At 37.0% G+C, this 132,829-nt stretch overlaps 16 protein-coding genes and 4 pseudogenes across 23 annotated transcripts in view; 15 read left to right on the top strand and 5 right to left on the bottom strand.

The window, feature by feature from the left end:
- The first annotated feature begins 5,123 nt into the window (after nt 1-5,123).
- Nucleotides 5,124-7,796, top strand: LOC137739747 (uncharacterized). 3 transcript variants are annotated; one of them, XR_015957020.1, is made up of 6 exons: nt 5,124-5,455; nt 5,719-5,843; nt 6,216-6,528; nt 6,647-6,985; nt 7,233-7,406; nt 7,636-7,796. XR_015957020.1 is itself a non-coding variant. In XM_088686407.1 (5 exons), the coding sequence occupies exons 3-5, from the start codon at nt 6,225-6,227 to the stop codon at nt 7,346-7,348; spliced, it is 759 nt and encodes a 252-aa protein (XP_088542533.1). In that variant the 5' UTR covers nt 5,124-5,455; nt 5,723-5,843; nt 6,216-6,224; the 3' UTR covers nt 7,349-7,536. The 3 variants fall into 3 exon arrangements, 2 of the variants coding, with proteins under 2 accessions (XP_088542533.1, XP_088542532.1); XM_088686407.1 differs by lacking the exon at nt 7,636-7,796 and having other exon boundaries at nt 5,723-5,843; nt 7,233-7,536; XM_088686406.1 differs by lacking the exon at nt 7,636-7,796 and having other exon boundaries at nt 7,233-7,536.
- A 6,292-nt stretch (nt 7,797-14,088) lies between these two features.
- Nucleotides 14,089-17,583, bottom strand: LOC137749446 (Cyclophilin-like peptidyl-prolyl cis-trans isomerase family protein). The gene is made up of 10 exons (XM_068489541.2): nt 17,088-17,583; nt 16,707-16,885; nt 16,511-16,612; nt 16,297-16,403; nt 15,983-16,124; nt 15,573-15,798; nt 15,399-15,438; nt 15,118-15,313; nt 14,753-14,893; nt 14,089-14,583 (listed from the first exon to the last, which is right to left on the bottom strand). The coding sequence occupies exons 1-10, from the start codon at nt 17,305-17,307 to the stop codon at nt 14,443-14,445; spliced, it is 1,494 nt and encodes a 497-aa protein (XP_068345642.2). The 5' UTR covers nt 17,308-17,583; the 3' UTR covers nt 14,089-14,442.
- A 6,833-nt stretch (nt 17,584-24,416) lies between these two features.
- Nucleotides 24,417-27,981, top strand: LOC137749427 (U-box domain-containing protein 35-like). Of its 2 annotated transcripts, none has more exons than XM_068489524.2 (8): nt 24,417-24,777; nt 24,869-24,945; nt 25,048-25,169; nt 25,231-25,443; nt 25,649-25,928; nt 26,021-26,548; nt 26,665-27,438; nt 27,612-27,981. In XM_068489524.2, the coding sequence occupies exons 1-8, from the start codon at nt 24,603-24,605 to the stop codon at nt 27,654-27,656; spliced, it is 2,214 nt and encodes a 737-aa protein (XP_068345625.2). In that variant the 5' UTR covers nt 24,417-24,602; the 3' UTR covers nt 27,657-27,981. The 2 variants fall into 2 exon arrangements, with proteins under 2 accessions (XP_068345625.2, XP_068345633.2); XM_068489532.2 differs by having other exon boundaries at nt 24,445-24,781.
- A 1,254-nt stretch (nt 27,982-29,235) lies between these two features.
- On the top strand, nt 29,236-30,026 carry LOC148691003 (uncharacterized). Its single transcript, XM_088686681.1, has one exon. The coding sequence runs from the start codon at nt 29,297-29,299 to the stop codon at nt 29,876-29,878; it is 582 nt and encodes a 193-aa protein (XP_088542807.1). The 5' UTR covers nt 29,236-29,296; the 3' UTR covers nt 29,879-30,026.
- Nucleotides 30,027-30,476: 450 nt separating this feature from the next.
- Nucleotides 30,477-34,545, top strand: LOC137747262 (conserved oligomeric Golgi complex subunit 8). The gene is made up of 12 exons (XM_068487341.2): nt 30,477-30,744; nt 30,839-30,991; nt 31,091-31,239; nt 31,553-31,630; nt 31,750-31,843; nt 31,953-32,027; nt 32,152-32,448; nt 32,885-32,952; nt 33,043-33,097; nt 33,201-33,339; nt 33,740-33,924; nt 34,018-34,545. Exons 1-12 carry the CDS (start codon nt 30,619-30,621, stop codon nt 34,336-34,338), a joined length of 1,740 nt encoding a protein of 579 aa, XP_068343442.2. The 5' UTR covers nt 30,477-30,618; the 3' UTR covers nt 34,339-34,545.
- A 295-nt stretch (nt 34,546-34,840) lies between these two features.
- On the top strand, nt 34,841-38,723 carry LOC137711032 (uncharacterized). The gene is made up of 10 exons (XM_088685042.1): nt 34,841-34,915; nt 35,134-35,250; nt 35,381-35,442; nt 35,632-35,682; nt 35,797-35,822; nt 36,189-36,291; nt 36,706-36,757; nt 36,843-36,893; nt 37,437-37,650; nt 37,754-38,723. Exons 1-9 carry the CDS (start codon nt 34,841-34,843, stop codon nt 37,470-37,472), a joined length of 573 nt encoding a protein of 190 aa, XP_088541168.1. The 3' UTR covers nt 37,473-37,650; nt 37,754-38,723.
- An 8,556-nt stretch (nt 38,724-47,279) lies between these two features.
- On the top strand, nt 47,280-50,065 carry LOC137711275 (uncharacterized; annotated as a pseudogene).
- A 21,247-nt stretch (nt 50,066-71,312) lies between these two features.
- Nucleotides 71,313-73,443, top strand: LOC137711335 (eukaryotic initiation factor 4A-14-like; annotated as a pseudogene).
- A 1,634-nt stretch (nt 73,444-75,077) lies between these two features.
- Nucleotides 75,078-75,964, top strand: LOC137708501 (uncharacterized). Its single transcript, XM_068447596.2, has one exon. It carries the CDS (start codon nt 75,204-75,206, stop codon nt 75,591-75,593), a length of 390 nt encoding a protein of 129 aa, XP_068303697.2. The 5' UTR covers nt 75,078-75,203; the 3' UTR covers nt 75,594-75,964.
- Nucleotides 75,965-76,635: 671 nt separating this feature from the next.
- On the top strand, nt 76,636-80,093 carry LOC148691002 (uncharacterized; annotated as a pseudogene).
- Nucleotides 80,094-81,254: 1,161 nt separating this feature from the next.
- Nucleotides 81,255-84,229, top strand: LOC137748922 (putative magnesium transporter NIPA9). Its single transcript, XM_068489116.2, has 9 exons — nt 81,255-81,648; nt 81,850-81,948; nt 82,101-82,230; nt 82,349-82,437; nt 82,536-82,592; nt 82,678-82,736; nt 83,009-83,129; nt 83,265-83,413; nt 83,756-84,229. The coding sequence occupies exons 1-9, from the start codon at nt 81,538-81,540 to the stop codon at nt 83,961-83,963; spliced, it is 1,023 nt and encodes a 340-aa protein (XP_068345217.2). The 5' UTR covers nt 81,255-81,537; the 3' UTR covers nt 83,964-84,229.
- Nucleotides 84,230-85,688: 1,459 nt separating this feature from the next.
- Nucleotides 85,689-88,300, bottom strand: LOC137746733 (cytokinin riboside 5'-monophosphate phosphoribohydrolase LOG8-like). The gene is made up of 8 exons (XM_068486746.2): nt 88,011-88,300; nt 87,718-87,893; nt 87,053-87,150; nt 86,887-86,917; nt 86,510-86,609; nt 86,359-86,429; nt 86,131-86,274; nt 85,689-86,002 (listed from the first exon to the last, which is right to left on the bottom strand). The coding sequence occupies exons 2-8, from the start codon at nt 87,826-87,828 to the stop codon at nt 85,880-85,882; spliced, it is 678 nt and encodes a 225-aa protein (XP_068342847.2). The 5' UTR covers nt 87,829-87,893; nt 88,011-88,300; the 3' UTR covers nt 85,689-85,879.
- A 3,595-nt stretch (nt 88,301-91,895) lies between these two features.
- Nucleotides 91,896-94,762, top strand: LOC137746722 (mitochondrial carrier protein CoAc1). 2 transcript variants are annotated; one of them, XM_088686340.1, is made up of 7 exons: nt 91,896-92,912; nt 93,094-93,176; nt 93,278-93,485; nt 93,588-93,720; nt 93,843-94,027; nt 94,181-94,309; nt 94,514-94,762. In XM_088686340.1, exons 1-7 carry the CDS (start codon nt 92,718-92,720, stop codon nt 94,601-94,603), a joined length of 1,023 nt encoding a protein of 340 aa, XP_088542466.1. In that variant the 5' UTR covers nt 91,896-92,717; the 3' UTR covers nt 94,604-94,762. The 2 variants fall into 2 exon arrangements, 1 of the variants encoding a protein (XP_088542466.1); XR_015956968.1 differs by having other exon boundaries at nt 91,902-92,912; nt 94,181-94,418.
- Nucleotides 94,763-96,687: 1,925 nt separating this feature from the next.
- LOC137711490 (IQ domain-containing protein IQM1-like) lies at nt 96,688-98,536 on the top strand (annotated as a pseudogene). Its single transcript, XR_015956160.1, has 8 exons — nt 96,688-96,750; nt 96,836-96,952; nt 97,051-97,139; nt 97,248-97,335; nt 97,450-97,679; nt 97,771-97,958; nt 98,064-98,148; nt 98,355-98,536. The product of XR_015956160.1 is annotated as an IQ domain-containing protein IQM1-like (transcript).
- Nucleotides 98,537-103,830: 5,294 nt separating this feature from the next.
- Nucleotides 103,831-106,417, top strand: LOC137746712 (IQ domain-containing protein IQM4). Its single transcript, XM_068486718.2, has 7 exons — nt 103,831-103,954; nt 104,056-104,785; nt 104,897-105,011; nt 105,094-105,129; nt 105,406-105,494; nt 105,583-105,697; nt 105,797-106,417. The coding sequence occupies exons 2-7, from the start codon at nt 104,373-104,375 to the stop codon at nt 106,232-106,234; spliced, it is 1,206 nt and encodes a 401-aa protein (XP_068342819.1). The 5' UTR covers nt 103,831-103,954; nt 104,056-104,372; the 3' UTR covers nt 106,235-106,417.
- A 3,869-nt stretch (nt 106,418-110,286) lies between these two features.
- On the top strand, nt 110,287-114,172 carry LOC137746691 (IQ domain-containing protein IQM1-like). Of its 2 annotated transcripts, XM_088686339.1 has the most exons (9): nt 110,287-110,430; nt 110,734-111,091; nt 111,217-111,331; nt 111,418-111,483; nt 111,989-112,077; nt 112,224-112,311; nt 112,529-112,759; nt 113,000-113,101; nt 113,312-114,172. In XM_088686339.1, the coding sequence occupies exons 2-9, from the start codon at nt 110,787-110,789 to the stop codon at nt 113,750-113,752; spliced, it is 1,437 nt and encodes a 478-aa protein (XP_088542465.1). In that variant the 5' UTR covers nt 110,287-110,430; nt 110,734-110,786; the 3' UTR covers nt 113,753-114,172. The 2 variants fall into 2 exon arrangements, with proteins under 2 accessions (XP_088542465.1, XP_068342805.1); XM_068486704.2 differs by lacking the exon at nt 110,287-110,430 and having other exon boundaries at nt 110,565-111,091.
- A 1,730-nt stretch (nt 114,173-115,902) lies between these two features.
- On the top strand, nt 115,903-118,510 carry LOC137746701 (protein IQ-DOMAIN 6). Its single transcript, XM_068486712.2, has 5 exons — nt 115,903-116,344; nt 116,437-116,682; nt 116,994-117,221; nt 117,355-117,468; nt 117,590-118,510. The coding sequence occupies exons 1-5, from the start codon at nt 116,279-116,281 to the stop codon at nt 118,283-118,285; spliced, it is 1,350 nt and encodes a 449-aa protein (XP_068342813.1). The 5' UTR covers nt 115,903-116,278; the 3' UTR covers nt 118,286-118,510.
- Nucleotides 118,511-118,529: 19 nt separating this feature from the next.
- LOC137729077 (cytochrome P450 711A1-like) lies at nt 118,530-121,227 on the bottom strand. Its single transcript, XM_068467903.2, has 5 exons — nt 120,989-121,227; nt 120,285-120,437; nt 119,304-120,096; nt 119,128-119,223; nt 118,530-119,009 (listed from the first exon to the last, which is right to left on the bottom strand). Exons 1-5 carry the CDS (start codon nt 121,195-121,197, stop codon nt 118,680-118,682), a joined length of 1,581 nt encoding a protein of 526 aa, XP_068324004.1. The 5' UTR covers nt 121,198-121,227; the 3' UTR covers nt 118,530-118,679.
- A 4,353-nt stretch (nt 121,228-125,580) lies between these two features.
- LOC137717094 (cytochrome P450 711A1) lies at nt 125,581-128,888 on the bottom strand. Its single transcript, XM_068456407.2, has 5 exons — nt 128,521-128,888; nt 127,755-127,907; nt 126,603-127,386; nt 126,336-126,431; nt 125,581-126,186 (listed from the first exon to the last, which is right to left on the bottom strand). The coding sequence occupies exons 1-5, from the start codon at nt 128,739-128,741 to the stop codon at nt 125,857-125,859; spliced, it is 1,584 nt and encodes a 527-aa protein (XP_068312508.1). The 5' UTR covers nt 128,742-128,888; the 3' UTR covers nt 125,581-125,856.
- Nucleotides 128,889-130,742: 1,854 nt separating this feature from the next.
- HSFA2 (heat shock transcription factor A2) overlaps nt 130,743-132,829 on the bottom strand; it is a 2,349-nt gene continuing 262 nt past the window's right edge. Inside the window, exons 1-3 of one of the 2 annotated variants that reach the window (XM_088686616.1) lie at nt 132,484-132,829; nt 131,248-132,168; nt 130,743-131,147 (exon numbers count right to left, since the gene is read on the bottom strand). The exon at nt 132,484-132,829 is cut by the window's right edge and continues 262 nt beyond it. In XM_088686616.1, the coding sequence (XP_088542742.1) occupies nt 131,335-132,168; nt 132,484-132,783 (1,134 nt within the window). In that variant the 5' untranslated portion in view covers nt 132,784-132,829 and the 3' untranslated portion in view covers nt 130,743-131,147; nt 131,248-131,334. The remainder of the gene's footprint in view (nt 131,148-131,247; nt 132,169-132,483) is intronic. The other variant, XM_068482424.2, reaches the window with a different exon arrangement.

Below are 132,829 nucleotides of genomic sequence, written 5' to 3'. Positions count from 1 at the left end.
AAAAAATATGGTTTTTCGTTAAAATTAACAGTACCGATGACTTTTCGTTAAAATTCCTTAATTTTTAGTCACAAATGACTAATTTTTCCATTACACCTCGCTTCTTTGATTTTAAAGTATGTTAGTAAAATTTAAACAAACATGCAAAATTTTGGATAAATAAAATCGCGTATCGGTATACACGGTTTAGACAAAAACATCTCTGTACGGGAGTTGTAACTCCACAATGACGGCTCACATATTTGGTTGTGATTGGGGTGTGATGTGCACTTGCGAGTAAAGGGACGTGGATTTGTTGGACGCCCAGGTCAGTGATGAAGTGGCTCTGCTTAAACACCCTGGACCTCGTATTGTAATTACCGGGGAGATGCAATCCCCTGCGGACAGGTCTAGAATCAGAGAACCACTGTTTTTAACTCTTTTGTCTTTATGGGCAATTTGGTCAAGTCGTTTGACCGTAATAATTTAGCATGAATAATTGTACCATATGACACCTGAGTAAATAATTCCATAAATAAGAATCTATGTTTAAATTGAGATTTGAAGTTTTTTTAACTAAAGTAAACAAATATTACGATGTATATAGACATATTATTATCATATCAAAAAAATAACACAGACGCTAATGAAATGTAGTGATTTGCACATGATAGGATAATTTAGCGATAAATTTTGTATGATTGGAGAACGTCTCAAGTTTGACTCACTCACACGTATACGACCATATATTCGCAGTGAGTGACGAGCATTTTCAACTCATTTTTTTTATGAACAAAGTGGTCCAAGGCCAAAGGAAAGGTTCAAATTGACAAGTTTGGGTCAGGAGTAACAACCGTACATATAGGTATCTCAATGAATCCGATTTTGGTTCCAATAAACGGTAATAAACCAAATATGAATGATGTTTTAGTTTAATAACATAATTATAGATATATGACTTCTTAAATTAAGATGATACAATATTTATAATATATCCGTACGTGGAAGAATCCTAAAATACTCTAAAACAATAAAATAGAAAGTTGCATTCGTATAATAACAGAGAAGATTCTAAATTAAATAAATATAATCTAACATTCCCTCTCAAACTGAACGAGCTTGATCGAATGAGTTTGGAGCAACGAACACCATAACGAGGCTGATAAAGAGCTTTGGTAAGCAGGTTAGCAAGTGATCAAGGGAAGAAATATAACAAATATGATGACTGCCAAGTGCCTTTTTCGCGAACAAAAGAATAATTAAGTTCAATATGCACTAAGTACGAGTATGGTAAACAAGATTGGAAGAAAGATAAGTAACAGTAATGTTGTCACGATAAAGTAAGACAATAAATGACACCTGAACCCCAAGCTCTTGTAGAATGTAACAAATCCATATATCTCGGTCTCGGCACACACATGAGCAAAAGAATGATATTCCGATTCAATACTAGAGTGAAATAATATAATCATGGGTAAATGATAAAAAACTACCTCAACTATTTGTCTAACGACACTTTCATACTTTATCTTTTAAAAGTGACAATATCATACCTCATCTTACGAATCTGTGACAATGTCAGACCTCCGTCAGTTTTTCTATTAAATGCTGACGTGACTTGAGACGGGACCCACTTCCTAGCCAAGTAGATAAAAATATTAATATTTTAATTAAGTATCAAAAAAATTATTTTAATAATTTTATTTTAAAACATGTGGGACCCACCTCCCATAATTCTCTCCCTTTCTCTCCTTTTTCTCCCTGATCCGTACCCATCTCTCCCTTTCATCCCATTCTCCCATGCGTTCCATCTAGGGCTGGGCACGGGCCGGGTCGGGCCCAATTTTGAAGGGACCGGACCGGACCTAGGTTCAAAGGGAACGGGGCGGGCCAGGCCGGGGATTACATTTTTTAATATAAGAACCGGACATTACCCGGTCCGGTTGAAACGGGCCGGTTCGGGCCGGGTCCACGGGTCCCTTTTTTTTTTGGTTGTTTGAAAGAAAAAAAAAAAATTGTACAGATTCACAAATTGCAAACTGCACATATTGCAATCTGCACATATTGCAATCTGCACAAAAAACTGCACAGATTGCAATCTTCACAAAACTGCACAGATTGCAAACTGCACAGATTTGCACAGATTGCAAACTGCACAGATTTGCACATATTGCAAATTGCACAGATTTGCACAGATTGCAACTGCAGAAAGTCACATACTGCATTTACGCATATTTTGCACAAATTCACCATTATTCACATCCAATCTAAATACAAAATCCAACATCTAAGTTCATAGATTAACAATACATTCAAAATAATAATATTACATCTTCCAACATCTAAAAATTAAATCAACATACAAAATATCCGAAAATCCAAGTTCCAACGCCCAAGTTCCAACAACACTCTTCATTGAATCTGTAAACAAAAATAGAATATAAACATGACATTTTAACGTCCAACATCATACATTTTTGCATATTGTTCTTGTATACTCCAACTGAACCTCATTGTATGAGAATTAAACTATCAAGAAAAATAAATACAAACAGGACACCACCGACACATCATGCATAAGGCCTTCAGCTAATAATGACATGGCACACAACAATCACAATGCTCTGTTTTCAATTAGAGCCATAAACAACTTCCTACACTGATATACATAATTGTGTTATGAAGTAAAGAATCTATTAAATAAGTAGGTTCTTTTCAGGCCACATTTCAGCCTCAAATGGCAAAGAGTCCATTTTTCCAGGCACATCAATCAATCAAGGACCTAAGATCACTAAACCCTGTTTTTCCATGTAGTATTAAACAGAAATATAGTTGTAAAACAAAATGAATTGGCTGAGTATCTTTCAATTAATTCAAGTACCACTTATATGTTTTAGTCTAGGGGAGGGATAGTATTTGGGATTGATCATAGAAATTGAAGCAGCCAATACTTCCTGGAACGAAATTAAATTGATTAGTTACCAACAAATAAATATATTCCCTGGGAGCACTGGCTAAACTTCAACTAAATCAAGAACTAAGTATTTTGCATTGGCATACTTCATGACCTTTAACCAAGACACAAGTGATTACTGTACATTAGGTTCGTATGCTACAGGAGGCATCATTCCATATGTTAAAAAGTAAAAAAGGTTGTTTTTCCATTGTATGCAGAGTGATATTGAACCTTTCCTTAATGGAGATATCGATAACCCCCCGGTCTCTTCTCTTCTTTTCCAGGAGAGATATTGAACCTTTCCGTAATGGAAACATTAAATAGAAAAGGGATTACACGTTCAATTCACCAACCATTTGCCATCTTAACTCTAAGAAACTAGTTCCTTATTTTTAATCCTATGCTTAAAATTGCGGTGCACATCCTCATCCTCTCAGCTAGAACACTGGATGGAAATAACACCAGCCCGCCTAGAAAAATAACATATGAGGGAGGGTGAACATGCTGAAAATCTACAATATCTTTCTGAACCCTAGCATCTAAATCATAATACTTCATCAGAAAGGTATTATCCTCAATTTCTTTTACAACAATTGCAGGGAACCAAGCATCAACTAAAATTTCCAGAAAATTAACCCATAACACATATTTGCAATTCTTAACCCATCAACTAAATCGACGTACTCCTTGAGCTGCTTAGCCCCAAAAACCCTAAATTCCCAAATAAAAAACCCACGTAATTCCTAAATCAATTGAAAAGCTTATGCAAAAATTCTAAATTCCTAAATCAGAAACCCTAATTCATAAATTACCTAGGAATTTGCAGGATGATGGTAGTGTTCTCGACGGCAAGGTTGGTGTGGACCGTGTCGTGGTGGTCGGAACTCGCGATTGGGAGGATTGAAGGAGAGTCAGGACTCAGGAGACGATCCTGCGATGGTGATGTCGACAGTCACTGACTCACTATGAGTCTCAGGGAGTCGAGTCAGTACTCAGTAGGGGTCTGAGACGAGAGAGGAGATGAGATTTGGGGAGTGAGGTCTGACTCTGAGACGATCGAGCGAGGTCCGAGACGAGAGAGGAAAGGAGATTTGGGGAGTGGGGTGTCGAGTCGAGTCAGTCGACCGTGGGTGTGGGAGTCTGGCAGGCAGAGATAGAGTGATCAGATTAAATCAACGGATCAGATTAAATCAACAGACTTTTGGAAGGTGGAAACGGTTCGGGTCGAGGACCCGTTTCCTCAGCAATTAGGACTCGTCCCGCCCCGCAAATGACATGGACTCGACCCGCCCCGCCCCGCCCCGTTTCAGAATTTTAAAAACAGGACCCGCCCCGAATCGCTTGGACCCGCCCCTAACCGCGGGTCCAGGCCCCATTTGCCCAGCCCTAGTTCCATCTCTCTCTCCTATCTCTCTCACATCCAATCTCTCTCTTATCTCTCTCACCTTCACCTTCACCTTCATCCATTCTTCACCTTCTTCCTTCATCTATTCTTCACCTTTTTATTTAAAAAAAATTTGGACCAAAAAAATCCAGATTTTTTTTTTTTTTTGCAGTGGTTTGTCGGCCCTGAGACAAGATCGGCAAGGCGACGAGGATGTAGGGCCTGATTTGGTGGGGCTCGGCACGAAGGATTGACTAGTGAGGGAGACGGGGTGTGTCCAATTTGGGAGTGGGCTCGGGTGGGGAAGACGAACTTGATTTTTTTTTTTTTTTTGTTACACTTTTCTGCTCAGGTTGAGGGCCGATTTCGGCTCCAGTATCATCCTCGCCGCCTGAGAAGAGAAAGAGGAGAGAGAGAGAGAGAGAGAGAGAGAGAGAGAGAGAGAGGAGAGAAAGGGTGGTGGGGAAGGTTGGGGGGGGGGGAAAGGGGCGGGTGGGAAGGTTTATGGGTTTTGGGGATGTAGGTGTGCAAAGAGGGATGAGAGAGAGAGGAGAGAGAGAGAGGCGAGAGAGAGGAGAGAGAGGTCCCACAATTTTATATAAAAAAATATTTTAATTTTTAATTTTTAATATTTAATTTTTTTTAATCAAATTGAATTAGTGAGTGAACCCCGTCTCTAGCTACGTCAGCACTTAATAAAAAAATTAACAGAAAAACTAATGGAGGTTTGATATTGGCACAAATTCGTAAGATAAGGTATGACATTGTCATTTTTAAAAATAAGATATGAAAGTGTCGTTCAACGCATAATTGAGGTAGCTTTTTGTATCTGATAATCAGATTTAATCCAATAAAAATGTACTCACCATCTGGCCGTCAGGATAGTGTAATCCGGTCCAAACTGATCGGTCTAGAGGCCCACTAACGGGCATCCCGACCATTACAAGCCAAAACTACGGCGTTTTGACCTGGAATGCTCCAATTCGGTACTGCAAACTTGCGAAGTACAAACCAAACCAAACCAAACGCAAAGGGGGGTTTTAATTAGTAAAGAAGTCGATCTCAGCTGAACCAGGTGGTAGAAGAAGAAGACATGCGCGATCCGTACCGTATATACTTCACCCCGCCCCAATTAGGTTCTCTCTTTTTCCCTAACCCTAATTCAACAATCCCGAAATTTTCAATTTTCCTGAACATTTGCATTCAATTTTCACTCACTTTCCCGCATTTTCTCAGCATCCAAACAGAAATTTTATTACTTTTTCATCACTTCAGTGGTTTGTAATTCATGCTTGATTGGAAAGTTTGTGTGTTTCTTAATTATACGGTTTAACTGTTAAATACAAGATTAAGGAAATTGGTGAATGATTGATGGGTGGATTGTATTGTATTGTGACAGACAGTGTTGCAAGGCCAAGCTTTCCTGGCTAGTTGTCGTCGGAAACACCCTCATTGCTATTCAACCCAACGATTCCTTCTACAGATACGCAGCGGAGTTATGCTTCCGATTTTCTGCACAGAGATGTAAGACACTAAGAATTTGTTCGACACTAACTTTTATGAGTTGCTATAGGGACTTGTTTGTGACTGCTTCGGAAGGAATCACATGCGCTTGTAAGCGCTTTTGCTAGAAGTGCTTTTATTAGAAACACGTCAAAATTTTTATCAAAATCCAAGTGCTTCTTGGCAAAAGAACTTTCAGTAGAAGTGCTTTATGACCCATAAATGCTTTTAAGTTTAATCTGCCAAAGGCATTCAGAAGCGGTTTTGGTTGTCAAAAAGCGAGCTTAGCCCTTCCGGAAACAGTCCCAGACAAGCCTCAAGTATATGATAATGTTCATGTGTTAATGTATATGAATTATTATGAAGGAATTGTGGTACTTGATCTGCTTGCAGATAAGATCAATGACCACTGGAGCATATGCTGTAGATGATGCTATGGGTCTTCGGTCTTGCCCTGAATCGGTTCTTGGTGCAACAGCAAGAGCTAGCACAAAGGGTTATTCATTGCTTTTAGAAGTTCCGAGTTTGATAAGCAAGAGACTGGAAGTTGCTGCAGTAAGCATGAGTCCAAATCTTCCTGCAGACATAAGTTTAGAAAAGCCAGCTGGCTCTTCGAGAAATGCTGATGTTCTTCCTGTGAAAGGGGAATCAAATGTTTTGTTTGTCGATGGACTTCCCACTGACTCTACCCGAAGAGAAGTAGGCCGTATCCTTTTACTCCTAACCCTAGATTCAGAGTTTATTGAAATGGAAATGATCGTCGCTGAAATATGCTTATTATACTGCTTTGTTCTGTCATTTAAAAACCTTGACTTGCAACGAAGATATATTCCGTCCATTTATTGGCTTTAAAGAAATCAAAGTCATTCACAAGGAGCCTAGACGTGTAAGCCTTCTTATCTTTCTACTTCTGTTGAGTAACCTTCATAGACCTCATTGCAGACAGGCTATGTGTGATCTAGCAGCTACTTTTTTCATTGAGGGGCACACAGTTATTTGTTGTTATTTCTATCAACGTCCTCGTACTTTACTTTTGTTTGAGCTTCTCTCAGTGTTTGCTAGACCTTTACATGAGCTGCAGAGTGGAGATAAGGCTATGGTTCTGTGCTTTGTAGAGTTCGCTGATGCGAAGTGTGCTCTGACTGCTACGGAAGCTCTTCAAGGTATTACATGAGCAATCAAGCATGATCTATCCATCTACGGCATAAATGTGAAATCAATGTACCATAAACCTCTATAACCAAATTTTTTAAGGAAATTGTACGTTATATTCAGAAACCGATTATGTAAATAACCTATTATGGTTTATAATCCCGTTTAACGTAATGAGTTAATTGATAAAGCTTCATCGTGTCTAGTAATTTGAGGAAACTCATCACTTATCAACCTATGCAATGTGGATGCATGCAGGTTACAAGTTTGATAACAAGAAACCAGAGTCCCCTGCCTTGAAGATCCATTTTGCACATTTTCCATTCAGTCTTCCAGGTGACGGCAATGAACATAGAAATGGAATCCCGCGGTGACGAAAAATGGCTGAGATGAAGTCTGCGGCTTGCTGGAGCCTGTTTTGTGATGTTTTCGGTAGGTCTCAACTTACTATTTGTATATTGTGATGCTTTCAGTGACGTCATTGAGCTATAATACTGTTGGAAAGGTAAGTGTTAAGCATGGAAAATGCCTCCTACTTTGGGGAACTGATAGCTGGTCTTAATGACAATGACTTGATATCATAAAAAAAATAAACGTCGTTTTGCCCCCGATTTAACTATTAAAGATGATTAAACGAAATAGACTATTACAAATTGATTAGGATAAAACAACCTACAAAGTTGGTGCGAAGCGGGGGAGAATCTTGCATACAACCAGGGATGCGACGAAGCATTATAGGAATTCTCCCTGGAATGAGACATGAGATAAACTGCGGTGTAGGGCTATTGAACTAGGGCAGTTCTCACGCCTGGTGGAATCAGTGAGGTCGGAAAGTACTAAAATATAGATGTTCTCACACTTTTGTGATAGGTCTCGAACGAATAGAGTGGTCAGACAACCTTACTGAAGTTTTTTATTGTGAGACAGGTCATCCAGTGAAAAGAGTTCACATTACGACCGTTTTCGGCCACCAAATACGAAAAGAGAGTATACTGAACTCATGTTGCAAGATACAAGGATGGAAAATCACGCAAAATAAATAATTTATGTTCTCCTATTTGGCAATTGGAGTGTAATCTCATGCTACAATTCTGTGTTCTTGATGTATATAACTTAGCCTATAAAAAGACTACTACAAAATACAATTCATCCATTTGTGTAGAGGGGCAAAGTATGCCTTTTACAGAGAGCCCTTACACACAAACTACAACCAATAACCAAAAGAATAATAATTTTGAGACACTCGGGTATTTGCATTACATGTGTTAGACGGTAATTTGCAAATGTTACGAGCCAAGCGGTGTGACCTAAAGGAAACTAGGGCCCGCAAGGCCATGGTGCAATAGATTATGAGCAATGGCATCCCTAGCCTTCATCGAGCTCGTCGACCTAAGAGCAACCTCCGGGACCATTTCGTCGTCGATGAGCTCGAACCGGAGCTCGGGCTCCATCTCCTCATTCCTCAACTCACAAATGTTGTGCAAAACACAGCACGCCCCGAGAACCACCGGCAAGTCCTGCAGCTTCACCTCCGTCCTCTTCTGCAAGCAAAACCACCTTCCTTTCAACCTAGCAAACGCATCTCTGGCCACACTCTGAATCTCCCCAATCTTCTCGTTGAAAGCGTGCTGGGTCCACGTTAGGTTCTGCTGGGTGTAAGGCACCAGCACCCAGTCCATCAAAGGGTACCCAGCACCCCCAACAATCCACACGTTCTTCAGCAAACCATTATTGGCCCTCTGATTTAACGCTGATTTCTCCAGCACCTGATCATCCGGCATTGATCCTGGCCATCCGATGCACACATCGGTAAAAACGCCCCTGGGGTCCACCACACCCTGCACAGTAATCGAGTACGAAGTCTTCTGGTTCCTCTCCGTGTGCCGTTTATTGAAATACGCAGCAACGCTGACTTTGGGTGCGATGATGGGTATATGCGTCGTGTACATGGACCCAGCAACGTTCGGAATTCCCGAAATACCCTCGAACTCGTCTTTAATTTTCCTCGCCGCGCTCTCCTCCGGCCACTGCAGGTACTTGGGCATCAGCACCGTCCGGATCGCGGAGCAGACCTCAAGGACGAGCTTGTGGCAGGTCGAGATGCCGAGTCCGAATCGTTTCGACACGAGGCGGAGCGGGTCGCCGGTGGCCAGCCGCCAAAGGCACACCGCCACTCTCTGTCGCACCGGAATCGCGTTCCGCAGCGTCGTGTCCTCCTTCGCGATGGCGGAGTTGAGCTCCTCGCATATTAAATCGAACGTGGATTTCCCCATCCGAAACGCCTTTTTGAATTCCGATTCCGGAAAATCCGGTTGGTTGCATTCGTCCCACCACGCTTTCGACCTGTCCTTGACCCACAGCCGCCGATGGTGACCCGACCCGACTCCCGGCTTAACTTGATCGACTCCTTCAGCTTTCGCCGACACCGCCGCCGTCACCGCCGCCGCACAGGCGGCGCTGCTTGATTTTCTCCGCTTCATCGTTTCGGATTCTTCCACCTCCGAGTAGCACTCCTGCAAATCGGAGTAGTACTCCAGCATGGCCTTGTTCCTCTCCTTGTGCGTCTCTTCTATTAACGACGCGTCGTCATTCGATGCCCTGTCGTGGTCGCGCTCGTCCTGCTTCTCCTGCTCTTGGAGCAACGACAAGGAGGCGATTATTCCCTTGAGGTCCTTCTTCTTCTTCTCGCTGCCGCCGGAGTCTCTACGACGCCGCTTCTTGGCGCTTCCGTTCTCGTTCATTTGCGTCTGTAGAGAGTTCTGGAGGAAGGTGTAGACGGTGGCGAGGTCTTCAGCTGCTGGGTCTGTTTGGAGGTCGAGTTTCATATAAGGTGAGATTTGCAGACAACAACCATCACAAGGAAATTAAGGAAGAAGCAGCAGCAAAATAGTTAAAAAAGGAGACAAGGTGTTTGGCTTTTTTGAAATTATGAAATATGCAAGTGTGAACGCGTAGATCGACAAGTTGAGAAAATGTGGGGAGGAAGGAAGAGGATCTCTATTATTTGTATAATTACGACTTATACGTCACTACCTGTTCCCATTACCATAAGAATATAAGTCCAACGCTGATACGTACAGATGAGAGAGATGGAGGGATGGATCATCTGTCATTGTAATGATTAAGAAGTTAAGTAATATTTAATTACGAGGAATACGTTTTTTCAAAAGGGAATTAAACAGTAGTTTCGTCGCAATATTCTATTTTTTTAAAGTTGGAAAGACTTACAAATACATCTCAGTCTCACCTTAACTAATGTTATGTGTTCTCAGTGCCAAATATCGAATTCATGACGTGCCGTATGCACTACAGGTTTAAAATTCATCTTAACCAACTACTAGACTACTTCGTGGTGGGTTTAGCAGTTCTAGAACCATCAGTGATGGATGAACCCATGGATCCTTTTGTAACTTTTTTGGAATTACTACCTAAATGGTATTTCTTTCTCGTTAACTATGAGTAATACTTTGATCTTTACATGTAGAAAATTTACAAGATCAGGTTGTGTTCAGTGTAATATAAATGAACAATTAGGATTTAAAGAAATAAATTCTATATATTCAAGAGTTTCGTTGAAATAAGACATCTGTTGTGTATTTTAATGTATCAATATATTATTGAATCATATTTTCTAAGTGGCCCTGATGAGAGTTGTTTTTTTTATTATAGCGTGAGTTCGAACTTCGTTAGCTTTCTAATGTAAAATCTAATACAATAAATTTATTGTTTCACATAAAAAAAAAAAAAACCAAAACCATGGAGTAATCTTTTAATTAAATGTTAATTAAAGATGAGTAGAAACACTTGTAAAATGCCTAGAAAGTGGATTACAAAATAATTAATTAATGGGGAAGGACTGAAAGAACAAAGTAATGATATTCATACAATGTTTTTATACTACATTTCTATATATGATGTGGACCACATCATTTGAAAAATTTGCAAAACCTAAAGAAATGAAGAAGAAAAACTCTTCGTATACTATAATCATCATTTAATTAACAAGTTTTTCTTAATTATTAATTTATTAAATAATGAATTAAATTTAAAAATCTGATTAATTCAAATGATGTGGTTATTTACATTAAATATCATCTAAAATGATAAAAAATATGATTTGAATAGTATTATTCGAAATAACATGGTTACATGGCGTGTACGAAAAACGTTGACTTGGGGGGAAGTTGTGTGTGACGTGTATAAGAAAATGCGCGGGGGCATAAAGGTGGCAGGTGTGAACGCGGGCTTGAGGATTGTGGCAGTGGTCGGTACTCGGTAGGTCTATGACGGTGACATTGGGATTACCTGCCGACCTTTTTTTTATATTATTTATTTTCTCCTTCAGTTTTGGGTTTAAAGGGGTGTGACTGGAATGTTACTTTGTTGGACTAAAAGAACACCAAACTCGTGCCTTTTTCACAATTTTCAACAATCTTTTGGAAAATGCGTGTGTTGGGCATGATAAATGGGATCATAAATTTCGTGGGCCAACCTGATAATACGGTGTGGGAGTAATGTTAGGTAAATTAATTTTTTAAATATAATTTAGAAATTATGTTCTGCGTACTAATAAAAAAATAAATACGTTAATCGATATTTAAGTAATAATTTAATCATCAACAATTACGTCATGTGGTTTGCAAAAGAAGAGAAATGTAAGGAGACCCTCTCAAATGAGACTTTTGATGAACTATCTATCACCTCATTGTTTCAAGTTAATTCTCTCGTTAACATTATAAAATATTATGCAAAAAAAATAAGGTGCCAGAAATTTCATGGAGTCTCATTGAGAAATGCTAAGAAGATTTTCTTAAAGTGGGGTTCTCTGTCACCTCATTTTTTTAACGTGATATTTTATGCTAACATTATAAAATATTATGCTAAAAACATAATGGAGAGAGAGTCTTATTTTGAGAATATCCTTAGCATTTTTTGGTTTATAAAATATAATTTAAATATGTAGTTTTCCTGGTATTACTCTTTAAGGTGTACACAAAATGTACAGCTGATTGATTAAAACAGTTTTCACATTAAGTCATGACAGACGTAATTTGAATGCGACTAAACTACAAAACATGTCTCGTGCTTTTGTGAGGTTGATCTTATTCATTATGTGGTCAGGCTTCTATAAGAGTCATGTCGTGCTAATTAGATGTGCATGGTTAATTGGGGAATTCAGTTGCATGAATGATTGGGAGTTGTCAGATAATCAAACTGAAGCGTTACATTTAATAAATAAGCAAAACAGTGTTTATGTCATATCCTAATATCCTATCGTTTAGTTATTAGTTACATTTTCCACGAATATGAATTTCCAAGAAAAGCAAATTTATACATCATATAATACAATTATTGGTTTGGACTAGAGTTAGAGAACTTTAACGAAAAACTCATGCATTATTCACTTTAACCAAAAATCATATTTTGCTTCTAAAAAATTAATTCTGATACTATTCACTTACAACATCTTTTTGTCATTTTCGTTAAAATTCAAAGTTTTCAAACTATTTTCATTAGTTTTCCTTTAGAGTTATTACTTCTCCTGCAAGATTAGAAAAAACTGTGCAAGCTTTTCAAACTCTTCTTTACTCTTTTGGATTAGCTACCAAGTTCTTTACATATATTTTTTTCTCTTTTATTTAATAATTTTAATTTTTGGAACATTGTACGCATAGTACAGATATATACAGTTGGCTAGGGCCCCACAAGCTAGCAAATTCAACAATATACACGAAATTTAGATCTTTTCTAAATCTCGCAGTTAGAAATTTAAACTGTTCAAAAGAGGGAGAAAGATCCAAACCTTTAGTTGTGTGAAGTGTACTAATGAGATAAGCTAATGGAAGTTGTAAGATTTGAAATGAATGGTATGCATCTCTTAGTCCATAAACTCCTAAACACAAAGATTCAAAGAGGATCTGAATTCAATATACACTAACTTTTGACCATATGCGTGGCAGACTAGCAATGACCAAAGCATCCAACATAAAAATAAAAAATAAAATAATAATAATAATAATTAATTAATTAATTAATTAAATAAAATTAAATTAAATTTGGTTACAATTTAAATCTTTTTTCATGGGTAGTAAGGTAACATGAAATTGCTAAATTTCCCGAGGAAACAAAATTTGACACAAAAATTATAAACAACAGATTGCAAGTTGTATTTGACCCAAAAAGAAAAAAAATGAAAAAGATTGTAAGATGTAAGAAAAAGGCGGTCCAACTGAGGAACATTGAGGGAGGACATGTTCCAACATTGTACTCTTCTAAGATTCTTGTTCACATTCAACGTCCAACAATGGATCGGTAATTGCGTTGGCGACCATTGCCTTAACCAATTTTCTTTTCTTGTTCAAAGTAACGACCTCGTCTTTGAAGTTTAAGCGAAATTTCACTTTAATTTTTCTAGTTTTAATTATCGCAACTAGTTTATGTGGTTTAATAATTGCTTCGGCTTAAGGATAATGGTGTTATAACTTATATACAAACTAGAAATTGAAAGACATGCGCGACATTCTTACAACTATAAATCAACAACTCTAAATTGTTGTCCTTCAATTACAACAATTAGTATATTACAAAGGTTCAAATCACGATAATCAAACTCCCAAGCATCGAAATGAAACTTTATCCAAATTACGAGAATTTTTCAGTGTGCTAAAAACACAATCCAGTAAACCAAGTGTTATAATCCAGTTAGAATATATTGTTTTAAGTTTCCAATCAATTATATGACATTACAGTTGGTGCATTGTTGCATATGCAAAGAAACAAGACATGGCTTTTGCAAGTCGGTAGGTCTAACAATGTTTACCTGGTCAAACATCGCTGATATTTCTTGGAGTCTTGTTGCCAAAGCAAGTGTCAGATGTTCTGCGTCCAGAACCTTTGAAAATGTTAAGCCTGCAAAATTGGAAATGACTTACTAGCACACCACCGTGTCGGTTTTTTAAGCCAATAACCAACTGCCACGTGATAATGCGTTATTTGATTTTAAAAACCACCACAATGGCAGCCACATGACACTGCGTTAATTGATTTAAAAAACCACCACCATGGCATCCCGAATGCAGGCACATAGATGAGAGAGAAACAAATTTGACCCAGCTTAACAAGAAACTTGTGCATTTGATTTTCTTAGAACTGCCTAGTTAAGAATTTAAGACTTGTTTGAGGTATATACAAACAGAAATACATCAAAACTGCCTAACCTAATGTTGAGCAGAAAAGATTACAGTAGGTGACGGCAGCGAAAGCACCAGCTACAATACAGAGGAATACATATGCAGAATCATGCCTTCGGCTGCTCTGGTAGGTCAGATGACCCATACAGGTGTGAGATGAACTGCTGTCGAACAATGTAGCTCAAGATTTGAGCTGGCTTGCAGCGTAGCAAAGACAACGGGATGAATTCTCATAGCTTCGATTTGGTCTCAAATATTAGGGCATGGCAGAGATGAGATCAAGTAAGGGATTTGCCAGCCCATTCTAGCTCTCGTCGCTTTTGCTTGGCTTGCAATCGGTTAAACTTCTCTTTTCCCTTCTCCAAAAGAGGGTCATGCACGACGTAGTCATTTAGGTCCTCACTGCGAGACATGTGATCCTGCAATGATTTACGGGAAAATTTAAGCCACGGAGAAGCACAAATTAGATAAATAGCAAACTGATATTTGTTCGAAGAATATTTAAAATGAGAAGGGGAGATAGTAGCTAGTTACTGTTATATGACTCCAATGAAATGGCATAAATACATATGAACCTATGAATCTTACCTTCCCTTTCTCAGGAGCAAATTTTAACGGAACTGATTTCCAATTGGATAAGTCTTCATCTTTGCCACCTCCAGATTCAATACCTGGGGCTGTGCCCTTTTCGAATATTCCCTTCTTAAACTTCTCAAGTTTTGCGAGAACCTGAAAGCATCCAATTCATAAAAACATGGTTATAAATTCACACAAAGTATCTTCTAAAATAAAAATCCACAAAATAAACGGGGTTTCGACTTTTTTTACTAACTACTTTACCACATAGAATAAAAAAGTGAATCACTTGGCCTACTCCCAGGGCTGAAGGGAAGGCAGGAGAGTAAAGAGGTAAATCGAGAAAACAATACATAAAAAGGCCCAATAACACATACTTCATCTTCTCGTCCTTGATTTCTACGCTTCCTCTGTTTCTGCAATTGTCTTCCTCTTTCAGCTTCACCCAGCAACTGTAAGTCTGCATCAGCATTTGCCATGCGCTCAGCTCTTGCCTCGGATCCTATCCCTTTTTTCTTCAAGGACAGCTTGTCCACCTTTTGTTGATCATCATCAATGCTTTCAACATTGGACCTGGCAAAAAGGAGATGAAGAGATTATTGTGAAGATATTTCAGATGTTTTGTCTCTGTGACAGTGTCTGAATTCAAAATGTTTACCTTGATGTAGGTATTTCATGCCGCTTTGGGCTAGATCTCCCTGCGTATGGATGTGACAAGTTAAGAAAATGGACATAATATCATTAAGGCAGTACAAAGCATTGTCAAATTATACGGCAACCAATCATGCATCCAATCAGGAGAAAATATAATACACCGAGTAGAATTAGATACCATTTTTCAGCTTTGGCTTTGGTGGGAGATCTCCCAAATCCGTTCGTTTCTTGAGTATTTGCTGGCGCATTCTTGCATCAAAGTTGGCCTCATCATCATCATCATCATCGCTATGATCAAGGGTATTATAAAATTTGGACTCTGAGTCTTTCTTGGGCTCTTCTTTCTTGGAGCTTAGAGCTTCTCTGACAGATAACTGTACATGCCTTGTTTTGGCATCAATGTTCTGCATACAAAAACATTTGTCAAAGATAAGTCCTTTGGATTATCAATTTCTAAGTGAGAAAGACCGGACCATGCATATGTAGATTACCAATCACATTCAAAATGAAAACAAATGGACCTAAATTAGCAAAATTACAACAGTTTTATATAAACAAGGCATCACAAAAAGGATGCCTGAGAATTACCGATTCATTAAACGGAATTTCGTCCTTCAGAAGACGAGGATCATCCAATACATCGTGGCTGCTCTTGATTTTGGTCTTTACAGCTGCCAACTCTCTCTCCTCTTCTTCAGCTTCTTCTCCAAATGAAAGCAAGTTCAGCTTTCTGCATTTTTTAAACAAACCATGCGCATAAGATACCGAAGAAGCGTAGTGACAGTTTAGATAACATATATCATGGCAAATACATTTTCTTTTCAGACACAGGTGTACAAAAACAAATTAACATTCACACAAATGCACACGTACACATTCCTTCAGGCAAGGAAGAAGCTTACTTTACAGCTTTCTTCTTTGTGTCTTTGTTGTCAATATCATTTGTGGATTCCTTCGAAGGCTTTGCACGTACCCTTGGAACAATATCATCAAAGGGATTCCATAACACCTAAAACACAGATTTTGACAGCAAAAATAAAATAGAACAGGAAAAAAATCACATAAGCATATAGAAAGAGGAAAGCTTAAGGTTACTCAAGGACCAGGTTTAGCTACCTCTACTGATAGTATCCTTGGGGGTGGGTCCAAAGGCCTATCCTCCTTGTCAGTTTCGAGTTCACCCAACCGCACAAGATTATAGATTGAATCCCCAGTCACCTGAAAAACAATACAAACAACAAAAGAATGAGTTCGGTTCCTTGGTCTTCTATAAAGCTAAACTGCCAGTGCCGGAATTGAAGTTAATCATCACCTTTCCGAAGATGGTATGCTTCTTGTCAAGCCAATCACTCCGATCCAAGTTCATGAAAAACTGGCTCCCATTCGAATTGGGTGTACCGGCATTTGCACAAGCAACTAAACCCCTATGCTTGAATCTCAAACGCGAATGAAACTCATCAGGAAACACACCACCGTAAATACTCTCACCCCCTGCAAAAATGCACCCAACAATTCAAGTTCAAAATTTCAAAATCCCAAATCCAAAGTAACCCAGATCACTATACTAATTCCTGAACCGAAATTCTCATTCTTTTTAGCAATTACCCAACTTAAGTTCAAAATCCAAAACTGAAGTAACCTAGAGAACAATACAAATCCACGAATCGAAATTCTCAATCTTTTTTTAAATTACCTGTGCCGGTGCCGGTGGGGTCGCCGCCCTGAACCAGAAAGCCTTTGATGATGCGGTGGAAGATGGTGTTGTCGTAGTATCCTTCGAGGCAGAGCTGGACGAAGTTCCTGACAGCCTTCGGGGCCTCTTTGGGCCAGAGCTCCACGTCCAGCGGCCCGTGCGTCGTTTGCAGCACCACCTTCCCCTTCGTCGGCGGCTCCAACACGTATATCGACGACATTGCTCACGGACTGAGGCGCTGCAGGAGATTTGAGTCCACTGGGGATTTGGGAATTCGATTGTTATCTGAGTATTTCTGGTTGGCGAATTGGGGGAGAAGGGTTTTTCATTTTCGATTCCGCCGGTTGGTGACGACGTCGTTTTGGTGATATTTTGGCTTTTGGCTTCCGCGGATCCGCGGGCATGAGACTTGGTAGCCTTTGGAGAAGTTGGTAGGTAGCCTTGGAGAAGTTGGTATTTCGAAAAATTAATTTACTCATTCAAGTGTTAATATGTCATTAAGCTTTAGTGTAGAAGAAAAATTTATATGAAACTGAGGTTGTCATTTGGCAATGTGATAAAAAAGTAAATTGAAAAAAATATCGTGCGTTCGTCCAATTGGAAACATTTGATAAAAAACAAGGATATCACGTGTTCAAGGTTTTTCACAAATTCTAATTATTTCTCGATAACACATATTATCTATTGAATTGTTCTATTTTCAGTACTATTACTTTGCATACACAATATTCAGTAAGTTATTTTCATAGTGTGCCGGTTCAAGAGAGTTTTAAGAAATATGAGTAAGCAAAGTAGGGATGAGTCATAACATTTTAAGCGCATATAGTAACAAAGACACCTTAATTACATTTTTTTAACAAACGATATTATCTACACTAAGGAGAGGAGGTGAGCTTAGTCTCGCAAAGAGCTATCAATAATGTGGTTCAAATTCGCATTTTGTGAGAATCGAACCTAAGATCTCTCACTTACAAATGAAGATGAATATCACACCCTAATTTTGAATAGGTAATCTTTTCTTTAATCAAGTTGCAGTGATTTTGAATTAGAGGTCTCTTTTAAAATTAAAAAAAAAAATACAACTAAACTAAGAACTAGTTGTTATTAACCGTAATTGAATACTATCATACCAGAGATTTTTCAGTATGCCAGGAACACGGTCGGTACACTCAGTGTAATAATACAATTATTTGATTTTTTTTTTAATTCAATCAATTGTAATACGACACTTAGTGTACCTAGTGGTATTTCTGACAGATTGAAAAATTTCTCCTACTATACATTGTTTTATTAAGCCACTTGTCTCCCTATGAAAAATTGTAAACATAGTTTGTAATTTGATAGCCAACAGTTAAGCCGAATACTTGTAATTGGTAACCTCTCTGCAACATAGATATCAAACAACTACCAATCCTTGAACAAATTTTGTTCAACAAAAACATTTTTGTTCCTCTCAAAGTCCCATTTCCCTCTTTGTTTGTTTGATTTGTCTTAAAGCTTCAACAAAAATCCAAACCTAAGTAGAAGTCCTTTTATTTGGTCAGCCAGGTCAAAACTTGCCTAAATCAAGCCAACGGACGAGAGTCAGTTAAAAGTTAGTTACGTTACATTTTCCATGTTTAGCCAAGCATGTGATTCCTGTTGAATAAGTGGCCAAGTGGCCATACTTTAGAATAAACAAATTCAAAGGTGGCAAACACCTTCCTTGTTTTAGGGAGGAAAAAAGGGAAAGTCTTTGTCTTTGTGGAAAAAGTTTTGAACCAACACCCGTGGGTGTTGGCTAAAAGAAAAAGAAATATTGTTTTTAAGAATGAGTGCTCATGATTCGGTTTAGAAAAGGAGAGAGAGTAGAAGAGAGCTTATTTGCCTTTGCAGAAAAAATAGAGAGAAATAAGGAGCTCATTTGTTTCGGTTGTTAAGAAGCAGAGAGAAGGAAGAGCAAGAAAGAGGTTTCTTTTGCAGAGGAGAAAGGGAGCTGCAAAGAGAGAGAAGAGAAGCTGCTGCTTCATTCGGTTAGTAATCATCTACCAAAGTAGTTGTTGTTGTAATAGCTTTGAGCTATATGTATAGAGAAGAAATTATTCATTATATTTCTTTCTCTATTTGTTTCTTTGGTGTGTGAGAGCTATTGGGTGTATTGGGCTTTTGGGTTGTGAGATTGCCAACACTTTGTAAACTCCCATTTGGTTGATAGTGGATTATCGGGTGAGCTTCTACTGCTCCGAGGACGTACTCCAGTTACACTGACTGTGGAGGAACCTCGTTAAAATCTTTGTGTCTTTTATATTTTGTTCTTGCATTTTCATTTGATAAATTTCCTATGGGCTAGCTTGAGTTGGTTCCAAGAGATTTTGGTGTTATCCTAGCACAACAATTGGTATCAGAGCACTGGTTGCTCTTGGGTACTGTCTAATTGCCAAAAAATGTCAGACGGGCAGGATGTGAATCATTTTGGAAGCAGCTCCGGATTTGCAAGAACTACGGTGCAAAATGCAAAGTTCGAAGTTGAAAAGTTTGATGGCACAAACAACTTTGGGATGTGGCAATGTGAGGTCAAAGATGTGTTGGCTCAACAAGATCTACTTGCCGCTTTGGGAGAGAAGCCGGAAGTTATGTCGAAGCCGGAATGGGAGAAATTAAATTTGTGGGCTTGCTCTTCAATTCGGTTGTGCCTTGCAAAAACTCAGAAATATTTTGTGATGCGGGAGTCATTGGCAAGTGTGTTGTGGCAAAAATTGGAAGACAAGTATATGACGAAGAGTGCAGAGAACCGGCTACACTTGAAGAAAAACCTCTACCGCTTCCAATACAAAGAAGGTACAAAAATGATTAGACACCTTGATGCTTTTAATAAGTTGATTGCCGACTTGTTAAATTTAGATGAGGATGTTAAGGATGAAGATAAGGCCTTAATATTGTTGAATTCCTTGCCGGACTCTTATGAGCATTTTGTTACTACTATTATGCATGGTAAAGAAACTGTGAAATTTGAAGATGTATCAAATGCCTTGATGAATTATGAAATGAGGCATAGAGATAAAAATCATGATAGTACCTCGGAAGCTTTATTTGTTAGAGGTAGAACATCGGAGAGAAGATCATCTTCTAGTAGGAAAAAATCACAGTCTCGACCTAGAGGAAACTCTAAAGGTAGAAAACCTTTGGAAAGGGATGAATGTGCATTTTGTCGTAATAAGGGCCATTGGAAGAAAGATTGTCCTAAATTGAAGACCAAAGGTAAAGAAAGTTCTGAAGCTAATGTTGCTGAAGTTGAAACAGATTTTCCTGATTTTGCTTTAACCACTTCCTCATCATTTGATTGTGCTACTAAGTGGGTGTTGGATATGGGTTGTACTCATCATATGACTCCTCACAAGGATTGGTTTTCAAGCTTGAAAGAGTTTGATGGCGGTGTTGTGTTCATGGGAGATGACAATCCTTGCACAACAAAAGGGATTGGTACAGTTCGTTTGAAGTTGCATGATGGCATGGTTAAAGAGTTGACAGGTGTTCGGTATGTACCGAATTTGAAGAAAAATCTTATTTCTTTGGGAACTTTGGAAGCCAAGGGCTTCAGGTTTCATTCAGATGGGCAGACATTGAAGGTGACTTATGGTGCACTTGTTGTGATGAAAGCTCCTCGATGTGGCCATTTGTATTTATTGCAAGGAAGCACTGTGACAGGTGAAGCATCTGTAGTCTCAGAAAATATGGGCACATCCGTTTCTAATACTACTAGATTGTGGCATATGAGATTAGGCCATGCCGGTGAGAAAGCTCTACAAGGGCTTGTGAAACAAGGTCTTCTAAAAGGTGCCACGACTTGTAAGCTTGATTTCTGTGAGCATTGTGTCTTGGGGAAGCAAACTAGAGTGAAGTTTGGTACTGCTGTACATCAGACGAAGGGCATTCTTGATTATGTGCATTCGGATGTTTGGGGTCCTACAAAGACTCCCTTTTTGAGTGGTAGACATTGGTTCGTGACCTTTATTGATGATTATTCAAGAAGGTCTTGGGTCTACACTATGAAGCACAAGAGTGAGGTGTTGAGCATTTTCTTGGGTTGGAAGAAAATGGTTGAGAACTAGACTGGGAGAAAGATTAAGATTTTGAGATCGGATAATGGTGGTGAATACACATCCGACCCTTTCTTTAAAGTTTGCAAAGAAGAAGGGATTGTAAGACATTTCAGTGTCAAGGGAACTCCACAACAAAATGGAGTTACAGAAAGATTGAATCGAACATTGCTTGAGAAGGTTAGATGCATGTTATCTCAGTCGGGTTTGAGCAAGTCATTTTGGGCAGAGGCAGTTACTTATGCATGTCACATCATCAACCGGTTACCCTCAGCTGCTGTTCAGGGTAAGACACAAATGGAGGTATGGTTTGGAAAACCCTCTTCTGATTATGACTATATTCGTATTTTTGGTTCACCTGCTTATTTTCATGTAACTGAAAATAAACTTGATCCTAGAGCCAAAAAGGCTATCTTTCTTGGTTTTAGTAGTGGTGTCAAAGGTTACAGGTTGTGGTGCCCAGAGATGAAAAAACTTGTAATCAGCAGAGATGTGACATTTGATGAAGAAAATATGTTTAGAGACTCTGATAAGAATGTGAAAGATGTCCAACAGGTGGAGCTTGAGAAAGTTGCCTCTAGTACTTCAAATCTTATTTCCGCTGATGTCGAAGCCACTACAAGTGAAGAAGTGGAAGACCATGAGGATGTTGAAGAAGTTGAACTTGAAGATTCTATTCAAGTTGAAGAGCAAGTTTCACCTCAAGAGTCTATTGCCAAGAACAGAGGAAAAAGACAAATTACCAAGCCAGCTCGGTATAGTGACTATGTTGCTTTTGCTATTCCTATTATCACTGATGAGATTCCATCCAATTTTGAGGAAGCCATTGAGAGTGAGGAAAAGGAGAAGTGGTGCAATGCCATGGGTGATGAGATGAATTCTCTCTTGAAGAACAAGACTTGGGAGTTAGTTAAATTGCCTAAGGGTAAGAAAGCTATTGGTTGCAAATGGGTGTATGCCAAGAAGGAAGATGTTGCTGAGAAAAGCAATGTCAGATTCAAAGCAAGATTAGTTGCTAAAGGTTATGCACAAAAGGAGGGCATTGACTACAATGAAATCTTTTCTCCAGTTGTGAAGCACTCCTCAATTCGCATTATGTTAGCTCTTGTTGCACAATATGATCTTGAACTTGTGCAACTCGATGTGAAGACGGCTTTCCTACATGGTGATTTGAATGAAGAGATCTATATGTGTCAACCGGATGGGTATAAAGTGAAAGGGAAAGAGAATTTGTTTTGCAAGTTGAAGAAATCACTTTATGGCTTGAAGCAATCTCCAAGACAATGGTACTTGAGGTTTGATAAATTTATGAGAGGCCAAAATTATTCTAGAAGTCAATATGATCATTGTGTGTACTTCAAGAAGTTGCAAGATGGGTCTTTCATTTATTTATTGATATATGTTGATGATATGTTGATTGCCTCAAAGAATGTCGAAGAGATTGAGAAATTGAAGAAGCAAATGAAGAATGAGTTCGAGATGAAGGATCTTGGTGAAGCAAAGAAGATCCTTGGCATGGAGATCACTAGAGACAGAGAGAAAGGTTTGGTATGCTTGAATCAAAGACAATACCTTGAGAAGTTGATTCGGAAGTTTGGAGTTCATGATTCAACCAAACCGGTTAGTACCCCTTTGGCTCCTCATTTTAAATTAAGTTCGCTACAGTGTCCTAAAACTGATAAAGAGAAGCTGCAAATGAAAGATATACCATATGCAAATTTGGTTGGTAGTTTGATGTATGCAATGGTATGCTCTAGACTGGATATTGCTCATGCAGTTGGCATGGTGAGTCGATATATGCATAATCCAGGTAAAGAGTATTGGCAAATAGCTAAATGGATATTGAGATATCTCCATGGTACTCGAGACGTTGGTTTATGCTTTGAGAGAGATGATTCTGGTATTGGTCATTTTGCTGTTGGTTATGTTGATTCAGATTATGCAGGTGATCTGGATGGAAGGAAGTCTACTACAGGCTATGTATTTACTATGGCTAAAGGGCCAGTTTGTTGGAGGTCCATTTTGCAGTCGTCTGTTGCCTTGTCTACTACAGAGGCTGAATATATGGCAGTTGCTGAAGCTATAAAGGAGGTCATTTGGATACATGGACTGATTAGAGATTTGGGGGTTGATCAGAAGCAGGTGGAGGTACATTGTGATAGTCAGAGTGCCATTTATTTGGCTAAGTATCAGGTTCATCATGCGAGGACCAAGCACATAGATGTGCGTTATCACTTTGTTCGTGAAGTAGTTGGTGAAGGGGAGATCATTCTCCAGAAGATTCCAACTAAAGACAACCCCGCTGATATGTTGACTAAGGTTGTTGGTGTAGCCAAGTTTGTTCATTGCTTGAACTTGGCTCACATTTTGCCTATATAAAGAAGGCGTTGAGCAGTAGGAGTTTTGGAGCATTTGGCTCGGCATGAGTTGTTCTCTTGCTAGTGATTGGGAGTGATGTTGTGTGTTAATTGTGTTGTTTGGCTTATCATGGCGTTTTTCGGAACTTGGCCAAGGTGGAGATTGTTGAATAAGTGGCCAAGTGGCCATACTTTAGAATAAACAAATTCAAAGGTGGCAAACACCTTCCTTGTTTTGGGGAGGAAAAAAGGGAAAGTCTTTGTCTTTGTGGAAAAAGTTTTGAACCAACACCCGTGGGTGTTGGCTAAAAGAAAAAGAAATATTGTTTTTAAGAATGAGTGCTCATGATTCGGTTTAGAAAAGGAGAGAGAGTAGAAGAGAGCTTATTTGCCTTTGCAGAAAAAATAGAGAGAAATAAGGAGCTCATTTGTTTCGGTTGTTAAGAAGCAGAGAAGGAAGAGCAAGAAAGAGGTTTCTTTTGCAGAGGAGAAAGGGAGCTGCAAAGAGAGAGAAGAGAAGCTGCTGCTTCATTCGGTTAGTAATCATCTACCAAAGTAGTTGTTGTTGTAATAGCTTTGAGCTATATGTATAGAGAAGAAATTATTTATTATATTTCTTTCTCTATTTGTTTCTTTGGTGTGTGAGAGCTATTGGGTGTATTGGGCTTTTGGGTTGTGAGATTGCCAACACTTTGTAAACTCCCATTTGGTTGATAGTGGATTATCGGGTGAGCTTCTACTGCTCCGAGGACGTACTCCAGTTACACTGACTGTGGAGGAACCTCGTTAAAATCTTTGTGTCTTTTATATTTTGTTCTTGCATTTTCATTTGATAAATTTCTTGTGGGCTAGCTTGAGTTGGTTCCAAGAGATTTTGGTGCTATCCTAGCACAACAATTCCACAGTTCCACAACCACACCAACAGAAAGCCCTAATCAGCTAACCTTCTTCCTTTCTTCTTTCCCCTTTCCTCTTTTCTTGCGTCTCAAGCTTTCCCGGAGCGGTGGACGTGGAGGGTGGTGCCATTGGCAGCGGCGTTGGTGCGTGTTTGTGCTAGTGCTGCGCTTGTGGCGTCACGCAAAATGGCCTCCCATTACTCCTCGGACGACACCGTTCCACCCATCAATGCAACTGCCGTGGCTGTCGACAAGGACAATAAGAACAGCAACTATGCCGTCCGGTGGGCTATTGATCATCTTGTAACCGCCAGCACCAATCCGTACATCATCCTCATCCATGTCAAGCACAAAAACAATCGTAGGTACCTCTATTTTCTCTGCTTCATTTTCGAAACACATTGTTTGGCCTTGTCAACGTGATTTCTTTGTTTCTTTTCGGAGTTACGCAGAAAGTGATGCTGATTCGGGTGGTAATAATGGACGTGGTGTTTTCGTTCCTTACCGTGCATATTGCGCTCGTAAAGGGGTACGTACGTGCATCTTTCCTATCACAGATGTGATGTGTTACGCGTAATATCGCTTGAAGGGTCTAAAAGGTTTGATTTGATTTTACTTTTTCAAATTTTAGGCACAAGTGAAAGAGGTTATCCTTGATGACAGTGATGTTGCAAAAGCACTTTTGGAATATGTCAATTGCAACTACCTCAATAATATTGTAGTTGGTGCATCAGCAAGGAATGCTCTTACAAGGTTTAAATCTCTCCCTCTCCCTCTCTCTCTAGCTACGTTCTGATGCTGTGGTTCTTCACAGGAAGTTTAAAAGTGGGAATGATGTGCCCAGCAGCATTGTAAAATTAGCGCCGGAATTCTGTTCTGTATACGTAATTCAGAAAGGGAAGATGTTGTCAACAAGAACTGCAAAGAGGCCAGTGGTTAATACTGCAGTTCCACCCAAACAGCCATCCTCCCAGGGACTTCCATATCATACCCCAGCAGATAATAATGAATTTGAAAACGGAGTTAGGTCCGTATTTTAATTGCTTCTCTTCAGGGCAACGTGTTAAGAAACCCTCACTTCTTCTCAGTTTTCTTCAACTCTGATCTCTTTTAATTGCACGGTTGAGGTTTTTGCAAAGTGTCATGTCTTTAAGTAAGACAAAACATCGTGCAGTGAGAATTTCTCTTATGCTAACAAGTTGTGGTTTTTGTAATGCTGTTGGTGGAAGCAGAGGACAGCCTGCATCAAGGGGAGGGTGGAAGGTTCCAGGATCAGTCAAAATGCCTGCAGCGCGCGAGAGGACAAGGAGTGCTCCGAACAATCTCTTGTTGGATATTAATGTTGACATGGCTAACCGTACTGCAGCACGGTCTTCGCTTAGCAACCGCACTTCGAATGCTGATGAAAGTGACTTTTCAATGCCATTATTTGGATCAGTGGATATGACAAACCAATGTTTCGATTTCTCTAGTACATTAAATTCTCCCAAGGACTCATCCAGACAATCTGCAGTACGTTTATATTAATTTGGTAGCATAAAAATTTATAAATCAAGGCCTAGATAAAAGAATAATCTGGCTGTTAACTGTTTGATTGATTACAGCGGGATATGGAGGCTGAAATGCGAAGATTAAAGCTCGAATTGAAGCAAACAATGGACATGTACAGCTCGGCCTGCAAAGAAGCAATCTCGGCAAAAAATAAGGCTAACGAGCTTAGTCAGTGGATGCAGGAGGCGCGAAAGTTCGAGGAAGTGAAGCTTGCTGAACAGACGGCCCTTGCCATTGTGGAAATGGAGAAGGCTAAGTGCAAAGCAGCTATAGAAGCAGCTGAGGCGTCGCAGAAGTTGGCGGAGATGGAAGCTCAGAGAAGAAGACAGGCAGAGATGAAGGCAAAGAAAGAGGCAGAAGAGAAGAACCGGGCGTTGAATGCTTTGGCACATAATGATCTCCGGTATAGGAAGTACACCATTGAAGAAATTGAAGAAGCTACGGAAAATTTTGAACCAGCGAATAAAATTGGTGAGGGTGGATATGGACCCGTATACAAAGGCAAACTCGATCACACGCTGGTTGCCATCAAAGTTTTGAGACCTGATGCTGCTCAAGGGAGGAAGCAATTCCAACAGGAAGTATGCTATTGATAAAATTTTGAGATTTGAAACATTACATAAACATTGTACTATCAGAAAATAAACAAAAAACGAAATGGTTATCAAATGTGATCATATTTTGTGTTGACATGCAGGTTGAGGTCCTGAGCTGCATTAGATATCCTAACATGGTTCTCCTCCTTGGTGCCTGCCCTGAATTCGGATGCCTAGTATACGAATACATGGAATACGGAAGCTTAGAAGATCGGTTATTTAGAAGGGGTAACACCCCCTCAATTTCGTGGAGGAGACGGTTCAAGATAGCTGCTGAAATTTCAACAACACTTCATTTCCTTCACCAAGCAAAGCCGGAAGCCCTTGTACACCGTGACCTAAAGCCAGCAAACATCCTATTAGACCGGAACTTTGTGAGCAAGATCAGTGATGTAGGGCTAGCACGCTTAGTTCCAGCATCTGTAGCAGACGAGGTGACACAATACCACATGACTGCAGCCCCTGGAACATTTTGTTACATCGATCCTGAGTACCAACAAACTGGCATGTTAACAACAAAATCGGATATATACTTGTTGGGGATAGTACTACTCCAAATCATCACAGCCAAGCCTGCCATGGGACTTGCTCACCATGTTAGGAGGTCCATCGAGAAGGGAATATTTTCAGAGATGCTTGATCCAGCAGTGACTGACTGGCCAATTGAAGAGGCTCTAGCGTTCGCTAACTTGGCATTACAATGCACAGAGCTAAGGAAGAAGGACAGGCCCGACCTTGGCACAGTTGTAGTGCCAGAACTTATACGGTTAAGAGACTTTGAAAGGACCGGTGACACTACTCCTCCTGGGTTCAGTTATAGTCCAAGCTCCACGTCACGTCCTTCCACATCAAGAACATCAACTACAAATAGTCAGGTTTGTAACATTAACTGGTAGACTCGTTTGGACGCTGCTATTGAAGAAAATAAGAGAGGGAAACATGGGTGCATAATAACTATTTTAGAGTGCTAATAACAATTCTCATTCGTATTTTCTATTATAGTTTTTATCTGCTACCGTCTTAATTATGCTACATTGTTGAAAACCAGGAGCCACTGAATAAGAGTAGCTCCGGGGGCGGAGTTGACATATAGTGCCGAAGTACAAAGAAGACGCAGACAATTCAAAAGCACCCGATGACGCGAGGAACGAAAGGCCGGAAAGCTAGTTACAATTGAAGAAGCTGAAGGAGTGTTTGTAGATAATAGGAAACTGATACCAGAAAAAATGAAAAAGTTGATATTCTTAGGCTTCTTTCACTGATTGGTTTAAGCTAATCTTTGGTGGGTTTGTGATTAGTAAATCATTGTTCTTTAACTTCTTTGTACTTTGTGTTCATGCTGTGCCTGTCCATAATCTTTTCCTTTTGGATTATAAGACGGTCACTGCCCTCTGCAGTTGAAGTTTGAGAAGATTAAAGCGTGGTGACTCAAAAGGAAACCTGGAAGGATATATGTACTTAGCTGAAAACTGGAGGCCTAAAAGAAGTCGGTAAATTTTATTTATTTGAGCAATAATCTAATCAAATCTAATCTAAATGGGAGTGGAATCCGAAGTTGGGTGCAAATGGACCGAGAAACATACTACTTTAATCAACTTGGTTATGCATAAGTCTGCGCAGAGGCGGAGTCATGAAAAGACCAGAATGGTCCCGGGCCCATCCTGGCATTTTTTTTTTTCACGCAAAAAGGTTTAGTATTTATAATTTTCAAGGTTTTTCATAGGCTTAGGGCTCCAATCCGACGTTTTTACTTTAATTTATTTAATTGGGTTTGATTTGAGGTTGGTGGCTCCTATGGAGTTTGGGCAATCCGTTGCTTGTACTTTGAGGAGGACTTGGTTTTGGGATCAGTGGAGGGAGAGAGAGGAAGAAAGTCATATAGGTTTGGGGTTTAGATTTAATGAAGAGAATGATGAGGACGACATCATACCAGACCTAAAAGATGTTGGTCGGTTATTCACCACACGACATAGTAATTTATAGAAGATCAGGAAAGCGTTTTAGATTGAGACATTTGGGTCCCTCCTAAACTTAAAATTCTGGCTCTACCACTGAGTATGCGAGTTGAGATAGGTGGATTAGAAGAGCAAAAAGTTAGTGAAATAGTTGTGAGATATCCTTATTCCAAATAAGAGAAGTCCATCTTACAAAGAAAGGTATAACTAAAGTCTAAAGAAGGAGGAGCACAAAGTGATTCCAAAGGTGGATTATGTTTGCAGAAAGGCATCAGAAAAACAGTACAAACTAGAGGTAGAGGATTAGATTGTCATTGAAGCCTTTCTTAGGATTCCTTTTCCCATGAAATTGAAAGAATGCAAAAATACAGGCTTCAAATGACATGAAAGTAGCTAGCAAAATTAGCGCAAATAAAATCGGTACAAACTCCTAATTGAAATATAATTGGGTACACTAAACAGATAATACCAATGCAATATGGGTGTGCATGAAAAAAAAAATAAAAGTGAACCGTATGTAAGTCACAATTTAGTGTCATTTTATCGTATGTTTACTGTTACTTTAGTTTTTCTTAATTAAAAATTTGTAACCGATTTTATTGGTGCGTATTTTCCTTGAGTAATTAATCCTCGTTCTACATATTTAATAAGAGAGTATCTAAATCAAACCTTTTGAGGTGCCATACACACGCTTGTATAAAGGGCAGATAAGTAGAACAAAGTTTTCTCAAGGCCACACCATAACTTGGTCAGTTGTCAAAGGTTATGCCTCTATCAGATGAGTAACTCCAAAGATCTAGTATCCATGGCAAGGAAATGGATTCCCCGGTCCTTCAAGGCGGTGGTTTTCGGGCTGATCATGTTTGCCGGGTTGACATATGAAGATCAAACGGTGGATCCTGAGACTGGTTTACTATGCATCAGTGAATGCGGTACATGTCCAGTCCTATGTTCACCACCTCCTTCTCCTGAACTCGAGCCTTCAGGTCCACTGCCATCACCACCACAATCACCGCCACCAGTGCACCACTCTCCACCTCAATATTACTACATTTCTCCGCCGCCCTCACCACCGAAACAATCACCATCACCACCTTCCTCACCGCCAAAACAATCCCCGTCACCCCCATCATATTCTTCGAAAGGCGCTCCTCCTCCTCCTCCTCCTCCTCGGTTTGTCTACTTCTACGACATGCCTCCTGCCGGTCCAGTGCCAACAGCAACAACAGGAACAGGAGTGGTGAACAACAATCCACTTCCTAACTACTTTTACACCTCCATGGCTTCTTCTCCTTCTTCTGTTCGTGTCTTGCTTTTGTTCATCTTGTTAGCTCACCATCTTGTGTTTTCTTTTTGGTGAGAAGTATAAAATTAGACTGTTACTATGCCATAAATTTCAGTTTTTGAATTTGTATTGCCATAGAGGCATTGACCAAATCTTGGGTGATGTATATAGACTCCTACTTGTATTTAAAATTTTATTTGTTAATTATTCTTTTTTATGTAAATTTTGAAGGTGATTTAATTTGTGATCTAGTTTCACTTCGAGCGATAGAAATGAGGATCCGAACTTAGTGTAGGTCGTCCTAAACAGACAATAACTATGTATAAATCGATTTGAAAATTTATCCAGAAACTAATATAAGTTTTATCGTAATTTATACAGTCGCTTTATTATCAATTCACTCATGTTATAATACGTGAATTAATAACGTTCAGAATTGTGTAACCATTACAATTACAAATTTCTCAAGCAAAAATAAGATAAAATGAAACTCAGTCATACCTTGTATCACTTTAACATGAAAATGAAAAAAAGGCATTTTATTTTATTTTTATCTGTTTTCAATTTTTAATAAAACTGGAAAATCAAAAGAAAAATTACCTCTTAAAGTGGGCCCATAGGGGCCCAATAAGCCCAGCAAAGGGTTCGATCCAGATCCCAATCGCGGCAAATCAAATCGAAACTGGGCAACGAACTCCATTACAGCAGCAGCAGCAGCAGATCTGAAAATCTGCATTTCCCTCCGATACGTCCAAACCCCCAACCGGAGGGTCCGAGATCCGAAAGCTCCATCCAATTCGGAGCTCCAGCATCCGATGATGGAGTCCGAAAATGCTGCCGACGACTCCTCCGCGGTGGCCAGCCTCCTCCCGTTGGCCTCCGCCTCCCAGCAACCCTACGTCACCGAGCTCCTCTCCTTCACCCTTGATCGCCTCCACAAGGTCCTCCCTCCCTCCCCCTCCCCCCTCTATCTCCCTTGTTCGTTTGGTTAATTGGACTTGAAATTGATTTATTTTTCTCGGGTCGGGTTTTTAGGAACCGGAGCTTCTCCGGGTCGATGCGGAGCGCATACAGCGGCAAATGCAGGAGGTGGCGGTGGCCAATTACCGAGCTTTCATTGCTGCTTCCGACGCGTTGGTTGCAATTCGAAACGAAGTGTCTTCCATTGACAAACATCTCGAGTCTCTGGTAGTAATTAATTAACTCTAATTTATGGTTAATCAATTAATTAATTTGAATCTATGATGCATTTTTGTAATGCTGACTTGAAATTTTGGGTTTTGGTAGCTGGAGGAGACGCCGAAGTTGATGAATGGGTGCACTGAGTTTGTTGAATCTGCGGAGCAGATTTTGGAAAAGAGGAAATTGAACCAGACGTTGCTAGCCAATCACAGTACATTGCTCGACTTACTTGAAATCCCTCAGCTTATGGAGACGTATGTGTTTGAAAAAATGTTTTAAATCATTGTTTTGAATTGTAGCACTACTCTAGGTAGTGTAGATCCATGCTACATCACCCATAAGTTCGATTTGGATTTAGTTTTCGAACCCCAAAACCCGAAACACAGCATTCTTAAGTTACCCAAGAACCCGAACAATGCATTATCTGGATAGAAAAATGCCGTTTTTCTGAATGGGATTGTTTGATGGTAGCTGAGCATGATTATTCGGAATGTTGTGTTTCTTGCGGAAGCTGGTTGTGCCATAGGATAATTCTTGTATGCTTAATTCATTCCCGTTCTTACGCAGATGTGTGAGGAATGGAAATTACGATGAAGCTCTTGACTTAGAAGCATTTGTTAGCAAGCTTTCAACCATGCACCCCAAGTGAGTGTTGCTGCCCCCTTATTCCCCTCATTAACCAATAATAATTTTCAACTTTGTGAAAGATTGTGTACTGAGGCTGTCTTTGTTGTTTTGCTTATTTCCTTTTCTGCCTCTGTAAGATTGCCTGTTATTCAAGCTTTGACTGCAGAAGTCAGGCAGACCACTCAATCTCTTCTTTCTCAACTTCTTCAGAAACTTCGTTCAAATATTCAGGTATTGTGTAATTCTTTGAACATCAGCTAGTGCACTTTTGATTTTTCGTTCACATTGATTACAAAATTTTAATTTTTTTTCTTCCTGGATGTGTGTTTGTGCATTGCAGTTACCTGAATGTCTCCGTATTATTGGATATTTACGTAGAATAGGAGTTTTTAGTGAGTACGAAATGCGTTTACAGGTAAGGGATTAATGTATTTTGCGCATTCTTTACATTTATGTATTTTGCAATGTAGAACGCTTCAAATGACATGTGTGGACATTCAGGCTTTCTTGTATCTGACCTTATTTTTTCTGTGTTTTAGTTTTTGAGATGTCGGGAGGCATGGCTTACTGGAATTCTGGAGGATCTGGACCAGAGAAATGCTTATGAGTACCTGAAGGGGATGATAAATTGTCATAGAATGCATCTTTTTGATGTTGTTAACCAATATAGAGCAATATTTGCTGATGATACATCAGGCAGTGAAGAAAATTATGACGGTGGTCTTCTTTTCAGTTGGGCTATGCATATAATCACTTCACACCTGAAGACTCTCAAAATTCTGCTTCCAAAGATAACTGAAGGCGGATCTTTATCAAATATCTTGGATCAATGCATGGTGAGCGTCCTCTGTTATATTTATTATCATTTTGCACATGCTCGCATCACGCTATAAATGGAGATAGATGCTTGAATATGGTTGTTTCTTTAATGTCCATGATTTGCAAGATATATCACCATTCATTGAACTTTTCATTTACTCGTCACTTTTTAACATATGATAAAGCACCAAAGCTTCACTTCGGAGTATTATTGCTGGGGTGTGTATCATCAGGACTATATGAGACATGGAAATGGCATCAAATAAACATGTTTGTGCTGCAGAGGAGTCTGCAATTTAAATGATATAAATTCGCCATATGCTTTTACCTTTTACGCCCAGGAATAAAATCTTGTAAATTGGTCATGCTAGTCCTATTATTATTGAAATTTAAGAGTAATAGAAGCTCTGTTTGTTTATCTGATCTTGTTCCTTTTTTTTTTTCTGTTGACAGTATTGTGCTATGGGACTTGGTTGGGTTGGGCTAGATTTCCGGGGCTTGCTGCCATCACTGTTTGAAGAGTACAGATCTTATTCCCCCATTTTTCTTGACTATCATATACCTTAAATTGTTTTCCTCATTGTGAATGTTAACCTTGGTTACTTTTCCAGGGCAGTTCTCAACTTGTTCTCAAAAAACATGAGCACAGCAGTTGAGAATTTTGAGGTGAATGAATAATTCATGACTTGAATTCAGTGTTTCTATGATTAAAAGTGCAAATAATTGCTGTAGACTGAGAGATTTAAGTTGACATTGTGCTTAAATTCAGGTGGTCTTGGATTCACATCGTTGGGTCCCACTACCAGCAGTTGGCTTTTCGTCGAACAGTCATGTTGATGAAAATCAGGATGATGTAACCCCGCCATCTTATCTTATGGAACATCCACCTCTTGCTGTTTTTGTTAATGGTAAGTGTTATATAAGCTTCTCAGCTAAAATCTTCTATGCTTAGTTGTTTACTGAGGAATTGCCCTTTCCCCACAGAATTCTCATCTTGTGTGCTTTGTTCCTTTTTAGCTGCCTACTTTAGTAAACCAGATAATGATCGATGGTCCAATATCATTGATGTGGAATGTGGATACTGGATAAGTTTCTTTCTGTCGTGTGGGACCTTTTGGAAGAAAGAAAGTAGGTTTCCAATGGTTACTTGTATGAACTGCAAAACTGAATTGTAAAGTGGGAAATACATATCATGGTTGCTCTTAAAAATAGTGTGTCAATAGGTCCACCTATAGCATAATACTCCAGAGGAATGGCCCAATTTCTGCTTTTTTCAGGCATTTATGCATATGTCTCTTTCTTGTTTAGGCGTGTCTGCAGCAATGAACGACCTCCGCCCCTGTGCCCCAATAAGTTTAAAGCATGTGCTTGCTCAAGAGTTGATCAAGGGATTGCAGGCTGTTTCTGATTCTTTACTGCGGTACAATACAAATCGGATGCTGAAAGAACACGAGTCTGGACTTTTCCTCTCACTTTGTCGAGCATTTATTGAGGTATAATATAAACAAACTCAGGCTACGTATTGTCTGATATTTTCTTCATCTACAGACATTGACATCTTCTGTACCTTACAAATGCATTCGTAGGTTACTTACCCGCACTGTGCCACATGCTTTGGCCGCTGTTACCCTGGTGGAGCTGCTTTAATCATGGATGCAAAGAGTCTGTATGATGGGATTGGCCGCCTATTGACAGTCGCCACTCCATCAAGAGGACTCACGAAACCTGTTGGTGATGGAAACGGAGATGGAAATGAGAATGAAAATGAAAAGAACGTAACTGAGAACGGTGACGTGTCTGCGGTAGAAAATAGGGTCTCGCCGGTTGTTGAAGAAACCGATAATACCAACTCTGATGAGGGGGAACAGAAAAGCCCCACTTTGCAAACAGAGGAAGAGACGCACTGATCACGGACGTGTGAAGCAAATAGAACACTCCTTGTAGCTCCCATGTTTTGTAATTTTGAATATTGGCTCTAATATTTTGCTTGTAATTATTTGGCTCAAAGATGTTATATCGGAATTTCATATGTTATATGATAGAGAAGAGAAACAATTTGATTGTAGAAAAACATCAGCAAATTAATAACACTTTCATACTGATTTGTTGTACCATCCTCTGTACCGCTAAATTTTTGCTTACATTTTTCTTTCTATGAGATCAAAAGGAATTATTGTTAGTTCGTGTCTGCTCTTTTATACTTAAAAGTTTGAACTTCTTTTGACTGGACATAGTTTTAGAATAAAAACGATACTATTACTTTAACTGTTTTAAGTGTTAATTAACGTTTTTTTTAATAATGTTTATACACCTATTTTTACTGATATACACTTAAATAATAATTCAATTATGAATAATCACATTATATAATTTACAAAATTGTTGGCCTGCCGCGTATTGCAGTTACAAATGGCACTAAACTGCTCCCGCAGCTGTCAAATCTCTCTCACTTCCAGTCGTCTCCTGCACCTCCAATTTCAACAGGTGCACATTTCCTTCGTTTCCAAAGGAAAAATCCGATTCAAAGTTAAATGAAATTGTGAACAAAATAGTTCATAAATCGATTAATTGAAGCTGATAATTCAGTAGCAGGATCACTCTGTTTCAAAATTGAGCTTAATTTCATAAATCGATTGTAATTTGTTTGTTTCGTATTTTCGTTTTCGAATTCGGCTTATATGTATCATCTTTTGTTCGGGAAGAAGCTTTGGAGGTTATGGCGTCCACTGTCAAAGAAGCTTCGGAGCAAGAGCAAGAGCAAGCAGCCCCAAGATTGCAGATTTACTCCACCTCTGATACTCTATCAACTTTCTGGAGAGGTACTCTCTCTCCCTCTCGCTACACACACACACACACACACACAACACACACACACACACACACACACACACACACACACACATATATATATATATATCTTACATTTGATCATTAACCCCTTTTTTGCAGAAAAGTATGAAAAAGATGCCAGGAAGTACTGGGATGTGTTTTACAAGCGGCATCAAGACAAGGTATGTTTGTTGCTTACTTATTCGGTTAGTAAATTTCAGCGTAGCTATTTACTTCTGCGGCTTCCGGGCTCGAAAAATGCTGACTTTAGGCACTGCTGCATTGTTCTGTATGCTTAATGTCAGTTGCTTGGATCCGAGTTTTGATTTTGGCCGGTGTTGTATAAATTTAACTGCGAATTCTTGAATCAGTTCTTTAAATCTCGGCACTACCTGGACAAGGAGTGGGGCAAATATTTCTTGGTCAGTGAAGAATTATGTTGGAGATATGGCGGTTTTAGTTTTCTTGTTTCATATTCATCCAACAATTCAGTAAAATGTTAATTTTTGTTTTGGTTTTCATCTTTTTGACTTCAGGGCGCTGGGCGGAAGTTATATTAGAGGTAAATTGTGTGCCAGTCATCCATGTTAATTTTGTTGTCTAGATATCTCTCTATCAGTTGAGATCATTCACGTTTCTGCGCAAATTGATTTGGAAGAAGTATAATTTACTTCTTTTTTGTGGACTAATTACTCGAATCAAAACGGAAAATGCCTGTCTTTTTTTTTTTCTGTCTTGTCTTGATGAACCAGAATCTTGTTTCCAGTTTTACTTTTCCCGTAAATTTTGTACACTCTTGTGGCAAAGTATTTATCTTGGTTTGTTTAAAGTTGGTGATCTATTGTATGTTTCTCTATAGAGGATCTCTGACCCTTTTCCTGTCAGGATGTTATGTATTGGATTATTGATTACTATTCTCACTATACAGGTTGGCTGTGGAGCTGGAAACTATTTTCCCACTGGTTGCGATGTATGCAGATGTGTTTGTCCATGCATGCGATTTTTCAACAACAGCTGTTAACTTGGTTAAGGTGTGGTTTTCTTCTACATCTACTTGCTCAGTCCATGGCAAGGGATACTTGATTGAATATGTTCAAGGGACGTTGCTCATGTTTGACCAATAAAATACAAGTAGACAAAAAATAGTAAGTTCAATTTAGATTGGTAGTTGGTACTGAATAGCCGTGACAAGTGATGCATGACGAGTTTTATGTTGTTATCGCAGACACGTAAAGACTTAGTAGATACCCGTGTTAGCGCATTTGTTTGTGATCTTACCATTGATGACCTAAGCAAGCAGATTTCTTCTTCGTCCGTGGATATTATAACCATGGTATATGAATTGAACATATTGAGCAACTTTCCCAGTGGTTCGATTTGACGAGTGATCTTTTTTACTTAGTAAGGTTGCTGACTTGTTAAGTAGATATTTGTGTTATCTGCAGTGTCTCCGGAGAAGATGTCTATGTTATGAAGAATAATAGGAACGTTCTCAAGGTAACTGATAATTCTTATAAACTTTTATTTCAAGCAGTGTATGCTTCTTCATATCTGAAGAAATTTGTGGATTCCTCTTCCCCAGCCAAATGGTTGTGTGCTGTTTCGTGACTATGCTACTGGTGACCTTGCTCAGGTTCATATATATATATGTGTGTATTTTGAAGTTCATCCTTATTATCGATTGATTTGTTCCTTATTTGAAAGATGGTTACAAGATATTGAAGTTTACTTCTTAGTTAATGTAATGGTAGTTGACAGGAAATATTGAATTGCAAGGACCAAAAGTTAAGTGAAAACTTTTATGTCAGGGGTGATGGCACTGAAAGTTTTACTAGCACACGCTCGTACATTGAGCTACTTTTTACTTTTTTCTTGGTTGACAAGCTTGGTTGTGATCCCTTATTGACGAGCTTATTTGAAGAAAATGGTTTCGATGTTGAAGAACTTGATTTGTGCTGCAAACAAGTTGAGAATCAGTCAACGGAGTTGGTTATGAATCAGTAAACGATCCTATTTTCACTAGGGTTGTAGGTTGTGTTCTGTATGTGGATGAGGGTTGTCACTTTGATTAAATCCTGCTCTTCCTTAGGTTTTTTTTTTTTTTTTTTTTTTTTTTTTTTTTCTTCTACTAATTCATCTTCCCTGATCAAAATGTAATTCTTGTTTTTTATTCCAGGCGTTGGGTTCAAGCCGTATTCCTCCTTTCAGATGATACAAACTCCTATACCAAAACAGAAGCAGCAACCGAAGTAGATCATCTTGGTCAAGAGAAAATCGTGCTAGAGGTCAATGAGAAGATCTTGAAGAAACCTGTGAATGATTTGGAGGTTGACATTTCTGACGGTGTAGTGATGGAAATGTCTGGCATCTTACCTTCCAATGACAACGAGGTAAAGTTTCGTCTTTTTTCCTTCCAGAAATATGCTTAAATTTTCATAATTGTTTGCAGAACTAGAGCTTTTATTAGGTTGTGACTCAACTCATTTTTTGAAGACATTCTTGCTCATGGGTAATTGAGCTAGAGCTAGGTGATTTGACTTTCAAGATAGAAGTGTTATCCAAAGTGGATCAACACACTTGCAAATCAACTGGTTTAATGTTGTGGGAATCAGCTCGGTTCATGGCTTCCGTTTAACCAGAAATCCAACTCCGGGGTATTTGCTCTATGGTCGCCACTAAATCTGCTGACCTTGTGTTCGCGACTGATGGTGACTCAAAAGCGCTTGACCTACTGAAGCCTAATGTCAACTCAAATCTTAGACCGACATTTCTGGACAAACTGATTACAAAAAGATTAGAGTGGGGAATAGAGATCATATAGAAGCCATCAAGGAAGCTAATTCTCAAGGTTTTGATATCATCCTCGGCACAGATGTCACTTATGTAGCTGAAGCTATCTTGCCCTTATTTAAAACTGCAAAAGAGTTGATTTCATCTGATAGAAACACTGCTGAGGACTCCGAACCGGCCCTAATCTTTGTCATATTTTCCTTCCTGTAGACTAGCCTTCCATACTTTCAGCTGCATCCAAATTCGGGTTTGAGCTAGTCGGTAAGTGGCCTATAGAAATTCCTACTTCATCACAAAGCATCATCAAATCTTGGTTCATGGTTCGGAGCATGGCGAAAGGGGAGCATTACCATATCCTGTACTTCCACATGGAGCGGAATTTTTCGACTCAATAGTTATATTTTTTTTCTTCTGTTACGACGAATCATATCAAGAAATACAGTCAAGGTTCAACATTCCAGACATTTTTTTGTTGTTGTCACATTGCAGCATTTGCCTTCACGTATGTTTTTTCCCCCTTAAATTCTATTTGGCAACATTATCAATTGTAATTGTAAAGCATTCTTTATCCTTTGAACGAAGATCTGTAATTTTCTTGTAATTTGTTTGAGTTGCCGTCGAGAGCATTGGATGAAAGGGGAGCTTTCACCTTCAATTAAGTATTTTTTTTCTTTTTGTTGGGCATATAAAACTTTGTTTTGCAACCGGAAAAAAAAGGAAAAAAAAGGTTTGTTAATAAAACAAAATAATTAGAGCGAGGTAAATAAGGTTAACTTTTTATAATAAAATCCACTTGAAATTGAACTAATATATAACATAAATAATAGATATCAAATAATGAAGAAAAAGACATTGTTTCCCATTTGTTGCACAAAAAAACTCTTAAATAAAAGTATCGAATTTGTCTCTTGTTTATGCTTATATTGCAGTAAACATAAAACATCAAGGAATCAAACACTGGATCCTCACTTGAACAAGAATGCATGCAACCTTGATTTAGGTGGCTGAAAACAAACAAGGACAAATATCACTGGACGGTAAAATAGATTTTACAAATCAATTATCAATATTATTTAAATTACATATTAATAGAACTCTCTTTGTTAACCACAACAGAATGAAAAAAAACTAAATCTTTTATCACAATAAAAAGGTTAAGAGCAGTAACGTAATTTCACAAAATGAAATTTTTTTTACAAGTGAGCGCAGTAACATAATTTTACAAAATGAATTTTTTTTACAAGTGATTTTAATATCTCTAATTTAAAAAAAATTAAAAGTAAATCTCTCTCCATCTCTTCCTACTTCCACGTTCTCTCTTACTCTCTTCCTCACTCCTTCAATTTAAAAATAAAAAATAAAAAATTTCACACACTTCATGTCTGGGCATATATATATTAGTACTTATTAACAACAAAATCACTTAACTGCTTATTGGCACACCTTAAAATAAATCCAAAATGACATAAAATATCGATAATAAGTTATGTTGATATGGATGTCCATTGCAAAATAGTCCATGGATCTATTCCATATATTTTATCAATTAGAAAGGGACGGATCGTTTCCGAGTTTTTGGTTTAGACTTATTTTTAATTATGCCTCATGTAACTCAAAATTAATTTTACTGAAATTCAATTTTCACATTCCATTTTATCTCATGTAACTCAAAAGTCTTCATTTTATTTTATAAAACTCAAAATCCCGCTTCACACCTTAATTCTGATAATGTGTGGGTTTAATTTAGGTATACCAAGCTAATCAATTTCTTTTTTATATTTTTTCATCTCTGCAACTCAAGCCCAACAACCCAAAAAAATTATTGTTAAATATCACCGAAAAATTATAATCAAATACATGGTAGCATTACAACATAAATCTTGAAAACTGCTAGGTTTAAAAATATCCAGGGCCTGTTAGCAAGAACAGCTATGGCTTCAAGCAACAAGATCTGCCCTACATGCTGAAGGGTTCTTCATGATTACCAACACGAAGGTAGAACTTACGCCACAGAAAGACTGCTGCCACATATACAGTTCATAAATCATTAACAGAAGTCAGATCAGACTAGGGAGCTTTTGTGTCCACAGAGAGAAATTTTCAACTTTCAGCCTATGGTATATATTGCACCAATTAGGGCGAGAAAGCAAAGTTCACCTGCCTACCAAATATAGATAAATACTTTTCGGAAAACGGCCTTGAAGTCAGCAAATTAATGACAAATTTAATGCCTAAAATTAAAGGATTTTCGACAGCAAAAAAACTAAAAATAAAAATAAAAACCCTGAGAAACCCTAATTACTAATCCGTACATAGTTTGAGACCGACATGTCAAAATCAAATAAATCTCTGTGACCACGACAACAACATGCAATGATCCAGTCCAGATTCCGCAATCGATTAGGACCGATCAGTGGTAATTTCCTGGGTGTAAATTTATATGCAGAAAATTCATGAAAAATTGTAAACGGGCAAATATACAAAACAAACATGATTCAGAGAGAGAGAGAGAGGTGGGTGACAGATAGAGAGTAAGCACACAAAGCTTCAAGCATGAACCCAGCATGCAAGAAAATACCATGTGTGCTCACTCTCTTCTGTCACCGTCCTTTACCCTTTAATTATTTGAACTCCTTCATCGATATTGCACCAGAGAGAGAGAGGGGCATCCCAAAACCCTAGCTGTTAACCCCCAAATGCTTTATGAGATTGGAACATTTATTCGCTTTTTGCGGGAGGATTTCGAACCCTAGATCTAGCTACTCCTATCTATCGCTCTATTCGACCTCACCGGGAAGGGAACACCTATCTATCACTCTACTCACCCTAGCTCGGTCCCTCACCGGTGAGGGAACCCTAATAGCTTAACTTTGATTTGCTTTGATATGAGAAACTGCAAGGCCTGTTGGGGCTTTATATAGAAGGAAAAGGAGAGAAGAGAGGATTGCATCACGTAAGGAATAAATGTGGGTTTATCTTCCATTGGTCATCGTCGATTATTTAATGCCATTGTAATTCTTAATCACACATGGAAGAGAATGGAAAAAAAAAGGGTCGTCTAGAACCTTATCTCTTCCCATCCCATATGTTCAAGCCCCACCCACATACATATATTCAGTTACTATCACCTATGCATCTTGTAATTTTAAATCTTCCAATCCTTTGCTCTTCTCCTTTATTTTGTTCTGTGATCATCCCTTCCTTTCCTTTCAAGGGAATATTTTTACTTATATCCTCAATTGATGGTGATGCTTATTTTGGATGAGTTCGAGCTATACTTACTAGATAGATTAAAACTCAGAATTTAAACTTATCCAATGATAATAAATAAGGTGATGAGTATTACCACCACTTAAAGGTTGTGAGCAAAAATGCATCCTCCTTTCAAGGATGAGCCCTATCCTATCTTTTCATGCTATGGCTTGTCCTCCATATTATTATATAATATATTGTATGGACACAGTTGGAATTTTTTGTCGTTTAATCGTATTATACCATTACTATACTGTATTTTACCGATTTCGGTCATTTTTTTTTTGCCAAATGGTAATGGTACAATAATTGATCCTAACGGAAGGTATTTAGTATGGTATTGGGTATCCAAAACCAATACCGACCATAGGTTGTACCATAACGAATATTTGTAGTATGAATTTAATTATATATATATATATATATGTTAAATTATATAATACTAATTACTAACTTTTATCGTTAATATATTTCACTTAGTTTGCAACTTGAAGTCTTTAACTTGTATTTGATTTGGACCCTAACTTTTATATTTAATACTTTATGCATGGTTTGACTAACTAAATCTAAATATGTGTGAAATAATGATGAATTATGAACCTTGGTGGTAAGTTATAGGTATTTTAGATTATTTTAAAAATTAAAGATGATAATAAGTTTCACCTTAATACCTTGGCTACTTACTTAGCAACAAAAATTGAAGCAAAAAACATTTTAAGCTAAAATTCAGATTTGGTTCCCAAAAAATAGCCAAATATTAAATTGGTACAATACTATTACTATTACATGCCAACCGAATTTGATAGCATACCAAAAATTGATATACCAAAAAATTTATGTGATAATGGTACAATTTTGTCACACCAAAAATTTTAAATGATAATTGGTAAGGAAATTTTGGTGCAGTACGTAATATCGAAACCATCCCAAGTATGGACTTAATTTGGACATGTTGTTTTTCCAACGTAGCTCCAAATGTATGCATAAATTTTAAGAGTTTATTTACAAGAAATTGCATTAATTGTGCGATATGAATTTTTTAAGAGTCAATATAGATTTGCACCAATAATTTGCAAGTTATTCTTATCTGTTCTTGTGAGTGAGTAATTCATAGCCATCTATAATTGTGAAGGAGTGCCAAAGATGATTGTCCATGTATGTGTGAGTAGTTCCTATATATATTCACATGCATTCTCACAAAATGTAAATGATTTTGAGTCAAATGGGGGAGGCTATACCCAGAAAAATCCCTAAATGATTGTATGCATCAAGTGTCAAAACAAAACACCTCATTGATCATACTAACATGATTGCACCATCATTGTTGGTGAATCTATAACGATGAGTGACATTAATTTGCATAACGACGATTATGTTTTGTTTTCTCGTCTTGATAGTGTTGCATATTGAAATCAAATTCTTGCATTTAGAATATTTATAAGATTACAACCTCTCAATTCATTTTAAATAGATTTTAACACTTGCAATATAATTTAGCAATCTAGCAGAATCAATTTCGACCACTGGTGTATATGTAAGGTCTGCATAAATTAATACAACCTGTGCCACATAAAATATTCAAATTAAAGAAGAAAACACATAAGATATTCAAAAGAAGGAGGAAATTGAAAAAGTGATCAAGCTGTTACGATCTTTAGTAAATCATTGTTGTCATTGAAATCACATGCAGATATAAGCAGAATCCCCATTTACTAGCTAGATTGGCCGAATGGGCACAATGCCTTGAATCTCCATAACACAATAAAACAGGGAGAATACAAATATGAACAATGCTAGGTGGACAAATTTTTTAGATCAAATTTGTAAATCATGTTATATGATTTACATTAATAATTCAATCATTCAATACTTAAATAATAATTTAATCATTAATAACTACGTCATATGATTTACATTAATCTAAATAGTTAGTCACTTTAGCATTACCATACAAAATATATCTGTTAGCTAGGTCAAATATGGTAAAGCACTATGCCCTCTTAATCAAATCATAAACTAATTAAGTGCAAATCATAATAGCAAAGCAATGTGGCAGGGTCAGTCCATTGGAAAAAAGAAAAAGAACAAGAAGAATTGCTTTCACACAGATTGGCCAATGAGAGGTCAACAGACCAATTATTCTAGTTAATACTATACACAAGCCGGCGCAAAAAAAAAAAAAAAAAAAAAAAAAAAAAAAAAAAGAAGATAAAAAAAAGGGTAAAGTAGTTTATAGTATATATGCTTTACAATAATTGATTCATTTTTATTGTTGGAATAATAATTAACTAAAAAAATGCAAACGAAGGAATATATCACGGGCAGTGTCACAATCCCCTCTCATCGACCATCAGTCAGTGCAAAAATGCGTGGTTTGTGTTGTGGGACGTCAGATTTTGTTACATTCCGTGATGAAATATATAGTATGTGATCTGATCATTTCATACTTGCAGGCACTAAATTGTGTATACGGTAACTAAAAGCCTATGCAGCCCATTTAGATTAGAGTCGTGATAATCTAGCAGAGTAAACTAGGTTCAAGAGATATTTAACGCTTCTTGAAATGCAGTCACCCAAATATTTTTTTAGGACATGTGAGGGACAAACTTATTAGAATATTATACGATAATTTAATGGTTAAAATTCTTAATAACTTATTATAACGCTACACACCCGATTATAAACAACAAACCTATAAACCTGAATTCTATTTCACGACAAGGCTTTCTCGTTTCTTCTTTCCCAACCTGCTAACAAACTAGATTTGTCATCGTCTTCGACAGAGTAATAACAAGATTACATTTTACAAGTGGGTTGGGAAACTTTTTCTTTCTTTGGAGGGATTTTGCAAACAATCAGGAGGACTAAACCATGAAACCCTGAAAACAAAGTATAAAAACCCATAAAATGTATTGAAACTTTGATTAGACAACTCCAAGATGTTCAAAGATTCAATCACTCCAAGATGGCATCTTAGGTCCTCTAAGGAATGCAATCTGATTTTGAACAATGTTAATCAAATTAAGTAAAGCCACAAATTTTTCATCAAAAAAAAAAGTAAAGCCATCATTTCACTTTTACTCCCTGATCGATTTGTGCTTTCTACAGCAAAGAAATGGCTCAACATTTAACACTCACTTTATCTAGTCACTCCTATTAGCATCACTGCAAGACATGAGTGTGTAGTGATTGTAGATGTCATTTTTTTTTAATAAGAGAGGAGTGTGTAGTGATTTCTTTGGAGTGCTAATTTAAACTCCACAATTGACTCAAATTTGATTTGGAAATAATCCTATTGAAAAATTGGTCTAGATATGTATTAAGGTTGATCCGATTCAATAATAATTTGATTCAACTTAATATAACATACTATCTATTTTCTATATTATTTGTTAAGTATTACACTTATGAGTAACCTTGGTCAGACTATCGGATTATCTAATGAGTAATAGATAAATACAAGAATGCATGTTACTTTTACTTTTTTTTTATTTTTAAATTAGATCCACTCTTGATCCAATCCAATTTGAATCAAATATAAATTGACAAGTCAAATCTAATAATCTGAATAAGATTCAAATTTAATATTCTATTATAAACGAATTCACATATGAATTAGGACTAACCCAATCCAAATTCGACCCATTTACAAGTCTATCTTAAACAATACTACATGTGCATCGAGGATGTATTACTGGCTATGTAGCTTACCAAGAAGTATCACTGTACCAGTGAATGATGATAAATGGTAGGGTAGGAAGAAAAATACCCATTATGGAAGTGGGCAACTGGGCATGCCTTTTGTATGGCCTAAGACTTACCCTTTTTGGAGTGGGAAATGAAAGAGGTGCTTGCATACATATTGCATACATGTTTCGACAGCCCTAGCTAGGGCAACAATGCTTTAATATTTGTCAGAAGACACCACTTGCATTGCCAATCATGCTGATAAAGCATCTTCTTTTGCCATTTAGGTTTATACTATAGTCCACGGTCCATGGTCCATGGTCTATGGAACACTTTTTGGGGCAAGTGGTAACCCTAATGGCATGCGAGAGACCCTTGGAGCCTTTGGACCAGCAGCATGCTTTCATTTTATCCTTTTCCACTTTCGGCGGCAACCAAAACGAGTGAGGAGTCCATCTGGACATTTATCAGGGTGCATGCCACTCGGGGGCAGATGCATTTTGGGACCAAGATGGCTCCAGGGACTACTAAAAGTTTAGAAAATATATATATGAAGGTCTTCTAAGGACCTTTGAATATTTGATAGTGTCCTTTTTGTGCTTACTAAGTATTTGATGTAATGTTTGTTAGACATATTTCGACAGGTTCAATTGATGACACAAGACAAATTATCTCAAATGTTTGATAGTGTCGTATCTATTGACATGTGTGTAACATAGTTTGGTAGACAATAACAAGCCCACCTAGTATTTGACGAAATGCTTCAATGAATTAATTGATTTTTTTAGTGCGCTTCATTCTTTGTTTCTATCTAAAAAATTTGTATTTTAGTATATTGTGATCCCCTGAAATTCGAATTTGGAATCGTCCACCATTGCCATTTGCCACGGACGTGGCATGCTAGGTTTTAAAATCTTGTTGGTCAAAGGCCACCAACGAAATTTTATCCTCCAATAATGTATGATGGGGTCATCAAATTTATACAATAAATAACGTCAGATAAATATATGTTGATATCTCAATAACATATCAAAAAAATATCGTCATATATAACATTGGATACGTGAATAAACTCAAGGACACATTAATTTGAATAACAATAATATAATTTTGGGAGTTAAGTGATCGTATTAAGTGTCTACCAACGTATAATTAAATTTAAAAAGTTGGCTAAAATAATATGTTCTCATAATTTCACTCAAATTTGAATCATTTTCTTATAATATGGATAAATTAATTCAGAATATTGTTAGTATCAAATAAAAATAGTAACTGCCTAACATTATATGATATCTTAATCAATTTAGTAAACATGCTACTAGTGCTTTTTTTTTTCTTCCGCGATCAATCAATATAGTTAGATAGTGTTAGATTATATGAGAATCTTTCTGGTCCAATGTACGTGTCAATAATGTGTGGTTGGGGTGGATTATCAACCATAAGATAACCCAACTTTTGGCTTTATTAGCTGTGCTTGAACAAGAAGAACAAAAATCACTTGCTTTTTTTTGGTGTTGCCGTATTTGAATTCAAGCTAATTCTGGCCCGACGATGTCCCATCCATTCCAACAAGTTGAAGAATATATAAACATCTATTCTCTATCTGTCAATCAAACAAATCAATTCCAGTACGGAAATCTAATGCTATACAGAAGACTTATTTATATGTTGATGCACAAAATAAATAAATAAATCACTTACATGTCATATATGCAATAAACTTATAAGACCATGTGAAAACCGCAAAAGCGAGTAGTGTAAATTAATTAATCTCCTCTCAGTACAGACCGCATTATCCTCGATCAGTTCACACCAACGGATTTGCCAGTGGAGCTTTCTGCCAATAAAGGCAACCATGTGAACAGTGAACTGCAACAGAGAGGCATGTGCATGATCACGTGCTCTCCCACCCCAGCAATATGCATGCATTGGTCGACAAGGGAGGCGGCGCGTGGCAGCATTTCCACTTGCACTTGGTCGTATAATGCACTGATCACTGATTGATAACTTGTCTGATCCACAACGGTTATGAACAGCACACCAGAATTAAAAGCTGCATATATATTTCATTTTTCTTCGTCCTTTTTAAAACTGCATTTGTCTGTTTTTGGCAGAGCGCACCGAGGACTGCGTGTGAGAAGAAGATGAAAACATGAAGGCCTTTTCTGAATTTGTTTCTTTCCCGAGCTCACATCATCTTTTCTTTTAGATAGGAAGACCGGCGATATAAATCAAAGATAGTTTAGATGTTTATATATATCTTTTTGTTCGGGAAGAAGCTTTGGAGGTTATGGCGTCCACTGTCAAAGAAGCTTCGGAGCAAGAGCAAGCAGCACCACGATTGCAGATTTACTTCACCTCTGATACTATCTCAACTTTCTGGAGAGGTGCTCTCTCTCTCTACACACACACATATCATATATTTGATCATCTTTATATTTCACATTTGACAATAATTCGGCTTATATATATCATCTATATATATAACACACACACATACACACACCCTTTAAGAGAAGAGATCCCATTTTATTAAAAAAAAGAAAAGAAAAAAGGGATTAGCTATGGAACCCATTCCACATCAAACTTCAACGATCCGAACCATCTATTTTGTAAGTCTTGATTCAGTTATTTTTTATTAAAATTCAATTCAATCTGAAACTATTTACCGTTTTAATTATGACAAAATTTCAATATTTCTTACAGAACAAATAGTTCGTCAAGTTCTTTGAACTCAATTAAATACCTCAAATATTTTTAATTTGGCTAATATTTTGAACAATGATCTAAGAGGTGCAACTTGAAAAATAAACGGTTCAGATCGTTAAAGTTCGATGTGGTATTGTTCTCACAACTAATCTCTATTTTAAAAAAATAAAAAAAAAGTGGAGGTCCCTTCTCCTAGAGGCTTCCTATAGATATCTATCTATCTTACTTTTGATCATTAACCCCTTTTTTGCAGAAAAGTATGAAAAGGATGCCAGGAAGGACTGGGATGTGGTTTACAAGCGGCATCAAGAAGGTATGATTTTACTTGCTTATTCGGTTAGTAAATTTCACCGCAGCTATTTACTTCTGTTGCATTTTTCTGTATGCCTGTATCCGAGTTTTGATTTTGCCGGTGCTAAATAAATCTAACTGCGAATTTCTTGAATCAGTTCTTTAAAGATCGGCACTACCTCGACAAGGAGTGGGGCAAATATTTCTCGGTGAGTGAAGAATTATGTTGGAGATATATATGGAGGTTTTAGTTTTGTCATTTCATATTCATCCAACAATTCAGTAGGATTTTAACTTTTGTTTTTGTGTTTTTCATCGTTTTGACTATCAGGGCGCTGGGCGGAAAGTTTTTTAGAGGTAAACTTGTGTGCCAGTCGTGCGTGTTACTGTTGTTGTATCAGTCGAGATCATGTGGCACTATATCTCGTGTCAGCGCAAATTGGAAGAAGTATAATTTACTTCTCGTTTGTGGAATAATTACTCGAAGCAAAACAGAAAATGCCTTTATTTTTTTTCCTGTCTTGAGGAACCAGAATCTTGTTTCCAGTTTTGCCTTTCCCGTAAATTTTGTACACTCTTGTGGCAAAGTATTTATCTTGGTTTGTTTAAAGTTGGTGATCTATTGTATGTTTCTCTATAGAGGATCTCTGACCGTTTTCCTGTCAGGATGTTATGTATTGGATTATTGATTACTGTTCTCACTATACAGGTTGGCTGTGGAGCTGGAAACATCATTTTCCTGCTGGTTGCGATGTATGCAGATGTTTTTATCCATGCATGCGATTTTTCAAAAAGGCTGTTAACTTGGTTAAGGTGTGGTTTTCTTGTACATTTACTTGCTAGTTCCATGGCAAAGGATATTAATATGTTCGAGGACGTTGCTCATGTTTGACCAATAAAATACACGTAGTAAAAAAATAGTAAGTTCAGTTTAGGTTCGTAGTTGGTACTGAATAGCCGTGACAAGTGATGCACAACGGGCTTTATGTCGTTCCCAGACACATACAGACTTCACAGATACCCATGTTAGCGCATTTGTTTGTGATCTACCATTGATGATCTAAGCAAGCAGATTTCTTCATCTTATGTGGATATTGTAACCATGGCATATAAATTGAACATATTGAGCAACTTTCCCCAGTGGTTAAATTTGACGAGTGATCTATTTTACGTAGAAGTTGCTGACTTGTTAAGTAGAATTTTCTGTTATCTGCAGTTTCTCCAGAGAAGATGCCTCTATTATTGAAGAGTATTAGGAAAATTCTCAAGGTAACTGATAAACTTCAATTTCAAGCAGCTATTTTTATTTAACTAGTTCATGCCTCTTCATATGTAATGAAATTTGTGGATTGGCCTCTTGCCCAAATGGTCGTGTGCTGTTTCGTAACTATTCTATTGGCGACCTTTCTCAGGTTGATCTTCAATTTGCGTGTATTTTGAAGTTCATCCTTATTATCGATTGATTTTTTTCCCCTTTTGAAAGATGCATGGTTATAAGATATGGAAGTTTGCTTTTTTGTTATTGTATTGGTAATTGACAGGAAACATTGAATTGCAAGGACCAAAAGATAAGTGAAAACTTTTATGTCTAGGGGTGACGGCACTGTAAGTTTTTCTGGCATGTGCTTGTACATTGAGCTACTTTTTACTTTTTCTCAGTGCACAAGCTTGGTTGTGATCCCTTGTTATTTCCAGCGTGCTTTCTACTTCTCTAATGAGTTCTTAACGAGCTCATTTTCGATGTTGAAGAACTTGATTTGTGCGGCAAACAAGTTGAGAACCGGTCAAGGGAGTTGGTTATGAATCGGTAAACTGTTAAATTTTGTGAATGGCAATGAAATATGCCGAGAATTATTGAGAGAATAGTTGGCTTGGCATACAAGTTAATAAAATCTCTAGACTCTCGATGCCTTAAGGAAATAAACATATTGGAGTCCTAATAACATGCAAACAATTAAGGGCCTTTATTAAGTAAATACAAGGAATGAGAGTCATGATGGGACTTAATCTTATTGAAGAGATAGAGATTATCACTTTTACTGATAATAGGCAGGTTTGAGTGAAACTCTAATATGATAATGTGAGTATATATACATATATATATATATATATATATCAGTTGAAGAAGTCCATGCTTCCACACAATTAGATTCTAAAACTAAACCCTATTCAATAGTAGAGATCGTTGCTGTGTGCTGGAAGTAGACTAATTATGTTATTCATTCAATGGCGACTCCATCAGGTAAGTCATCCTTGTGACTAATGTGATGCTGTGATTTGGCTGTTACTTATCTGTTTGTTCATGTTGGTAATCCTAACACTGCGTTGGTAATATTGTTAGCTTAATTCTTATGTAATTCTTACATGTGGTATCAGAGCCACCCAACGTGGCTAGGGTTCTTTATTTTTACTAAAGGAACTGAGGTATATATTTGATTCTGGTTAAATTAATGCTTCCGCTATACTCTAACCAATTCATCTGCAATTTCTTTTAAAATCAATTGCATGATGAATAATTACATGGTATTCTTCGAGTTGTGTTTGTTACATTTATGCAGAGAAGTACATCCATTCATAGTAATGAAAACAATTGGATGATCCTGGTTAAATGCTTCCGCAATCCTGAATGAGTTTGTAGTAAACTTGCTGCATATTTCGCACGCATCAAAACTGGTACTTTGCCTATTGGCTAATGCTTCCATCCCTAATTAACTAACGTATACATACATATACATGCTTGTACAAATGCTTGCAGAATGGCATCAAATAGAAGGAGTATCAGACTTCAACAAATGAAGTAAAACTTTAGGAATCAATATCATTTATCTATCACTAAACGACTTAACAGATAAATTGATGATTGATTTTATTTTGGATGAACCATGTGAGTGTTTGCTCAATGGTTCGTGGTTAGAGGTTCAATTGATTAACATAAGCTTGAGACGCAAATATTTTTCCGGCGGCTTTTGGCTCTATTCGGCGTTTTTTCATTATAAATTCTCTCTAGAAAGGTATGAACTTGTTCCTCGCAATTTAATCTCTACCCAATTTGGTTGAATTAAAATTAAGCTTTTGGTTCCAATTAAATCGATTAAGTTAAGATTTCATGCTTCTGTTTATGTTTTAAAATTTAAAATTTAAAATTGGTAAGTTCTCTATTACAATGTTGTGATATTATGTTGAGTTGGAAATTAACCTTATGGATACTAGTTTCTTGGGTGAGCCATTGTATATGATTTCATACTTTAAATTTTGGATTATACCATGGCATTAACATGTCGTATGCAGGCACACAATTTCATATCTTAGTTGAATGTATGAAGTAATTCTACAGAAAATTTAGAAGGTTTAGGAAACTTTTCAAGTCCCAAATCTCTCGATCTTGAGAAGCTTGTTCACATGTTTTTTTTTGGGATTTTCATACTTCTGTTCACTCTTATTCTATTATTATTCATGAATCTTTTACCCGTATATGGAAGAGAAGAATTGCAGTGGTAGTGTTGAGATTTTCTGCCTCTATTAACTTATATTTTAACTACATTGGCTTATTTATTGCATGATTTAACATTGTTGTCCGGTCCATAATTTTTTGGAATGATGAATTAAAGGATAGTTGTAACATCCCACATCGTTAAGAGTTCATGCTTCTGTTTAAGTTTTAAAATTTAAAATTTAAAATTGGTAAGTTCTCTATTACAATCTTGTGATATTATTTTGAGTTGATGGAAATTAACCTTATGGATATTAGTTTCCTGGGTGAGCCATTGTATATGATTTCATACTTTAAATTTTGGATTATACCATGGCATTAACGTGTTGTATGCAGGCACACAATTTCATATCTTAGTTGAATGTATGAACTAATTCTACAGAAATTTAGAAGGTTTAGGAAACTTTTCAAGTCCCAAATCTCTTGATCTTGAGAAGCTTGAGTTATATATATCTTGTTCACATGTTTTTTTTGGGATTTTCATACTTCTGTTCACTCTTATTCTATTATTATTCATGAATCTATTACCCTTATATGGAAGATAAGAATTGCAGTGGTAGTGTTGAGATTTTCTGCCTATATTAACTTATATTTTAACTACATTGGCTTATTTATTGCATGATTTAACATTGTAGTCCAGTCCATAATTTTTTGGAATGATGAATTAAAGGATAGTTGTAACATCCCACATCTTTAAGAGTTCATGCTTCTGTTTATGTTTTAAAATTTAAAATTTAAAATTGGTAAGTTCTCTATTACAATCTTGTGATATTATTTTGAGTTGATGGAAATTAACCTTATGGATACTAGTTTCCTGGGTGAGCCATTGTATATGATTTCATACTTTAAATTTTGGATTATACCATGGCATTAACATGTCGTATGCAGGCACACAATTTCATATCTTAGTTGAATGTATGAACTAATTCTACAGAAATTTAGAAGGTTTAGGAAACTTTTCAAGTCCCAAATCTCTCGATCTAGAAGCTTGAGTTATATATATCTTATTCACATGTTTTTTTTGGGATTTTCATACTTCTGTTCACTCTTATTCTATTATTATTCATGAATCTATTACACTTATATGGAAGATAAGAATTGTAGTGGTAGTGTTGAGATTTTCTGCCTATATTAACTTATATTTTAACTACATTGGCTTATTTATTGCATGATTTAACATTGTAGTCCAGTCCATAATTTTTTGGAATGATGAATTAAAGGATGGTTGTAACATCCTACATCGTTAAGAGTTCATGTTTCTGTTTATGTTTTAAAATTTAAAATTTAAAATTTAAAATTGGTAAGTTCTCTATTACAATCTTGTGATATTATTTTGAGTTGATGGAAATTAACCTTATGGATACTAGTTTCTTGGGTGAGCCATTGTATATGATTTCATACTTTAAATTTTGGATTATACCATGGCATTAACATGTCGTATGCAGGCACACAATTTCATATCTTAGTTGAATGTATGAACAAATTCTACAGAAATTTAGAAGGTTTAGGAAACTTTTCAAGTCCCAAATCTCTTTCACATGTTTTTTTTGGGATTTTCATACTTTTGTTCACTCTTATTCTATTATTATTCATGAATCTATTACCCTTATATGGAAGAGAAGAAGTGCAGTGGTAGTGTTGAGATTTTCTGCCTATATTAACTTATATTTTAACTACATTGGCTTATTTATTGCATGATTTAACATTTTAGTCCGGTCCATAATTTTTTGGAATGATGAATTAAAGGATAGTTGTAACATGCCACATCGTTAAGAGTTCATACTTCTGTTTATGTTTTAAAATTTAAAATTTAAAATTGGTAAGTTCTCTATTACAATCTTGTGATATTATTTTGAGTTGATGGAAATTAACCTTATGGATACTAGTTTCCTGGGTGAGCCATTGTATATGATTTCATACTTTAAATTTTGGATTATACCATGGCATTAACATGTCATATGCAGGCACACAATTTCATATCTTAGTTGAATGTATGAACTAATTCTACAGAAATTTAGAAGGTTTAGGAAACTTTTCAAGTCCCAAATCTCTCGATCTTGAGAAGCTTGAGTTATATATATCTTGTTCACATGTTTTTTTTGGGATTTTCATACTTCTATTCACTCTTATTCTATTATTATTCATGAATCTATTACACTTATATGGAAGATAAGAATTGCAGTGGTAGTGTTGAGATTTTCTGCCTATATTAACTTATATTTTAACTACATTGGCTTATTTATTGCATGATTTAACATTGTAGTCCGATTCATAATTTTTTGGAATGATGAATTAAAGGATAGTTGTAACATCCCACGTCGTTAAAAGTTCATGCTTCTGTTTATGTTTTAAAATTTAAAATTTAAAATTGGTAAGTTCTCTATTACAATCTTGTGATATTATTTTGAGTTGATGGAAATTAACCTTATGGATACTAGTTTCCTAGGTGAGCCATTGTATATGATTTCATACTTTAAATTTTGGATTATACCATGGCATTAACATGTCGTATGTAGGCACACAATTTCATATCTTAGTTGAATGTATGAACTAATTCTACAGGAATTTAGAAGGTTTAGGAAGCTTTTCAAGTCCCAAATCTCTCGATCTTGAGAAGCTTGAGTTATATATATCTTGTTCACATGTTTTTTTTTGGATTTTCATACTTCCGTTCACTCTTATTCTATTATTATTCATGAATCTATTACCCTTACATGGAAGATAAGAATTGCAGTGGTAGTGTTGAGATTTTCTGCCTATATTAACTTATATTTTAACTACATTGGCTTATTTATTGCATGATTTAACATTGTAGTCCGGTCCATAATTTTTTGGAATGATGAATTAAAGGATAGTTGTAACATCCCACATCGTTCAGGGGAGTGAATCCTGTAAGCCTTATATGTATATTCTCATCTCTGCCTAGCACGAGACCTTTTGGGAGCTTGCTTAACTTCGGGGTTCTTACCAAACTGTCATATCCCGGCCCGGGCTCTCATCACATCCCAGGCTCAACTCCACCGTAGCACGATATTGTCCGCTTTGGGTCCCGACCACGCCCTCACGGTTTTGTTTCTGGGAACTCACACAAGAACTTCCCAGTGGGCCACCCATCTTGAAATTGCTCTTGAGCGAACTCACTTAACTTCGGAGTTCCTACGGAACCCCGAAGCCAGTGAGTTCCCAAAAGGCCTCGTGCTAGGTAAAGATGGAAATATACATATAAGACTTACATGATTCACTCCCCTTGACGATGTGAGATGTTACAATAGTAGTGTGGCTTTTGCATTGAAATTTCTTAACAAATTTGAATATTTTGTTGATGTAGACTTTAAGCGAAGTTGTCTAAATGACTAAATCTTTTTGTTTTATGGTGAAAAGGGATGCCTTGCTTGTTGTAATCACCAAAAGAATGAAATTTTTGTTACCTATTTGCATTTTGTTTAGCAAGCATATAGTGAGTGGTTATTGTTTAGCCAAATTCTCATCAATGCATAGTGATCTCATTTTATTGTGATCTCTGATTAGAAGATTTTGTAAATTTCACTCACCGCTCCAGAACAATAATTTGATAAATTTTCCTAAATCCAATTTTGATGATATTATGTCATGTTATGTTATATAATGAATTCTATACATGGAAAAAATTTCAAAGTCTTTCACAGAAGAAATTGATTTATGGTTAAATTTTAAGTGTGACACTATGTTGCCGGAATTCTGCACCATAGTCTATTTGTGATAATTTGTGACATTATTTTGATATATCTATGTAACTCATAAATTCGTGACCTTTTAGTGTGATATATGTTGAGATGTTTATTTCAAGTCTGGAAATTTTCACGCGCATTGGTTTGAAAATGAATTATTGGTGAATTTTTAATATCGGGACTGTACTGCAGAATTTACACAGTTGCTGCAGTACATTCCATTTCGATTTTATTTTAGCCCACTTTTAAGATTGCAAAAATTATGGAACTTTGGCTGACAGTAAATTAACATGTCTACTTAATTTCTGGAAATTTTGATGCACATTGGAGAAAAATTGAAATTTTTGGTGAATTATTTAGTCTTCAGTATGTACTGCAGAATTTTTGTCGTTTCTGCAGCACTCCCATTTCGAATTTTCGTTTAGTACACTTGTAAAGTCTCAAAAATTATGAAATTTTGGGAATTAACAGATTTGTATGTTTACTTATTGTATGAAAATTTTCATGCATATCGGATGAACAATGAATATTTGGTGAATTTGTAATCTCATGTCTGTACTGAACATTTTCTGCAGTTTCTGTAGCACCTCTCTTTTCGAATTCATTTTTGGCTCGCTTATAAAATTTTAAAAATCATGAAATTTTGCAAAACAGTAGTCATATATGACTAGTTCATACCTAAAAAAAGAATTCATGACAATCTAAAGAGAATTGAGTTTTTAATGAATTTGCAAACTAAAGTGGTAATATTGCTGAATTTGTGGTTCTTGAAAAACTAGTTATGTTATGCAATATTGTTTTCACTAACTTGTGCATATCCAATAGTACCAATTGTTTGACATGATTATTTGCTCTAATATGTCATGGTTTTCAATGCAAATTCTCAATTCTAATGACCTTTATTAGTCAACACTGATTAAATTTTGGTTGAAAAGTGTATTGGTTTATTTTTTTCAAACCAATGTTTGGTTTGGTCATCGATTTTGATTATGATGATCATTGTCTTTTGAGACAAAAATTGGAAAGTGGCATCAGTTTACTAATTGATCTGGTCTTCATCAAATAACTGAATAACCATGTTTCCTCTTTTGAGAACTCTATTGTTCAATGTCAATAACGACATATTTTTGTGTCTGATTAATCTTTTGAGAATCATTGAATATCCAACAAAACGGTTATTTAATACTGTTCTAAAGGATTATTTTGAAAAATCAAAATTCTAATTTATATGGTGAATACTTTTGTCCCGAAGGGAATTTCAGGAAATCATTTACCAACTATAAATTAATATTATAGCAACATAAAGTACTTCTAACATATTTTCATCTGACCAAAGTTGTTGAAGCTATATGTATTTTGTGTATTTTATGTTTTGGCTAGCTATGCAGGTATTTTCTTTGCATGATTAGTTTTTGCCCAAAGGTGTAACAATCATGCAATTTGCAGTTGGTTCGATCCTCCACAACTCTACTACTTCCATGATGAATCTTGCAGAATCGAGAATAAGTAGGTAAATTTGCCGATCTTTTTCCTTAATTTTCTCTGAGTTCTAAATTGGATTAAAATTATTGTTGAAAAATTGATGCTATTGAGATATCTAAGTGTTTATTTTAATCAACTTTGTTTTAGAATTAAAACATAAATTTTGAGTTTGGATTCTATTATTAGGTTTCATTTTAATTGATGACCTAATCTTTAAAACATTTGTGAGTCTTCTCTCATACACTAAAATAAAATAAAACTTGTAGTCATTGCATAAGTTTTTATTTATGTAACTTTTTAATTCTAACCTACTTTAAAACAAAAATTATGTATTTGATCTTTATTGATTCAACTAGCCTATATTTTGTTATATGAAAACCACTTTCTCTAGTGTTTAATCTTGCAATTTTGGGTGTTTGCCCAAGTGGGAGAAATAATGTATTATGGGTTTCACACTCATCAATTTTGCATACTTTTAGTGGTTATAGTTTTGGTAGATAAAACGTGCATTGTCATACTTGTTTATATTTTATATATGCAACTAATCTTGCAGAAAATTCAAGAACGATTAATGAGTATATTCTACTCAAAACTGTTTTGCTTATTAATTCTTGTTTGTTGTTTAAGAAATTAGACTTGTAATTTATATGTTATTGATGGATAATTAATCTGCTCAAAAGTGTTTTCTTATTCAAAACAACTATAAATCAATGTATAGTGAATCATGGAATTGATAAGATTGTATATACTTCATCTGCTCAAAGGTGTTGAAGCTATATACGTTTGCCCTTGTATTTTATATTTTAGCTATGCAATCCTAATATAATTAGTTTTTGTCCAAAGATGATTTTGGAATTATATGTTTTTGATGCAATAAGAAAACATTTAGTTAAAGTTTTCTATTTCTATTTCTGTCAAATCTTGAATAAAGATGTCGAGCTCACAAATTTTATGTTCTAGATCCCATGACTAATAATGTTTTGCTAATGGGAGTATTTGAAAGGTATCTGTTTCTTTTTGTAGATTTTTACAAAGTTTTGTTTTACTCTCTTAATCAATGGGAGTAATAATAATTTATTTATATAATTTTGTCTCTGTTAATCAGTGGGAGTAAGAGAATAACTTATGTTAAAATTTGAAGTGTTAGTGGCTGATACATTAAGAGTAAATTTTGTTTAAATTTTGTTCATAAGTTTTAATAAGAGCTCTTGATTTTGTAAACAATGTGTCATATTTTATTTGTTCCCTTATTATATTCTAAATTTACTAGTGTATCAAGATCTTGTATTCAATTTCTCTACTCATATCATTGAAAGCAAACGAGAAATTGGTTTTTCAATCTATGATTTTTTTTTTTTTTTAATTTCACTATTATATATGGGAGAGAGGTAATTTTGAAACCGGGATGCATGGTAGAAACTAGAAACCCAACACCCTAAATGGACTAGTATCCACATTTAAATGGGACTAATATATAACAAATATATAATTTTTCATGGCATGATATTTTTCTTCTTCTTATAAGTGAGAAGGATCTTAGGTTTGAAACTAGTGCCGGCGAGTAAAAGATCAAACAAATTAACTTTGCCCTTGAAACTCAATTTTAATTCTATTTTGCCACCTGAAACTCAAAACTCAAAAGTCGTCATTTTACTCTATAAAACTCAAAAGTAGCTCCACATTGTCTTAATTATGTTAATTTCGTAATGCGGGGCTAGTTAATTTCTTTTTTTTTTTTTTTCATCTCTACAATAGTAGATTGTTAAGTTTAAGGGAGAAGAGAGAGTCTACATGTCAAATGGAACAAATTTGAAGTTTCAGGGAGGAAAGTAGTGATTTTCAAGTTACAGTGAATTAAAAACAACCTGGATCAATCAAATACTAAATATATTTCAAATAAAGCGGAATTATTAAAAGTGAGTTTCAAGTGGCGTAGCTAAAAATAAGCCTTTGTTATATACAAATTATCTTTCTAGATGCTAATCAACGTAATCAGTGGAAGCAAACTTCAAAAACAGTTTGTATCAATGCAGTTTATTTGTCACAGTAGCATTACAACATGAATCAAGAAACTGCTAGGTTTTCAAATCTCCAGGGCCTGTTAGTAAACAGCTATGGCTTCAACTTCAAGCAACAAGATCTGCCCAAAGGAAGAAGGGTTACATGCTGAAGGGTTCTTCATGCAACGCCAAAGTAGGGAAATTCTTCTCCCAACGAGGGGCTATTCACTTCACCAGAATATTCCAGATTTAGCTGCAAATTAGGCCAACAAATACTACCATTGCAATATTTACTACATCAAGAAAAAAAACTTACCCCATAGATCTGAGGGTCTATATGAAATGTCAATGTTGCGTCTCAGCTACCAAAATTTGTTGCCACTTAGCATTACGGTTTAGTAGTATTCTTCTTCATTTATAACCGAGAAGTTTTAGGTTCGATTATCGTCAAAGACGAATTTAAACCACATTATTGTTAGCTTATTGTAAAACTTAGCTCACCTCCCACTCCGTTAGTGTAGATAATATTGTTTGTTTAAAAAAGCTACCAAAATATGTTCTGACCCATGTAAAAAGAAGCCTAATACGATGAATACAGTTCATAATTCATTAATAGAACTCAGATCAGACTGCAGAGCTCGTGTCCATAGAGAGAAATTTTCAACTTTCAACTTTATGGTGAACCAATTATGGCACGAGACCAAAATTCACCTGACTATCAAATATAGAACTTTAACGGCCTTGAAGTCAGCAAACTAATGACAAATTTAATGCCTAAAATTAAGGGATTTTCGTTAGCAAAATAAATAAATAAACACCCTCAGAAACCCTAATCCATACATAGTTTGAGATCGACATGTCAAAATCGAATAAATCTCTATGACCACGAGAACAACATGCAATGCTCCAGTCTAGATCCCCATCGATTACGACTGATCAGTAGTAATTTTTTAAGAACATTGGAGTTTCATCATAAAACTAATTAAGAAAGTTGGAGTTGCATTATAAAACTAATTGATAATATGAGAAGTAGCCAAATCTCTTATAATCTCAGTCCTTCCTCTCATCAATGTGAGACTCATTCCGAACACACCCCCTCACATGTGGCGAATTTTCAAGCCTAACACGTGAACAACACAACAGGTGACGTGGAGCACGTGTGGCCGTTTGGCTTCACATGTGGGACAACTAGCTCTAATACCATGAAGAAAGTTGGGGTTCCACCATATGGGAAGTAGCTCAACCTCTTATAAGCCCATGCAAGGTCCCTCCTCCCATTAATGTGAGACTTATTTTCAACAATTTCCTAGGTGTTAATTTATATGCAAAAAAATCACGAAAAATTGTAAACACAAATATATAAAACAAACATGATTCAGAGAGGAAGGTGGTGGTGACAGATAGAGAGTAAGCACGCAAAGCTTCAAGCATGAACCCAACATGCAAGAAAATACCATGTGTGCTCACTCTCTTCTGTCACCGCCCTTTACCCTTTAATTATTTGAACCTCCTTCGATATTGCACCAGAGGGAAAGATGCCTCCCAAAACCCTAGCTGTTTAATCCCCAAATACTCTATATATGACATTGGAACATTTATTTGCTTTTTGGGAGAGGGTTTCGAACCCTACATCTAGCTACTCCTATCCATCCCTCTATTCGACCTCGCCGGGAAGGGAACCCCTATCTATCACTCTACTCAACCTCGGTCCCTCACCGTTGAGGGAACCCTAATAGCTTTGCTTTGATATGAGAAATTGCAAGGCCTGTTGGGGCTTTATATAGAAGGAAAAAGAGAGAAAAGAGAGGAGTTGTATCACGTATGGAATAAATGTGCGTTTATCTTCTATTGGTCATCGTCCATTATTTTAAATATTTTAATGCCATTTTAATTCTTAATCACAGATCGAAGAGAACGGAAAAAATGTCATCTAGAACTTTATCGCTTTATATATCTTTTCCCATGATCCCATACATACATTTATTCAGTTACTGTCACCGATGCATCTTGTAATTTTAAATCTTCCGATCCTTTGCTCTTCTTCTTTATTTTGACAGTGATCATCCCTTCCTTTTCTTTCAACGGAATATTTTCACTCACTCACTATCCTCGAGTAATAACGATGCTTACGACATTATTTATTATTGTGGAATTAGTGTAGTCAAACTCGGATTTGAGAGGATTTCAAAAGATTTTAAAAATCTTGTGCACTCAATTAAAAGATTTTAAAGGATTTTAGAATTCATTTAAATCTAGGTGTAGTCAATTAAAAGATTTAGAATCCATTCAAATCTAGTCGTAGTCAATTAAAAGATTTTAAAGGATTTTAGAATCCATCCAAATCTAAATGTATTAAAAAAAAATTAAGATTTTGGATGATTTCAATAAGTTGTGGATTTTATGGGATTTGAAAGCAAAAAGTATATATAACCAAAACTAAAAAAAATCCAACCTCACCCCCTAGGATTTCAAATCCTTCCCCCACAATCCATTCAAATTCTTTAAAATCCATATGAATTTTGTAGGAGTCTTTAATCGATCTTAAATCCTATCAAATCTATCACTTTTAAAATCCTTTAACACTATGTTTGGATGAGGGAAATAAACATAGAATTTTGGTAAAAGTTGGAATTTATAAATTGACAGGCACCAATTCTCTTGTTTGGATTCATAAACATAGAAATTTAGAATTTCCGCGTGGCTTGGAATTTGGGACCTTCAAATCCCAAGTTCAAATTCCATGTAAATAGGTGTCATTTCTCAATTTCTATGATTGACAGTTTAAAAATAACAAATTCTGTATTCAATTCCATTGTTCTTTTTGGTTAACCAAACAAGAAAATTTACAAATTCTAGAAAATAAAATCTCGTCATTTCAATTTCCATCATTTTTAAATTCCTTAATAATTTTAAATTTCTTCACCCAAACATAGTGTAAAATCTTAGTTTGGCTACACCCCCTTAAATTTTAACATATGTTTATAGTGAATAGAAACACATCTTAAAATTTAAACTAATCCAATAGCAATAAATAAGATGGTGAACATTATCACAACTTGAAGTGGTGAGGGAAAATGCACTTTCCTTTCAAGGATGAAGCCCTTTCTCTTTTCCTGCTCTGGCCTTGTCCTCCATAGTAAATAATATAAGGAAAACTAATGAAAATGGCTTGAAAACTTTGAGTTTTAACGGTAAGGACAAAATAAAGGGTAAAGTGAATGGTACCAGAATTGACTTTTTAGTATAAAAATATGGTTTTTCGTTAAAGTGATCAATACAGGAGCTTTTCATTAAAATTCCCAATAATATATTGTATGGATTGGGGTGAATTTTTTATTTTTTTTCATTCAATCATACTATTACCATACGATTTTGTACCTTTTTTTTTTTGCCAAATTGTAGTGGTACGGTAATTGTACCGAAATAATGTTGAATGATGAATCTTGATAACCAAAACCAATATCAACCATATTGTTGTAATGAATATATTTAATTATTTAAATATATATTTTTAAAATTATATAATACTAAGTACTAATTTTTATTTTTAATATATTTCATTTAGTTTGCGACGTTTATTTAACTTCTATTTGATTTGGTTTGCAACCCTTTTATATTTAAACCTTGATGCATGGTTTGACAAACTAAATATAAATGTGTGAAATAATGATGAATGATGGATCTTGGTTGTAAGATAGAATATTTTAAAAATTAAAAATGATAATAAGTTTCATCTTAATATGTTGGCTACGTGCTTAACAAAAACAATGAAGCAAAAAACGTTTGGGGCTAAAAATCAGGTTTGGTTCCCAAAAAAATAGCCCAATATTAAATTGGTACAATACTATTACTATACAATGGCAATCGAATTGTATGGCATACCGAATTTTGAGATAATGAAGATTCAGAATGATAATGTTACTAAATTTTACCATATTAAAAGTTTAGTATGATAATTGATACAAAATTTTTGGTACAGTAACGTTTCGAAACCACCCTTAGTATGGACTTAATTTGGACATGTTATTTTGTTTCCCAACCTAGCTTCAAATATATGCATAAATTTTAAGTTTATTTACAAGAAATTGCATTAATTGTGAGATGATGGCATATATATGTTTTTTCAGAGTCAATAAAGATTAGCACCAATAAATTGCAAGTGATTAATTCTTAGTCGTACTTGTGAATGAGTAATTTATAGCCATCTATAATTGTGAAGGAGTGCCAAAGATGATTGTCCATGCATGTGTGAGTAGTTTTATGTTCACATGCATTCAAATATAGATGATTTCTTGTCAAGTATGGGATGCTATACTTAAAAAAATCCCAAAATGATTGCATGCACCAAGTGTCAAAACAAATCGCCTCATTGATCATACTAATTAACATGATTGCACAACATTATTGGTAAATCTATAATGATGAGTGACATTTGCACAACAATGATTACGCATTAATTGTTATATCATGTTGAGTGTATTCCGTATCAAAATCAAATTCTTGCATTTAGAATGTTTGAAAGATTACAACCACGCAATTCATTTCCAAATAGACTTTAACACTTGCGCAATAATTTAGCAATCTAGCAGAATTAGTTTCGACCACTAGTTTAGATGTAAGATCTGCATAAATTAATTCAACCGATGGCATTTCTCTAATAAGAAACCCAATGAACACATAAGATATTCAAAAGAAGGAAACTTAATTAGGAAATTGAAAAAGTGATCAAGCTGTTACGATCTTTAGTAACTAAAACATGATACTTAAATCATTGTTGTCATTGAAATCACATGCAGATATCAGCATGTATCGATCCCCATTTGCTAGCTAGATTGGCCGACTGGGCACAATGCCTTGAATCTCCATGACACAAACAAAACAGGGGGACACAATATGTATCTGCTAAGTCGAACATGCTAAAGCACCATGCCCTCTTAATCAAATCATAAACTAATTAATTGAAAATCATAATCAAGCTTAAATTAACAAAGCAATGTGGCAGGGTCAGTTTCTTTGGAAAAAGAACAAGAACAAAGAAGAATTGCTTTTGCACAAATTGGCCAATGAGAGGTCAACAGACACATTGTTCCAGACTATACTCCACAAGCCGGCCCAAAAATAAGATACAAAATCGGTAAAGCAGTTTAAAGTATATATGCTTTATAATAATTCATTTTTATTGTTGGAATAATAATTAACTCAAAAAATGCAAAAGAAAGAATATATCACAGGCAATGTCACAAGTCTCTCTCGTCGACCTATCAGTGCAAAAATGCGTGGTTTGTGGGACGTCATGCCTTTGTTACATTCTGTGATGAATTATATAATATGGGGTAATATTAGGGAGATAAAAAATTTTAAATCAAATTTGCAAACTAAATGATGTATTATCAATAAAAAATAAACATGTTAATCAACGCTTAAGTAATAATCTAATCATCAACAATTACAACATTTTATTTGCAAATTTAATTTAAAAAATTTAATTTTTCTAACATTGTCTTATAGTATTTGATTAGATTTGATACTCCACAAAGTAAAATGTGTATTAGCAACTAAAAGTTTTATGCAGCAGCCCATTTATAATTAGAGTCGTGATAATCTAGCAAGTAAAACTAGATTCAAGAGACATTCAACGCTTATTGAAATGTAGTCATTCCCACCTAAGGGTTTTTATAAGGATTTGTGAGAGACAAATTACAACGTACTGTCCGAATTTTTTAATAGTTGAAAGTCGAAACTTTTCATAACCATGAGTTTTGTTTTAGACAAAGCTTTCTTGTTTCTTCTTTTTCAACCTCCTAACAAACTAGATATGTCATCATCTTCGACAGAGTAATAACAAGATTACATTTAACATTTTTCAAGTGGGTTGGGAAACTTTTATTTTCCAATCTGATTTTGAACAAATATTAATCAGTTAATTTTTATGCAAAAAAAAAAAAAGAAAAAGTAAAGCCATGATTTCACTTTTACTCCATGATGGTTTTATGCTTTCTACTACAAATAACCACTAATGCTATCGTTTTATTGAAAAAAAAAAAAAAGAGTAAAGCTCTAATTATATATATAAGGGTAAAGCTACGATTTCCTTGTACTCCATGATGATTTTGTGCTTTCTACGACAAAGAAATGGCCCAACAATAACATCCATTTTATCTGTCACTTAATACTACGGTGTAGTCGTGTTCCTTTATCTTTGATTCTCATCAAAGGTAAGTTTGAACCACGTTATTACTAGCTCATTTTGAGCCTAACGCCACCCCTTCTCCTTAGTGTTGATAATATCATTTATTCATGAAAAAAAAAATCCACTTTATCTACACACTCATGTCCCCATCACTGCATGACATGAGTGTGTAAGGATTGTGAATGTCATCTTTCTCTTATGCTCTTTTAAGACAGGAGTGTGTAGTGATTTTCTTTAGTGCTAATTTAGATTTGTCAATTGACTAAATTTTAATAGATTGAGATTTCTAATCTGATATTCCAATAATCCTATTACAAAATGGGTCTTGATATGTATTAAGATTGATCTGAATTCCATAATAATTTGATTCAACTTATTATAACATGTTTTTTTTTTTTTTCTACACTATTTTGTTAGGTATTACACTTTTGAGTAACCTCATTTGGACTATCGAATTGTCTAATCAATAGTGTAGATAAATTAAAAGGTTGAGAATTGGAGATTAGGAAGTATCAAAGAGTGAACGCTGTTATTATCTTGAATCTATCTTGCAAAAGAATGAATAATTAGATGGAGATCTCAACCATAAAATACAATTTGGATGGTTAAAGTGGAAGAGTGTATTAAGTGTATTATACGAACGGTAAGCCATAAAGCTCAAGAAATCTTTTTATAGGATGACAATAAGACCAACAATGCTTTATGGCTCGGAATGTTGGGCGGTCAAAAAGCAATGAGTGAAAAAATGAGTGTTGTGGAGATGAGAATGCTTAGCTAGTCGTGTGGGCATATGAGAAATGATCTGATTAAGAACGAGGATTCGAGATAAGTAGGAGCGGTCGCAATTGAAGCTAAGATGAGAGAAAATCAATTAAGGTGGTTTGGGCACATGAACTAAAGACCTACGATATTATGGTTAGAAGGTGCAACTATGAGACAGAGCTCATGCCAAAGACTTTGGAAGAGATTTTAAGAAAATATATGGAGTGCTTGAAGCTAATGGAAGACTTGGTACAAAATTGGACGCAATGGTGTTCTAGGATTCATACAGCCAACCTCACTTAGTAGAATAAGGCTTAGTTATTATTATTGTTTGCTAAATTAGGTCCGATAATTAATAATACCCCATTTGATTTAGATTTAATATAAATTTACAAGTCAAATTCTAATTAAGACGGGAACGATATCCAAATTCGACCCATCACAAGTCTATCTACATGTGAATGGATGATGTATTACTATGTAGCTTACCAAGAAGTACCACTGTACCAGTGAATGATGATATGGTAGGGTAGGAAGAAAATATACCCATTATGGAAGTGGGCATGCCTTTTGTATGGCCTAAGACTTATCCTTTTTTGGAGTGGGAAGTGAGGGATGTGCTTACATACATATTGCATACGAATAATGTTAGAGAGATTAAATTAGTTTACTTAAGCGTTGATAAACGTGCTCAGTTTTTATTGACGATATATTATTTAGTTTGTATATTTTATCTACAAATTTAATCTCCTTAGCATTACCATACATACATGTTTCAACAGCCCTAGCTAAGGCAACGTGGCATTAATTGGAATATTTAATGTTATCATTATTGTATAATAAAGCATCTTCTCTTGCCATCGTGGTTTATGAAATTCGGGTCCTTGCTAGAGCTCCTTTGTGAGGATCTCGAAAATCTGTAAATCGTGTATGTTCATTATATATCGTGCGGTCAGAAATTATTTTAAATATTTTTATTTAAAATTAAACACAAATAGTATCTGACAAAAACTAACCGCACAATGTACAATGAACAAACACAATTTACGAATCCCCATAATCCCCACTAAAAGAATCCGAAGAAGATCTTGTTGGTGGTTTATGTGCTATAGTCCATGGTCCATGGAACACATTTTTGGGGTGGGTGGTAAGCCCTAATGGCAGGCGAGAGGCCCCTGGAGCCTTTGGATCAGCACCATGCTTTCATTTTATCCCTTTCCAAAACGGGTGAGGGGCTCATCTCGACCTTTTATCAGGGTGCAGGCCACTGACATGTGGCGTGCTAGGGTTTAGCTATACGAACTGGATCCCTTCCAAATTCCAATAAACGGAGTCCATTAATCAATGAATTCGGATCGTTGAAATTTGATCCAATGACTATAAACAGGGGGTTCCTCTAAAAGTTATAATAATTGTAGTTATTTGATTAAATTTCAACGGTCTAGATTCATTAATTAGTGAGCTTAATTTCCTTGAATCCGGAAGGGATCCGGTTCTGTCGAAGGCCACCAACCAAAATTTATTCTCCAATAAAGCATGATAAGGTCATTTCATATATACAATATAAAATGCGTGAATAAATGAAACATTTTACAAAATAATTTGAATAGCAATAGTATGTTCTGAGTTGAGAATTTAATAAAGCTGATTAAAATAATATGTTTTCATATTTGCACTTAAATTCGACGACTTTTCTTATAATTCAGATAAATTAATTTGAATGTCATTGGTTTCAAATAAAATAGCAACTGCCTAACATTATATGCGCAATTGTGCCTTCTAATGACTTAGTTTAAGTTCTACAAGGGTGCATCTATATGATAATGTTATTAGTGCTTCTGTCCTCGTGCAATCAATTAATTTTTAGTTAGATTGTGTTGGACTATATGAGAATCTTTGTGGTCCAACGTACGTGTCAATAATGTGTGGTTGGGGTGGATTATCAACCATAAGACAACCCAACTTTTGGCTTTATTGGTTGTGTTTGAACATTATCACTTGCTTTTTTAATTTTTTTTGGTGTTGCCGTTTTTGAATTCAAGCTAATTCTGGCCCGACGATGTCCCATCCATTCCAAACAAGTTGAAGAATATATAAACATCTATTCTATGCCCTATCTATCAATCAAGTAAGAGAAATGCTAAAGTTACTATTTCAGAAGTGAAATTCTTTATTAATTCTCAGTCACTTCATAGTTTAACGTTAATTTCTACTGTTACAAAATATTATGTCAAAAACATAAAGTGAGATAATTTTTGTAAAATCTCACTTTTAAGAAGGTCCATTCTTTCAAGCACGAAAATCTAATGCTATATTGAAGACTTATTTATATGTATATACACAAAATGATAATAAAAATGTTCACTTAGTCACTTATCTCATTCATCAAAATTAACAAACGTCACATATGCATCAAACTTTTATCTCGGTTAAAAAAGGTCCAAACTCTTATAAAATAGACCACATGAAAACCCTATTTCCCTCTACAAAAGAGTAGTTTAAATTAGTTAATTTCCTCTCAGTATACACCGCAATATCCTCGATCAGTTCACACCAATGGATTTACCAGTGGAGCTTTCTGCCAATAAGGCAACCATGTGAACAGTGAATTGCATCAGAGAGGCATGTGCATGATCACGTCCTCTCCTACCCCAGCAATATGCAGGCATTGGTCGAGGGAGGCGGCTGGTGGCAGCATTTCCACTTGCTCTTGGTGGTCGTATATATACACTGATCACTGATTGATCACTTATCGGGTCCACAATGGTTATGAACAGCACAGCAGAATTAAAAGCTGCACATATATTTCATTTTTCTTCGTCTTTTAAAAAAAAAAAAAAAAAAAAAAAAAAAACTGCATTTGTCTGTTTTTTGGCAGAATACATCGAGGACTGCGTGTGAGAAGAAGATGATGACATGAAGGCCTTTTCTGAATTTGTTTCTTTGCCGAACTCAAATCATCTTTTTCTTTTAGATAGGAAGACTGGCGATATAAATCAAAGACAGTTTAGATGTTTATGGCACACTGCTACTAGTACAACGGCACCGAGTCTTAGTTTCGATTTATAAGGACGATCGAGAGTTTCATACCTAATTATATTTAGTCCTAGTTTAAGCCCCACGCTCAATAGAATAAAGAATAATAGTATTAGTCAAGATCCATTAAGTGGAATATAATCTTTTTGTCATACACTTACTATCTGTCAACTTGCATCTTACCTCACACACAACAGTAGGCGTGAAATTTTATCAAAATAATCTCAGTGGTATTCAAAGTGGAATCACTTGAATTAGCCAAAATTTTCAATTCTATTATATTATGAGATTCTTGTTTCTACCACACCCCTTAATGTGGAACCACTACATTGTGGACCACACATGTAGCTAGTTTCACATCGATTTTTTATGGACGAAAGCAAAACAAAGCATTAAAAATGGTAATCTAGGCAAGCCAAGGTAAAGATCCAGCTGGCTCAATTGATCAATCAATTCGCTCTAATACTATATAAGTCAAGATTTCATATACTCGGCCATCGTCCCCTACTAACCCTACTGATATTGTCGTTCAATTTGCATCTAATGACCTGCACAACACAACAAGTGAGAGATTTATCACAAAAGGTTTCGATGATCTCAGACGTAAGTGGAACTATTTAATATGAGTCACATTTAGGTTTATCAATTTTTTTTTTTTGTTGTCAGTAGGTTTTCAATTCTTCAATATGTGGTTCTTGTATTGTTCAAACAACTACTAGTCCTATGGTCTAGTAATTATCTTCTTCATCTACAAATGGAAAGTTTCATGTTCGACTCATTTAAACGAGTTTGATACTTAATTATATGATGTTAGTAGTGTACAAGTCCCACATTCGTTTGAATACCGTTGTATCACACAACTGTTAACTAAAAACAAAACAAAAAATAATTGTGGGAGCTTTGGGCCACAAAGAAATAATCAGGAAATCAACCCATTTGCGCTTTTTCTTGCACTTCTCTTTAGCCCAATACTCAACAACTATCAAATTTGAGCCCAATACTCACAAATACGATAGACTTAGTACCACCTCCTTTTAAAGAAAAATGCACGACTTCATACATGGCCACAAAACATTGGATTTGGTGTCCAAGAACTCTCAACTCCCCCGAAAAAGATGAAAAAGATAGAGGGGGTAAGAGTATTCAAATGACGGGGAGTCCAGAGAATGAGTGACATGTCGTAATTGCACTATTTTAAGTCTTTCTAATTATGTAACATACTTGAGTGCAACTACACTCGTTAGATTACAATGTGCTTCTCATGCATCTAAGTCAAAATTTCTTTGGGAAATTTAAATTAATTTAAAGTAGAATAGTGTTTGTATTAAAAAAAAAAAAAGATAAAAATGAAGTTTAAGAAAGAAACTAATAAAGCGAGGATTAGACACGACAACCAACTACGGACAACATCATAATATGCATAATTGGACAACAATAAGCAATGTTCTAAAAGACGCTAGGCTTTAGTCGGGCGGCGGGCTGGGACCTAGCGCCTAAGTGGCTAGGTAGACGTCTAGGCGGATGAGATGGATTTAAGTAAATCTATTGTATTTCGTGTAAATAAGTGTGTGTTTATACTTAAAATACATATATAATTTCATCGTAAACTAGAAAATAGAATGACATATATATATATATTATGAAGTATTGGAACATATGAAAACATAGGGAGCAAACATATAATGTGTGTTTATTTAAGTGTTCAATAAGTCTCTTACAATTTATTGGAAACAATAAAATGCAAAAAGAAAGTTATCAAATTTCTATCTAAGTGAGTTGCAACCTAGACAAGTATGTAGGTGGGTCAGGGTGGGCTGGGTGAGTGCCTAGGCAGTCAAGGCGGTCGTCTCAGCACGTCTATGGCTCTTTCTTGATTTTTAAACGTCTAGGCATTAATCGAAGCGGTGGCCTAGGCGGGGACTTTTAGAACAGTGACAATAACGAAACTACAAGGCCAAACCAGAAAATTAAAAATATTAATACATCGAAGATCCCTCACATAATAATCTTCACGTACAGCTATTTCACCGTCTCTAGTCTTCATCTTCTTCTTTCTGCATTGGCGCGTTCCTCATCTACTCCTCCAAACCAGAATTACACACAAACCCGAGGAGTTTGGGAAAACCTTAATCTTAAATCAATCGCACACCCCCGTCATCAAAACGCATCACTTCGTCCAACTTCCAACTGCTATCATGTTCCCTCTGTTTTTATGTATTTAATTCCTTTTTATAAGCTAATTTAGTCATGCTCTCGCTGAATTTCTCAACCTTTTTGCATATCATTTTTTTATTCGTAGTGGATAGATTGGATGTATATTCATATGTTATTGTTATTGATTTGGGTTTTTCTTTTGCGCCAAAAGACGGAAACTTTTGCAGAAATTGTATGAACTGCTTTACATTGCGGTTTCAGATTAATTAAGGGATCTCATTCTATTGTTGGTATTGAATTTGATTTTTCAAGATTCCCAGGAAAAATAATCATAAGAAATGAAGGTTCCTGTATAAAAAGTTTGATTTGGAGAAAGGATGCAGCTTTCAGTTTTAAGATGATGTGAACACTTAAATGCGATTACTGAATAATTTGAGTGAGATTAAATCTGAAATGTGCGTTACGATTGAAGCGTGATGTCTCGTGGTTGATATTTTCAATTATGGCTGCTGTGGCACCGGAAGGATCCCAATTTGATGCTCGTCAGTATGATGCTAAAAGGAGTGAGTTATAGGCTTCCTTCCCCCCTCTCTCGTACTCTTCTTTGATTCCTATATTCGGTGTTTTCACACGGCACATATTTTGTGTTGCCAATGATAAAGATTTATTCTTGTTTTGTTGAATTGATGGGGCCAGACTTGGAGGTGACTGGCAAGAGTTTTTCACATCGTATGATGAGGTTCATGATAGCTTTGGCGCTATGGGATTGCAGGCGAACCTTCTTCGAGGCATCTATGTATATGGTAAATCAAACAACGCTACATTAGTTTTCTTCGGAAATTAAGAGTTTCCGAGTACGGTACTTTTCAAAACCTGTTGGGAAATTTTTGGCTAGACTTGACTGATCAGGTGATATTAGTTTTTCAGCGTGTTAGGGAGATACAAGTTTATAACTCCATTTTGCATCAATTGAGATTGTCGCTATGTGTGTAATTGTACGAGTATTTTTTTTATATGGAAAATGAAGAGTTGGTCTAATATTTTAGGTTGTGACTTGTAAGATTGTTTACGCGAGAAGTGAATGGTGTTACCTTTGCTTGAAGTAAAATGCTACACCATTTACCACTGCCTCTTCTCTATTTACACACACACATATTCATATGCTTGTTGTTGGTACGTGTATACTACGAATGCAAGTCATCCTTGTAGTAGAATGGAAAGCTCATAGATGGTCCAAACTTTTTCTTAAGGTTTTGAGAACCCCTCTGCAATTCAGCAAGGGGGAATTGTTCCTTTCTGCAAGGGACTTGATGTGATTCAACAGGCACAACTGGAACTGGAAAAACAGCGACACTCTGCTCTGGGACTTTGCAGCAGCTTGATTATGGCTTACTTGATTGCCAGACATTAGTTCTTGCACCCACACGCGAACTTGCTCAACAGATTGAAAAGGTTATGAGAGCACTGGGTGACTATCTAGGTGTCAAGGTTCATGCTTGGGTTGGTGGGACCAGTGTTCGTGAAGATCAACGCATTCTCTCCAGTGGGGTCCATGTCGTTGTTGGCGCTCCTGGTCGTGTATTTGACATGCTACGAAGGCAGTCTCTTCGTCCTGCTTACATTAAGATGTTTGTGTTAGATGAAGCAGATGAAATGCTTTCACGAGGTTTCAAGGATGTGGTCCTTAGTTTCTTTTTCATTTGTATTCTCTGTTTCTTCTGTGTGCCGATACTTCTTGCTACAAAAAATGAGTTTGGTGATTTTTCAATATTAAATTTACGTTTAGTTTGCGTGCTATTTTGGTTAAGTGGTGATTGTACTAACAATCCCATTTCATGTTTTCAGATCTATGACATTTTCCAGCGGCTACCACCGAAAATCCAGGTGGGGGTTTTCTCTGCCACAATGCCACCAGAGGCCCTTGATATCACTAGGAAGTTCTTGAACAAACCTGTAAGGATTTTGGTGAAACGTGACGAGGTATCAAGCAGTTTCATGTCAATGTTGAGAAAGAGGATTGGAAACTGGAGACACTTTGTGATCTTTATCAGACCTTGGCAATTACCCAGAGTGTCATCTTTGTGAACACCAGGCGCAAAGTTGATTGGTTAACAGACAAGACGCGCAGCCGTGATCACACAGTTTCTGCCACCCACGGGGACATGGACCAAAACACAAGAGATATTATCATGAGAGAGTTTCGGTGTGATTCTTCTCGTGTGCTCATAACCACTGATCTCTTGTACTGTGGTATTGACGTCCAGCCGGTCTCCCTTGTGATTAATTACGACCTTCCAACACAAGCGGAGAAACCTCCATCGTATTGGTCGCAGTGGGAGGTTTGGGAGGAAGGGTGTTGCCATCAATTTCGTCACCAAGGACGACGACAGGATGTTGTTTGATATCCAGAAGTTTAATAATGTTATCATTGAGGAGCTGCATGCAAATGTTTCTGATCTGCTCTAAATAAGGTTTTGCATTGGTTTTGGTAAATTGGCTTTGAAATTTCAAAGCCGTATTTATTTTCTTGTAGGTGTAGGGGCGATTCTTTAGCATGGTTTACTTGGAACTGGGGTATTCCCGTTTCAGGTGTGGAAAAAACGACTTGAAAGTTTTTGGTCGAAAGTTTTGTTGCGTGTATGTAAGACGGTTTTGCAGCATTAAACTGTTTTGTCTGGTTCTTGAGATGGAATATTCCGTTGGAGTCATAGAAACTTCTCGACAGATTGATGCAGTTTTGACTTTTGAGATATGTTTGTTTGTGTTGTGAAGGGTGAATAGGAAAGCTGTAACGTAACAGAGACCTTGCCCGACAATGACGAGAGATCTTTATCTGCAACCGGATATATCCTCATGCGTTTACAACGACGAAAATACAGATACTGCTTAAGCAAAATGACCCAAACGCAAAAGGGTTGAACTCGTCAACATAATTAAAGACAAAAGAAGAATAAGGTTCTTTGTTTTTTGGTTGAAGTCATTGTGAAAAAGAAAATTTGGGGATGGATGTGAATTAAAAGGAGGAAAAGAATAAAAGGGAAAAAGTTTTGATGAGGTTCCCTCATAACAAATAATTGTTGACAACTCTTACAACAAATAATGTGGCTATTTGTATAAATGTTTTTAGTGACCACTTTGATGATCGTCTTCCTAGGTGAACTGGGGCCTTGCACTAACAAAATGGTTTACTTCAAACTCATATTACATGAAATATGTGAAAATGGAAAATGGGAATTGAAAGTTTAGGGTCTTAGATACTGTATGTTTACGGATAAATGATGAGTATGATAAGTATTCTAATTTATCCGTATATTACAAACACATGAAATTTTAAATAAAATATGAGCTGTACATTCAAATGTGTAACCGATTATTTGAAGAATCAGGAATGAAATCAAATAAAGAAGGCAACTTGATCCCATACATATTTCTTCCTTCTCTTGCGCATGAATTATTTTATGATTTCATCCATTCTATTATTGTGTGTTTAGCGTTCCTCAAAATTCTGTTTTTGATTAAAAATTAACAACTATTCTATTTGTGTATATTTCCTTGGAAATTACTTCATGTTGAAACATATTCAAATTTGAAATAACTTTTGGATTCATAAAAAGTAGTGTTTTACACATACTCATTTTTACTTTTTACACATTTATGTTAAATTTATTACTTAATTATTTTCAATTCATTCAATCCAACGAGCACAATATATAAATTCATTCGATCAGACGATCACAAATAAGAACAAAATTAGTTTCTTCATAGCATAAAATTGAGTTGTAAGGCACATTTCAAAAAATAAGCCTTTATTCTTTTATGCATAAAATTCATCTTTTTCTTGGTCCACGGATAAAAAATAGAGAGTCTTGATGAAAAATTTTAGGTATTGTTAATTTTTAACGTTAAAGATATTTTTATTCTAAAAAATCTAAAAAGTCACTTGTAGTCCTATTCATTTACAATAATTTTTTATCTTTTTATTAAAAGGGAGTTTTAACAAAAAGTACATGGTACTGTTTACTTTAACAAAAAAACCACATTTTTACACTAAAAAGTAATATTCACTTTACCCTTTATTTTGTTCTTATCATAACTCAAAGTTTTCAAACCTTTTTCATTTATTTTTCTTTATTAAAATTCAAAATTTTCAAAATTTTTCCATTAATTTTTCTTAAAAATAATATTAACAAACATTGTCGTGGACAGACAACATGATTCCCCGCGAAACACGCCATCTGGAATCACTCATAAGGTCAGCTTTTACCCAATAAAAAAGTTTGAAAAAAATGAAATCCAAACAAAACATCTCTCTGTAGTCTTTTCCTCTTACTTTTCTTCTTCCTCTGCCACAATTCCAAACCCATCAAACGGTTGGAAAGCTCCATCTACCACCATGGAAGAAGACTACAGCAGATCAAGGTCTTCGTACGGCGGCGGCGGAGGGAATAATATGCAGGTGGGAAACTACTATGGACGCCCAACGAGGCCGCCACCCACCACTTCCTCCTATGAGCTGAGGAGCTACAGTACTTCATATGCACAAACCCAGATGGCTAATCATAATTATAACTACAATAACAGGGAGATTAAACTGAAAAAAGGGAAAAGCATTTCTGGGTCGTCTTCCAGTTGGGGGATCCTGGCTGATCCGGAGTTGCAGAGGAAGAAGAGGGTTGCGAGCTACAAGATGTATTCTGTGGAGGGGAAGATGAAGGGCTCGTTCAGGAAAAGCTTCAGGTGGCTTAAAGATAAGTACACCCAAGTGCTTTATGGCTGGTGGTGATTAAAAGTGATTAATAAGTGCTTTTTGGTGGGTAATATTTAGCTTTTGTTCTATTTCTAAGTCTTGAATTGAGTTTATGGTTGTGATCATATAAAAAGAAAAAATCATGATTTGGGTTTGGTGCAAGTTAATATACTGAACTGAATCGTAAATTGGATGGTCTTGTTTCTGGTTTTGAATCAATTTGTCACCTTTTATAAATATCCGTATTGTTCTCGTTAAAAGTTATACGCTTTGGACTACTTGTTTGGAGATATTGATATTTCTCACCTTCAAATTGGTTCAGGAGTTTGATTCTCTGTTCTGGTGTGAGGTTTTATGTACCATGTAAATCTGGATGTTCTAATTTTTTCCCTTACCTTTCATATTTAGCCTTTTTGTTGTGTGCTTTACTTTGCGACCTGCAATCTGATAGGTGCTAAAAAATCATTGTTCACTTTCTTGACCAGTGTCGAAAAACGCTTTTTGATAGGGAAAAACGCTTTTGATTTTATTTGGCAGAAAACTTAGAAGTGCTTATGTCTCACATAGTTTGTTAATAATCACAAGTACTTTTAGTATAAGCACTTGTTAGCAGAAGTGTTTTATAGAGAAGCAACTCCAAGGGGCTCTAAGTGTCATCCATGGCTGTTTCAGTGTTTCTAGAGAAAGACGTGACTGCCACGTGAGTGTAATATGAATATGAGGTTATATCTCCGGTTGTATGCAAGATTCTCACCGATATCTATTGCGAATGATTTTTAGCCATTGAGTTGGTTGACTCCTTACAAGACCAAGTATTTTTGTGGTTGAGATCATTTTAGGTGCAAGACCAACCTATGAGGTTTTGGCCTTGGAATTTCTGACAACCCATGTGCATAATGCCATTGCAACTGTTTCCATGATCTCCATTTTCTCTGCGAAAGACTTGTAGCCCGAGTAGTTAAGAATATCATTACACTCGAAATCTCGTGTTTGATTTCTCGTCGCCGGCTTGAATTGATGAAAAGATAAATCATCTCCCTCAATTATATTCAGTGTTTCCTGTTTTTATCTTTTGGAAATGGCTAATACTCCTGCAATTGGAACAACTAGACCATCGGCTGGCATTTATGTACAATGATTCAGTGTGTTGGAGCACCATAGGTTGAAGAAGAAATAATCTAAACTCCGTGGTAGGGCTCCATGAAAATCTTTCAGAAGCGCAAATTTGTTTTGCGGGATTAGATACAGCTCATCGATCCACAAAACAGGATCAAATCGATAGTGTGTGCCGGTCGATCAGCTGGTCTCTGATCACGCAGAACGGGATTCGACGCCTGAATGGCTGAATGCGCCTGTTTTGAACTTGGAACCAAGAGAATGTAATACTTTCACTTGAACAAATCTCAGAGACCCTGACCGTATTTTGCTCCTAATTTTCAATGCCACCCCAAGGAAAAGAAATATTACTATTCATTAGGAACTGTCTAATAAGGTTTTGGAATCAGTTGACTAAATTACTTTGCGTGGGATGCAAGTGCTTTTAGCTAAATATTAATAGGACAGCATAGCGTCTCCTTGCTAAGTCAGAGTACTCAAAATTCCCAGTCAAATTGTCTCAATCATTTGCAGTGCCTGAATATCTCAACATCCGGAAAAGCCAACACTACGGCACAACGGGAAGCGAATTAGCGCCGGTACTTGAAAGCGAAGGAGAGGCAATTTTTTGTATGAAAAATCGGAATCAGGACTCAAAAGAGTTAAAAGCCAGAATTAAAGAGGCTCAGAAGCTGAAGGAAGAGATTGGTCGAGATACAACTGAGCTGAATATAGCTTTAACGAAAAAGACTACGTGTGCAGTCTGCATGAAGTTATTTGACTGCATTTCCTAATTCAATCATCAAATACGATAACGAATTAAGTATGTGATATTTTATTGAAATTTATGTATTAACAGTGTGATAGGAATCGGTTGAAAGAACCAAATAACCATGAATGGAGACTCGAATTCAGTTTGGCCATGGAGAGGGAGGAAATGAATATACTGCACTGTTTCTGCTTCGTTTTGCAAACAAAGTTCATCAAGGAAAACCAATGAAGCCCTTCTTGCCGCGAGAAGAGATCTCTAAACATGTAAGAGTTCTACTTATTAGGTACCAGCGTCAGTATGTAAATGTTTCTTGATTATATAGCCTTTTGAGTTTGTTGGAAATGTGATCATGGATTCTGCAGAAAAAGAATTTCCGGATGGTACATGAAACAAACAGTTTGGCGGAGGAAAAGCAGCTTTTGAAAGAGATTGATGAGAGACCGTAGGAGGTTGTTGGTTCATTTCCACCTTTGGAAAAAATTGTTATCTTCCGCCTTATTTAGATGTAAGATTAAACAAGAAGTTTTAAGTTCTCTTAGAGTTACTCAACTATATGAAGCGTTCTTACCAGTAATAACTTAGTAAATATTCAGCTGAGATAATGAATGTGTTCTTATCGGTAAGAAGTTGTGTAAATATTCAACTCAGATATTGACCGTCTTCTTATATTCAACTCAGATATTGAACGTCTTCTTACCGGTAAGAAGTTGTGCAAATAAAAATTCATGTCATGACTTGTCTTGACACGCTAACCCTCGTATCGTGGCACGCCAAAGCATCGTTTTTGGCATACAATGACATGTCATGGCATGCATTTTGCCAACATTGCGCACTTGGCGTGGCTTGCCTTGACACGGTAACTCTCGTATCGGGGCACGCCAAAACATCACTGTTGGCCACAACATGACAAGCATAGTGAATTGTCGTATGAATGCATGTCAAGACACGCCATGCATTCTCTCTATAAACCCTAATGCTCTGCTTGGTTTCTCAGAAAATTTAGGAAATTGAAACTAAGAATTTGGAGAGGAGAGAAAGAGAGGCTTACATACGTGATCGGCGAGTGACGGAGCCCGTTTATTGGAGAGAATTTGGAGGAGAATTTCGAAAGCCAACAACGTCATTATTTCATGGCTTGTCTTGATACGATAACCCTCACATCGTGGCATGCCAGAACAAGCTGACATTCAATCAACTGATTCTACTTCTGGAATGAAGCAGCTGAGTGTCAATCCTTGCAAACACCATCAAGTCTGAAAGATGTGCAAAAATAATTTGTACGATTGTGGCACGCCAACATTTTGCCAACACTTTGCCACCTATTTTGAAATAACTTAGATGTCGACAATGCATGTTGTGTCAATTGAGACACTTTACCTACTATTTCAGAATATTTTAGATGTCAGCAATGCATGTCATGGCATCCTAATCCCATAATATTCCCATCACATGCCAAGTGCACAAAATGTCAGCAAAATGTATGCCATGACATGTCATCATATGCCAACAATGATGTTTTGGTGTGCCACAATGCAATGGTTAGTGTGTGAAAGTGTGAGAAAAATGCATGTCATAACAAGTCTCGCGAGTTGTCGGCAGAATGCATGACATGACATGTCTTGACACGCTAACCCTAACACTCGCATTGTGGCACACCAACATTTTGCCAACACTTTGCCTACTATTTCGGAGTAATTTAGATGTCGGCAATGCATGTCATGGCATCCTAATCTCATAAATGCATGTCATGACATTCTCATCGCATGCCAAGCACACAAAACGTCGGCAAAGTGTATGCCATGACATGTCATCGCATGCCAACATAGATATTTTGGTGTGCCACAATGCTAGAATTAGAGTGTCAAAGTGTTAGAAAAATGCATGTCAAGCTTGTCTCAACATGCCAAAACATGCTAACATTTGATCAACCGACTCTACTTCTGGATTAAAGCAGTTGAGTGCCAATCCTTGTAGACACCATCAAATTTGAAAGATGTACAAAAATAATTTGTACAAATGTGGCACACAAGCGTTTTGCCAACACTTTACCTACTATTTCGGAATAACTTAGATGTCGGCAATGCTTGTCGTGTCAATTGAGACATCAAAGGTAATGGGATGATGAAGCCATTGCTGATTAGGCTAATGCAAATGCTATTGCCAATTCCAAGGGAACGATTTGGGATTCTTTGAGTTCGAAAAAAGAGTTACAAGAACAAGTCAATGTAACATATAAACATAATTCTAACTCATGAAACAGAGTAAAGTTAAAACTTTGAAATTTGTTTCCTACTGACTTTCTGATTTAATTTCTTTACACAATATTGCAGGTAAGCGGCAAGAAGGTTGATGAAGTAACGAATTCACTATTGGCGGTGCGGCCAAAAGTTAAGAAAGTTGAGAAAGAATTGAAGGCCATTGAAAGAGATATAGAATGCTTGAAGAAGAAATTGACACTGATGGATCAAAGGAAAGATGAGGCGTATAGTACTTTAAAGATTCTCTGTTTAATTAAGAAAATGCAGCAGAGACCAATGCCTGCCTTCTGGAACCAACAAAACAACAGAGAGATCAGCAGAGGTAACACTTACACGAATCCGTTACAATTTTATTTTCGCCTCATACGCATTATTATTCAATTACGTTGTTTTTGTTTGATTATACTCTGATGATCAGAAATAAAGAAATGTGTGTGAAAATCAGCTCCTTACTTTAAAGCTAATAATAATGAGGAGTTCAAACTTGAGATTTCATTCACTAGTTGGAATAGAAAAACATTACATTCCGTTCAAATTTACTTTACATTAATGTGTCAATTCCTTTATAATTTGTTACTTGCGCTATATAACCAAAGGTCTAACATGTTTTGAATTCGACTTGCAACATTAAGCTAAAAAATTTATATGTAAACGTAACGAATCGAATGCGGAACCTCAAGTGGCTACAAGCACTTTACGAATTAAGTAGAATATTTGAGACTTTCATAAAACAGCACCTAATTGTAGGCACTTTCTTGCCATAGCATGGTCTTGTTGAGATTGAACCTCTGGTATGGTATTAGGTGGTGTTACTTGGGACAAAATTGTCAACCTGAACTAATCACAACAATATAATGTCATTGTCAGCAACAAGAGTTTGGTTTTTGACACTTAACGAACCATGAACAAGTCACAAACTTCAATTCTCCAGTTTCTCATTTGTTAATTTTTCTCACCTTACAGTGATTTTCTTTACAGTAATTTTTTATTCACGGGATTTCTTTGACATCGCGATATTTTATTATGAACTATTCTAATTTATGATGAGAAATTCGAATTCGGCTGCAAAGGTGCTATCATATCTTGATCAACTGACGTAAAACACTAACATCATGCATTAAGTAAACTATTTATACATTCAAGGGATTCGTTCAACATCGAACGATCTTTGACGAAAAAACTTATTTGAGACTTGGCCCGAGAATTGAAGTTAATAAAAAATTCAATAATAATGTTTATTTAGTAATGTGTATGAATCATCATGGGATGGTCCGATGGTTGTGGACAAATTATATGTCCGCATTCCACACAACACGTCTGGATTCAATCCCTGACGCTATGAATTGCACGATGATGGCCTCCAACCTTGTGAAGGGTGTACTGCAGTGACTTCTGTCTCCTTTTTATAATTTAAAAATAATAATAATAATGTGTGCGAGATGCAAATAATGTGTGCATATCATTTTCCTTAAAAAAACAAAAAAGGAAGTGTTTAACTTGGGGCTTGGGTTTCCTTCATACGACATGTAGCTTTATGTTCACTACTGAAATTAAGAATATACCGGAATAATAGGGTCGCAGACTCACAAATGCAAATATTTAACCCTAAATTGAATTTTAAGAAGAGATAGTTAGATAAATTTAATCTCCCTCTTTCAACGCGCATGTTCTGTAATTAAATTCTTAATTCTTTAATCCCTCGACGTTTGCCAGAACGGTTTTGCTGTTATGTCCCGAACAAATCATCTTTTTAAATCTAAACCCAAAACCAAAACAGTAACGCAAAACCAAAACCAAAGATTCAATTTTTACTGTTTTTAGAGAGAGAGTTTTTGAGAGAGAAAGGGAGAGAGGGATGTGGGAGTCGATCTTCCTAACGCTGGCGGCGACGGCCGGAAACAACATCGGCAAAATTCTCCAGAAGAAGGGCACCGTCATTCTTCCTCCTCTCTCTTTCAAGCTCAAGGTAGGTACTCCCTCATATCTTTTTGGTTTGCCCATTTTGCCCTTTTTGATTTTGTGATTGCTGTTCGAATCCCAATTTGTAATTTTGGATTTGGATTCCGGTATTTCGTTTCCAACTGGGAATTGGGTTTCGTATCAAATTCCCAAATTTTCAGGATTTACAACAAAATTTCAAATTTTTGAATGTTGTACATGTTTGCAGGTGATCAGGGCGTATGCTTTGAACAAAGCATGGCTGATAGGATTTCTGATGGATATATTCGGAGCTTTGTTAATGTTGAGAGCATTGTCTTTAGCTCCTGTAAGTGCTTCAACTCCGAAGCGAGGATTTTTCATTGTTTATTGTTTCGATTTTTGGGGTATTGTTTTTTTTCTGCAATTTGTTACGTATTTGGTGATTGGAATTTAATGTTGTGCTACATTTTGGTTAATGTTGGATGATGTATGTTTCAGGTATCTGTCATACAACCGGTCTCCGGGTGTGGACTTGCGATTCTTTCAATCTTTTCCCATTTTTATCTGAAGGAAATGATGAATGCTGTTGACTGGATGGGGATTACATTAGCAGGCATTGGCACTATAGGTAATGTAAGTTCTTCACAATGCTTGAAAATTCAATTGTCTTCGCTGGGAACTGTTGCATTACTTTTGATTGTGTGTTTTGTTTTAAGAATAATTTGTGTGAGATTTTGTATTTGCAGGGGTTGGTGCTGGAGGTGAGGAGCAAAAGGCTTCCACAATATCGGTGTTTCATCTACCATGGTTGGCAATTGTAGTCGCCTTCTTGTTTGTAGGTACCTTATACCGTGCACCATCTGATGTTTATAGTTGGACACTTGGGTTTATGCAGTGTAATGATTCTAACCCCTGCAAGACCTCTTTACATAGGTCCTCCTTAATGGGTGGCTACGCATCTACAGACGTCAACGCAAAGAACAGGAGTTGGTAATCTGATTACTTCTTTTCATCTATCTTTAGTGTTTGAGTATGGTGCCCACTACCAGTTCACTGATACCTGCTCATGGTACAGATGGAATATGAAGTTGTTGAAGAAATTATATATGGCTTGGAATCTGGCATTTTGTTCGGGTATGATTCTGTCCAGCATGTTTCTTATATCGATTCACATAGATTCATCTCTCTCATCTTTCAGTTCTAGGAGGGAAATTATTAAAAAGCATATAATGAGTTATAGTGTGCATGCTAGTAGATGTCAATGATGTGTTGAGCATGTCAGTTGTGTGTACTTTATGTTACAAACGATAGAAAATTTTAAGTCTTGTTGATTTAAATCATGAAGCTGCTGTTGTTGTCAAGCCATGTTTAAAATTATAATGCAATTATCACACATCTTATTGCAGGATGGCATCTGTGATATCAAAGATGGGATTTGTGTTCTTGGAGCAGGGTTTCCACAGCATGCTGGTCCCGATATGTGTGATAATCAGCATATGTTGTAGTGGTACAGGGTTTTATTACCAGGTATGTTAAGCACTTTACCAAGTTCCTAGTTTCATATCCATGTGCTCACGTAAATTGAATGTCGGTCCCATGAAATAAATTTGTAGTTTCATAAGTTGGTTATTGTCGTTGTTAGTGAGTTATTTCTTTTGACAGACTTGGGGCTTAAAGCATGGGAGGGCAATAGTAGTGTCTACATGTGCTGCTGTGGCATCAATTGTGACTGGTGTACTAGCTGGAATGCTTGCCTTGGGTGAAAGATTGCCTTCAGCACCAACAGCTCGTCTTTCACTGATGCTTGGATGGTAAATTATGATAACTTTACTGACTATTTTTTTTTTCTCGACTTGTTTTTATTAAAAACTTCCTAAACGTATGGTGTATGCGGTATGATTCATCAGCTACCATGCTTCGTTTAGGAAACCTGATAGCACTAACGTGAGATGAAAACGCATTTAGGAAACCTGACTATCACTTCTCGAGACTTCTCTTTTTTGTTTTGATTGCATCCCTATACAGTTTTCAAAGTTATTGTATTGTTCTCCTCATTCTCATTCTCAAATTGCAAAAACTCTGTTCTCATTGTTTGAAGTGCTCAAATAAGGATTTTTGCTGTGAAGTTTACTCCAAATTATTTTCTACCACAGGTTACTCATAATTATTGGTGTGATTTTACTCGTGAGCTCAACACGACTGATGCGACGCCTTCCTCGACCATTACGACAACTTTTACAGAGTGGTGTTGATCAGAGGAAATCCGGGTCTATCCGTGTTAGGGATGGAAGCCCGAGCACTGTTATTCAGGCAGCAACTCTGCATCATTTGATACCAACTGCTTCAAAAGAGAAGGCTTGATGTGATCACATCGGAGAGGTTGTATATGCAAAAAATATCTCATACCGGTGGACTTGCAAGTTACGGGAAGCAACTCCCTTTGGTTTAGGTAAAGCTGGTGTATAACAGGGTATGCTTACTGTATCAGAGGGCATGAGTTTTTGACATCATTCCTCTCAGGAAAAAACTTTACACCGTATTTTCTGAACATTTGATGTCTGTAACTTTATTATTCGATTTGGTAGTCGTACATCTCATTGTTTATTACTCGTTCGTTTTCACGAAAATGGTGTACCTCAAATAGCACCCAAATCTTGTCGATGTTTGTCCCCGATTCGGGCAATTTGCTACATTATTTGAGAGCTCTCCCTCTTCTTTTTGTTTCTGTAAGAACATTATTGTGATATTTCCTGTAGTACAGGCAATCAAAATGATGATGATAAGGACAATAATGCCAAAAACAAGACATGAAAACTAAGCAGAGAGAAATAGTTGCCGTGGGACCCAAGTAAATAGATAGTTGCCTCTGCATTCACTTCGTGGGACGACCCCCTACCCCCATTTCACACCAACACACACCCATTCTCTAGGGTTTAGGCCTTTCTTGTTATTCATGACATAACACTACCATCTCTTGAGGTCCACCATTACTTGGGACTTGAGCAATCAACCACTATTGATGAGAATGCATTATAAATAAACAAAAAAAAACCAACACAACTAGGATGGGACACAGTGTGTGCTCTGCTAGGGCATCAAGTGTCATGTCACCCACTAGTTGTGGTTGCCCTACTTTCCTATTTGTAGGAAAACTAATCACATACAGACTTGCATGCGGGATGTTACTGTGCAGTATTTTAGATCGATAATACATCATCTTCTCACTCTCTCTTTCCGTCTAACTCTCTTTATTTCTGGTATTTGGATTAAATAAATAAAAAAAGAATCACAAGAAAAAAAATAAACAACAGTGTGCATAAGGAGAAAATGAGTGTACAAAAGTCATTTTCCTATTGTTAATTTTATCCCATAATGTGACGTTTTTAGCTTAAGATACTATCACAATAACGTCTTAATGCGTTGAAGATGTAGATAAGTCGTTCTCCCTCAGTTGGCTATTTCCTAACATTGCATGTGAGTTGTAGTTTGGCACTTCTATACATGCAAATGCCAACCTTTACCCAAAAAGTTAAAAACATGAAAGGGATCTTCTAGAGTATTTAAGTGACATAGCATATGGTTTTGCCTCCATGATTGTACTACTCTGTTTTTATTCTCTACAGGGCAGAGTTCAGTAACCAAAATAGCCAAACACAGGGAAGAGAGAGAGAGAGAGAGAGAAGGGGCCCGAAGGAATGGATTCCTCTCTCCCAAAAGCAGTTAATAATTTTAAAGTACAATTATTTTCTGTCAAGACGATATATGTTCTAAAGTACTATGATTTACGGGAAAAAAATTATAACATAGATGGAAGGGAGCAGACACATTTTTCCCGCATCTTCGAAATTGACAAGACAGTAACTCCGGGAGACTTTCAGTGTTCAAATTATGACTTGTAGACCAATTAATTCTAGCAAGAGCCACTTTGTGGGACCTCGCAGAATTAATGACTTAAGACAGAAGCTATGATTCTCAACTTAACTATCATTTCATATCATTAATAGAAATTTTTGTATTAATTATTGCTCCTAATGGGAGAACGCAAGCTACAGAATAGAAGTTTTAGGATGCCTAAGTTCTGCACTATTTAGAACTGTAAATAATTTCCTTCCATTTCAATCGACCAAGAACAAAAGTATGCAACGAAAGACTGGATGAATTCACTTGAAATCGAACTACCACTACGAAAAAGTACATGGAATGGAGATGTCCATGGCCTCATAGAAATGATTTCTTCCACACAACTCAAGTATTGATGAATCACAGCAGGAATTAATCTAGGTGAAAGAATTATCGTCGATAACAGTTGCACCTTGCGCTTTCATGGCTCCGAGTTTACCAAGTTGTTCCATTTGCCAGCTTTCATGAGAAGCAATATGTTCATGGGAAGGAGTGTATTGCTGCCAAAGTAAACATTGAAGATTTATTAAGTCTTCTGCTTTGTTTTGGAACTCAGAAACATATCTTCCATGAAGAAACGAGTAAGCTCACTCATCGACAGGGAAGAAAAGTCACGTTATAACTATACCTCCATCTTCTCAACAAGTTCTTTGGCTGTTGGAGCAGAGAGAATTATATGCCGAGCACCTGTCTTGATGAATCCTTCTTCGACACCATTGTCAAATAGCGCAAGCAAGGCATTATAGTACCCATCTACATTAAGCAAACCAACCTGTATGGAGTAATATTCAAGTTTCAAATTTAATTAGTAGGAAGCTGATCATAACATTTTCAATAACGGAAACTGATGCATTACCGGCTTCCTATGAATCCCAAGTTGCGCCCATGTTATTATCTCCAACAGCTCTTCCATAGTTCCGTATCCTCCTAAAACCAAAATTAACAATGTACTAAGCATAAGAACTGTAATTTATAAAGTTTTTAGTGAGAATTTGAAATGTAATTACCAGGAAGAGCAATGAAGGCATCAGCCTCTTGAGCCATCAAAGCTTTGCGTTCATGCATGTCTGTAACTGTTCTTACTTCTCCAACGGATGGACCAGATATCTGTCAAAGTTATCCATAAAAGTCTACCACATAACCATTTGAACTCATCTTTTAAAACAGAGAACTAAAACTGAGATAATAAAAGACCACGAGCAAATTTCTTTCCTGGATCCACTAAGAATGTGCACGATGACCCATTTAAAATGCGAAAACATCACATTAACTATTTTTCAAGAATTAAGGGGAAAAAACAGCATGAAATCAATCATGAATGGTCGTATTTACAAATGACGAGAGAAGGCGAGGATGAGATCAGTATATGGATATATACAGATACCTCAAGAGGCATGAGAGCTTTCGGAATGACCCTGCAAGTAAAAAGCAGGTTAGATTTTACTTAAGTGACATTTTTTTGTTCAACAAAGGCATTGTTTGCATTGATATTATGATGTAAAAGACCAAATCATACTATAATTCAAAGAAAAAGTTTCGTTTATATATACCCAAGAACATGGCAACCTCCATCATACACCGTCTGCGATATCAAACCCATCAACCCGACACTTCCCCCGCCATACACCAAATCTATCTTCCTTTTCACCTGCAATATCCACCAACAAAGTAAACAAGTAATTCCCAAATCATCCTTTAGGGGAAAATAAAGCATTGTAAACAAAAGCGTATAAATTCCTTATTCAATGTATCTGCATAAGGATATACACTGTGCAAAAGTGCTTAATATTCCTGACCAGAAATCACAGAACAAGAGTAGTCCCAGTGGTGAATCGCCTATTAGCAAACAGAGCAAACCAGGTTCGAGGAGAAAAAACTTCCACGAAACATACCCCAATACCCCAACCCATCCTCTCTCTTCCCCATCAGAAGAGAGATATAGAGAGAAAGGGGTATCGAACAACACATGATGGGTAAGTTTTTCTCCGTTTGGAGACGTTACGTAGCCATTTGACAACTCTAAAATACAAGAACCCAAAACAATCCCATTACCAAAAAAAAAAACACAAAAACCCATCAAAATACAACTCAAGGTGGATTCAAACTCATCAAAGATTACATCTTTAAACCAAAAAACCAGCACTCAAACAACAATAAACACGATCAAATAAAGATAAGCAAAGAGAGTGTAAAAATAGAACAAAAGCAGTCATACCAGTTCATTGCCCAACTCCAGAGTAGCGTCACTGAACACTTTCCTGCGGCCAGAGTTGCTTCCACAGAACACACAAATCCTCCTGAACTTGCTGCGTTTGCTCTCTTCCATTCACAAAGTCTGCAACTTTTTTATACTTTTTGTGGTCAATTCAGCATCACTTGTGAAAAAAAGAACTGAACCCAAGAAAAACCAAGACAAATGGGTAAGTTTTATGTAGATTATATGTTATTTTAACGGCAAAAGCACAGAATTTTATGCGGAATCGATGGAGGACGAGAGAAAGAGCATACGAGATGGGCTCTTTCAAAGGACAAATGGGTTGACCCTAATATTGGTATAAAATCAATCAAATTCTAGAACTTGATGGCTTTTATATGTCCGGTGAGTGTAGCAAGGAAGAGAAGACCCACATGCTCCATTTCCTTCCTAATCCGACTGTTTTTTTTTTTTTCCGAGAATTATTTGCATGGAATGAATTTATTATTATCAAGTAACAATTGATAATAATAAAATAATTACATGGAGAAAAGTGCCTCGAATTCGGGTGAGGAGGGCTACAACGATGCTTGATCTCTAATGCAGCACTAGTCGTCCTCAACTCATGTTATTATCTTAACAAACCTAAATGTTAATTGACAGTAAAGTCATCCTGCTTAAATTGCTTTCATATTTCTGGCTTAATTAAAAAATTTAACAAAAAATGAAATAATCTCATAAGTAGAAAATTATCATAGTAGATAGAGGTTTTTTTTTTTTTTTTTTTTTAGTCTCGAATTCAAACCATCTACGTCACTTTTGTGAGTAGTTTAGTGTAGAAGAGTTGAATTTAAAATAAAAAAAAGAAATAAAATCTTTGTTTTTGTCTGTCAAATCAAATAAAATAATTAGAATTAATATTGGTGAAGATTTGGGAAGGCAGATTAGTCCAGGCTCATTGTTAATTAATATTAATACTCCCACTATTGGTGGCCTTTTTGGTTGAACAATGATTGTTTATTTTTTCCCAAACTAAATGATTGTTTATTGAATTAAATCCTTTTTTTAATGGAGATCGATTTGACAATGTGTTTTGTGTTCGTTGCATACCAATAACTTTGTACGACGCGAAATAACATGTAATCATAACAATGTATAAACTTGTTCTTTGGTTTAAATTTTTATTATTCAAATATCATAATTAGAATCTCTTATTTTATTTATCATTTAAATATCATATATACAAAAAAAAACTATAATTTTCCAAAAATAATGGTTGACTTGGCTCGTTTAAATAATAATCTTTACGTATTTGAAAATAAAAATTTCACATATAAAAAAATAATTCATTACAGTCGCAAAAACAAAATTGCACACGTAAGTTCCGTCTGACCGTCCATACTCCATGCAATAATGGTGGCACAGATGCACCATTTCCGATTTGTCTTTTGCTTTGTTATGGATGAATGTATGTCGACAACGGACATGAATTACAAGTCAAAAGCAGCACAATCAATTTATTTCAGTCGATTGGCTACCTTCCTTCGATTTCGTGCTTTGAGCCATATTAAAATGGGTTCGGCCTTTTCTCTATAGGATTAACTCAGGTGGCGACCGGAACGTAAAAACAGAATAAAATCATAATTTTTATTTATGTTGTTTAAATTTGAACGGATTGTGAGGAAGATGAAAATGTGTAAATTTGTATTTTCTACAATTACGTTAGACTTACGGCTGTTTGAAAAGTATAATCTTAGCATTTCCGAACACGGAAGTGAACATTTCCCGTCCTCCCCCCTAAAAGTCCCTTCGTGATGTTTGTGTAGCTAGGGCTTGAGGATAATTACATCTTATGAACATTAATTAGTTGACTCTATCCCAAGTTGTCTCTATGATATTTTTAGGATTAAACCTTAACCAACCTTTCCTCTCAATTTCCTAAACTCAAGCATTTTGTTTCGCATCCTTCGAACGACTTCCTTCCGAAAACTCCATTGTTGTTTTCTTAGGAAAGAAACATCAAAACCAAATAACATTGTGGGGAAAAAGGGAACCCCTTTCGAGTTCAAGCCAAAAGGGGCCTAAAAGAAGAAGAAAAAACCACAGAAAACCATGGAAACAAGTTAACATCTTGCAAATTTGCAATCTTGTTTCCCAATAGTGTTTTTGATGTGAGTCCTCCTCATGGGAAGAATAATTCCCACGGATGAGACGAATCTGCTAATCCATCCGTTGCTATCTTTGTCTTTCTTTGCCGCTGCCATGGCCGCCACCATTGCCATAATCACGTCTCTTTGTAGTTTTCGGAGAAAATCTTCTTCGTCCTCTTCTGAGTCCCCTGCTCACAAGGAAGCAGAGGAATCCGATGTTGGCAAGGCGCAAACATCGGAAGCAGCATTGGGGGAAACAGGGAACAAAACATCTCAACAAGACACGGAAACAGATGGAGGAAATGATGATTCGAGAATGAGTAAAGAGCTGCCCTTGCCTCCAAGGATGAAGAACTCGGGACAGCTTTATTCCGGCAACCTTGACACGAAAACTCAGATGAAAAAGTCCGCTTCCGAGCGAAGGCTACTGTCGAATTTGAGCCTTAAATTGCCGCGAAGCCTGTCGATGGCACGAAAAGACAAGGTTAAGGAAGAGTACAACAAGCGAAAGAACGGAAAGTTGAAGCCGGAAGACTCGGTCTGGATGAAGACGATCATACTAGGTGAGAAATGTAAAGTGCCTGATGAGGATGAAGCTGTGATTTATGATGCCAAGGGGAGGAGGATTCCGGCTTATCACCCGAGAAGTCGGCAATCCTCCTTCATTGATCCGAACGCATTACTTGACCAAAATATGAAGAGAGTAGAATTAGAAAACAAAATTAATCAAGAGACAGAGCACAAACAAGAAAACAAAAATCAAGAAAGTGATCAAGAAAATAATCATGACGATAATTAAGGTCACATGTAGATTTTGTATCTTAATTATTTGTTTATCTTGGAGTGTATAGTTTCATTGGTCTGTTTCGTTTTCAATTTGATCATGCGGCTGAGTCTTTTTTTTTTTTTTGGTGATGATAAAGAGAATGAGAAACTTCTTTTTGGTGCTGCTAAACAGATGAAAGCTTGTTGGTTTTCTGATGGATTAATAACATGACTGGATAATCATAATTATTATTTTAATACTATTTCTAAGATATTTGAGAATTTCTAAATTGAATATAAAATTAGGGTTTCAATAAGATTTGAACATGATTTAAAACAACGTATGATCAGTCAATCTGATACCATGTTAAGATTTTAGATAGACGGTACGAATATGAACTTACATAGTTGAATTTCCCAACCCCTGTTGACAATGAATTAAGAAGTAAGATATAGAATTGATCTCAAAAGTTAACTAAAAAGTCTTATTGAAGGTTTGAAATTAAAAGCAATGGTGTCATCTAATTTTCTATTAGATTTGATCCCGCATAGTGGGATTGAGATCTTTGATGTTTGTATCATGGCAAGTCTCAATAATCATGTTGCCTCAGCAGCAAACATGTAAACACCTGTATACGTGCAAAATAGCTCAAGCCTCAATCTGCATCTCCAATAAAATCCTCAAAGTAAACTAACAATTTATATGAAACGGGTCATGTAATATTTTAATCTAATAATATAATCAGGGTCGAAGCCACCAAGGGACATGAGGAAGATGGATTGTTCTTTGTGAAGAAGTTGAGTTAAATCTCACATCGTCGTCTTCTGATTCTAACATTTTGTTGTTTTATCTTTGTAGTTTAATGAAATGATTATTTGATTATTTCTATTAAATTTAATAGGTCTTTCAGTTTTATGAGGATTACTTTAATTTCTCTGAGTTCAACCTTTTTTTCTATACGTATATGAAAGGTCTCACATATAATCCTGACTCAGTCACTAAATATAGTATATGTTGAAAAACTTACACATATCATTATTTTATTAAAATAAAACGACACAAAAATTGGCTTTGTTAAAAAGCCAATTCCATATAAACCATTATACAAGTAGACACGATATTAAGTGAATTTCCTTAGCATTTCCCTTCTTTTTATCCTCAAACAAGAAAAACTCTATTGTATACGGATATCACCAGAAGGTACACCTAAAATCCACGTGGACAAACGCTAGTTGTGGATCAGTGTAGTCAGTGTACCCAATTCCACCCAATCACGCACTCCCACCATGCCCGCGTTGGACAGAAAGAGAGAGAGAGAAACAGAGGAGAGAGAGGTACGTAACTGTCGAAAGAAGATTCAGAGAAAGTCCGAGGAAACCTCTCCGTCTCCTTCCTCCTTCCGAGAGGAGAACGGGCACTTCGTTCATTCATTTGGAACGTCATTTGACCATAAAAAAACATCATATGTTTTTGCTAAATTCCAAATCTTTGGTGCCCGTTCTCCTCTCTGACCCAAATCCAATTCCAATTCCTGGTGGGGTTTTCAATTCCCTCTTCGATTCCTTTTCCTCCACTTCCGGTTCAAACAAAACCCACAAATCTGATTCCTTTTTTGCAACCAAAGGCTGCGGCTTTCGATTGGAGGGAAATTTGGGTCGGTTACCAGAGGAGAAACCTTTGATGGGTTGTGTGTGATTTTCGATTTCGTTCATGTTTTGTGAGTGTTTGATTTTAGGAGTTTTCGATAGTTTTCGGGTCGGTTTTTATATGGGTGTTTGATGGGTTTGTGATTGATTTACTTGAGCATTGCTGTAATAATTGGAGAATTTGAGTGTTTCCGTGGTGTGGTTGCTCGGTCAGATTGGTATCCTTGAATGTATCTTGCTATCAGTGCGGTGGAGGATCGGCTTCTGAGTGTGCCCGACTCGAATCTGGGTGTTCTCAGGCCATTTTACCTGCCCATTGAGCAAAGGGCCGTCAATTTTTGTTTTCCGAGAGATAGATGGGATAAGGAGTTCTTCAAGTTGCAGAGCGGATAATAAATTACTTGTGGAATTTACGAAAAGTTTTGGCTTTGGTGGTCGTTTTGTTTCGAGAAATTTGAGATGGGTTCGACGCAGAGATCTACCTTGTCAACAAATGTGGCGGAATTGGTTGATGCTTCGCAATCAGCCCGCCAAGAGGTTTCGTACATTGGTAGTATGCCGGTTTATGTTAGGGAGTTGATTGCCGGAGGCGCTGCTGGAGGATTCGCGAAGACTGCGGTTGCGCCGCTGGAAAGGACCAAGATACTCTTGCAGGTGAGGCATTTAACAAGCTCCATTTTTCTAGGCTAATTAGTTGTATATAGTGAAGGGATGTTTGAGGAATATTTTCATTGTGAATGATTCTGCTCGGATATGTTTCTATTGCCATTTTCATTGCGCTAGGCAGCTCGTTGTTATGTGCTCAGTTTCTGCATTTGTTTTCATGTACTTATAGACAAGAACAGAGTTCCGTTCTCTCGGAGTGTGTCAATCTCTGAAGAAGTTATTTCAGCATGAAGGTGTTCGAGGATTCTACAAGTAAGTTGGATGTGAACAGTCAATTTTTAAGTTTCGTTATCAAACTTTATATATGTCGCCATAACAATTATTCTTGAACTTTCTTGTCTGTTTTTTTTCAGAGGAAATGGAGCTAGTGTCGTTCGAATTATTCCCTATGCAGCCTTACATTACATGACATATGAGCAGTACAGGTGTTGGATCTTGAACAATTATTCTGCTTTAGGTTCAGGGCCTCATATTGATCTTTTAGCCGGTGCAGCAGCTGGAGGGACAGCCGTTTTATGTACGTACCCCTTGGACCTTGCTCGCACCAAACTTGCTTATCAGGTCAGTATCTTGCATGTATCTTGTCGGTACCTTTTATATCAAATCAATTTTTGTAATTGTTCATTGATTCGTTGTTTAATCGCATTGTTATGATTTGTTTAGGTTGTTAATACTAGAGGCAACTTTGATTATGGTATGAAAGGCGCACATGCTCAAGTTGCTTATAAGGGCATAAAGGACGTGCTTTCAAGTGTTTACAAGGAGGGGGGCTTGCGTGGGCTTTATCGAGGTGTAGGTATGTATCTCATAGCCGAGTGTTCTGCTAAGACTTTTACTGATATGAAGTGCCGTTTGTTCTTACGTTATGCAATATATGGTCAAGCTAATGTTAACCTGGAGCCACTTTTGCTTGATCAGGCCCAACACTCACCGGAATACTCCCTTATGCTGGTTTAAAGTTCTATATATATGAGGAACTTAAACTCCATGTTCCTGAAGAGTATGAAAAGTCCATTGTGATGCGTCTTTCCTGTGGAGCTTTGGCCGGGTTATTTGGGCAAACTCTCACATACCCCTTGGATGTTGTTAGGAGGCAAATGCAGGTATTGCTTTGTCAATATTATCATAATTTTGTTAAGCGTTGGTTCGTGTTGCTATTTTCTGCTTTTTTATGTTAGATCTTTGCTTGGAACTGAACTTTGTTGCAGTAAAAAGCATGGGGTCAAGGTTATATGACATTATAATTTGGATTACAGGTTGAGAATTTGCAGTCTTCAGATCATGGCGGTGTTAGGTACAGAAACACAATGGCGGGTCTTAAATATATCATCCGAAACCAAGGATGGAAAAAGTTGTTTTCAGGCCTAAGCATTAATTATATCAAGGTAATTTCTCATTCTCTGTGTCAAATTAATAGACTGAATTTCAGACACGATTGAGTGTGTGTATTTGCAAGGATAAGCTCGTGTTTCTGGGGCCCTGCTGATACTTCGAGTAGGTTTCCTTCTTTACGCATTTCTTAAAGGTCGAGTCTACAGAGTTTTGGCCATGATCGTCTTGCTAACGAAAGATTTTTACTGTGTTCTCAGATCGTTCCTTCTGTGGCAATCGGTTTCACTGCATACGACACGATGAAGGTTTGGCTCCACATTCCGCCCCATCGGAAGTCCAGTCAATAACTGCTGCTGCATGACTGGAAATTCAGAATGTGTTAACTTACAAATTCCACCCAATAGTTAGAATTTGATGCTAATACATACATTGTATCTCTCTTAATAACAAGAGATGATTGTGCCATCGTTATTGAAAATTAAATTTCTACATATGCTTTTCTTTCACTCTTTTATTTATTTAATTTTGGGATAAATCCGAGGTACAATTTTTTGTCACCTAACTTTTGACAAATCTTTTGGTGGAGCCTACTCTATAATGTATTTTCACAATCTGAACCGTTTTATCTTTTAGAATAGCATTAATAAATTATCCTTGCAAAAAATTAGATAAATCCAAAACTATTAAAACATTCATTTGTAGTGAAAAAAATGGACATACGTTTCTGCAAAGAAATCCTAAACCCTTAATATAACGGTCATATGGTTCTAGATTTTTGTGATTTTTGGTAGACATGATTCTTGAGGTAAAATTAAAAAATAGACGGTTTGGATCGTTGAAATACATTACAAAATAAGTTTTACAAAAACATATATCAAAAATTGTATAAAAAAAATAGTATTATGAATCCGTTCATTATATTTTTAATTTTTTTTATTTCTGGTTGATAGGCAGGAACTGGGAATATCTTTTTAAATCTGGTTGATAGGTATGAATTGGGCCACAAAACCCACCCCTCTTTTTCAAAGGAAATAAGCTAAATTAAAGAACAAAACCTCGAGGGCTACCAATACAAAAAGCATCGTACAACACCTACTTAGCAGGATAGGGAGAGGGACAAACCCACACAACTCAACTTGTGTGTCTCCTTGTGTTTGTTTTACGGATGCTAAAAAGAAAAAATAAACTTCACAATAGATGTGTTGAAAACTTGAAATGTCACATGAGGAATTTTAGGAGCACCAAACTTTATGGTGTAAAATTATATGTAATTCAGTAGGTTAAGAGTATTTATTTCTACACATTTAATCAGATGCCTTTCTTCTACGTAGTCAACTTTCCATTCCTTGTCCTGTGTGGACTCTCGCTTCATCAAGGTTGACTTTCCATCAACTAACATCGATTGTATATATCTCAATTAAATGAAAGAAATGAAATGCTAAGGAGACTCTCAAATCGAGACTCTCTATGAATTCTATTGTGCAAAAAACATGAGATGTCAGAGAGATTATAGAGAGTCCTACTTAATAGAGTCTCCTTAGCATTTCTCATAAACGAAAATAGGTTGAATAAGTGATTGCAAAAATCAATCAGTGAGGCTCAAAGGTTATTTCCTTGCATCTCAGTACAAAGAGAAAATAGGTTGATTAATGATTGGAAAAGTCAATTAGTGAAGCTCAAAAGGCTATTTCCTTGCATCTCAGTACGACCAACTTTTACTTTTGCATGTAAGATCTGAGCTTAATCTTGACCGCATGAATCATTATGCTTGATGGTTGTAGTTAATTGAAGTGTTTTTTTTTTACAAGCAATAATCCACTCTAACTTTATCTAAACTACGGGAAGGGAGATTCAAACTTGGCTGCAAAGTGGTCTGCATTAGGCCTCGAATTTTGATTGAAGTTGTTTGTGTTTCCGTTCATGTAAGGTAGAGAGCTTAATCGATTCTTGTACAACTATTATTTACAGTAATTAACATTTAATTAGCTGATTTATTCATTCTGTAATGGTTCATGTTGTTATGTGATCCATTATTATGCTTGATGGGTCTGATAAAATAAGTTTAATAATTGCTAGGTCGATAAGCTTCATAAACTTGGGACTTTGCAGAGCCAAAATTTGAAGCATTTGATCATACATTTGAAAATTCAGGCTCAGCCTCTTTGATGGATAGAAATCGCGAAACAGTGCGGATTAGTGAGCTCGATGCTGCAGCAATTCAGAAAGTCTGTAGGAGTCACCGGATCAGACGTAACCTTTCGGATTCTGTGGATCTGGTTGAGGAACTATGGTTGGTTTGTACCATAAAAGTTCGAATTTTTTCTGTGGTGCACAATTAATTAATCGTTTGTTATTTTATTGTATTTGTGCAACAGTGGTAGGTGCAATGACTTAGGCGTTGCAGCTCTGGAACGAAGCTCAGAGTCCTTAAATATTGAGAAGCAGGAAACTGCTGTGTCACGGTGGCAAGCGGGCTAGGACAAGGGCTGCCAAGGTACTTTGTTGATATGAACAAGATTTCTGAGATATGCTCGACGCAGATTTCCAATTTAAGAGCAAAACTTTTGTTGTGTTTGTAGATAGGGAAGGGTTTGAGCAAGGATGACAGGGCTCAGAAACTAGCTCTGCAACTCTGGCTTGAAGCTGTGAATCTGTGTGCTTCTAATTCAAATCTCTTTAGCTCATCTATTAAATTCGTAGGTTTGGTTCTTGTATTGTGCAAACCTGTTAGAGTTACTTAAGAAACTGAAAATTAATGAACATGCCGTACTTCATTACTCCATTTTGTTAACAGATTGATCCACGTCATCGGTATGGACGCAATTTGCACTACTACTACGACCACTGGTTTGGGACCAGCAGCACCTAGCCTTTCTTCTACTGGTAAGTATGCGTGTGATATGCTTGAGGAAAATCTTTTTCCATGATACATTTTTAGTAACATTAGCTTATTCTTATATTAACTTTATTCTTTCGTCACCCGAACTGAAGGTTGGATGTTGGTGATGGTAAGGACATAGATCTGAAGCAGTGCCCGAGGGATCTTCTACGACGGGAGTGCATCATATATCTTGGACCAGTAAGGACACTGGACGCATTACCTCAATGATCATGTTAAATTTCCTACACAAACATAATTGCAAGCTAAAGTAGGCCTGCCTTGGGTAAGAATTAGATTCATTTTCGATTGCAGAAAGAGCGGGAGGCGTTTGAAGTGATTGTGGAGAATGGGAAACTTGTGCACAGCAAACTGGGATGCTTGTTAGTACAGATGAAGGGTCAAAGTGGATTTTTCTTTTCAGCCCATCAAGAAGTTTATACGTGGGGAAGAAAAAGAAGGGTATTTTTAAGCACTCAAGTTTCCTATCCGGAGGGGCTGTAACAGCAGCTGGAAGACTAGTTGCCCACAACGGGGTTCTTGAAGTATGCATTATGTTTTACTCAAACACTGGTTTTAATTCCTTTTTCAGTTCATTTTTTTGAGCTATGTCTCGACATCGTTTTGATTATACAGGCTATATGGCCACACACTACTTGCTATCGCCCGTCTGAAGATAGTAAAGAATTCCTTAGCTTCTTGAGGGACACCAAGTAGACCTAACCAATGTCAAATCATCAGACCTCATTAGCTACGGGGATCAGGCGCACCAATTATACAACCGAACCATTATAGAATCACCAAAGCTCACACTAGACAGCCATGTAAGTTGTCTACCAGTCCCTTCACCACGAACAAGCCCAAAGATCTGGCCTTTTTCGTGCATCAAGTTTATATTATACTTGATGTATTTCTATTCTCTTTTGTAGGTTATATCAGGAGAGTGGACCTTTTTAATCACCGGCCTCTGCCTAGAGATTTTGTCGATTTCTTTTGATCAAGCTGCCTCCCCAAGTAAGCCCCAATATGCACTATTTGGTATGATATTGGCTGTTGCAGCTCTACTCATTTGCATCTGGGAGCTCGTTTACAAGGGTAAAAAGGAAGGAGTTGTATTGCGGCGGTGGGGAAAGTACTTGTGGTGGTTTTATTATCCGCATTCCACCCAGCTTTTTGAAACTCTTCCAGATTTTTATGGATTAATTGGTAGCACTTTGCAGTGTTTTTGCTCGACGATTCAATATGTTTGGTTCTCTCATCATGCTGACAATCCCATCAAAGTTTCCCTTTGGCCTGCAATATTTCTTGTATGCTGGGTGCCAAAAGGTTAGCTGAGAATCAAAATGAGAGCAATGGACGCAGAGATTAGACAAGGACTAATTGTGATTGAGCGAGCAGATTAAAAAGGTTCCTGATGGTTGAACCTATGACTCTACGAGTAAACATGGGCATTCAAGTTATAACGCCAATTCGTCTCAGTTATGTGATGGCTTGTACGTTGATTCTTATGCATGCTACTTTTAGTTTGTAGTATAATTAGTTTTGCTTCAAATTTACGGCAAAATGATGATAGCGGTCTGTAATTATACAAACTTATGTTGCAGCTTTTACCTTATACATAGATTTGACGTGATTAATCTTTGCTGATAATTTAATCTGCAAAACATTCCGGGATCTCGAAACTTTCTTTGATTGTAACATTTAGATTTTCTGGTTAAACCTTGTTGTTGTACTGTTAGGTACAGTAGCACACTGGAAGGACAGATTTATTCCACCGGAGTTATAACGGGCTTGTTTTTTGTCAATTCTGGACTGAGAGTGTGTGCGCGTGTGTATTCAATCAAATTTCTACTTGTCCAATCAAAGAATGCTGACCAAAACAATGACTCTTTTGCATCATTGGGATTGATGTTTTAGAAGGCAAAGGCGTAAAAGAGGTGTTTCATGAATAGCCCCGTCTAGACGAAAGCCTTGAGACGTGAGGTGCCTCACAGAACTTATGATTTTTAGTATATATTGTATATAATTACTTTTTCTTGTTGACCAATCACATTTTTAAGTAAAAAATAATATAAGGTTACAAGATGTTTTTATAAAGGGAAAATTTTTTAAATGTCATATGAACTTGTATACATTTTCAATTTGTCATATAAACTAAAATTTTAAGTAATTTGTCATATCAACTTTCCCAAATCATTAATTTGTCATCTCACCCTAACTCTGTTATGTTTTTCATCCAGTATAAGTCATGTGCAGGGTTATTTCAGTCATTTTAGCATTTTTCACAAGTTTTTTTTTGCTTTTCCTTAGTACAAACACTTAAATTTTGTTTTAGTGGGTATTCACAAAGATCGGTGTGAACAAAATCTCTGAGAACAAGTATAGCATAGTAGCAGCCTCTTTTGTGGCTTTAGAAAACCTAGAGTTTTTTGTGGAATACAACTGAATAAAAGGGAAGTAAAGTGTTAGAATGACCCAAACACCCTAAACACAAGTCATGTGTAAGACACATGTCGCACTAGGGGTGGGTAAATGGGTCCTGGTGTGATACCTCATCCTTAATTTAGCTTTTTTGTAGTATTATATGGTGTGATTTTACCAAAATGCCCTTGTGGCAAGAATGTTAACTTTTGTTGACCACTTCGTCAAAATGTGCATGACTAATTTTCTTAGTTTATTCTTATCGTACTCATCGACATGAACGCATGGGCGCGAACGGATTTGAATTTGGAGTTATCACGAAGATTTTATGTTACAAAACGTCGAACGTTTTTCGAATATTTCGTGTTTCGTCTTTAGTGACCTTAATATGTGAGCCAGTGGGACCCACTTTGGATCTTTGTCCCCTTTTCCTTCCCCCTACCCATGAGTCCCCCTTCCTTCTATTATTTCTGAAAATATCTCCCCCTCTCTCTCTAAGCTCTCTTTCATTTCTCTTCTCTCTCTCTCTCTCTCTCTAACCTTCTCTCTCCGGGAAGGCAACACACAAACAACAACAACACTCCAACCACCGTCCAAACCAAGAGCACCACGAGCTTCGTCTCATCCTCACGAGCCCAGAACACCCAAACTCACCTCGAACTTCCTTCCGGATCGTTAGGATCCAAATTCAAGTCGGGCCGCAACCTTTCAGGCCAATTTTCGGGCAAACTATGGAGAGTTAGCCATCAAGAAAGATACCATTCTCTTCATCTCGTTGAAAAGTATGATTTTCGTTTTTGAATCACTCAATTTCGTTGAGTATTGACAAAGTTATGAACGTTTAAAGTTTACCTAGAAATCCGACGAGTTCCCCAGTTTTTCTGCTAATCAGTCACTTTTCAAGCCATTTTCCGGCCATCTCTAGAAACCATTGAGCTTCCAAATGGGTACAATCTTATTCTCCATTTTCTAGCTTCGTTTTGATATATTATGGGTTGAATTTGGTTAGGAAACAAAGAAGTTACGAAACTTTGAAAATTGCCCAAATTTTCGACCAAAAACCTCGTTTCCGGCGATCAGGTTGACCAGTCAACGTTGACTTTTTCAAGTTTCGCCGAGGACCTCTCCTAGACTAATTATGACGACCTGATTCCAAATCCGCGCTTCGTTTTCCCAAATTTAATCATTTTAGTAGAGTTTTATTAAATGGTCCCTTTATGTGCTTAGGTGCGTTTGTTAGTGGCATTTCCGTCCTACCTAGTTCAAACAGCTATTTGGCAACAGAGTATCTGTGAGTGGACCCTTTCCAAAATGCTTGTTTTAACTACTAGAAATGCATACATGAAAAACATGATTTTATGACTACGTTTTATGAAAGTTTATGAGTTATCAGATTTACACTTTATGAAATATCATGCTTTATCAAATTTACGCTTATTAAGATATTTATGAATATGATTTATGATATGATGTTTGAGCTATTGGGCTCCGATGAGATATATTTTGAAATGATTATGTTCACAATTTTATGTGCTTACTTAGTGGATATTCATACATATGTGCCTTCGGGCGGAAGATATTTATATATGCCTTCGGGCGGCGATGTAGGGCCTCCAGGCAAATGATATTTATATATGCCTTCGTACGAGCAATGTAGGGCCTACGGGCGGAAGATTTATATATGCCTTCAGGTGGGCGATGTAGGGCATTCGGGGCAATTGTGATACCACTACTAAGCACACTTCATATGATATAAGTTTTATGATAGGTTTTATGGCATGCTAGGGTTTTCGGAAAAACCTATTACTACTTATGCGATATGAGTTTTCTAAACTGAGGGTTAGTATGTTGAAGAATAACTGTTTTAGCATTACGTATATATAAACTTAGTCCACTCATGTTTTGTTTTGCTCCCCCTCAAGACCTAGGAACGAGGCATACAACCCAAGCTACGAGGCATTCACATGTTAGTGAATTTGTGTCATCCTCTTTGCGTAGGACATCTCTTGTAATAACACCTTCTAAGATTCCTTCCGTTTGTACTTCGAATTAGTAGTATGCTCTAAACAGGTCATGTATTATCATTTTTAAATTGTTGGCAGTTGAATATTCTCCTTTGGTCCAGTGATCTGTACCTTATTACTATTATTTTTTGTTAAGGTTTGTATTTGCATATTATATCGTGTGGTTACGTGCGAAAATTATATGCATGTTTTATATGTTCTCTGTATATGCATTCATTAAATAGCTTGCGTCACCCTCGGGTGTCGGCCAGCACGTGGCCATCTCGTTGTCATTCGGACATAGGGATCGAGGCACGTCACCTGGACTCGCGGGTCGGGGTGGATTTATGCAGTTCGAGCTGGGTACGAGGCGAGTCCAAAAAATCAAAACATAAAATGGGTCGAGGCGGGACGAGTCCATGTAATTACCGGGGCAAGGCGGATAATAGATTTTGAGGAAACGGGCCCCCGGCCCGGACCATTTCCTAAGTCCTGACTTGTTTCTTCTAATTCCATCTTGAACAATGCACAACTCTTGCACATCGAAAAGTGTAGCTGAACTTGTAAAGTTAAAATATTAATATTATATGAAATCACCAAGACAGATGCTTGGTGTATAAGAAGCGACATCTGCTATTTTTCGTTGGAAAGTGAGAGAGTTAATGTCTTTTCACATCTGCTAGCTTGAGTTGGGAAGAGAGAAAGTTAATCTCTCCAAAAGAACCATTGGTTGAAGAAAAGTGGTTAATAACTTGATACTATCTTCAACCATGTGGTTGAAGAAGAGACTGGGTCATTGGCACCTGTGGCAGAGAGGCTCCGGAAGTGGCGAGCCACCAGATATTGGAGTCGTGGACCTTGGTATCGCAATTCCAGCACGATATCACTTAGTCTGATTTGCAGAAGATCCTAGTGGAAAGTCGGCAGAGCTCACAGATCTTCATCTCTCTCTTGATTGCAAAGGATGGAGAGTTAGCCTTCAGACGTTGTGGAAGACGACCTCAACGAGGGTCATCTCATGGCTCCCACATGTGCTTGACAAAACAAAAAATGTACTTGGACCCGTGGAACAGGCTCGAATCGGCCCGTTGGAAACAGGCCGGGTTAGGTTTGGTTTCGAATTTAGAAATCTCTGAACTCAACTCGGCCCACCCGTTTCATTTTGAACTGGTTCCAGTTTGATTCCTTCAAATTTGGGCTCGGTCCAGCCCGTGCCCACCCCTATGTCGTACATGATTTGTATTGGATAGAAAACTTAACAGAGTTAAGGTAAGATAACAAATTAATGACTTCAGAAATTTGGTATGACAAATTGCTTAAAATTTTAGTTTATATGACAAATTAAAAATTGTGTACAAGTTCATATGACATTTCAAAATTTTCCCTTTTATAAAAAAGAAATGTTATTAACATCTAAAAAAATCTCATTCTGCACTCTTATTACAAAGATGTTTTATTTTTAGTCTCTTGAAATCTATAAAATAATATTTTTGAGGAAAATCTAATAAAAAAGAATATGATGGGAGAATATATTGGAGAATAAGCTGAACACTTGGGAAATATGTTGGACAACTAGTGAATAATTGTGTCAGTTTAGAGAGGAAAAAAAAACGAAAAATCCATCAAAAAAATAATAAAGAAAACGAAAAATCAGCAAAAGAAAACACTCCAAAAGATGCAGTCTTCTTCAAGACTTCATCATCTTTTCAAAGTGCTCTGCAACTAAAACTTTCAGATTTTAAGTGAAAAAATTCTAGATTCTGACAACTTTTAAACAAAAAAAAAAAAGCCTAATCAATCGTCTTAGGCACGCCTCAGTTGCCTTGGCGTGCCTCGAACACGTCTAGGCAAGTTTTCACCTACTCCCACTAGACAAAGGCAGTTTAACCTGTCTCGCCTTTGAAGTCGCACAGGCACACCTCAAGACGGGTTTTTAAAACACCGATTGGGGTTGTAGATTATATATTCTATAAAAAGGGACTTCAATTATCATGGAAAGTTTGGATGTTGACCTTGCAGTCTCACAACCAATTTCTCAACCAAATTCTAGGGGACATTCTTTCAGTGTCCATACGCATATGCAAGAATGTACAATCTTTATAGTAAAATGAAGTAGGGTTTATTAATTCTTTTGTAAATAGAACAGTTTCTGATTATCAAAAGTTGTTTCGTCATGTCGCGTTTGGCAGAATTAAAGTGTTCTTGGATTCTTTCCACGTGCTGCCCAAAGTCAATCAGTCAAGCTCAAGACGAGTGAACCAAGTTATAAACGCGTAAACAATATAATTATCAATCATGCAATCGACGTAATTTGACTGGTAAATCTTGTCCAATTTCTTCGATCTTTGTCTTCAACTTCCTTGAAGCTAGTGGTCAATGGAGCGGGGATTCTGAAGGTATTTTGGGTTATTGATTTGCATGTAAGATTGATCTTAATCTTGATCGTAATATTAATTACCATTTAGTTACCTTATCTCAATCTCTAATTCTCTTGTAGCTATGCGGTCCATTATGCTTGATGGGTTGTAAGTGTTTCTGTGATGCCTTATTTTGACAAGGCAATATTTTAAACTGCTCTAATCTTAAGGGCAGGAGGATTTGAACCTGAATGCAAGGAGACGGGGATTTAGTCTATTGATCAACTGTCCTAATTCACATCTACGTGTTGCCTTGATACCTAGCAAGCATGAACTGAAATGTGTGGTGCTGGACTGATAAGAGCAGGTTCAATCATTATTGAGTCACAGGCCAAAATGCTTCAATGATTGCAAAAGTTATGGATTGAGATACTGAAGACACAACCTTTTTGGTTGAATGGGCATCACAGAAACAGTTATGGCGAATTCCATGAGCTTTGAAAGAAGAGAAGGAAGAGACCATTCAGAAACTAATAGCAGCTCCAATGGCTCTGATAAAGTTTACATAGAAAGGTCAACAAACTTCAAAAATTGGGTGTCCACAGAACCGAAAATTGAAGCATCTGATTCAATTTTTGAGAGTCCTGATTTAACCTCTTCGATCGGTAGAAATGGAGAAGTAGTGCAGATAAACAAGCCTACAATTTTGTTTCTTGAGCGCAATGCGGCGGCTACTAAGATTCAGAAAGTTTACAGGACGTACAGGACTAGACGTACCAATGCTGCGGCAACTAGGATTCAGAAGGTTTATAAGAGTTACAGGACTAGACGAAACTTCGCAGATTGCGCTGTTGTAGTTGAGGAACTATGGTTTGTAACTTTGTACCTTAAAATACTATGTTAGATTTTTGTTACACTTTTGTTCTTTGCTGTTTGATTGATCTTTGTGTTTTTATGATTATTCAAGGGTTGTACTTGTAGGTTGAAGGCCATGGACCTCGGAGCACGGAAACGAAGCTTAGAGGCCTTGGACATTGAGAAACACGAAACTATTGAGTCACTGCGGGCACGAACTAGGGCAAGGGCTTCTGGCCAGGTAATTTGGTGATAAGATTCAGAGTACTGAGAAGCATTTTATATATGCAAAACTTCAAATTTACATTAACTTTTGTGTGTAGGCTGACAAACTAGAGCTGCTGCACTGGCTTGAATCTGTGAGTCTATTTTCCTCCAATTCAATTCCGTTTAGTTCTCTGATTCGCACTTTCGTTGTTTTTATCCAAGAATCATTTTACTAGAAATGCAGACTACAAAATCGAAAGCTGTAATACAATGCAAACAAAGAAATATTACATAAGCAATTCATGCATTTTAAGTTGTTACTCGGTAGACATTCGTTGGACGATTCCCATATTGCAAACTGGATGATGTTACTTTGGAAAACTGAAATCAATGAACTTACCATGCTTCATCGCTTGATCTTTTCCCAGATTGATCCACGCCATCGGTATGGGCACAATTTAGAGTTCTACTACGGTGTCTGGTGTGATTGCGACAGCAAGCAACCTTTCTTCTACTGGTAAGTATGGCCGAGAAAAATCTTCTTCCAGGATACTGTTATTTCTCGAACATTAGCGCTCACTTTGTTGCCCTCCCTGGAACTGAAGGTTGGATATTGGTGATGGTAAAAACATAAATCTCAGTAAGTGTCCGAGGACCGATCTACAACGTCAGTGCATCAGCAATCTTGGACAACGTCAGCACAGCAGATATCTTGTACCAGTAAGGCCTTTTTCTAGTGCATTGAGTTTATGTTTTTGTGTATATTTCTTGTTAGATATCTTTAGAATTTAATCAACACGATACTAATTTGTTTTGCAGACTATTTCAGCAGAGTGGATATTTCTAGTCACTGGCCTCTGCCTAGAGATTTTGTCGATTGCTTTTGATCAGGCCGCCTCCCCAAGTAAGCCTCGATATGCACTATTTGGTATGACATTGGCTATTGCAGTTCTACTCATTTGCATATGGGAGCTCATTTACAAGGGTAAAAAGGAAGGAGTTGTGTTGCGGCGGTGGGGAAAGCTGTGGTGGTTTTATTATCCACGTTCCGCCCAGACTTTTGGAACTCTTCCGGACTTTTATGGATTGATTGGTAGCACTTCGCAGTGTATTTGCTCGACGGTTCAATATGTTTGCTTCTCTCATCATGCTGACAATCCCATCAAAGTATCCCTTTGGCCTGCCATCTTTCTTGTATGCTTGGGTGCAAAAAAATTAGTCGAGAAACGAAATGAGACCCATGGACACAAGGATTAGATGACAAAGTCTTATTGCAATCAAGTAGACTAAGCAAGGACGACATTGATCAAATCAGAAGTATATATATATCAAATTCATCACTTGTGTAACATGTTGTGTTATTGAGCAAATAAGGATACGTAACCTCAAGAATATCCAGACAGAAACAAGAATTAATAAGAAATTTGTATTTCTGTATCATTCTTTAACCTCCAAATGCACATGGCTTCTTTGTTTTAGTGAAGGCTTTTGACTATCCACAGTGAAAGACTTGCCCCATTGGCCGTTCTACAGTCTCTTGTTGATGGAGGTATTCGTAAATCATCGGTTTGAGGAAGAAAGATACGTTGATCTTCAGAGCAAGAGCTGATGCTCTGAGAGAGAGAGAGAGTTGAGATAGATGCTGAGTCTGACTGTTGTAGACATGGAGCTGAGGGCCAATCAGAGAAGCTGGTCGAGGCAAGTGTTGAGACACAGCAGACATTACTGGTGGATAATTTACAGGAAAGCATTCCAAGTCTTGAAAGGCATTCCTCCTCACTGGTTGAAGAAGAAATTTCCCCGTATTCGGAAAGGGATATGGTAAATTTTTACATTATATACTCGAGATAGTAATTGTAACTACCAACGGAAGACAATTTCAAATAATTCACTAGCTTCTTGCAGGATCACCAAGAAGACCTAACCAATGTCAAGGTAATTAACTCAAGTTTACACTCAACCCCGTTACACATATCCAATTTTAGCATGCGTAAAAAATTAAATTAAAATCGACACTTGTACGAAATAAAGTTGCAGCTCAACTGGTGAAAGAGAGTTTAATCCTACCACCAAACTCTTGTAAGTGGACAAGCGGGATTGGGCCACGTATTGAGAGTGTGAGGGACTACCCATCAGAGCTACAATCGCGACCCTAGAACAAGCTCCAGACAAGTGTTGCACCAAGTCAAATCCCTTCACAAAGTCCAGGCTCAAACTGTCGGCTCGCACCTAGACTGCCCCAACTACTTTTTCCATCCTCGTGAAAACAGGGGAAAATCTGCACACTTTTCTTAAAGCTTGTATGTCACTTTTCTTTAAAATTAATGTGTTTTAAGTTGAAATTCTCATTTTTTTTTTAACATAAATTAGTAGATAAAATTATTTATAATTAAATAAAGTAGAAATTCTTTTGAGGGAAAAATATGTAGGAGCACCGTATGGACTAAATACTTTAATATTATATGTGCATCTCGTACTTTTAATTTGATTACGAGCCTTCCTAATGTTTTTTAAAAATGATCCATTTATTCTCTAATGTCAAATATGTGAGAGTTCGTTTTGTCCTAACATAGAATGTGATTAATTTGACAGGTTGTAAAGCTTTAAAAATTTGAGACGACTCTAAACCAAATTGAGGTTCGAGCCACAAATTGACATAAAGTCATACAGTAAGGGCAGAAAGTCATACACTACGGGAGAGTTATCCGCTTGCTGTGGCATATGCCAATCACTTCATGGAAAAATTTTTAGGAGTGCCGGGTACACCAAAAAATTTTGGTGTACCCTCACTCATAAAAATTTGATTTTATTTTTTTATTAAAAAATAAGTGAGGTAGGGTCCACCATTATGAGTGAGGGTACACCAAAATTTTTTGGTGTACCCGGCACTCTGAAAAATTCCTCCACTTCATGGGGCTAAAGGCCTAGGCCTTTATACTGTACCGACAGCTATTCACGACTCTGGCAAGCTCTCCTCTTGCACTGCAGGATCACAATGGACTCAGGGCGTTGCTCCCCGTATACCGTTGTACTAAACATTTTCGTCTAGTGTAGCCTAGATTCCGTCTAGTGTTGCTTAGGCTGCGTCTATGCATTAAGCGACTAGTCACTGATCGGATTAATTCTTAGATGTTTAAAAATTTTTAAAAAAGAACCATCTAGGTGCTCGTTTAGCCCATCCAAATCCCGTTTAGGCATCCACATAGGTTGCGACTCTCACTTAGACAGAAAATAAATAACCTTCATTTTTTTCATTTTATTTATTTTAATAAATTGTAAGATAATTATTAAATATTTAGATGAACACATCTTATAGCCTTGTTCCTTATGTTTTCATTATATTCTAATACTTTATAATCTATATGTCATTCTATTTTACAGTTTATGTATCACAATAAAATTATGTATTCTTTAAGTATAAGTGACTTATTTATATGGCATATAATAGATTTACTTAAATATACCTAGGCCCTGCCTAAGCCTCGATTAGCTACCTAGACGCTAGACCCCAACCCGCCGTCTGACTAGAGCCTATCGCCTTTTAGAACCTTACCACATACTTCTTTTTATCTCTCACACATCCTTCTTAATTTTTAATTGTCAGATTAACAAAATTGAAGAAGATTAAATAACATAAATTAACTAGTGTGGTAAAAGAAAAAATGAGTTTGTGGATAGAACTGCTTCGGATTACAAAAATGTCTTCCAATCCAATTCTTTGACATTGAGAATAAATCTTATATTGATGAAAAAATGAATCTTACATGGGCTTATTATTAAGTTAATTTACTTTTTATATTGTCAATTAATTTTATAATGAAACATCAACTTCTTTCATTTCATTTGACACCCCTAAATCTCGTATCCATTCAATGTACAATATCAATGGCATCTCCTTAGCTTATGATTGGTAAAGAGTCTCTCTTATATATCCTGAAAAATTTCTTCTTTGATGATCGAGGTGTCGAATTGTTCGTACTAAAAATAGAATTGTTCATACTATATAAAGGACCAACAACTTTTATAAAGGCGGGTGGTTGGCTTGACTGCAAAGAAACGCCAAAACATTCATATCTACAGGGCATGTAAACAGCAGAGAATGAGCTAAATCCAAGTCCCTTTTCTTTTTCTTTAACGGAAACATGTGTGGTCACAGAAATGACAACCGTGCTCATCCAATTTGCCTTAGTTTTAATTATTTGGTCTCGCTCCAAGACGTTGAGATTGGGATTATGATTTTGCAGTACTACACTGCAAAATTATTGATTTTTAATTCTTCGTCTCTTTGAGTTTTTTGTTGTATCTGAAATTGTTACTGTGTAGTTTTGATCTTTATTGGGAAAAGAGGATTTTCTTCCCTCCTAATTTCTCACATCTTTCATTCCTTCCTATTTGAACGGTTACGATTAAACCACGTCAATATTTTATATTAATTTTTATATAGAGATAATAAAACGAAAAAATATAATGTGAGAGAAGGGAAGGGAAAGAAATAAGAATAGGAGGGAGAATATTAGTCTTGATTGGGAGGTCATGTTCTTTATTTTATTTTGAATCTTCTATTTGCTCCCTTCATGAAAGACATGTCTTTTTTCTCAAAAGAATACTCGAAGACCTGTAAATGGAAGTTGTTTTCTTGACAAAAAGCTAGTAGCCGCAAGGAAATATATACAAATGGTTTAACAATTAAGAAACGTTAGACAGAAAATAATACGTATGAAAACTTTAGTTTAATATCTTTTTGTCAATATTTGTTTACAAAATTTGTAATCGATTCTACTAATGCGTATTTCTCAAGCTAACTAGTAAATGAAATGCATAGAGGCCCTTGTTTTTGTGGATGGACCCAAATATAGTATACGTATGTGTATTACCCATATATAGATAAAGGATTTAATCTAACCATCATGGAAAGTGACACCTCCGTCATTGAAAACACAATAACGAGAAAAGATTTAATCAAAAGCAGCCGCAGATTTCATGACAAACCAAGAATTGTTTTAACTTTTTCAAGAATATTTCTACCACCGTTGTTTATTGGCTTGGCCCGGTTGTCTTTCTTGAGATAGCTAGAAAGGAGGAGTATACTAGTTTTTTTTATATTAAACTAATGCGAGATATTTAAACTCGAGTGTATAGAATAAAGCCTATTTATTTTAACTAATATGATTACGCTGAACATTCTGGGAATTAAAAACCCAAAGGTGAAAATATCCTGATAAAATAGTACAGTCTACTAGTGGAAACATTATCAACCACGTGCAACCCCATCTTTCTATAATATATGTTCTTGTACAATCTTTCTGTTTGAAGCCTCCTTGCAAATACAACCAACTTTGATATTTCAAAACAGTTATGCAGCAAGCGGCTCTGCTTAGTATATATAAGCAGAGAGTAAGAGGAAGTGGGCTAGCTTCTGATTTCTGGACGGCCTTTGGTTTTTGGGTTTGCATGTAAGAAACAGCTTCGTCTTGAGTATCTTCCTGTATTTCATTTTTCGCACTTCCGCTTCCTGCTTCTGTATCTCTCCCCTTGTTTCTGTCTCTTAATTTTCTTTTATTTGCTCATTTCATAAAAGAAACGGAGGGAGAAAATAGAAAGCGAAAATCACTTCCCTTTTCATTATGCTTGATTGGGGTTGCGCTTCCAATTTTGGATATGCATGCTTTCTATTTAAGTGCTTTTTCCAGTTGGGTTTTTGTGCAGGTTCAATAACTTTTGAGTATTAAAATTGATGGTTCTCTCTCTTTCTCTAGTCTTATCAGCGTGGAATGAGATACTAATATTAACCACAAGTTTTTTGGTTCAAATGGGCACCAAACAAGGGGAGCTAGAAGACTTGGGAAAAGGGTTAGAAAGGTCAATAAGCTTCAATTATTGGGAATTTACACAATCAAAACTTGAAGCATCTCATCATTCAAAGGGTAGCAATCATGAGACATTGAAGATAAAGAAACCTACTATTTTGCTTCCTGAACCCGTTACGTTGTCTACTGACTCCACTCCGCTGCCGAGCGAGCTCGATGCCGCGGCAACCAAGGTCCAGAAAGTGTACAAGAGTTACAGGACTAGAAGAAACCTTGCAGATTGTGCTGTTTTGGTTGAGGAACTATGGTTCGCAACTCTACCACTATACCTTAATATACTGTGTTGTATTTTTTCTTTTGTTACACTTTTGTTGCTTGGTGCTCCAATCAATCTTCTTTTTCTTCTTTCATGTGTTTGTTTAATTTTTGAAGGTGGCAGGCTTTGGATTTTGCAGCTCTGAACCGAAGCTCAGTTTCCTTCTACAACATTGAGAAACACGAAAGTGCCGAATCGCGGTGGTCAAGGGCTAGGACAAGGGCTGCCAAGGTACAAATTTTGGTGATATATATGAATCAGATTACTGATGAAATGTGTTTTATGGAGAAATAAAAATTAACAGAAAATGTTTGTAGGTAGGGAAGGGTTTGTGCAAGGACGAAAGGGCTCAGAAACTAGCTCTGCAGCACTGGCTTGAAGCTGTGAGCCTATCTATCTACTTCTCATTCAACTTTGTTCATCAGCACTGTTCCAAGAATCCAAACTTATAATAGTCAGGCTGTTGACTTTTTTACCATCAAAACCAAACCAAACCGCCCAATACGATTTGAATCAACCGGTTATTCATGCAATTCGGCCGGTTTGGTGCCCACCCCTAACTTAAGCAAACATGCGTACATTGCACAGTGTAAATGAGATACATAAGATATTGGGTAGGAAGCAGGTGGCTAGAAGCAGGTGGCTACCGACACACATGACCGGGATCACGGGTCTGTTGTGTGGGACATAATAGTCATTCATTGGAAAATATTTTTTTTTTTTTTTTTTTGGTTACGTTTGAAAAGGGAATCGAACGTTTGACCTAATACTCCAAACTCATTTCCTCTCATTTATCCGATCACACTCAGGCTAACCGTGATGGATTTTTCGTCGAAGAATTGAGAAACTAAAAATCAATGAACTCACCATGCTTCATTCTTTTCTCAGATTGATCCCCGCCATCGGTACGGACACAATCTGCAGTTTTACCACGATGTGTGGTCTAATAGCAAGAGCACCCAACCTTTCTTCTACTGGTAAGTTTGCCTCATCTGAGGAAAACCTTTTTCCCATGACACAGTTTTATATAAGATCACCTTTTACTTTTACCACCATTTAGTCATTTACCACTAACTCTATCCGACTAACCGTTTCTTTTTACCTCCTCCCCTGCGACATGAAGGCTGGATGTTGGTGATGGCAAAGACACCAACCTCAACAAGTGCCCAAGAAGTCCTTTGCAACGGCAGTGCATCCAATATCTTGGGCCTGTAAGGACTTACATTTGCATACTCATATACTGTGATTACTACAAATTAAAGCATTAGTTCTTCTTTGAACACGACGTCTGTTCTTTAAAAAAGAACGGATTGTCAATATCGTGTCGATAATTGACAAATATCTTGTCAATAGCAAAATATATCCATACAATCAGTACACCAACAAAATTCGTCAGCGGCGTTTTTATTTATTTATTTTGTATCGCAGAAAGAAAGGGTGGCATATGAAGTGATCGTGGAGAATGGAAAGCTTGTGCACAGGCAAAGCGGAATGCTTGTTGACACAGTTGAAGGGTCAAAGTGGATTTTTGTTCTCAGCACATCAAGAGCGTTATATGTAGGGCAAAAGAAGAAAGGAACTTTTCAGCACTCAAGCTTTCTTTCTGGAGGGGCCACAACTGCAGCAGGTAGATTAGTCGCTCACAATGGGGTTCTTGAGGTACATATTTATGATCGTTTGATAACTATTTTGTTTAGTTTGATACCTTGTTTGGTATTGTTTTCAACAAAAAAATTAAAACCTCAAAATCAAAACGAAAAGTTAAGTTTTTAAAATTTGGTTTTCAATTTTTATTTTATATTTATAAAACTAAAATAATTATCATTCGACTCTTTAATTCCTTTAAAATATAATGTTCGACACTGAGCTAATATCTGCTTGTCTTTTAACTTGTTCAAGGCTATTTGGCCATACAGTGGTCACTACCTCCCAACTGAGGACAATTTCAAGGAATTCATTATCTTCCTGAAGGAGCACCAAGTGGACTTAACAACCGTCAAGGTAAAAATACCGAATCGACATTCATTCTTTATTATAGAACAAATTGATAAATATGATATTGATAAAGTGTAAGTGTCTTTGTCGCCAACAAAACATAACGATAATGTTGTCGATACGTTCTAAAAAATACTCATGACGTCATGCAGGAAGAATTTCCTATACAAAAATGGCTAATTTGTTCCCTCTTTTCCTTCTTGTGGTATTTTAAAGATGTGTGCAACCGATGATGACAAAGCATCATTCAAAGTTCCTTATGAGGAATCCAGTCCAGAGATTAATGCTGACAATCCTGATGGGCCTAAAATCAACGGCTCCAATGGCTCCATTCCCACAGATCATCAACACGAGAGTGTGGGACCCAACATAGCCAATGCAGAAGGACCAGTATTTGACCTGTCCAGGCGTTTGTCTTGCAAGTGGGCAAGTGGGCTTGGGGCACGTATTGGGTGTGTGAAGGACTATCCAGTGAACCTACAGTTCAAAGCACTTGAACAAGTCAACCTTTCACCAAAAGTCACACTGAGCCGGCGTGGAAGCTGTGCTCCAATCCCTTCACCGAGACCAAGCCCCAAGATCCGGGTCTCTCCTAGACTTGCCTACATGGGACTCCCTATCCCGACGGTATTGGTTCGCGCTAATTCCGCCATGTGAGTTAAGGTGTAATCGGTTGTATACAATCAGTTGCTCAAAAAAATTTCTCGAGTCAAATAACTTCATACTCGCGTATGTACCGATCATATGGCATGAAGTTCGACCTTAAACACGTAACTATCCGTCTCGTCTACAAGTTGAATTTGGCTGAGACTACGGCTTAGGAAAAAAAGTTGGTGAATCAGATGCTACGGTGACATTCGAGACCAATATCGCATTTTGAATTCCTATCCCAATTCCCACATGAACCTAAGTTTGTTATTCTTTCATTGTTTTTTCTTTTATGCATTTTGAATCCCAATATCACTAGGCTTTTTTTTTTCTTTTTCACTAAGGTGGTGTTATGTAGAAGCAGCTGTAACTATACTCACTTGTCTACATTTGTTGTCCTTAAAGAGAGATTTTTTAGTATCCGAAACACGAGCCGATACACGTGTGTCATAATATAAACAAAGAAACACTTAAGAATATATCATGTTTACTTATATTATGACAAATAGATATAGTAAATCGATACAACACTTCATTTTGACATTAGAAATCAATATTGTCACGTGATAACGATGTTTCCTGTCATTATATATTTATGAATATTGTGAAAACAGATTCCTCATCTCTCTTTCTCTGAGTTTTATGCAGAAGACATGATGATTCAATGACAAACTCAGCTACCCGCTTATTTATTTGGACACAGAAGACAAAAAATTAGGTAGATGATCATACTAACTCCATCTCCATGTATTTATTCCAAAACACAAAAATCAGAAATTAATTCCCAAAAAATAAGAAGGAATTGTTTAAAAAATTTAAAACAGAAAAGAAGGAATCCAATGTGGAATTTCTTGTTGAAGAACAAGAAAGAACCTTTTTCCTGAAAGTTGATTAATTTATTCAGAAAATTAGGAAAAGATTTGGAAATGCGAAATCTTGGTAGGAAGGAAGCAGAGACAAAGGTGTCGAACATCGATGTCAACCTCTGACAAAAACATAAATGGTCCGGTCCGGCCCGGTCAGGTTCGGTTGGTATTTGTTTGGTAATCTCGAAATCGAAGTTGAACAGTCAAATGAATATCAAAAAGCACTTTTCTTTAATAGTAATGCTAGGAAAAATTAATTTTATCAACTAAATTACGTGTAAGTTGATAATTGTATTATTATTTAAACGTCAATATGCGTCCATATTAACTATTGGTGACGTATCATTTAGTTTACAAATTTAGCTTCTCTAATATTACTCTTTCTCTAAACTAATGCTTCTTTCTTTCCCGAATGCTCTTCACTGCACTTGCCGAGTTTCATAAACGGTTGATGGCCATCAATAACAATTGCGATCTGTTTGGTATTGCGTCTGAGCAACGTCTCATGTTTTTGTACAATATTTTATAATGTTGGTATGATAATTGACGTTAAATTATGATATGTCATATAGTTCATAAAAAAAATTAACGTTAGACAGTGGGATGTCAAATAGTTAATAAAGAATTTCACTTTTGAAAGACGCCCCTTAGCATTTCTCAAGGATAAATGAGTTTTTTCATAGCTAAAAAAGCCTTTTTTTTTAATGGTTAATCTAAATACTTCAACATAATCAACATTATACATTTTAATAGAGTTAGTAAACCAAATACCCCTCCCTACATCTTATGATTTCAAGCTTCAAAGCCAAGTCATTTCATATGATGACTTTAGCTTCTGATGCAGCCAAAACGTACTGTGACATGTCATTTTTTTAATTCAAATCATTTTCAAAGACAAGCAATGTGCCCAATCAAATGCCATAAAATCAAACAATCGTTCACGACTATATGTTATTTTGAATTCGAATTATTGGTAACAAATAATTAGGAGTCTGGGATAATATTTCTAAAATCATTTTTTGAAACCACCCCCTCAAACTTGCAAAGAACTCAAATGACGCCAGCAAAGCTCTATTCTCTATTTTTAGTAGTAAATCATTCAAACTTCACTTTGCTCGTCCATTTTTAGTTCTTGGATTAATAAGTTGGTTGGTGAAAACCACAAAACCAAATATAATTCATCAGCACATGGGCCCACTTCCCACGTGGCCCAATCTCATTAGCCACAGGTTGTCCCAACAACACAATTAACCATCTGAGTCGTGCCGTCGTGGCCACCGATCATATTTCCCCAGAGAAAGCAGAGGCCCTAGTGGGGGTGCAACTTCGTAATTTTCTCCCACAACAGGGGTAAAAACTGCACCTGACCCCAGAGAATCGAGCGCATTTTCTTCCCAGTTTGTCCCGTGGTGTTTTGAATTTCAAATACCGAACGGCTCTGTGTGGTTTTTGGAACCAAAAAAATAAAACCCACAAAACAAAACCCTCCCCATTCTCCCACGAAACAAAGCAAATCACCCACGTCCCAAAAGCTTTGAGTTTGATAATTCCACCCGGAAGTTTCATTAATGCACCTGGAAGTTTCATTAATCCACTCGAAAGTTTCATAAATCCACTGCAAACCTCTGTTTTTGCTTGTGTTTCTGCTGAAGCAAAATATTTTGCTCAAATGGGTGCTTCTGGAAAATGGGTCAAAGCGCTGATCGGTATGAAAAAACCCGACAAGAACGACCCGGTAAAGCTTCGATCTTTATCAAAATTTCGAGCTTTTGTTTTTTATTTTTTTGTTCTGAACTTTCTGAACTTTTTTTTATCTGGGTTTGATAGGAGAAGGTGAGTGGGAAGAGCAAGAAGTGGAAACTGTGGAGGAGTTCTTCAGGGGATTTGGGGTCTTCGTGGAAGGGTTTCAAAGGGAATTACGGGACGGGTTCGGAGGGGTCGGATTCGCCGAGAGGGGCCGATGCGTATAATGCCGCGGTGGCGGCGGTGGTTCGAGCTCCGCCGAAGGATTTCAGGGTTGTGAGGCAGGAATGGGCTGCTATCAGAATCCAAACTGCTTTCCGAGGATTCTTGGTAAGAAAAAAATAAATGACTTTTCAATTTTATTTGATGGAATCGTAGGCCATAGATCTTTGTGTCTGGATTTGAACAACCTACTTGTTGATGTCAGAAAGTGCTTTTCTGTTAAAGTTGTAGCTTTTGACTAGTAGAGCTTTTGAAATAAGCAGATAGTTAGTGTTGAAGTTGCTCAATCCTTCTGTCTTTAATCTGTTTGATAACATGCCTAGCTGCCCATTGAGCTTAATTTCAAGGATTTGGCTTCTATTGATGAAAGTTTGAAGCTTTTGTTGTTGTTGTTTTATTCTGGGCAAACTTATGTGCAGGCGAGAAGGGCTTTGAAGGCCTTGAGAGGAATAGTGAGGCTGCAAGCTCTGGTTCGAGGCCGACAAGTGAGGAAGCAGGCTGCAGTGACACTGAGGTGCATGCAAGCTCTCGTTCGAGTTCAGGCTCGTGTGAGAGCTCGTCGTGTGCGAATGTCCATGGAGGGACAAGCTGTGCAGAACATGATCAATGAACGCCGCACCCAGGCTGATCTATTAAAAGAAGCTGAGGTACTTTAAGCTCTTAATGATCTTTGCTTTCATTTGATAAGTGACAGAAGAAAATATTCTTGGTTTGAATCGGCTTTTTCGAACTTATGTTTTTGTTATAATTACTGAAAATAGATAGAAAAAAAAATTGCAGGAGGGGTGGTGTGATAGCAAGGGAACAATAGATGATGTTAAAGCAAAGATTCAAATGAGGCAGGAAGGAGCATTCAAGAGGGAGAGAGCAATTGCTTATGCTCTTGCTCAGAAGGTAATAAAACACAGAACTTGGCTTCATCGGGAGCCTCCTTGTAGTTTGTCTGTTAAATTAAGTACCTTTCTCTTCACATTACTGATATGGGCAAGATTGTGTTTCTTTTTTCTCTTCTCAGCAATGGAAATCAGCCCCAGATTTGAATTCGAATTCTCGTACCAGATCGTCAGCGTACTCTCTCAATAAGAACAATGAATTTGAAAAGAATAGTTGGGGATGGAGTTGGTTAGAGCGTTGGATGTCAGCGAAGCCGTGGGAGACTAGGCTGATGGAAGAGTCACATGACGACTCTTCTGAGATCACACCACCTCCAAAGAGTAGAGCAGACCCTTTCATGGGCAAACAACATTCGAAATCTTCAGAACCATGCTCAGTCAAAGTCAGGAAGAACAATGTCACCACTAGGATTTCTGCAAAGCCTCCTCACATTGGGCAAGCCACTCGCTCGTCTTCAAGCCCCAGTTCAGAATTATGGTATGATGAGAGCTCTGCCTCATCTTCACTGTGCACATCCACAACGCCGGTTTCTGGGAACACCGGATTGGCATCGGACAGAACAGATGACAGCTGCAACTATAAGCCTAGTTACATGAACCTGACTGAGTCAACTAAGGCGAAGCAGAAACCACATAGTTATCTGTCTCAAAGAACTCAAAGGCAATCCATGGACGAGTTTCAATTTCTCAAGAGGTCTGGGGTATTCTCTAATGGGGATTCAAAAAGTAGTGCTGGTTCTGAGCTATCTTCAGCCAACTTCTCTAAGCCGCTTTGCATGCCAACGCGATTGGAAAAGAACTCTGTGAAACTGAGGTGAAAGGGGCGCCTTGTTCATACAATCAGGTGAATTAAGTTCATTTTGATTTAGAAGATCAACAGCTAGTTGCTCCCTGCTATTTAGAATGTGTAATTTAAGTGTGTGCGAGGAATAGAAGAGTTCAGTCTTCATTTGTAACATAGTTAATTTATGAACATGTGGAGTCGAATATTTGCTTATTTTGAATGAGATGGGTCATTGAACTCATTGCCAGCTTTCTTGCAATGCATTGATCACTAGCAAATTTAGCTTCAACTTGATGATTTATTTCACAAAATCTACAGCGAAGACGTCTAATACATTTTCATATAAGTTAAAAGTTACTAATCTTCAGTTGCCTTCTTAAGCAAATGATGAGTAAGGTCTGATCAGGCACGTGGAAGGACATCTTGCATCATTTCCGCTTTATGACCTGAAGCTTGACACCATTCTTGAACTTGAGAACAATGCCAAACTCAAGCTTCAGAGGTGACTCCATATATGGAGAGTGCCGGAACACATACTTCCGGTATAAGTGAATCAGTGCAAGCTTTATTTCTTGTATGGCAAATTTCTGACCGATGCAGGATCGAGGCCCAAGTCCAAACGGTATAAAAGCATAAGGATGCCTTTGTTTCTCTTCTTTGCAGCTTGGATCAAACCTCTCTGGCCTGAACTTTTCTGGCTCTGGGAAGTTCTTTTGATCTTTCGCTAAAACTCCGAGGGCTAACCAAACCCAAGTCCCCTGCTTCTCAAAAACAAAAAGGAACTAATCCCATAAGGTTTATAATATATACAAACCACTTTCAGTCCAGACAAAAAGACATTTCTGCAAAGAGATCCTAGCAGAAGTAGAGCAATACCTTTGGTAAAAGATAACCGCCTATTTCGACTTCTCGAGATGTTTCTCTAGCAACTAATGGGGAAACCATGTAAAACCTCATTGCCTCTTTAATAACCTGCATTCGAAAAAGCAACAGATAAGCCAACTAATGAGGAAGATTCCTCAAATGCAACATTGAAATTTGAGAAGCCTTGCCTGATCAAGATAAGGAAATTTGTGTTGAAGATCACTTGCAGTTGGCATCTGATCAGGCGGTCCAAATCCATCGATCTCTGCCAGCAACTTTTTTTCTACTTCTGGATGTCCAGCAACCAAGTAGACAGCTGAAGACAAAGTGAATGCCGTGGTGGCCGAACCGGCAAGGAGATGCTCATAAGCAAGTGCACTAATGTAATCTGTTGTGAAAACATTCTTCGAAAGCCTCCCTGACTCCCTTGCATTCAGTATAACTGACAAGAAGTCCTTTGAACCTCGTCTGCTGTCTTTCATTCTCTTTTCCACAACTGCACCAAGCCGGCTAGTCAAATGCCTGTTATTATGTTCTATTTTCCCGTCCATAGTGCCAGGAATTCTCTTCAACATCTGCCAAAATGGCCACTGAAGTATGGGGACAAGTAGTCCTAGTATGATCGATAAGGAACCCGAAAAATCCATCTTAACCTGTGTTGTGGAATATATGTGTTGGTTGATAAAGTCTGAGACTTCATCGTCATTATTGTCTTTGTCATCAATCTTTTCGACTGATTCGCCGAAGGATTGTGGTTTAGAAAGGCCAAAGTTGACACCAAATGCAGCTTGTCCTATTACATCTGTGGCCAATCGAAGGGAGATGGCGGAAAATGTAATATCTTCTTCTACTTTCGCCATGGAGCCAAGTTTTTCAGTTGCACATTCAACAAATGACTGCATTGTAGGCACAAGGTTGGCTAAGTGTGAAGGTTGATACACTGATAATATAGTGTTCCGCATCGTCACCCATCTCGCATCCCTGCAGGATGCTCAAATTCCATCAGATATTCTACGTTACTCTAATCAACATAAGGAGAGATTCAAACTTGAGTGCAAGAGAGGTGGACACAATATCCTCATCAATTGACCTAATCTACATCTACGGTAACTTTAAAACGGTAGATATCCTATGCCTCTTTATACCAATATAACATATAAAATATATACCTGGTTAAAAAGAGACCCTTCTGATGAAGAGGGGAAGCTGCAAGGGGAGGTGGAATGCTTCTGTTTTTAATGTCTTTGAATTTCTTTATTCCAACTTCCCTACAAAGCTCTGCATCTGCTACAATTATGAGTGGTTGTCTACCGATATGAAACCTGCCAGGATATGTGCAACCAAAAACTTAAGAGCTGTGTTATGCGCATGTGTGGACGATTTATCTTAGCGTATTTTAAATTAAAGTTACATAACTGAAACGTTTGATTTATCACGAGATCTAATGTTTAACTAACATCCTTCATTCCAACCATACTAAAGGGGAAGCGAAAAAGGAAGTGACAAGAGTAACTTTTGCACGATCTACAGTCCACATCAAAAGAAGTCACAAACAGTTGCTAAGCTTGCCTTTCACACCTAGCATGCAGATAACTCAGAAAACGGTGGATCACTTGACCTAAATGGCACTAATTTGAAGTCTCAGAGTAATCGTTTTTCTTTAACAAAGCGATATCCTAAATTACTTTATTAATGTATGAAGAGTGGAGATTCAAACTTGGGTACAAGAGAATTAATACACTGTCCTGGTTAACTGACCTAACCATGTACGTAGTCCCGCGCTTGTTGTCAAATTTCTTTGAGAAAAATTAGGAGAAAAAAAAGAAGACAAATTACGCATAATCAAATATCCACATGCATAATAGCTACTAACCTGAAAACAGGGCCATACTCTTTAGCAAGAACTGAGAATATATCAGGACCATACTTTGCCATCAAGGGAATGTGTCCTACCAGAGGGATAGTTGGAGGGCCAGGTACCCTTCTTACTCCCCAGTAGGGCCCATATAAATACCCCAAAAGTCCTCCCAGTACTATCAACACCATGAAGATGGTAAACAACAGTTCAGTGCTGCCTATCATTTTCTCTCAGTCTATTGAATCTAATTCTTCGAAGGAGCAGAGCTCAGGATTTAATATATAGACTGGTGGTGGAATATTTTGGGGTGTCCCACTACTCACCGGAAGCAACCTGCTGAGCAGTCATTGGTTGATCCATGTTGCTGTCTAGATGATTGTTTTTTCTGTTGTGCTTTACAAATTATAACATTCCTGAAAATTGGGAATCCAATTGTCGTGTACTCGTGACGAGTGATTTTTAAGTAAACGAGCGACTTTACTAATATTTCTCCTTTCAATGTTGGAAGATATTCCGCATCTCTATTCGCAATACCACCAGCGGCGTTGAGATTCCTCTCTGTAATTCGTCTTCATAGAACCAGCAATATTTGTTTATTCTCTCCACAGACATTGTTGCTGTCATGTCATAAAAAAATTCATGGTGGATGGTGATCTCAAAAGTTCCACTATGTAATCAACGGCAGAAATTCATAAGTTCACCCACAGGGCCACACCCTACTAAACCGAAAACATGACAGGCGTCTCCACTGACATAAGCAACCATCCTTCGTCTATTGTCCACCACCCAAAGTTTGAGATGGAAGAACCGAAAAGGATTGAAGATTCCCACCCAGAATAACGTGGAGAATTGAAACGTCGAAAGTCGTATAATATTAGCATGAAAATTTGGAAGGAAAGAAGTCCGTTTGCGAGCCATTCGGTATTGGGTGGCTGAAGAAATTGAAATTTTTCGGTGGCTGTCCATCGGTATATTGCGAAGGACGACAGCGGTGAGCTGCCGAACACAATTTTCAGATTATTATTATTATTATTATTATTTATTTAATTTTTTTTTTATTGAGTGAAAGCCAGCTCTACGATCTAAGCTTGACACCATTTTTTGTAATTTAAGAACAATGCCATAATCAAGAAATAGAGGTTCTCCATGTTAATTAGTGAGAGTTTTCTTACTTGTAAGGAATATTATTTCCACCAATTAATGCATCCATGGCCCCAATTCCAAACAATATAAAAGCACTTAATTTTTTTTTCATGGTATTAGAGTAAGTTGGTCATCTGGTTCGGTGTATGAATGTTTGGCAGATGACAAAGTTGATGTCTTAATTTTTTTTAAAAGATCCGCCATAAAATATGGTACAAAACTCTTGTTTTACGTGATATAATTTAAGTGAAATAGTAATATCACATTACTGTTTCAGATATACTAAAAATTCAAAAATTTATGAGTGCAGAAATTATTGTCCATAACTCATTTGTCTTGAAATCCTTACACCAGCAATGATCAGATTCTTCTATCTCAATATTGTCTTCAATTTATTTATTTTTTATTTTTTAATTTAAGAAGAAGGGAAATGATTTGAAACTATGTATAATTTAGGAGAATGAAAATTTCAAATCCGGCATTAATAAAATTCAACATTTTATCCACTAAGATATTTGATACTTAAATTATTTTCAATGCAAACAAATACATCCCTCAAAATTTATATACATTCCAAGTTATCTTCAGGAAGGCAAATCATGCTGCTGGTTTTCTTGCCACAGGGGGACAAGTGTGAGATTTGGAATTGCTATTATTTGTTATGTCTTTTGTTATTTTTTTATTTTTATGTTTTAGAAAATTTCGACGGTGCGAGAGAAATTTTATTGATATCGAAAAAATGGTACTCTTAGTTAGAACATAAACCTAACCTCTCATAATACAAGAAAAAAAGATAAAAAAAATACAAGAAAAATGATAATATATATATGTGTGTGAAAAAAAGGGGGGACATAAACCTTACCCTTCTAGAAAGAAACAAAAAATGTACAAGAAAAAGAGGGGTAGGAGGGACATGAAAACCTAATCCCTCTAAAACCGAAACCAACTACAATTTGTTAATTATTCTTTGTTCTGGACTCTGCCTTCATACAAAAGAAATATCGATCTAATTGTCACCGTCAACTAAACCTTGGGAAAATTTCCTACAAAAATAAAAAGAGGACGGACGGTTATATAACAACTCAAATGGGGATTTGTTGGATAACAAAGGAGATGGTAATCGGTTAATGAGATAGACAACAATGAAGACACAATCGCCAAATAATGAAAGGGGTACCTGAGATTGGAAACGTATGCTACATGCAACAGTGAGAATGTGACGATGCTTACGTTCGACAACTCCATTTTGTTGTGGAGTGTAGACACTTGTGTGTTGATATTCAATGCCTTTGCTTTGGAAAAAATCTTTCATGGATAAAAATTTAGACCCATTATCAACCCTTATTGTTTTGATTTTCGCATGAAATTGAGTTATCAACAAAAGTAACAAACGATTTTAAAAGGTATTGAGTTTCGAATTTTATGTTGCATCAAAAAAACGAGACACTGAATGTGTAGGAACTTTATGAGGATCCCAAATATCACAGTGTAACAAATCAAATGGTGCATGAGTTGATATAGAACTTAAAGGAAATGGAAGTTTGGTTGGTTTGGCTATGGGACAAATAGTACAATTATTATCAAAAGAAACATTATTTGAAGACAACGGGGGAAGTACTAATTTGAGACGAGTTGATAAAGGATGTCCAAGTCGCATATGCCATAAATTTGAGGGATGGGAAACTTGACAGGAGAGATGTGTTCGTTGCAACGGCGACATGTAATAAAGACCACCACGTTGTTTACCTGATCCAATTATTTTCCCCGTAGCCAAGTCCTGCAAGACACAGAAAGCGGGAAACAAAATGGCACAACAATTTAGACAGTCAGTGACTTGGCTAGCATACATGAGATTTAAGTGAAGAGGGAACTCATAGAACGTTGTCTAATGTAATATCTGAATTGAATGGTATGATGTTAATGGAAGTAATTGTAGCCAAAGAGCTTGTGGGTAATTTAACGGTGAAAATTTGTTAAGATTTGGTTTCGGTGAAAAGTGAAGAATCTAAAGTGATGTAATTGGTAGCCCCACTGTCCAAAATCCAAGGTTGAGTAAATACATATTTAACGGAGGCAACAGTAAATGAAGACAAACCTACTGCATTTGCATAAACATTGTTATTACCAAGAGGAGGATTCTCTCCCCTCCTGATCTCTCTCTCATTTCATTCCTTCCTATTTGAACGGTCACGGTTAAGCCACATTAACATTTTATATTAATTTTTTTATAGAGATAATGAGATAAAAAATAATGTATGAGACGAAAAGAGGGAAAGGGATATAGATAGGAGGAAAGATAATCCTACTTCTATTACCAGAGGTGTGATTTAAATTCATTATGGACACAAAGTGGGTCAATCGTTGAAGCTGCTCTGCTGAGAGTCCGTGCAATGTGTTCGGTGAAGGCTGGGACCCGTGCTGGTGTGATTTGTTACTATGGTTGCTGCCTTGCTTTCCCCTTTTATTAGGAACCATTGTTCCATTTTTAAATTTGCATCTGTCTTCAGTGTGGCCCCTTTTATCACATAATTTGTAGTGATATTTTCGAGTCCTACAGTTGTCAACTGTATCTCCGTCGTTATCACAAAATTCACAATGGAGATTCTTGGAATTGTAGGAGAAATGGTTTGGTCGACTTTGAACAGCAGCAGTGATTGAAAATTTTTCCGTCGATGACATTTATTGTTGTGTGAGATATGCGATGGACTTCTGGAGTTGATAAATGGTTGGTGTTTCAAGTACTGTGTCTGACATGATGTTTGAGAATACAATCAAAGTTGAAAAAGTAGGCAGTCGGGCACCAAAAGAGATTTTTCAATATGATTGACATATGATGTGATATGTTACGTGTCATTATACAAATAGTAAAATATATGTGTTAAAAAGTTAATACCTTAAAAAATAAAAAAATAAATTCTCACCACTTACATTAAAACACGTGGTGTACCATCCGTATTCCCGTCACAATAAAAAATTTATCGGGCACCAAGACCTTATGTTCTGGGAACCAGGATCCTCGTCGGATCCATTCCCTAGGGATCTTGGGAATAAGCAATCGTGTCCGTTTATCGTATATCGTGCGGTCAGTTTTCGTTGAGTACTATTTATATTTGAATTTTAAATTTTAAATTTTAAATGATTTATGATCGCACGATATACGATAATCGAACACGATTGCGTGATCTCTAATATCCCTAAGAAATAGATCCGGCGAGGATCCTCATGCTCTGGATACCATGTTAAAATAGTTGAATATTCAAATGGCTAGATTGGAAGGCCATGACAAGTGACAAGATTGAATGCTTTTCGTGTATTAGCATTGACAAACTATACAGTGCAATACATACAAGCCTAGGTCAACTAATTAACCCTACAACAATGGCTAGAAGATAGTACCCCACATTTAGTGGGATTTGACTTAAACCATATTCGGTAAATATATTACAAAATATATTACTATGATATTTCTTAATAAATTAACATGTTACCAACTTTGTTGTTAACATGCTGCAAAGCTATTGTTTATATTTTAATACGAGTTAAAATTTAGTCTTGAGAGGATCAGATGCCCTCAAAAACTCCGTTACAGTGGAGATGTTCACATTAATTATTTTCATAAAATACCTAAAAAAATTCACCTCAGAAATTTATGATCGATTTCAAGAACATTACAGGACTGAAGATTTCACATAATCCTTTCATGCAACCAATCTCCAGTTGATTCAATCAGCGCATGATCATCATGTCCTCCTTATGACTCTAAGCTTGACACCATTCTTGAAGTTGAGAACAATGCCGTACTCAAGCTCAAGAGGTTTCTCCATGTCGGGAGAGTGCCGGAACACATATTTCCGGTATAAGTGAATCAGCGAGAGCTTTAGTTCTTGTAGGGCAAATTTCTGACCAATGCAGGATCGAGGTCCGATTCCAAATGGTATAAAAGCGTAAGGATGCCTTTGTTTCAATTCTTGGCAATTTGGATCAAACCTCTCTGGCCTGAACTTGTCTGGCTCCGGGAAGTTCTTTGGATCTTTTGCTAAAACCCCGAGTGCTAACCACACCCAAGTCCCCTGCCAATCAAAAAATAAATCCCGTGAGTATACAAACCGTAAATTTCGAGTTTGCACACGAAAAGTCAGGACTCGTTTGGAGCCTAAGATTGTATTGCATTGGATAGCTTATAAATTTAAGGTATGTTGAAGTAAGAAGGGAAGATGACCTTTGGTAGAAGATAACCACCTATTTCGACGTCTCGAGATGTTTCTCTCGCAACTAATGGGGAAACCATGTAAAACCTCATTGCCTCCTTAATCACCTGCATTTGAAAAACCGACAGATAAACCAAAATCCATTGGCAAATTGGTCTTCCCAAAAGAGGATGATTGATTAACAAGTAAACAAGAGCAGATAAATAGAAGCATTTGGTTAGGCCTTTGAAATTTCAAAGTTTTTACACATGTCAACATTGAAAATTCAGAAGACTTGCCTGATCAATGTAAGGAAACTTGTGTTGAAGATCATGAGCAGTTGGCATCTGATCAGACGGTCCAAATCCATCAATCTCTGCCAGCAACTTTTTTTCGACTTCTGGATGTCCAGCAACCAAGTAGACAATTGAAGACAATGTGAATGCTGTGGTGGCTGATCCAGCAAGGAGATGCTCGTAAGTAACTGCACTAATGTAGTCAGGAGTGAAGAAATTCTTCGAAACCGCCTCTGATTCCATTGCCTTCATAATTACCGACAAGAAGTCCTTCGAGCCTCGCTCACGGTCTTTCATTCTCTTCGCCACAATATCGTCAACCCGGCCACTCAACTTCCGGTTAGTACGCTCAACTTTACAGTCCATAGTGCCCGGAATTCTCTTCAAAATCTGCCGAAATGGCTCCTGGAGTATGGGGACTAGTAAACCGAGTATGATAGATAAGGAACCTGAGAAGTCCATCTTAAGCTGCGTTGTGGAATAAATATGTTGGTTGATAAAGTCCGAGACTTCATCGTCGTTGTCTTCTCCGTCAATCTTTTTGATTGATTTGCCGATCGAATGTGTATTAGAAAGGCCAAAGTTGACACCAAATGCAGCTTGCCCTAGTATATCAGTAGCTAATCCGAGGGAAAGGGTAGAAAATGTAATCTCTTCTTCTTTGGAGGAGTGCAGTTTCTCAGTTGCAGATTCAATGAAGGACTGCATGGTAGGCACAAGGCTGGCGAGGTGTGATGGCTGATACACCGACAATATAGTGTTTCGCATTGTCGACCATCTTGCATCCCTGCAGGATGCTCAAATTCCATTAGAGTCAATTAATTTTGGGCATCTTTGATGAGTATTTTGTTTTTGGTAAGTTCAATTTGATGTATTCGATATAATTAATTGAATAAATTTAGGTGCATCCTCCTCCACATTTGCTCATCCCATTTTTCTTCCTTGTATTTCTCCTCTATTCCTTACAAAAAACTAAAAGCAAGATAGTTATCAAACGAGCTATAAAATACTTTTAACTGATAGATTGTGCAATTAGACTTTCACTTAACAACCGGAAAGACTTCCATGCAACCGTTACATGAAAGAGTATCAAATTTGCTATATTCATGATCCAACTCATAAAACGGATGTAGGCAAGTTTTTCTCCAATAATACCTAGTGAAAAAAAGACCCTTTTGATGAAGAGGGGAGGCTGAGATGGGAGCTGGAATGCTTCTGTTCGGAATGTCTTTGAATTTCCTTATTCCAACTTCTCTACAAAGCTCAGCATCTGCTACAATTATCAATGGTTGCCTGCCCATATGAAACCTGTCCAAATTGTAATCCAAAAACCAAATGCCATTACCGAAATGCAGAGTTTGTTATGAGAATAAACTCTATTTAGCACCCTTCAACCATGCTAAAAGAGACTACTGGTTTGGTACTGAGGTGCTTTTATAAAAATTGGGTATAAAAAAAAAGCTGAGCTCAAAAAAATGTTTAGTAAACACTTAAAAATAGCTTATTTTCACAATTTTGGGTGGAAAAAAAAAACTAAAAACGTGAAGCATTAAAAATGAGTTTATTCTCACAGCACAACAGAAACAGTTTTTTTTCAAAGCACATCAAATACCAAATCAGCCCTTAAACTAGCTACGGCCTCAATTTGTCATTTTTTTTGTATACAAAATTATATTTTAAACTACTCTAATCCACGAAAATGGACCGAGGGTATAAATGAACTTGTGTTCAAGGGGCGTGCTTGCTACCCTAACCATATGTCCTAATCCATATATACCGAACCAAGAACCAGCTTGGCATATATATATATGCGAGGTTTGAGTGCCCCACCCCGGCGGTCCCCTAGAAAGCTAGAACTAGAAAACCTAAACATTTGGTCTCGGATAAGAGAGTCGCTTGTACACACAAATATGCTACTGACCTGAAAATAGGGCCGTACTGTTCGGCAAGAACTGAGAATACATCAGGACCATACTTTGCAAGCAAGGGAAGGTGTCCTAGCAAGGGGATAGTTGGTGGGCCAGGTACCCTTCTCACCCCCCAGTAGGGCCCATACAAGTACCCCAAAATTCCTCCCAATATTGCCAACCCCGTGAAGATTGTGGATATCAACCAAACACTGGTAGCAAACAACACTTCCATCCCCACCAATTTTCTGAAGGGTCTCCTCTTCTTCCAAGCTCTTCATCATCAAATATCAGAGCTTTGGATTAGGTTTAATAGATTGGTGAAATAGTGAGGGGGTTGTGGGGTCTTCCTATGAATGATTTCAATCGTGGAATTGTTGGTGCCAATCATCCTCAGCCAATGCTTTTTGTACTTTTTATTTTGAGAGTCTTAACGAAAAGCCACAGTACTGTTCATTTTAACGAAAAACCATATTTTTACACTAAAAAGTCAATCATGTTACTATTCACTTTACCCTTTATTTTTTCCTTATCATTAAAACTCAAAGATTTCAAGCCATTTTCATTAGTTTTTCTTTTTATTTTCTATATTTAGGGTGACGAAAAAAATTACGGTTTTTTTTTTTTTTTGAGCTAACGATATTAACTACACTAAGAAGGAGGGGTGGACTTAGCAATAATGTGGCTTAAATAAGCTTTTGACGAGAATTGAACTTAAAACTTTTCATTTACAAGTAAAAATAAATAGTACTAAACTATAGTATTAAATGGCAATCATACCGTTTTGAAGTTGACAAAAAGCATAAACATTCTTTTTTTCTTTTTTTCTTTTTTATGGTAACATCTCCAATCATGCTATCTCTAGGTCAAGAAGGCGAAGGCCCCAACACTGTTTTTAAAGGCTTGTGTTTTTGGAACCAAACATATAAGATGTTTGTGTGGTTTTTGTTCTAATAGCTGTTTGTGTGGTTTTTGTTCACTATAGTTTTGTTCTGCTGAGTGCTGTTGTTTTGGTTGGCGAATGGGTTTGTTGTTTTTGCTGTCTAGTAGACGTCTTTGTTGAGCAAGTATGAGTAGATATAAAATTCTATGTGTATATTTGTATTGTAAGTTGAAGCATATAGGAGGAGGTATGCTTGATCATGTGATTGTAAACCAGGAGTCTGATCCTCTTCACTTGTAAAAACAAAAGAGTATGGAATTGATTAATACTTAATTAGCTTTTCTGCATAATAAGCACTCTCATGATTTGAGTTTAAAACATTGCATAAACTTTTACATTTTTTTTAATATAATTTGGTCACAAAGTCCGTCCCATTCCAACATTGCTATCATGGGAAGCAATTTCAAGGAGAATTTATTGATAAACAAGAAAAATACAATATGTCAAGAAGGACATGAGGCCAAATCCAGACCATTAAAGAATTCATAACAACAATTCAAAACCTCTTTCAGCAAAACCTATAACAATGAAGCTTAGAAAGGTTGTGAGAATAAGCAGCTGTAGCACAAGGAGAGCATGAATCCCACCAATGGACACCAGGGTGATCAACACCATAATTGGCCAAACAATCAGCAACTTGATTACCTTATCTAAAAATATGAGAAATCTGAACCTGCATGGAGAATAGTAAAACTCTTATGCCAATTGACCAAAAACCTCCAAGGAATAGATGTCAAGGAAGGTGAGGATGAAGAAAGAAGATGAACAACCAGTGAGAAGTCGCATTCAATCCATAAGGAAGGCCAACCTATCCCAAGCTAAAGATACAGCATGAATAACATCACGTAGTTTTTCAGCATACAAAGAAGATATAGCATAAATTTTTACATTACCAAAATCTAAATTGACTGAAAAAATTTTGATTAGGAAGACTAATTATAGTGCAAGGATCCGCTTAACGACTCTAAGCTTGGCACCATGTTTGAAACTGAGAACAAAGAACTTCGAATGGTGCAGAATTCAAACACAGAACTTCGAATGGTGCAAAATTCAAACATAGAACTTCGAATGCTGGTATAAACGTTAGCAACTACATGAGCTATAAACCCCGTGCAACCAGATTCACAGTTTGACCTTCTATTTCTTAATTGGTGTCGGGCAATAAAAGCCTACACATTATGGATGGTGTTCTTAAAACTAAAATATGAAGAGAGAACTCGCCAAAACCCCAGGGTTTTAGCCTCTCTGTAACTCTTTGGTTGAACAAACACATCTGTGAATATAAAGTCATCAACTTATAAATAAGGAGTTATATTTCATAAAAATTACAGTTACAAAATTGAGCTTAAAGAACAAGACACTATTATTACATCTGCATAACTGGTGTTTGTGATAAGTAGATACACAAGCAGCCACTCTCAACAGCTAACTGACTTAACTAACTTAACTGCTAACTGCTATGTACACTGGCTACGTCGATCTGAAGCTACATCAAAAGTACCGAAACCCTTCACAGGTGTCCGACGGCTCCTCCTCCGCCTGCAATGCACGAAAGAAGAAACAGGAAATCAACACCAGTGGATACAAAGACGCACACATTTAGAAAGTACAAGTAGCATTCATTGAACGCAATCATCAAAGGATACAAAGAAACAGCAGCATTTGAGTTGGCCCCTTTGCAACATTCACCACTCCCTTCTGCAAATCACAAATCATTGCATTATTCATCACTTGCAACAAATTAACAAACATACATAGCGACTAGCTAATGAAAAGCAGAGTTCTTGAATCAATATACCAATATATAGATATAGGAATGGAGTTGCAGGGGACCAACTCAGCACACATTGCACTTCATCATCATCAGACACTTTTGTTACCGTCATCACGGCTTGGGCCGGATTAGATAACCCATTTGATCAACAAGGTCTTGCAAGTCCTCACCCCAATCTGCAGGCTCTGCAACCAAATCCTCCACCTCAACGTCGACTTCTGATTCCTCGCCCACCGCAGCAGCTTCCTCCTCCGGGTTGCCACCAATGAGGTCATCACTCCACAGCTCCTCCCATATGGTCTCATCAACAGAATCCAAGTTGCCTCCACCAGTACTTGTGGTTACTAAGCTCGGTTTGGGGTCTTTGAAACCACTGCTTGATTCATTGTCCAATGCAGCAGTTGAGAAAAAGTTCTCAATATCTGGTTCCATAGTTGCCAACTCTCCCTGATCCTGGCTTGCAGAGTAGTCCACAACGTCGATTCTAGGCGCTTCTTGCAGACTCTCCAGACTGGGACTAGCAGCCAGTCTCCGCTTTCTACCAATACCGTGCAGTGCCCTATTCTTGGCATTCTTCTCAGCTAGGTTTTGGAGAAAAGATGGATTATTAAGTGCTTTAGCAAGGAAAGTCATCATCTGCTGCTGTTTTTTCTCCGTGGTCAGCAACCGGCCCTCCATTGCCATGACTTGCTCCCTTGAATTTTGTTGTTGCTGCCTCAACTTCAAAATCTCCGTCATCAAAATGTTTCGGTCTCTTTTCAGTCTTTCAAGCTCGGTTTCCACTCCATACTGCCCCAATTCAACACAAGCTCCTCCTCCGGCTTCTTGTTGAATATTCTGCGAGACATGTCTCCTCCTCTTAATGGTCTTCAGCAAATGCCTCTGCCCTCCTAGAAAACCCTCGTTTGCGAATTCCCATCGGTCCGGATCAACCTTTCTGAAACCCTGCATGCATTCAGTTGATGAGCAAGCCTTGAAATTTCCTGAACAAGGATGTAATCCCCCAACTAAGGATTTAATAAAATGAAACCATGATTCATGACCAACAGAAGAAAGGGAATTGCGTAACAAAGTTAAAAACCTGTAATCGTATATATGATTCTGATTAATTCCTAATTTCCTACACTAAACCCAAAAGAATTACAGTACTAAGCAAGCAAAAACAAAAGAAAAATTCCATAAACAAAAAGAACCCGTCTGCAATTTCAGCATAACATGAAGAACGATCCAAGAAAACTCATGCTTTTTTTCGGTACTTACATATGTATTGAGCTGACGAATGAAGCTGGAGAAGTTACTGTGCTTGAAGTATCGAGGAAGAAGAGTGGCGGAGAACTTGTGATAGTCCCACACAACGAAGCTGTTGCGAGCTTTGCTCCAGGAAACAATGGCGTCCGTGGAAGGATCCTCCACCATTTCGAACGTCTTCGTGAGAAACGGCGGCGGACCCACCTCGTGCAGCCCCTCTATTGGCTGCGGCGAGAAGCTTGAGGACGACGAAGACGATGAGCCGACGGTGCATGTCACAACCTCCTCCTCTTTCACCAACACTCTATCCATGGTTATTGGTTTCCCCAAATTAGCTATTAGCAGGAATCTCAGCACC

This window comes from Pyrus communis, chromosome 15 (genome assembly GCF_041283825.1).
Source record: "Pyrus communis isolate YQ-2024b chromosome 15, ASM4128382v1, whole genome shotgun sequence".
In the NCBI taxonomy this organism is placed as follows: Eukaryota; Viridiplantae; Streptophyta; class Magnoliopsida; order Rosales; family Rosaceae; genus Pyrus; species Pyrus communis.
The sequence above is the reverse complement of the archived record's forward strand: the minus strand, read 5'-3'. Positions and strand labels throughout refer to the sequence as shown.

Bases quoted from the DNA above. Each gene is read 5' to 3' on its own strand.
- LOC137708501 (XM_068447596.2), top strand. From the start codon at position 75,204: ATGGAAGAAGACTACAGCAGATCAAGGTCTTCGTACGGCGGCGGCGGA.
- LOC148691003 (XM_088686681.1), top strand. From the start codon at position 29,297: ATGAGTAACTCCAAAGATCTAGTATCCATGGCAAGGAAATGGATTCCC.
- LOC137746722 (XM_088686340.1), top strand. From the start codon at position 92,718: ATGGGTTCGACGCAGAGATCTACCTTGTCAACAAATGTGGCGGAATTG. The intron at 92,913-93,093 runs GTGAGGCATTTA...ATGTACTTATAG, and splicing joins GGACCAAGATACTCTTGCAG to ACAAGAACAGAGTTCCGTTC. The intron at 93,177-93,277 runs GTAAGTTGGATG...GTTTTTTTTCAG, and splicing joins GGTGTTCGAGGATTCTACAA to AGGAAATGGAGCTAGTGTCG.
- LOC137747262 (XM_068487341.2), top strand. From the start codon at position 30,619: ATGATGGAGTCCGAAAATGCTGCCGACGACTCCTCCGCGGTGGCCAGC. The intron at 33,340-33,739 runs GTAAGTGTTATA...TTTCTTGTTTAG, and splicing joins TCTTGCTGTTTTTGTTAATG to GCGTGTCTGCAGCAATGAAC. The intron at 33,925-34,017 runs GTATAATATAAA...ATGCATTCGTAG, and splicing joins TTTGTCGAGCATTTATTGAG to GTTACTTACCCGCACTGTGC.
- LOC137746733 (XM_068486746.2), bottom strand. From the start codon at position 87,828: ATGGAAGAGAGCAAACGCAGCAAGTTCAGGAGGATTTGTGTGTTCTGT. The intron at 86,918-87,052 runs GTATATATAAAC...TTTTACTTGCAG, and splicing joins GGAGGTTGCCATGTTCTTGG to GGTCATTCCGAAAGCTCTCA. The intron at 86,003-86,130 runs GTATAGTTATAA...TTACTTTGGCAG, and splicing joins AACTTGTTGAGAAGATGGAG to CAATACACTCCTTCCCATGA.
- LOC137717094 (XM_068456407.2), bottom strand. From the start codon at position 128,741: ATGGAAGTGTTGTTTGCTACCAGTGTTTGGTTGATATCCACAATCTTC. The intron at 127,908-128,520 runs GTCAGTAGCATA...CAATTTGGACAG, and splicing joins CAGTACGGCCCTATTTTCAG to GTTTCATATGGGCAGGCAAC. The intron at 126,432-126,602 runs GCAAGTCTTCTG...TTTCAAATGCAG, and splicing joins AGTTTCCTTACATTGATCAG to GTGATTAAGGAGGCAATGAG.
- LOC137711032 (XM_088685042.1), top strand. From the start codon at position 34,841: ATGGCACTAAACTGCTCCCGCAGCTGTCAAATCTCTCTCACTTCCAGT. The intron at 35,683-35,796 runs GTCAGTGAAGAA...TTTTGACTTCAG, and splicing joins AGTGGGGCAAATATTTCTTG to GGCGCTGGGCGGAAGTTATA. The intron at 36,292-36,705 runs GTGTGGTTTTCT...TGTTATCTGCAG, and splicing joins CAGCTGTTAACTTGGTTAAG to TGTCTCCGGAGAAGATGTCT.
- LOC137746701 (XM_068486712.2), top strand. From the start codon at position 116,279: ATGGGTGCTTCTGGAAAATGGGTCAAAGCGCTGATCGGTATGAAAAAA. The intron at 116,683-116,993 runs GTAAGAAAAAAA...ACTTATGTGCAG, and splicing joins CTGCTTTCCGAGGATTCTTG to GCGAGAAGGGCTTTGAAGGC. The intron at 117,222-117,354 runs GTACTTTAAGCT...AAAAAATTGCAG, and splicing joins ATCTATTAAAAGAAGCTGAG to GAGGGGTGGTGTGATAGCAA.
- LOC137729077 (XM_068467903.2), bottom strand. From the start codon at position 121,197: ATGATAGGCAGCACTGAACTGTTGTTTACCATCTTCATGGTGTTGATA. The intron at 120,097-120,284 runs GTATATATTTTA...AGCATCCTGCAG, and splicing joins AAGGGTCTCTTTTTAACCAG to GGATGCGAGATGGGTGACGA. The intron at 119,010-119,127 runs GTATTGCTCTAC...TTTGAGAAGCAG, and splicing joins GCGGTTATCTTTTACCAAAG to GGGACTTGGGTTTGGTTAGC.
- LOC137746691 (XM_068486704.2), top strand. From the start codon at position 110,712: ATGGTTCTCTCTCTTTCTCTAGTCTTATCAGCGTGGAATGAGATACTA. The intron at 112,078-112,223 runs GTAAGTTTGCCT...TGCGACATGAAG, and splicing joins ACCCAACCTTTCTTCTACTG to GCTGGATGTTGGTGATGGCA. The intron at 112,312-112,528 runs GTAAGGACTTAC...TTTGTATCGCAG, and splicing joins GCATCCAATATCTTGGGCCT to AAAGAAAGGGTGGCATATGA.
- LOC137739747 (XM_088686407.1), top strand. From the start codon at position 6,225: ATGACCACTGGAGCATATGCTGTAGATGATGCTATGGGTCTTCGGTCT. The intron at 6,529-6,646 runs GTATCCTTTTAC...CTTGCAACGAAG, and splicing joins TACCCGAAGAGAAGTAGGCC to ATATATTCCGTCCATTTATT. The intron at 6,986-7,232 runs GTATTACATGAG...GGATGCATGCAG, and splicing joins TGCTACGGAAGCTCTTCAAG to GTTACAAGTTTGATAACAAG.
- LOC137749446 (XM_068489541.2), bottom strand. From the start codon at position 17,307: ATGTCGTCGATATACGTGTTGGAGCCGCCGACGAAGGGGAAGGTGGTG. The intron at 14,894-15,117 runs GTATGTGTTATT...GGATGCTTTCAG, and splicing joins ATCAAGGACGAGAAGATGAA to GTTCTCGCAAAACTTGAGAA. The intron at 14,584-14,752 runs GTAAGATTCATA...AAATCATTGCAG, and splicing joins TTGCTCCTGAGAAAGGGAAG to GATCACATGTCTCGCAGTGA.
- LOC137746712 (XM_068486718.2), top strand. From the start codon at position 104,373: ATGGGCATCACAGAAACAGTTATGGCGAATTCCATGAGCTTTGAAAGA. The intron at 104,786-104,896 runs GTTTGTAACTTT...TTGTACTTGTAG, and splicing joins GTTGTAGTTGAGGAACTATG to GTTGAAGGCCATGGACCTCG. The intron at 105,012-105,093 runs GTAATTTGGTGA...TTTTGTGTGTAG, and splicing joins GGGCAAGGGCTTCTGGCCAG to GCTGACAAACTAGAGCTGCT.
- LOC137749427 (XM_068489524.2), top strand. From the start codon at position 24,603: ATGGCCTCCCATTACTCCTCGGACGACACCGTTCCACCCATCAATGCA. The intron at 25,444-25,648 runs GTCCGTATTTTA...TGGTGGAAGCAG, and splicing joins GAATTTGAAAACGGAGTTAG to AGGACAGCCTGCATCAAGGG. The intron at 27,439-27,611 runs GTTTGTAACATT...GTTGAAAACCAG, and splicing joins CATCAACTACAAATAGTCAG to GAGCCACTGAATAAGAGTAG.
- LOC137748922 (XM_068489116.2), top strand. From the start codon at position 81,538: ATGTGGGAGTCGATCTTCCTAACGCTGGCGGCGACGGCCGGAAACAAC. The intron at 81,949-82,100 runs GTAAGTGCTTCA...TGTATGTTTCAG, and splicing joins GAGCATTGTCTTTAGCTCCT to GTATCTGTCATACAACCGGT. The intron at 82,737-83,008 runs GTATGATTCTGT...ATCTTATTGCAG, and splicing joins GAATCTGGCATTTTGTTCGG to GATGGCATCTGTGATATCAA.